The sequence below is a fragment of the Ranitomeya variabilis genome, chromosome 8, assembly GCF_051348905.1.
Source record: "Ranitomeya variabilis isolate aRanVar5 chromosome 8, aRanVar5.hap1, whole genome shotgun sequence".
Classification (NCBI taxonomy): domain Eukaryota; kingdom Metazoa; phylum Chordata; class Amphibia; order Anura; family Dendrobatidae; genus Ranitomeya; species Ranitomeya variabilis.
Window position 1 is genome coordinate 207,010,041 of NC_135239.1, and position 144,179 is coordinate 207,154,219.

General features: G+C 45.7%; 2 protein-coding genes across 2 annotated transcripts; one reads left to right on the plus strand and one right to left on the minus strand.

Annotated features, from left to right (window-relative positions):
• Positions 1 to 12,094: 12,094 nt before the first annotated feature.
• Positions 12,095 to 116,440, minus strand: EEFSEC (eukaryotic elongation factor, selenocysteine-tRNA specific). The gene is made up of 7 exons (XM_077276566.1): positions 116,014 to 116,440; positions 99,928 to 100,135; positions 87,620 to 87,716; positions 83,527 to 83,691; positions 56,905 to 57,537; positions 48,879 to 49,035; positions 12,095 to 13,173 (listed from the first exon to the last, which is right to left on the minus strand). Exons 1-7 carry the CDS (start codon positions 116,291 to 116,293, stop codon positions 12,989 to 12,991), a joined length of 1,725 nt encoding a protein of 574 aa, XP_077132681.1. The 5' UTR covers positions 116,294 to 116,440; the 3' UTR covers positions 12,095 to 12,988.
• Positions 116,441 to 121,535: 5,095 nt separating this feature from the next.
• On the plus strand, positions 121,536 to 138,761 carry RUVBL1 (RuvB like AAA ATPase 1). Its single transcript, XM_077276567.1, has 11 exons — positions 121,536 to 121,991; positions 128,669 to 128,755; positions 129,706 to 129,838; positions 134,302 to 134,453; positions 134,811 to 134,900; positions 135,090 to 135,239; positions 135,920 to 135,983; positions 136,100 to 136,298; positions 136,382 to 136,484; positions 137,651 to 137,742; positions 138,411 to 138,761. Exons 1-11 carry the CDS (start codon positions 121,851 to 121,853, stop codon positions 138,568 to 138,570), a joined length of 1,371 nt encoding a protein of 456 aa, XP_077132682.1. The 5' UTR covers positions 121,536 to 121,850; the 3' UTR covers positions 138,571 to 138,761.
• The last annotated feature ends 5,418 nt before the right edge of the window (positions 138,762 to 144,179 follow it).

Here is a 144,179-nt window from a genome sequence, read left to right on the forward strand (position 1 = left end):
TGTGGTCCCTCCCTAAAGCAATAATCTCTGCAATTCTCTCTGGTAGTGCTGTCATGGGCGACTGAGAAAGTCGTAGTTACTCACCGATAACGGTGTTTCTCAGAGCCCATGACAGCACCTGCTTATTCCCCCCCTTATCACGTGTGCGGTGAGCACTTTATTATACGAAGTGTGTGTTTGATTTAGACACGGTGTAATCTTCATAAGTATTTTGCTAAAAATATGTGTATTTCTTGTTGTCACTAACCTGGAGGACCTCTGATGCTCTGTAAACTAAACTGAGGCAGGAGAGAGGTACCGCCCTTTTATCCTGTAGGTTTCCTGTCCCTGAAGGGCGGATTCCCTCTCTGGTAGTGCTGTCATGGGCTCTGAGAAACACCGTTATCGGTGAGTAACTACGACTTTTTTTGCCGCCATGCATAACGCCTTTTTGTATGACCAAACAACTCAATCTTGGTTTCATCAGTCCACAGGACCTTCTTCCAAAAAGAAATTGGCTTCTCCAAATGTGCTTTTGCATACCTCAGCCGACTCTGTTTGTGGCGTGCTTGCAGAAACGGCTTCTTTCGCATCACTCTCCCATACAGCTTCTCCTTGTGCAAAGTGCGTTGTATAGTTGACCGATGCACAGTGACACCATCTGCAGCAAGTTGATGCTGCAGCTCTCTGGAGGTGGTCTGAGGATTGTCCTTGACTGATCTCACCATTCTTCTTCTCTGCCTTTCTGATGTTTTTCTTGGCCTGCCACTTCTGGCCTTAACAAGAACTGTACCTGTGTTCTTCCATTTCCTTACTATGTTCCTCACAGTGGAAATTGACAGGTTAAATCTCTGAGACAGCTTTTTGTATCCTTCCCCTGAACAACTATGTTGAATAATCTTTGTTTTCAGATCATTTGACAGTTGTTTTGAGGAGCCCATGATGCCACTCTTCAGAGGAGATTCAAACAGGAGAACAACTTGCAAGTGGCCACTTTAAGTAGCTTTTCTCATGATTGCATACACCTGGATATGAAGTTCAAAGCTCAATAAGGTTACAAAACCCAAAAAAGTGCTTTAGTAAGTCAGTAAAAAGTAGGTAGGAGTATTTAAAACAAGAAAATGATAAGGGTGCCCATACTTATGCACCTGTCAAATTTTGATTGAATGCAGATTGCACATTTTCTGTTAGTACAATAAACCTCATTTCAAGGCAGAAACATTACTGTGTCCAACAGTTATTAGATATATGAAACTGAAATAGCTGTTGCAAAAAAAACAATTTTTATAAAACATTAAGCTTAAGATTAATAGGGGTGCCCAAACTTTTTTATATAACTGTATATGGTAAGGTGGCAGCTGGACAGGTCCTAGACAGAAGGTATGTCACTGTGGTGGTTAGCCTCAGTGATCTGAAGTCCGGACTACCAGGCCCAAGTACTGTTAGTTCTGAGAGGGTTATTTTATTTTAATGGGCCCAGATTTTGAGTCTGGGTTTTAAGAACGGCCAGAAGAGCTGGGTGGGACTGGATGTTCCAATATCACCACTTTCAGGGTTTGAACGACTTACTCAAGGCAGCTGACATGTTTCTGTTGTGGCTGTGAATGAGAGAGAAAATACCTCTTGCTCCTGGTCTCCTTGAAAGGAGTTGAGACAGAACTGGACATTTAAGCCACGTTCAGTATTGGGTAAGTATTTTACATCAATATTTGTAAGCCAAAACGAAGAGTGGGTGATAAAATGCAGAAGTGGCGACGTGTTTCACACATTTCTAGAGCCCTGTTCTCACAGTCAGTGAGGACCTAGCGATTAGCAAGGAGTCCTGTGCATAGGTGCTAACAGGCAAAGTTAGGACGACCTTATTTATTCATAATAAAAACAAACAAAAAAACCTTTTCTACTAGTTTTCAGCCAACAGAAAAAAATACAACACAATATTGATGTGTGAACAAAAATTCCTTTCCAGCAAACCTTTTTTTTACATGATTGACCTTTTTAATATTTTGTTATTAGGAGTAAGCAACGCCTTCCATTTGGCAAAACATTTTTAAAGATCTCCTTAGGCAGCAGGAACAGTAGATAAAGTAATTATTGGACTGGGATGTTGGGGGGATGAGGGAGATGCAGCTTTGCAAAAATAGAAGAATATGAGGAGGAGCAAGCATAGCATGACATCTGATTGGTTGAAGCACACAGACCCACCCAGGAAGTGTACAGTACAGACCCCATTATTGGCAACACCTCGACTAATACAGAACTACTGCTGCTAAAGGAGGGAATTAAATTTTCCTAACAAAGGCAAAACCGCAAAAAAATAGGTGAGATTTATCAGTAACGTCAATGGCATTAGTTAATGAAATAGTGCAAATTATCCAAAAATTAGCAAATGGTGAACAATAATGAATTTGGCCCAACACGTACAGCTATGTTCACACTACCATTGTGGCCTCTTTTTATCAAAGGGGATCCCAATGATTTGTAATAGCGTCTGTTGGTTTTCGTCATTCTTTCTTCTGGTCCAATCTGCCCACAATACAGAGCCACCGATGCCAGTGCGGACAGTCGTAGATGCCGGCTATAAGGTGCCATGAGTATTACATCAATATTTGGGGCATGTCTTGTTCTCCAGTTCATGTTACCAAACTGAAATATTAAGGTTGGAATGAAAAAAAAAAAATTCTAGCATTCAATATCCGGTAATCGGCAACGGTTGCAACGTGCCGAGAGAAACCTCAATGCAGAGATGCGGCAAACAGGTCTGCGATAAATGTAAGTCATAAAATCATGACTAGAGCACGTGGTAGAATCCTCCACAGCCGCCAGATCGTCTTTTCACCGGACGGACAACGCTCGGCTAGAATATTAGAAGCCAAGAATAATATACTGTCTTTAAAGAGACTAAGTAAGAGAAAAAAAAAATCTTATAAACATGGCGCTGAGAGTCGGTGCCAGCGGTTATAAATCCTGGATCTTTAAAAGAAACCGAGAGTAGGAGTTGGAGGAGGTCAGTAGTGGGGAGATGTGAGGCAAAGCACAGAGCAGAAAAATCTCCGCTTCATCCAGCTGAAAATTCCTCACCAGATCCCAGGACTGATAGGTCGAGGAGGACAATACAGCTTAACCCCTTGTAGCCTGCTTAGCGGCCATAAGCCACCATAGATCAATAACCAATACGTCGTAGGCCATCAATGCCCCTGCGGCCGCTACCTAACTGGGGCACAACCTGCAACAAGTCCTGGGGCACGGATCCGATCTCTGAAAAAATGGATGACTAGAAGAAGCTTGCCTGCAGTGAAACAAACCAGATAAAGGGCGCTCCAGTTGAGACAAAGAAAGCAAATGGATTTGATAAGTGTGGATAAAACAAAAAATGTAATAAAGTTTTTTTTTTATGATAAAACACTACTTCCAGCCTTCCTCAGGTGCATGAGAAGAAGCTTGCGAAACCTATCATTTTTTTGCAAATGCGGAAAATGAATGACACGGATCATAAAAACGCAAGAAAAACACTGTCAAAAAAGTATTTTGCAGAAGTGGGGAAAAAAAAGTGAGATCTTGATTCCAGCACTGCAGCTGTGCACCTTCGTCAGATTCTTAGGTGCATTTTTTTCACCCGGTTGAAACCACAACAACCAGTTGAACAGTTTTGCATCTACGTGTATTAGATTGTAAGCTCCAATGAGATAAAGGCCAACTAGAAGAACGACCAGCGCCATGTTGCCAATTGGGGCTATAAAGGCAGCGTGGAATGAAATCATGAAATCGCGGGTTTGCTGCCCCTTCCTTTTCCTCGCCGTTCCGCCAGTCCTCCTTCGGACCACAGCGGGTGGATTGTTTATAGTGCCTGCACCTGCGCCGCCGGGTCCCTTTTCAGGATTTCATATGGAAAGAACATTATAAAGTGTGATGTACAGAAAAGCCTCAGCCGGGGACGAGGCGCTGTCACCGATACTACGGGGCGTTAGATTTCTGGATTTAGTTACCAATTATGTAAACTCGGGTTATATTTCATCTTCACCGCTGGCTGCACTGGGAGGAAACAGACCTCATCCAGGCGGGGGGGATTCACGAAAATGTACTTAAACAATTTAAGAAGCAAAATTGCAGAAAATGTAGCGTAATTTGGCTGCTGAGCTAATTCTCGCCGCCTCGGAAATGATCCACTTGTGTTAATGTGTAGAAGGATTATAGAACATCTGTCTGCCTTCACGACAGGTTCAGGCATTTCTCTATTATGATCATTAGATGCAGGAAACCTACAAATATCTGCGCCATCACTCAGGAGTCCGGCACAAGAGTCACGAAGACTAGAATGTAATGTGCACCAGAGGGTGAATTATCCGAATATTACATACCGGGGCCAAACTCTCCCAATAGGGGAAAATGTGTAGCACATATCCAATGTGCATTCCTTACTGCTAAGTACTAGACATCTGCTGTACATGGCCGTCACGAACTTCCACAAGCGGACTGACCCTACCGAATGGTGGTCTGCCCGTGTACCAACACCTGCAAGAAACGGGCACCAGGGCTTCATCCAGCAGATGAGTGTAGAGAAACAACGTACCGGTATTTAATCGATTAGGAGCAGAGTTGCCGTTCTCCACAAATTTCACTACTCAGTGTATGTATGGAGCTGAAAACGGCTAATCTCTGGGGGCTGTTGAATGTGGGACCCCGATTGATCTGCTATTGATTGGCTCAAGAGGAACCTACAGTTGGGAGAATAAGTATTTGATATACTGCAGATTTTGCAAGTTTTCCCACCTACAAAGAATGTATTTGATCACCAACCAACCAGCAAGAATTCTGGCTCTCAGACTTTTGTTTTTCTGTAAGAAGCCTCCTACTCTGCAATCATTAACTGGATTAATTGCACCTGTTTGACCTCGTTACCTGTATAAAAGACACCTGTCTACACATTCAATCACATTCCAACCTCTCCACCATGGCCAAGACCAAAGAGCTGTCTAAGGACACCAGGGACAAAATTGTAGGCCTGCACAAGGCTGGGATGGGCTACAGGACAATAGACAAGCAGCTTAGTGAGAAGACCACTGTTGGCACAATTATTAGAAAATGGAAGAAACACAAAATGATTGTCCACCTTCATCGGTCTGGGGCTACATGAAAGATCTCGCCTCGTGGGATAAGGATAATTCTAAGAAAGGTCAGGAATCAGCCAAGAACTACATGGGAGGAACTGGACAATGACCTGAAGAGAGCTGGGACCACAGTCTAAAACGCAAGGTCCCCCTGCTCACACCAGCACATGTCCGGGCCGGTTTGAAGTTTGCCAATGACCATCTGGATGATCCAGAGGAGGCATGGGAGAAGGTCATGTGGTCAGATGAGACCAAAATAGAACTTTTTGGGATCAACTCCACTTGCTGTTTGGAGGAAGAAGGATGTGTACAACCCCAAGAACACCGTCCCTACCGTGAAGCATGGTGGGGGAAACATGATACTTTTGGGTTCTTTTCTATGAAAGGAACAGGACTGCTGCTCCGTATTGAAGGGAGGATGGATGAGGTCATGTATCGCATTCCCTCATTAAGAGAATTGAAGATGGGTCGTGGCTGGGTCTTCCAGCATGACAATGACCCGAAACATACAGCCAGGGCAACTAAGCAGTGGCTCCGTAAGAAGCATTTCAAGGTCCTGGAGTGGCCTAGCCAGTCTCCAGAGCTGAACCCAATAGAAAATCTTTGGAAGAAGCTGAAACTCAATGTTGCCCAACGACAGCCCCGAAACCTGAAAGATCTGGAGAAGATATATATGGAGGAGGGGGCCAAAATCCTTGCTGCAGTGTGTGCAAACCTGGTCAAGAACTACAGGAAAAGTCTAACCTCTGCAATTGCAAACAAAGGTTTCTGGACCAAATATTATTTCATGCAGTAAAATGGAAATTAATTATGTATAAATAATACAATGTGATTTTCTGTTTTTTTTTTATTGTTAGATTCTGTCTCTTACAGGTGAAGTGCACCTACAAAAAAATTACCGACCTCTCCATTCTTTGCAGGTGGGAAAACTTGCAAAATTGTCGGTGTATCAAAGACTTATTTTCCACACTGTGGATTGCAGCTAGTTGGTAAACCAGTCACCAGAATAAAGCTGACCATATTTAAGAGATAACGGTCATCTAAATGCATGGCAGGTGACAGTTTTCCCGACTGCCCCATACACGTGTTCATGTGCTTTCAACAGGGCGTGAGGAACAGGCAGACCCCTCAGGTAGCATCTTATCTCCTCTGAAAACCTAAAGATGAGGCACTAAAATTAACTGCCAGATCTTTCTCTTCAGAAGCCATCTGTTGGCAGACAGTCCTACACACATCAGAAGAATCAGCTGGTCAGCCGCTGTGGCCAAAATCAGCAGAATCGGACAACTTTCATCTACAACCCCAACTCCAAAATAGTTTGCACTCTACTCCGTGTAGATGTATAAAAAGCCAGAATGCAATGATCTGGAAATCTCTTATTTTATTTACAGCAGAACATAAAACATATAACATATAAAAATATCCAATGTCCTTCTGATCTGTTCTATTTCATTTGAAAAAGTAACTTTTATAAATTGATGGCAGCGACAAAGTTGGGCCAGGGTTAACAAAAAATGAAAAGGTAAGTAGTACTCATAATACAGCTGAAGGGTCAATTTTCAACTAAGTAGCATGACTGTGAAGAAAAAGAGCATGTTAGAAAGGCAGAGTCTCTCAGAAGCAAAGATGGTTAGAGGTTCACCAATCTGTGGACAACTGCATCTAAAAATTGTGGAACAATTACAGAAAAATGTTCAATTTAAAATTGCGAAGACATTGACTATCTTCCATCTGCAGTTTTAATATCAAAAGATTCAGAACAAATCCAAGTGCACAAGGGACAAGGCCGAATGTCAATATTTGATGCTAATTATCTACGTGTCCTCAGGTGTCACTGTAGTAAAAAACAAACAAACATGATTCGGTCATGCCAGATCACTATATGGGCTCAGGAACACAGTTTGCAATACTATCCACAAATGTAAGTGACGGCTCCACTATGCAAAGAAGCCATTCATGAACACAATCCAGAAACGTTGCCATCTTCTGTGGGCCAAAGGTCATTGATAATGGATGGAGGCAAAATAGAAAACTGTTCTGTGGTCGGATGAATCAAAATGTGAAACTCTTTAAGGAAAACTGTGGACTCGAGAGGAGGGACCATCCAGCTTGTTATCAAGTAGAGGGACCATCCAGCTTGTTATCACGTAGAGGGACCATCCAGCTTGTTATCAAGTAGAGAAGTGTTTACCAACTCCGGTCCTCAAGAGCCTCCAACAGGTCATGTTTTCAGGATTTCCTAAGTATTGCACAGGTGATGGAATTATTGCCTGTGCAGCTGATGCAATTATCACCTGTGCAATACTAAGGAAATCCTGAAAACATGACCTGTTGGTGGCTCTTGAGGGCCAGAGTTGGGGAACACTGAAGTAGAGGGACCATCCAGCTAGTTATCAAGTAGAGGGATCATCTAGCTTGTTATCAAGTAGAGCAGTGTTTACCAACTCCGGTCCTCAAGAGCCACCAACAGGTCATGTTTTCAGGATTTCCTTAGTATTGCACAGGTGATGGAATTATCACCTGTGCAATACTAAGGAAATCCTGAAAACATGACCTGTTGGTGGCTCTTGAGGACCAGAGCTGGGGAACAGTGAAGTAGAGGGATCATCCAGCTTGTTATCAAGTAGAGGGACCATTCAGCTTGTTATCAAGTAGATGGATCATCCAGCTTGTTATCAAGTAGAGGGACCATTCAGCTTGTTATCAAGTAGATGGATCATCCAGCTTGTTATCAAGTAGAGGGACCATTCAGCTTGTTATCAAGTAGATGGATCATCCAGCTTGTTATCAAGTAGAGGGACCATTCAGCTTGTTATCAAGTAGATGGATCATCCAGCTTGTTATCAAGTAGAGGGACCATCCAGCTTGTTATCACGTAGAGGGACCATCCAGCTTGTTATCAAGTAGAGAAGTGTTTACCAACTCCGGTCCTCAAGAGCCTCCAACAGGTCATGTTTTCAGGATTTCCTAAGTATTGCACAGGTGATGGAATTATTGCCTGTGCAGCTGATGCAATTATCACCTGTGCAATACTAAGGAAATCCTGAAAACATGACCTGTTGGTGGCTCTTGAGGGCCAGAGTTGGGGAACACTGAAGTAGAGGGACCATCCAGCTAGTTATCAAGTAGAGGGACCATTCAGCTTGTTATCAAGTAGATGGATCATCCAGCTTGTTATCAAGTAGAGGGACCATTCAGCTTGTTATCAAGTAGATGGATCATCCAGCTTGTTATCAAGTAGAGGGATCATCCAGCTTGTTATCAAGTAGAGGGATCATCCAGCTTGTTATCAAGTAGATGGATCATCCAGCTTGTTATCAAGTAGAGGGACCATCCAGCTTATTAGCGCACATTTTTGCATCTATGATGGTCTGGGGCATCAACGCCAACTTTCTTCTTCCAAAACTCCAGCAATTATCTCACTTCTCTGACGTTTACAGACTACTGAAAGAAGATATGCTACACAATGGTGGACACAACTCAGGCACAATTGGGGTGGTAATATGTATGCAGGCCTTATGACTAAGCCCTCAGCTGGGTGGTAAGTCGCCATATGTCACTATGAGTTGACATTGACAACATTTTCCAAAATATTACACTGCAAAAGCAATTGCTGTTGCATGTGGTAAAGGGTTCTGTACACTTTAGCTACATGTGTTGTTTTTTTTTGTGTGATACTGAGTATTATTTCTAAAAGGCTATGATAATTCACACCAGATAATGCAGAGCACGCATGGCTCTCTTAACCCCGCTGCCTCATGCACGCTGCTCCATGGATTTAGTGGATTTAACTTTTTTTTAACCTGTTCGCATTTTACAAGATATAGTAAAACAGCCTTTAACCAATTTTCAGTCTGGAGGAAGTAAAGCTTCATTGTACGGATTCCAAACTTTGCTCAAATATGCAATTTTTTTTTTTTTTTTGTAAGGGAACTCCATCCAAAAATAAGTTTGAAAGAAAACTAAACATAAAATACAAGGGGCTTAATAAGAACCAGCTACGAATAACATTTACGGATAGGCATGTAAAGCGCTCAGGAACGATCTGCAACTAAAGATATTTCAGGATTTTTTTTTTCAGCAGATCAGATTTTTCTTGTGTAACTAGTAAAAAACAGGAAGAAGATGTAATAGCTGCTGACATGTGGCAATGCTGACAATACCTACCTGATAACTCCCATGTCACACCAACCGCATTCTGGTTCAATACTATCATAGAACAAAAAAAAGACTCAATAGTCAAATTCTATACAACTTATTTCTAGGAAAAATCTCTTGAATTTGACGTCCGATAATCCAGAAAGGCTGATGATCTTGCACTTGTGTCCATGACCTAAAGGTACCTTCACACGAAACGACATTATAACGATATCGCTAGCAATCCGTGACGTTGCAGCGTCCTCGCTAGCGATATCGTTTCGTTTGACACGCAGCAGCGATCAGGATCCTGCTGTGATGTCGCTGGTCGCTGAATAAAGTCCAGAACTTTATTTGGTCGTCCGATCGCTGTGTATCGTTGTGTTTGAAAGCAAAAGCAACGATACCAGCGATATTTTACACTGGTAACCAGGGTAAACATCGGGTTACTAAGCGCAGGGCCGCGCTTAGTTACCCGATGTTTACCCTGGTTACTAGCGTAAAATGTAAAAAAACCAAACAGCACATACTCACATTGCGTCCCCTGCAGTCTGCTTCCTCCTCTGACTCAGCGCCGCAAAGTGAAAGTGAAAGCAGCACAGCGGTGACGTCACCGCTCTGCTCTCACTGTACGGCGCTCAGTCAGTCAGGAAGTGGACGCAGGGGGACGTGAATGTAAGTATGTGCTGTTTGTTTTTTTTAGATTTTACGCTGGTAACCAGGGTAAACATCGGGTTACTAAGCGCGGCCCTGCGCTTAGTTACCCGATGTTTACCCTGGTTACCAGGGGACCTCGGCATAGTTGATCGCTGGAGAGCGGTCTGTGTGACAGCTCTCCAGCGACCAAACAGCGACGCTGCAGCGATCGACATCGTTGTCGCTATCGCTGCAGCGTCGCTTCGTGTGAAGGTACCTTAACTGTAATATTAGGGCTCACGGACTTGTGCAGCTTCACACATAAGCTTCTTGTGAGGACAAATAGTACTTGCAACATTTTTTCTCCATAAATTAATCCAAAATAATCCAACTGAACTTGTATCACAGCACAGGCACATAAGATTCCCTGGACACAACATTACAGATTTTTTTTCTATTGTACCTGTCCTATGCAGGTGACATTTCAGAATATGCGGTTGTATGTGTAAATTAAGAATGTCCACTATGTTACTTAAATTTTTTCCCCGCTGCAGGCTCTATCTTTATCTTTTCAGTTATCTCTGAGCTAGTGGGTGGAGAGAATAGCTGCTATGATGTCTAGCCTTCATAACTCAAACATCAGGGATTTTGGCTCACCTGTATCAAAGTAGTACATGTTTGGAAGAAGAAGCAGCATAGAGGACATTATACAAAAGTACTGAACAGTTTAGCTGTGAATCCAGCTCTGGGACAATTAAACATTTACAAGACAGCAGCAGCATGGAGGATTATTATACAGCAGTTCTGAGCAATGTACCTGTGAATCCAGCTCTGGGGTGAGAATTTTATTTTTTTTTTTTACCAAAAAACAGCAGCACGGAAGACTTTCTACAACAGTACTGAGCAAGGTAGCTGTGAATTCATTTCTTGCGAGAGACAAAACACTTACCAGAAAGCAGCATAGAACATTATAGAGAAGTACTGAGCAAGGTGGCTGTGAATCAAAACACTTACCAGAAAGCAGCAGCATGGAGACCATTATACAGCAGAACAGAGCTGTGCAGCTCTGAATCCAGCTCTGGGAAGGGATAACACTTACAAAAAAGCAGCATGGAGTACATACAGCAGGACTGAGCAGGATAGCTATGAATCCAGTTCTGAGGCAATATCTAACACTTACTAGAAAGCAACAGCATGGATGCCATTATATAAAAATACTGAGCTGTGTAGCTGTGAATCCAGTACTGAAGGTGAAGTAAACCCATTCTAAAGAACAGCAGTACTAATTGCTGGTTATTTAATAATACAATATATTATGGGTTCCAAATACATAAGATAAAAAGGATGTGAATGATGTGACCCAACGCGGAAAGTGAATGCACCCATGCATGGTTTGTAGTCACGTGATACATAGAGCTGTGCAGACGTTGTAGACACGAAACAGTGATATTAGTCAAGAAAATTAGGTTAAAAAGTGTGCAACATGGTACACATATGCATTAATTTTGTCAATATTTGCAAACTCAAAAAAAGAATTCAATACCCGGTTTTGTAGCTGACTGGAGCTGAGCTCACCCTTTGGGTTAATGGTGCACTGGTTTTCCAGCTGGGAACCTGAGGTTGGTGACACCTCTGTACACAGTGACAGATCCCTGGTCTCATCACTACGGAGGGCAACGAAATGTCACGTATCCCCGCCAGCACAACATATGCGGGCTCTTCAGAGAGGTCGCGTGCAGGCTAGACGGCTCCTCGTGTTGCGATGTGTCTTGTGTTTAGTCTGCAGGTGTTTGTTTTGTACACGGAAGAAGTTGTGACCCCGGTTGTTTAGGCTTCACCCCCCGCTACTGGGTGGATTCCATACATCGTAGTGACTTCAGTTCTAGGAAAGAGGTTTCCAGGCTTCAAAAGGTCCCAAATCAATGCCGAACACCACGAAACCTCTATGGATCAAGTTACCGCAGCAGAAAACAGAACCGGAATATTGCATCATTGATACAATAAATCATAACAGCATCCAATACACAGGGCCATTAGGAAGCTAGAAAATTAGGTAAGAGAGGGGATTAATCCGCCATCAATACCCAACCGTTGGCTGCACAATACGACTGTGCATTTCTCATGTCCCAGAAATGTTATACAGAAACTAACAAACTTTGTAAAACTTCATCCGATGACATAAAAGAAGTTAGATTTCATTATTTGCAAAGAAACCCTAAAAACCTAAAAACGTTAAGTGCAAAAAACAAATTTGTTTATTTAGGCAACAAGTGATAATTGTGTCGTGTTTCACGCATCATTCGGAATAAAATGGATTCATTTTGGCTGCGGCTGCAAATTAAAAAAAAAAAAAGTATAAAATAATAAATGATAGAGATATTTATAAAGGGGTTGTCAGTGATATATATAAAAAAAAGTGCAACGACGACATCGTGCTCCTTGTTCACACTCGGTGACCAAATAAAGGAGGGACGTGACGTCACCGCTGCCGGACCGGGTCACTTTCCCGATTTCCTCCAAACATCACGCACAACCCTTTTACAATTTCAACTCATTCATAATTGCTAGGAAGATGTAACCAGCCGGAGATTGTGGTAAATTGCGGGCACAATTTGGGTCATATTTGGGATTTCCTAATTCCTCGGCAGTGAGACCTGGAGATGTTACGGTTTTGTGCCGCTTGGTTTATTGTGGCAACGATTAGTCCAGGTGTTTCCCGTCCTTTTGGCTCGGACCGACGCTGCAGGCACAGGTCAGGCTTTACACAGATTGGGCGGGGAGTCTAAATAAAGCCTTGAATTCGGACATTCTTCCTTTATGGAAACATTTTTGGCCACTTTTTACCACGTTGCGGAGGTTAAATCTGCATAGACAGAGGAGTCACTTTTTCCTACACAATTCTTATTCTAACTAATTACTTTTTTTTTCTTTGCACTCTGACTGATGATCAGGAAATCATCGAAATTCTTTTTTGATTCTGCAAATATTTGGTCCTGACCTGTTAAATTAAAAGGGATTTTACGATACAGATGCCAATTTAATAAAAAATAATAATGGAAGTCCATGTCCAGTCTATTCAGAAGCAGCAACAGCGCTAAGGCGATTACTAGAAAATGCACCCGATCCAGGAATCAAGACTGAATCATCTTCTTCTGAGGGTCAAACACGTATCTTTTAAAAGCCAACACAATAAGTACAGGTTGACCGTCTGCTCGACTTTCTTCTTCCTTGGCCGATCCTGCGTCTCCTTTGCTTGCTTTGCTCTTCTTTTTTGAGGTGCCTCCAAGAACTTGCTTTGTTTCTGGTTGTAAACCATCTGGAAATAGGAAAAAAAAAAGAGAATAAATGATCTGTACAGAAGTGTCAAGTCCTTTCAAGTACCAGCAGATTATATTATACAAAAAGAAAATAAAAAAGATCAAGCAGAACATACTGATGGCAGCAGAATTGTGAGCGCAGCTCTGAAGGTAACGAGCTGTTTTTACGGATGGGCACAATATAAGCAATGTCATTTTGTAACAAAGTATCAAAAACAGTATAATAATCTGTATATATAAAAAAAGTATAAGTGGTTACAGTCACTATTTATTTCGGATACTTTGGTACAGACACATATCGGGGTTAAGGGTCCCTTTCTTTAGAGGAGGCCGCTCGGGCTGCGTTCTCATATTCCTTGCCATATCGTTCATCTCGCTTCTTCGTTGCTACTTTCTTGCCCTCGCTTGTGTTATCGACAGACAGATGAGAAGACGCGGCAACTGTCTAGAATTGCAGGGCCGTTGGGTCAAGGAGCAAAAAAAAAACAAAAAAAAAACCCCGTCTTGGACTCTAGGTCTTCTCTTTCCGTTAGAAGACAGAACCCAAGCAGAAGTGTAGCTGGTGCGGCAGTCAGCTGAAACCCTCCGGTGTCACATAACCTTATCTCGTCCACTTAATCAGCCTCGCTGCCCCCATGGTGAAACCCTGATCGGCATTCCTATTCCAGAACATGACAAAGGATTCCGATGCTCGCGATTTGCTGGAGACAGGAGGTCTGCGAACCCAGGTGATTTGCTCAATTACAGAAAACGTGAAGGGGGTATTGGTGACGGCATGTAAGGGTAGAGCCGTCCTCTGCCCTCACTGGTACCGAAACAAAACCGCAAGTAACCCTTCGCTGCCTAAAGCAGGCGGCATGTTTTCCACTCGTCTCTAAAAGGATGTTGTGGCTTCGAAAAGATAAAAAGTGAAGACTTCGATTTCAGAAGGTATGCGGAGAGAATAGACTCCGGGCTGATAAAAATCCAACCATTTCTCTGTTTCTTCTGTTTTGAAGAGGGTCATTATATGCCGCCTAAATAGTAACGACCGCCCCATACTTCGGATTTCTTTATTAAATTTCCAAACGATTAAAAAAAAAAATAATCAGATTGTATAAATTATATTATGTTTTATATCCATCTTATGACCTCCAAACCTAAACACCATGTTCAGGTTTATTTTTCTAATTTTTTGTTGCTACACTTGTTTTTATATGTTGTAGCCAATATGCATCATGGCCCTTATCATACACCGACGAGCGCAGAACCCAGTGGTCACATTGCTAAAGCTGAGCGGACACTTCGTACAGCCGATTCTCCGGATCCCTTTACTTCCCTGTACACATGCACACTCAGCTCGGCCACATGCTAATGGGGGCACCGACCGGCACATTAACTGGCACATAGAGCCAACCCACCGACGACACATTGACTGGCTCATAGAGGCGACGCACAAACCGGCACATTGACTGGCACAGAGCAAACACATCGACCGGCACATTAACCGGCACATAGAGCCAACGCACCGACTGACACAGACTGGCACATAGAGCCGACACATCGACCGACACATTGACTGGCACATAGAGCCGATGTACTGACCGGCACATTGACTGGCACAGAGCCAACACACCGACCGACACATTGACTGGCACATAGAGCCGACACATCGACCGACACATTGACTGGCACATAGAGCCGACACATCGACCGACACATTGACTGGCACATAGAGCCGACACATCGACCGACACATTGACTGGCACAGAGCCGACGCACCGACCGACACATTGACTGGCACATAGAGCTGACACATCGACCGACACATTGACTGGCACATAGAGCTGACGCACCGACTGACACATTGACTGGCACATAGAGCCGATGCAGTGACCGGCACATTGACTGGCACAGAGCTAACACACCGACCGGCACATAGAGCGTAACGCCCTGGCCGGCACATATAGAGCCAATGCACCAACCGGCACATAGACCCAAAGCACCGACCGGCACATTGACTGTCACATAGAGCCGATGCACCAACTGACACATTGACTGGTACATAGAGCCGATGCAGTGACCGGAACATAGAGTGTAAGGCACCAACCAGCACAATGACCGGCACATAGAGCCAACACATTGACTGGCACATAGAGCCGACGCACTGACTGGCACATAGAGCCCAACACACTGACTGGCACATTGAGCTGGTGCAAGTAATTGGGATCGTTCACAAAAGCTGATGATCCTCCCAAAGAATGCAACATGCGCTTGTGATATGGACACCATCTATATGGCATCCACTCCTGGCTGGGGTTGTAGTTACCTGACAAGCTGCAGAACGACAATCAATGATCGACATAAAGGTCTAGCATTTTATTGCAGCACTCGGATGGTATAAGCTTCTATTTGTGGACACACAGATACAAAGTGACCCGTGTTATTTCCAAAGTGGTTCCATTCAATCAATGCACATTATCGCCCAGCTCCGGCTCTTCCCCAGGTGAACGGCATCGCAGCCTGACAAAACGGCCCTGAATGCTCTTTTCTCCATGGTGCCAGGAGGTCTGTGGGCTCCTAAAAGCCAGTGCCCAAGAGCCAGACGCTCCCCAATCTGACTTCCATCTCTCTCCGTGGAATTCTTGCGTTACACGATACGCGCCTGACGTTCCTTGAGAGCAAGGAAATGAAGGGAAATAGATCTGTCACTGAAGACGACATTGGCTACTTAATAGCTGGAGCTGACGGGATTTTGAGATGGAAGTCTTGTTTAACTTACATTACGGTTTAATCTCCGCTGAACAATGAATGCACGGGCTCTGAATACACAGTGAAAAATCTCTGCCGTTAATTAAGTCCTGGCTGTGCCGCACAGGCAGAAAAAAAAAAATTAATAGATTTTTTTTGTTTGTTTCCGTTGAACAATTACTTTATTTTGTTAGCGGATTAAATGCAGAGAGGGGGTTTGTGTCACAAAGAAAGAAATGCAATATCCCACCTATCTCTATGTACAAACACCGAGGAGAAGAGCGGCCCCCCAGCCCCGCCGCAGGAAGGACTCACATGCTCATCACAAACTCTAATATTCATAGGAACATGGAGCAAACGTTCCTCCCAATGATCTGGCACCGGACTGCACAACACGGACGAGAAGCAAAGATCTGAGTGGCCCCCATTATGGGGTATAACCACGGCTAACTGAACCCAATGATACGGTGGACGGCAAAGGGGGCAAAGGCCAGGTCGCTGCCTCTGCAAGGGGGCAAACGCCAGATCGCTGCCTCTGCAAGGGGGCAAACATCAGGTCGGTGCCTCTGCAAGGGGACAAATGCCAGGTTGCTGCCTCTGCAAGGGGGCAAACATCAGATCGCTGCCTCTGCAAGGGGGCAAACATCAGATTGCTGCCTCTGCAAGGGGGCAAACGCCAGGTCGCTGCCTCTGCAAGGGGGCAAACGCCAGGTCGCTGCCTCTGCAAGGGGGCAAACGCCAGGTCGCTGCCTCTGCAAGGGGGCAAACGCCAGGTCGCTGCCTCTGCAAGGGGGCAAACGCCAGGTCGCTGCCTCTGCAAGGGGGCAAACGCCAGGTCGCTGCCTCTGCAAGGGGGCAAACGCCAGATCGCTGCCTCTGCAAGGGGGCAAACGCCAGGTCGCTGCCTCTGCAAGGGGGCAAACATCAGGTCGCTGCCTCTGCAAGGGGACAAATGCCAGGTCGCTGCCTCTGCAAGGGGGCAAACGCCAGATCGCTGCCTCTGCAAGGGGGCAAACATCAGATTGCTGCCTCTGCAAGGGGGCAAACGCCAGGTCGCTGCCTCTGCAAGGGGGCAAACGCCAGGTCGCTGCCTCTGCAAGGGGGCAAACGCCAGGTCGCTGCCTCTGCAAGGGGGCAAACGCCAGGTCGCTGCCTCTGCAAGGGGGCAAACGCCAGGTCGCTGCCTCTGCAAGGGGGCAAACGCCAGGTCGCTGCCTCTTCAAGGGGACAAACGCCAGGTCGCTGCCTCTTCAAGGGGGCAAACGCCAGGTCGCTGCCTCTGCAAGGGGGCAAACGCCAGGTCGCTGCCTCTGCAAGGGGGCAAACGCCAGGTCGCTGCCTCTTCAAGGGGGCAAACGCCAGGTCGCTGCCTCTGCAAGGGGGCAAACACCAGATCGCTGCCTCTGCAAGGGGGCAAACACCAGATCGCTGCATCTGCAAGGGGGCAAACACAAGATTGCTGCCTCTCCAAGGGGGCAAACACCAGAATGCTACCTCTGCAAGGGGGCAAACACCAGAGCGCTGCCTCTGCAAGGGGGCAAACACCAGATCGCTGCATCTGCAAGGGGGCAAACACCAGATCGCTGCCTCTCCAAGGGGGCAAACACCAGAACGCTGCCTCTGCAAGGGGGCAAACACCAGATCGCTGCCTCTGCAAGGGGGCAAACACCAGAGCGCTGCCTCTGCAAGGGGGCAAACACCAGAGCGCTGCCTCTGCAAGGGGGCAAATGCCAGATCGCTGCCTTTGTAAGGTGGCAAACACCAGATCGCTGCCTCTGCAAGGGGGCAAACACCAGATCGCTGCCTCTGCAAGGGGGCAAACACAAGATCGCTACCACCAAACAAATCCTTACTAGATTAATTGTAATAAGGGTATTAGATGGATACCATTACTTGGTACCAAGGTGACGGGCGGCAGACAGATCGGGAAGGCGGATGATCGGCAGGACGAGAGTTTTGGGGAAAGAACCCTTAAGGTCAAAGTCACACGATTGTATGTTTGGTCCAAGTGCGGTCTGTGAACAAACAGGATAGCACTCAGATCAATGCTATTCAATAGGGTCGTGTAGATGAGCCAGTTGTTTTTTCACGAATCTGCAAGTGAATAAAAAAATCCCACATGCGATAAATCGGATGCGACTCACCCATTCAAATTTATGGGTCTGCAAAATAAAAATTGGATTTCATACAGAGCTGCTGAGTAGCAATCTATTTTATATGGATAAAAACGGACAAGAAAGGAGAAAAAAATAACATCCGAGTTTTCTGGCTGATTTTTGTCCAGGATTTCTTCCAGCACCGGCACCACCGTTACCCGAGGTTGTATGATATATAATGACTTTCGGGGAACAGCGCGGTGGCAAACATCAGTCAGAGTTAACCCTTGCCTGGACGCCGGTGCCGCGGTGCACGCAGGTGCTTTGGTTGGTGCGGAGCGGAGACGTCTTCCGGTCTCTTGGCTGAAGCTGGAGAAGGATGAGGGCCATTCACACACAGCACAATGGTCTGCGCTGAGCGTCCCAGAGAGACGAGTCTTCAGATTTGGCTCTCGCTGCTAGCAATCACAGAAGAATGTGAGAAAACAAAACTGTTTCCCAAGCGCTGTTTGTTGGTGCCATAATTAATAGAATCATCAAACGGTTCTGCAAATTGCTTCCAATTGCCGGCGTCACTTTCATGTCAGATGCCAGACTAGAAAACACCGGCCTGTTCACCAGCGCGGGGGCAACCTCTGTCCTACACTGGGAACCCAGCGCTTTCTAAAGGGGTTTCGGATAATTTGCGCAGTAATGGGGTCCCGCTGGGCATACATTACACACCATTTAAAGTCATGTTGTTTTTCCTTGTTTCAGGACATATTTAGTAGTGAGAAGATCATAGCAAAATGCAATAGACTTTCCTTTCCTGTGTTCCCATAGTTTTCTCTCCCAGCCAAACGGCCAAGTAAACTCCATAGGCCAAATGGTCGCCAGTAAAGGCAAAATAGGAGAAAATAACTAACACATAAAACAAGTCCTTATATAACAAAGAACAAAACGCTGGAGACATCGGAATTACTGACTATATGACAGCCAGAGTCCTGAACAGAACATACACCTGTTCTCCAGCAGATAGGACAGGTGGGGAGCAGTCCGCTACATGGAGCACAGGTGGGGAGCAGTCCGGTACATGGAGCACAGGGAGGGAACAGTCCGGTACATGGAGCACAGGTGGGGAGCAGTCCGCTACATGGAGCACAGGGAGGGAACAGTCCGCTACATGGAGCACAGGTGGGGAGCAGTCCGCTACATGGAGCACAGGTGGGGAGCAGTCCGCTACATGGAGCACAGGTGGGGAGCAGTCCGCTACATGGAGCACAGGTGGGGAGCAGTCCGCTACATGGAGCACAGGTGGGGAGCAGTCCGCTACATGGAGCACAGGGAGGGAGCAGTCCGCTACATGGAGCACAGGGAGGGAGCAGTCCGCTACATGGAGCACAGGTGGGGATCAGTCCGGTGCATGGAGCACAGGGAGGGAGCAGTCCGGTACATATTGTACAGGTAGGGAGCAGTCCGCTACATGGAGCACAGGGAGGGAGCAGTCCGCTACATGGAGCACAGGTGGGGATCAGTCCGGTGCATGGAGCACAGGGAGGGAGCAGTCCGGTACATATTGTACAGGTAGGGAGCAGTCTGGTACATGTAGCACAGGGAGGGAGCAGTCCGGTACATGGAGCACAGGTGGGGAGCAGTCCGATACATGGAGCACAGGTGGGGAGCAGTCCGGTGCATGGAGCACAGGGAGGGAGCAGTCCGGTACATATTGTACAGGTAGGGAGCAGTCTGGTACATGTAGCACAGGTGGGGAGCAGTCCAGTACATGTGATACAAGTAGAGAGAACAGAACATGTAGACGATTGTACACACCATATTACTGCAGAGACTCTACTAGAAATCCATTAAATTCCTGCACTTGGTGATACAGAGCTCGCTGATGGTCTCCAGTTGACTCGCACATAGAGTTATGATTACTGCCCCCGATCACACAGACAGCGGCTGAATACCAGGCTCTTCCTCCCCTCATACCTTTCACCTTGCTATTATATGTGGGCACAAGCCCCCCAGAATCACCATTACTGTAACTAGGAAGACTCATCATTTTTTAAGTGTTTTTCCTGTCTGAAATCTGCTCGGCCCCCGACATAACGATCCTGCGGCCCCCACAATGTGAGCGGGACGGGGAACAGGTGGAAAGCATTTCACTTGACCCGCGCCATTAAGTCATTCCATACAAAGTGGCATCTGCGCAGGAAAAAGGCTCCTGAGTAATGTCCCAATCCGAGAACACAAGGAGAAAGAACAAGCAAGAAAAACAGACGAGAGAGAAAGAAAGAGAAATAGAGAAAAAGAAATAGAGAAAGAAAGAAAGAAAGAAAGAAAGAAAGAGAAAGAAAAATAGAAAGAAAGAAAAAGAAAGAGAAAGAAAAGAAAGAGAGCGAAAGAGAAAGAAAGAAAAAGAAAAAGCGAGAAAAAAAGAAAGAAAAAGCAAGAAAGAAAGCGAGAAAGAGAAAAAGAAAGAAAGAGAAAGAAAGCAAGCAAGAAAGAGAAAGAAAGCGAGAAAGAAATTAAGAAAGAGAGAAAAAGCAAGAAAGAAAGAGCGAGAGAAAAAGAAAGCGAGAGAGAAAGAAAGAGAAAGAAAGAAACAAAGAAAGAGAGAGAAAGAAAGAAAGCGAGAAAGAAAGAAAGCGGCAGAAAGAAAGCAAGAAAGAAAGAGAGAAAAAGAGAAAGAAAGCAAGAAAGAAAGAAAGAAAAAGCGAGAAAAAGAGAAAGCAAGAAAGAGAGAAAAAAAGAGAGAAAGAGAGAAAGCAAGAAAGAGAGAAAAAAAGAGAGAAAGAGAAAGAAACAGAGAAAGAAAGCGATAAAGAGAGAAAGCGAGAGAAAGAAAGGTTTCTGTCGGATTTCACAATAACTGTCGCTTTTGTACTTCTTTTTCCAATAACTCAAAATGAAATCAGACCCCGAAAACTGAAGAGAACGACCCGATCAGACGAGCAGGACTGACCCAGCCCTCATGGACAGAGTCTGCCGATGTCACACTGCGGTGTGTGACTCTGATGCAGAACGGCCGGCGCTTTTGTGAAACGCAGAATTGCATTTTTTTCTATAATTTCTAAGACTTCACTGTAATCAGACATTTTAGTAAAAAAATAAAATAAAATGCAATAAACGAGCCAAGTACTTGATGTCCCACTGGTGCGATCAGAGCATGCATACAATCAGACGGAGGGTCCTTTGCCCACCGTAACAACCTGGTCCTGGCCACCTGCAGCGGCGTCCTGTGCAGTGATGAAGCTGTGTTCTGGGATTAGTAGTGCTTGGACGTCAGCAATCAATAACTGATGGAATATCCTACTGAAAAATATCGCTGGAATGGGGATGGCCCTTTAATTAGGACACAGCAAAGAAGACCCTTGTGCAGGATATCCCACCCTTATGTAATGCAGAGATGGAACGAGCTAAACATCCCTGGCTGGTTCTCATTTGTGCAGCTTTATATAACCAGTTGCCCTGAGCCATGCACGCTCTTATTGATGGGACGTGCATAGGGCATGTTAGCCATGCAGTCAACCATTGTCTTGCCAGACGGGCAGGATGACATGCTGATGCGGAGAGGGGATCATGCCGATCTGAAGAGGGGATCATGCCAATGCGGAGAGGGGGATCATGCATGATGCGGAGAGGGGATCATGCATGATGCGGAGAGGGGATCATTCATGATACGGAGAGGGGATCATGCTTGATGCAGAGAGGGGATCATGCATGATGCGGAGAGGGGATCATGCATGATGCGGAGAGGGGATCATGCATGATGCGGAGAGGGGATCATGCATGATGCGGAGAGGGGATCATGCATGATGCGGAGAGGGGATCATGCATGATGCGGAGAGGGGATCATGCATGATGCGGAGAGGGGATCATGCCGATGTGGAGAAGAGACCATGCTGATGCGGAGAAGGGATCATGCTGATGCGGAGAGGGGATCATGCCGCAGGACGGTCCTGCAATGTCTGGCTGTTATCTGGTGCACGGCGGCGCTCTCCGTCTGAAGTGGGCGCATGGAGGGTGCCAGCGGCTCTTCATTTCCCCGGCTACTTGAGACTGACCCCCATTCCTGCATTGTTTGCTCCCGTGTCACGCTGGCCTGGAAGCGCATCCCAATCAACAGGAGAATGGAAGACAAGTGCTAATAATGCGGAGCGGGGAGATGGAGGGCCGCTTTATGGAAACTTTCATGCGGCATGCATTGTGCGTAAACAAATGTGCGGCTTGCTTTCCAATGATAAGGAGATTACATTTTTCATTTCTTGAAATCAGGTTTGTTCTCCGTTGTCATCACAACAAAGCGAATTAGGACGAAGAAAAACAGGCATCTCCTTACGAGGACCCAGGTTCTTCACAGCACAGCTGCACAGATACTTAATATTCTCAAACGAGCCTTTGATTGTCTTTGATGCAACATGCTCGCTTCTACTGCGGCACAAAGAGAGGAGAATGCGGCGCGTTCTGATGTCTTAATGTTGCTTAATACCTTGTTTAACCTTCGCTAAGCTCCTTAAACGGTGGGAGACGAATTGGTGGAAAACAAATGGGCTGCGAGAGGAGTAAGGATTTGCGCAAAAGAAAATGCACAGAATTGAGCGCTCAACTTTATGTCGTACTTATAGAAATGATGTTATCGCCACACGGGGCGCAGGACGGGAGTCAGAAAAAACGGGAATGGAGGAAGAATAGGGTGAAACATGGGTGCAGTGGTCACCTAGGCTGCATGGGGTTTACTGGACCCCTACGTGTTTGGATTGGCTCCTACAAGGGACACTGGTAATAGGTTACAACAGCTGGATTGTTGGGGGTCCCAGTGTCAGAAGGTGTCATGTGCCCCCTGACTGGTTGCAAGTGCTCAGTCATTCCATCCACAAGCTGTTCAGGTATCTGTCAGTCCAAAAGAGGCCGAATCAGCACCAATGTGAGACCACCCCCATTCTGGTAAGCGGCAGGAGTCTCCGTCATAGCTGGAAAATGAGTAGGGGTCTATTTGGGATAAGTGCTAGATTGATGGTAGTCTAAGTCGCCGAGACCCCCAGAAACTGGCAGAATGGAGGGTTGTGTCCCCTCCTTGAGTTACGCGCTTGTCACAAACATTGTTCCATTCAAAATCAATGGGACAGATGAAGATAGAGGAGTGCAGCGCTTGGCCATCTCCATCACTCACATAGAGCAGAAGCATACATGGGGAAACCAGACCCCCATAGTGATCAGTAGGGGTCTCAAAGGTTGGAACCGGGGGTTTCAGTTGCAAACCCTCCACCAAGCTAACAGTTACCCATTAATTCTCAAATTTCTTACCATTATAGTCCCTAAAACCCATCCTTCTCACATTGTACCAGTTGTACACGCAACTCCATTTCTAGCCATTTTCCTTCTTTCAGTTGTCTCTGAGCTAGTGGGTGAAAACTAACTGCTATCATATCTCCCATACACAGCACACAGACATAAGGATTCCTGCTCTTATGTCTCTATGTATCCCATGTTCAGAAGCATTGTACTGAGCAGTGTGACTGTGCATCCAGCTTTGTGGAAAGCTAAAACACTTAGCAGCATCTCTCTGTGTGCATCTCTATAGACTTCAAACATCAATTGTAATCTAATCTCTCTGAGGTATACGGACGCATACAAGTCCATATATTCTTCCTACAGGTCAGTAAAACAATGAAGGCTCCATAACAGAGCACCGAAGATGGATAAATTCCTATAGTTCAGGCTATAAATGCAATGTACAGTGTGCCGCTTTGTGAAATCCTAAAGGTCTACCTAAACCAAAAATGTAATGTCAAGGACTCCTCCTGCTTCCTGTAGAAATATTTATCTTCAGCCAAAATAATACAAGGGACAAGGGCTAAAGTCATCAGAGAATGCATCCAATCCCGATAGTGGGTCGGTGGCGGCCAACCTGCCTTCTAGATCCTACAACCGGCATTTCCTCCAATACTTCCCATCACATATCAGCAAACGTTGTCATGAAAACAGACTTGTCAGCATTCCACTGCCTTGGAACTGCTGCCGTTAACCTGTTCACTGCTGGAAGAAGCACTGCAGGGGTTAACCACTGCACGGTCGTCAGCCAACGCTGGTTGGGATCCAGACGACCTGCGGAGCCCGAGTCTCAGTCTGATGTTTTCATTCCCTGAACAGCCCCCGTGCGTGGAAACCAATGTAAACACAAGCCATGGACCTCTCTTTGTCTCCCGGCGCTCCATGTTACTTCCTACACTCCCGTGCCTAAAAAAACTACCAGTTTACATCCAAAAACACAAAGAAAAAAAAAAAGAGGGAGGGCGAGGAGGCGTCATTTATACCGTCCGTTTCTGGAAATGTTGGCAGCCGGAGGAAGCAGGACATGTAGTTAAATGCTGTTTTCCCAGCTTTCATTTTGCCCGTTGGCTCCCCGCCGTCCCCACTCATTCCGCATCTCTTGGCTTCCGATGGAGGCTTAAAGTAAAGCAATGAATGGCCTCCTCTCGAGGCCACTTATGATCACAGACACAGGACACCGCCACGGAGCACAGAGGGCCTTGCTATGCATCTGCTACTTTCCTTCTTGAATATTTTTGTAATCTTAAACGGAAGCCCCGCAGACGCACCGGATCGGGTCCTCTCGCGGCGTGAATTTGCAAAGAGAGTAACATGACACATTCTCAGCCCGGCTTGGGGACATTCAGAAAAATGTTACTTATGGCTCACAGAAATAAGACTTTACATTTAATTCTCGGGCCAAAAAATGATCGATGTACATGGAAATAAAAATAAATAAATACATTGGTCGGGCTCGTAAAGGCTGCACACGATGGATGCGCCCTCTGGAAATAAGGCTTCGGCCACGTAGAGAAGCTTGGTTTTGGCAAACTCATGAAATGTTGGTTTTACTCTTTGAGTTAAGACGCTCCAGTTGTTGTGAGAGTTGTGCCCCTCTATTATTTATTACAGGGGAGCCGGTATCTATCAGTAGTAGTGAAACCTATCAGGTCCGCTCTTCGCTAGTAGACCTCCCCATCTGGCTTTTATAAGGGTCCTCAGTGGCGAGTTCTTCTAGAAGATTCATATATAGTAGGTATAGAAAAGTGCGGCCATATGGAGAACCCACCTTCAAAAAGTGAACACTACAGCGTTCGTCAGTGCCCCCACAGAAGCAATCGCTTACATAGTCAACCCAATGGTACAAAACATTCTCTACATAATTTGTCGTCAGGATTCTCCGTGATAAAAAAAAAATAATAATAACTATCCCAACAGAAAAAATACCAAACATTTACCTTTTAAAGACCCCATGATGCTCAAGCACTGCCGCTTTCCTGGTGCACGCCAGTCATTTTTTTACTTTTCTGCAGCAATCTCTGGCCCTGATGGTGAAGCCTACTTATTACACGAGGCCACTGGTGACTGCCTGCAGCGTTCGTGTAAATACACACAATGCCTTTGCTGCAGGCGGTCACTGTACTTTCAGACAACTTGATCTTGTTTGATGATGTGATAAAACTGCATTATTATAAGCCACCGGGTCCATGTCCCTCTAAAGGAAGCAGGGGTGGGTTCATGTCCCTCTAAAGGAAGCAGGGGCGGGTCCATGTCCCTCTCCAGGAAGCAGGGGCGGGTCCATGTCCCTCTCCAGGAAGCAGGGGCGGGTCCATGTCCCTCTCCAGGAAGCAGGGGCGGGTCCATGTCCCTCTCCAGGAAGCAGGGGCGGGTCCATGTCCCTCTCCAGGAAGCAGGGGCGGGTCCATGTCCCTCTCCAGGAAGCAGGGGCGGGTCCATGTCCCTCTCCAGGAAGCAGGGGCGGGTCAATGTCCCTCTCCAGGAAGCAGGGGCGGGTCCATGTCCCTCTCCAGGAAGCAGGGGCGGGTCCATGTCCCTCTCCAGGAAGCAGGGGCGGATCCATGTCCCTCTACGGAGAGCAGGGGCAGATCTATGTCCATCTATGAGAAGTGAGGGCAGATCTACGTCTCTCTATGCGACGATAGGGTAGATCCATGTCCCTCTAAAGGAAGTGGGAGCGCACCCACGTCTCTCTAAAGGAAGTGGGGTGAATCTATGCCCCTCTAGGGGAAGTGGGCATTTGTCTCTCTATTTCTGCTCTCCTCTCTGTCACATTGCATATGAGCTTAGCAGAGAGGTGTGCTGTCAGTTCAGGGCCCACAAGTCATTGAACATTGAATGCTGGTAAGTGGGGGGGAGGGAAGAAAGTTCCAGCACCTATAATGATGGCAGACTATGTAGAATTGACACTTCCCAAACATATTAGTCAAGTATGTGCTCCAAAAGCAGTTTTAACTTGTGAGGGACATCATCAGCAGCCAATGTATTTTCTACGGGTTTTCTGTGAAAGTTCAGGTATGGTTTAATGAACAATTGCAAAAGAGAGCTCCATATTTCAGGAGTTAGTCGTCTTCTTCTCAACCCAGCATTGCCAGTATGTAAGAAAAATACCATAACGTCACTCTTCAGAGGTCAAAGGTCAGAAAGAAATTTAAAAAAAAAAGTTGCAAAAAAAAAAAATCGAACAAAGTAAACTTTTGTAAAATCTGCATCCTTTAACTGCGTTTTGGTTTCGCGCTCAGCTCTGTTTCTGCAAGTTCACAACAAGTATAAATGTTATGTACGGGAACAATATCCATCACCGAGCTGTCAAGCAAATCACAGTGGAGAAAAGGTGTTAACATTGTAGATTTTGGCACGGCGTGTTTTTCATTTGAAAGGTAAGAAGTTACTGAATATTTTACATGGCTGGAAAATATGTAGAAGAGGGGGTGATGATTAATGGTCAGCTCAGAAAACTCACTCCGGGTTACTCAAAGCACAGAATGATGGAAAAGACTTGTAGCCGTCAAGTGATATGCCAGGAGGTATTACCACGATGAGTGGAGTAGTTCTAGGTGATGAGTTTCTACCAACATGGGGCTTTATTTATTTTGAAGCGAGACTCAGTTTTTTGTATTAAAAAGGTATAAAACAAGAAAATGGATATAAACCCACAAAGATCTAACGCAGCTGTTGTCCTGAGGTTTACCTGATCCCTGCTGGTGTCTACATGGTGGGAGTAACAGGAAATGGACATTCAGCCAATCAGCAGCTGCAACTGCCAGTGATTGGCTGAGCAAGAAATCCTGCCACTTCCAAGCACAAACTAGTTGGGGGGCTGTTGTCCTGAGGTTTACCTGATCCCTGCTGGTGTCTACATAGTGGGAGTAACAGGAAATGGACATTCCGCCAATAAGCAGCAGCAACTGCCAGTGATTGGCTGAGCAAGAAATCCTGCTACTTCCAAGCACAGACCAGTGGGGACTGGGTAAACATCTGAATGAGGGCGAGTATTGATTTTTTTTTCTTTTTTATACCCATATAAACAACATTTTATATTCTAATGACAATCTCATTAAAACAAAAAAATAATATTTGAATCAGTAAAAGTCAAAAAGTTAAGGCAGTCACAACAAAAGGCTGAATCAATGGAAAAACCCCACAGTAATCTACAGAGGCAGGTTTGTTCAAAACTGGCCAAGGTAAAGGGGAAAAAAAGGCCAAAATAGTTCACAAAGGATCCAGCGTAAATGTCAGCGGTATTACAAAACTTGGTAATACATTTGCACAATTGATCAATAATTCTAAGAATGTTGCAGGCTGCAGATTCCCCCCCCCCCAAGTATAATGGGATTGTATGATGTCCCTCCGCCATGAGATCTGATGAATCCCCTACAGAGCCGCAGTGTGATTGAGTTGCACATAATCGGTTCGGCGTGTTTGCGGAAAAATATAAACCATATAGCTGCAGCGGGGTGGAAGGAACGGGGGCCGAGCTTCTTAGGAAGTCAGGAAATTAAATTAGGCCGGTATAATGTAACCAGCCAAAAAAACATATAAACAAGTTAAAAAATAAATTGGCCTCTTTAGCAAAACCACAAGGCGGACGTACGGCCGAAGACGAAATAAAGCAATTGTCTTTTTTTTTTCCCACAGAAAACTATGGGTCACATTCCTTATCCTAAAATCACCACTGATTAAAAAGGTAAATAAAACAAATACATATGAATATTGCATGTTGGCATAAAAAAAAAAAAAAAGAAAAAGTGAAATAAATGCATATGGATACTTCATAGTAGCAAAACATGAAATATACATTTTTTTTTAGATGTTAGCAAAAAAAAAGAGTTAATCACAGATTAAATTAAAAAAAGCTTATGGATATATATAACACATACTTTTATTTTCATTTTGCTTCTAAAACTAAAATAGGATAGCAAATAAAAAAAATTGTGACCTTTATTTTGCATAGATAGATAGATAGATAGATAGATAGATAGATAGATAGGATACAGTGGGGAAAATAAGTATTTGATACGCTGCCGATTTTGCTAATTTTCCCACCTAGATAGAATGGAGAGGTCGGTAATTTTTATCGTAGGTACACTTCACCTGTGAGAGACAGAATCTATAAATAAAATCCAGAAAATCACATTGTATGATTGTACCATAATTAATTTGAATTTTATTGCATGAAATAAGTATTTGATCACCGACCAACCAGCAAAAATTCTGCTCTCACAGACCTGTTTTTCTGTAAGAAGCCTCCTACTCCGCACTCATTACCTGTATTAATTGCACCTATTTGAACTCGTTACCTGTATAAAAGACACCTGTCCACACAGTCAATCCCACTACAACCTCTCCACCATGGCCGAGACCAAAGAGCTGTCTAAGGACACCAGGGACAAAATTGTAGACCTGCACAAGGCTGGGATGGGCTACAGGACAATAGGCAAGCAGCCTGGTGAGAAGGCAACAACTGTTGGCACAATTATTAGGAAATGGAAGAAACACAAGATGACTGTCAATCGTCCTCAGTCTGGGGCTCCATGCAAGATCTCGTCTCGTGGGGTGAGGATAATTCTGAGAAACATTAGCCCAGAACTACACGGGAGGACCTGGTCAATGACCTAAAGAGAGCTAGGACCACAGTCTCAAACATTACCGCTAGTAACACACTACTACACCGTCATGGATTAAAATCCTGCACAAGGAACAGAACTAAGGAGCGGCTCCGTAAGAAGCATTTTAAGGTCCTGGATGGGCATAGTCAGTCTCCAGACCTGAACCCTTTGGAGGGAGTTGAAACTCAATGTTGCCCAGCGACAGCCCCAAAACCTGAAAGATCTGGAGAAGATTTATATGGAGGAGGGGGCCAATATCCCTGCTGCAGTGTGTGCAAACCTGGTCAAGAACTACAGGAAACGTCTGACCTCTAATTGCAAACAAAGGTTTCTGTACCAATTATTAAGTTGTTTTTCTAATGTAGCAAATACTTATTTAAATGTAATATATATATATGTTATTAATTTTTTTATGCAATATATACACACACATGTACACACACAGTAATAAAAAAAAAGAAAAAAAGAAGTGTGTATATGTATGTATATATATATATATATATATATATATATATATGTATATATATATATATATATATATATATATGTATATATATATATATATATATATATATATATATATATATATATATATGTATATATATATATATATATATATATATATATATATATATATATATTTCTTATTTAACTCAATCGATATATTACATTTAACTCCGAGAATAAATCTTGTACATTTCCAGACTTTTTTCTTTCCTAATATGTATTTTGGTATTTATTTATGAAGTAGATGTGTTTAAAAAAATAAGTTAAAAATGACTAAATAAAAGACAAAAAGAGAAATCTATAGTCCTGTTGAACTCGTCCATCTTGGAATAAATATTATTACTTGGCGAAGATTAAGCAGCTGTTCTGCAGAACAACCTTGCCGCCATGATAAATCTCTCAATATTTGTAAAAAATGAGCTAAATTAATAGGACTAGAGGAAAACGAGGGGAGAACCTGCGAGTGTAATTTAGCTCGGCCTCGTAAGAAAGCATTTATTTTACATAATGCCGTCTGCAGAAATCTTCATTAATATAAACGCTCGCATCGGAAGATTCCAGCTCCGCTGAGCCTTAATGAAGAGGTTACTTCTCGTTAAATGCCTGGTTATACCAACAAAAGGACAAAATTAAAGTACAACTTCGACAATCCGGCCCTTTTATTAGCTTCCATTTTAATACATAAAACATACACCACCTAAATTTGTACAAACTCTTTAACAGTATTTAATCTTCAATTAAAATACCCCGAGCAGAAAACTCAGATAAGTGACTACAAGAAAAAGCTTATTGACCCAGAATATTCGTCTCCTTGTTACTATTTTATTTCTGCATATTAAAAATGTCATCTTTATGTCTCGCAAAGAAAAAAAAAAAAAAAAAAAATCTGAAGAAATAATGAAGGTTGAACAAAAGAATATGAGGCGACAATTTAACAGTCGGCGCCGTCTGCGTCCTGATTACTGAGTGAGGCCGGCTCGGAAAATACGAGTGACCCCGCACCTGAGCGGCCTCAGACTTAATGGGAAAAATGACACAAAAATGGAAGTTTAGATGATGCAAAACTGAATTCCACAGGATGATCCTCCTGTTTACTGGGTATTATGAGCGGTATTTGTGCTTAATCCCCCAAAAAACACTTTTTGAGGTCAGTTGGGGTCCTAGCAGTTGGACCGTCGGATCCCCCCCATTTAGCCGTTATCACTTCTCCGCAAGTCAAGTGATAACTTATTACCTCTATAAGGGTGCGTTCACACCTGGCGGACGCGATGTCGATTTTTTTGCATAGATTTGGAGGGGGATAATTAAAGCATCATCAAAAAAAAAAAACATCATCCACTGCGGGGAAAAAAAAAATCAAAAAAAAAAATCAGAGATTGATCAGAGATGCGTTTATTTACCATGGATTTCAGCCTATAAAATAAAATCCATGGCAAAGTAGTAATATGTATATAAAAAATATCAAATAGACAATTAATATTGGACTGTCAAAAAGGTATAGGACTCATTATTTGAAGGTTTTGTAAGTTTTCCTTTTTGGGGGGGTCTTGGCATTTGTTGATGCATTTTGCACCAAATTCTAAGAAAAAATTAATGAATTTTGTGTAAGGGTAAAAAAAATGCACTTTATTTTTGTCTTGAAACTTTTTTTTACCAACTTTTTAGAGCAAAAACGGTCCCGTTCCGTTAAAAGGAGGCAATATTTGTGCACAAAGGTGGGAGCGTAGGAGATTTGCACAAAATATGGAAGCCCAGATAATGGATCTAAATGGGCAGTTTGCAACACGCAGGAGCATTGCAAACCTGGAGAGGAGTTTAGAGCTCACTGAGCGGTGCTGGCTGGGGACAGCGATATGGAGGAGGGTGGATGTGGGGAAGATCAGGACAGAGAAGTACACAGCTAGGTGACAGTTACAAGAAGGGGTAGGGGAAAAAGTGCCAGGGAGCCCATTTCTGATCTGACACAGCCTAGTAAATATGCCTGTTTGGCTGATATTAGGGATAGAAGCCAAGGGCAGGGATCACTACGGCAGGCCCAGGGCTGGGATTCACTACGGCAGGCCCAGGGCTGGGATTCACTACGGCGGGCCCAGGGCCGGGATCGCTACGGCAAGCCCAGGACTATGGCTGCTGTAGGAAGGAGTGCAGCAAAAGCCAGCAAGATGTTGGTAGTAGGGGACTCTTATAATTAAGTGGACTGGCAGTCATCTGACGCCGAGACAGATTGCTGGGTGGGGTTGGGAAAAACCCAGCGGTCATGGTACACATCTGTACCAATGACAAAGTTAGAGGGAGGTGGAAGGTCCTTAAAAATTATTACATGGAACTAGGAGAGATGCTGAAGGCCAGGACCTACAAGGTGGTGTCCAGAAATGCTGTCGGTGCCACGAGGGTCATTATAAAGACAGCGGGAGCATAGGGAGATAAATAAATGGTGCAGGAAGGAAGGGTTTGGGTTCATGGATAACTGGGCCGACTTCTCTGTCAGCTACATGCTCTAGTGGGGACGGGCTACACCTCATACGATGTGGTGGGCATTACGGAAACCTGGCCACGACTGGATAACAAACGTAGAGGGTTACACTACATTCAGAAAGGACAGGAAAGACAAAAAAAAGGCAGTGGGGTTTGTATTCTCGTAAAATCCAACTAAATACCTATGCTCAATCACAACATTGGGGGAGTTACAGCAATATAGAGTCAGTTTGGGTAAATGTACATGGGGACGGCATAATGGAAAGCTGCTAATTGGAGTTTGCTACATTCTCCTAATATAGAGGAACAAGTAGAGGAGGAAATGCTGCAACAAATTAAAAAGGCAGCAAATAATAATAGGTTCCTTATAGGGGATTCTAACAATCCAGATATTCAATGGGGCATAGAATCTTCTGGTTGTGCTAAAAGCTGCAAGCTCTTATCCGCACTTCAGGACAGTTACTTCTCTCAGCCGGTAGATTAACCAACCAGGGGAGGTAATCTGATGGATCCGGTTCTGTCAAACAGACCAGATACAATTTCAGATCTACAGGTCAGGGAGCATTTGGGATGCAGTGACCATAATATGGGAAGTTTCAAAGTAATTTTCAGTCAAAAATTCAAAAGGGGAAATGCCAAAACCTGGAACTTTAGGAAAGCTGATTTCAACAAATTAAGGGAAGAGCTTAATCGTGTAGACTGGGACAACGTCATGGTAACTGGGGATATCGAACATAAATGGGGCATGTTTAAGGAAATACTACTAGAATCCTGTAGAAAACTTATTCCCTCTGGTAATAAAATGTCCAGGAATAAAAAGAAACCATTATGGATAAATAAGGCAGCACAAAGTTTTATAAGACAGAAACAAAGGACCAAGAATACAGAAGTTGCATTTCAGGAGTATAAAGAATGTAAAAAAGAAATCAAGCTGCAAAGTTATCTACAGTGAAACAAATCGCCAGCTACGTTACAATAAATCCCCCAAATTTTTATAACTATATCAATGCCAAAAAGAAAAAACAAATGGTACAGACCCCTTAAAAGAGGATAACAACAAGATAATTACAGAGGACAAAGAAAAGGCTGAGATATTAAACAGGCAATTTTCATCCGTGTTCACCAATGACCTGTGTGTTCCTGTGGTCTTTCATCAATTCAAAAATAAAAGTTCACACCCTGATATATCTTGTGTCTGAGCAAATTAAACATCGACAAATCCCCCAGCCCAGTGGCAGTGGGGACAGCAGGGATCTGTACTGGGAGCAGTAGGGACTGCAGGGATCTGTACTGGGAGCAGTGGGGGCAGCAGGGATCTGTGCTGGGAGCAGTTGGGGCCACAGGGATCTGTGCTAGGAACAGTGGGGGCCGCAGGGTACTCTGCTGGGAGCAGTGGGGGCCACAGAGATCTGTTATAGGACCAATTTTTTTTAGAGTAACGTGTCAGTTTTATTCTTATTCTTTGCTGCAGACACCAAACTATGAAATTACAATATTACAGAACGATCAGGAAAAGATGTCTGATGGGTAAACACTTGTCAGATGATGTGTAATGTAGATTAATGTAGAGTAATGCCCCGAGGACGGAGTAATCCTGTAGCTTCATATACATTAGATGGGACCATACTGGGGACCACAGAACAGGAGAAGCACGGGGGATTCTGGTTACAAGTAAGCTGAGCAGCAGCACTCAATGTCAGGCAGCAGCTGCAAAAGCAAATGAGGGTGTATAAAAAGAGATAAAATCTCGCGATCCCAACGTATTGTTCCTTCTTTATAAATCACTGGTGAGGCCACATCTACAATTCAGGATCCAGTTTTGGGATCCACATTTTAAAAAGGATATTTAGAAGTCAGAATCAGTTCAAAGGCAGCAACTAGATTATTACACGGGATGGAGACCTCTCCTCTATAACACAGGATGGAGTCCTCTCTTGTATTACACGGGATGGAGTCCTCTCCTCTATTACACGGGATGAAGTCCTCTCTATTACACAGGATGGAGTCCTCTCCTCTATTACACCGGATGGAGTCCTCTCTTGTATTACATGGGATGGAGACCTCATATTACACGGGATGGAGACCTCTCCTCTATTATACGGGATGGAGTCCTCTCCTCTATTACACGGGATTGAGTCCTTTCCTCTATTACACGGGATGGAGGCCTCTCCTCTATTACACGGGATGGAGTCCTTTCCTCTATTACACGGGATGGAGGCCTCTCCTCTATTACACGGGATGGAGTACTCTCCTCTATTACACGGGATGGAGACCTCTCCTCTATTACACGGGTTGGAGACCTCTCCTCTATTACACGGGATGGAGTCCTCTCTTCTATTACACGGGATGGAGGCCTCTCCTCTATTACACGGGATGGAGGACTCTCCTCTATTACACGGGATGGAGGCCTCATTACGGTGGAAGAAAGGCGATTCCAGCAGGTAAATAGGAAAGGGTTCTTTACAGTTTGAGCAGTTAGACTGTGGAATGCCGACCACAAGAGGTAGTAATGGCCGACACTATAACAGCTCTTATACAAGGGCCGGATGATTTCCTCAGTACACAGAACATTGAAGTTATAGATAATTTAGTTATAAAATGTATAATTGATGGAGAAAGGTTAAACTTGATGAATCGGGGTCTTTTCTCAACCTATGTAACCTCTGGACACTGCACTGATAAATTAGTACATCCCCCGCGTCCCTAAGGACCTGGTACAGGGACTAATATGCGTCGTTACGGTCCGTGCAGCGCAGCAGAACATGTTGCCGCTATGTGTGCGGAATAATATCAGATCTGCCGCTGACTGGAAGTCATTCAGAATAAGACCCATTGTGTCACCTATTTCTTAGCCGTATCTTGCAGATTTCCCAGGCCGCTGCGATCTAGCAGATAAAGCCCCCACTAAGCAGCCCGGACCCTCTGTATATGCGCAATTTAAACATCCATCATATGGAATACATTATCACGTAACCAAGAACGTTTGCAGAAGAAGGAAAAAAAATAAAAAACCTTGTCCCTTGATTACAAATTCCAACACTTGTGAGTTTACCAACTCCAGGATCGGCCACGGAGCGACGGTGGTCCGGACACATGGGCTTAATTTGGGACGAGGTCGAGTTCAAAAGTTTACCACCATGTCCTGACCTGCAGCGCCTGAAGGTCTCTGCTCTTATATGGAGGGAGATGGCATTTATTAGCAGCCCGAGAGGGAGATGCCACCGGTTCTGTATTTCAGCAGCGGTACTTCTATTCCAAAACTTGGGGGATGTGTCAGATTTTGGGTTCTTAGTAAGAAGCCGATGCTATGGGGTCAGCGGCGTTACTCCAAGATTATGATATTGTAGGACGTAAAGTTCCGGAAAACTCTAAAAGATTCATCAGGAATGATCGTCTTCGTGATATACAACGGACGCGGAGATCACCGGCCAGCGACGACAAAGCAACATCGAGGATATTACCCAGAAATACTGAGATATGTAGCTGTGAGTCCTGCAATGAGATGGGGTGGCTGGGGGATAAACACTTTCTAGAGAGCTGGATAGTTCATAATCCTGCATCATATGGGTTCCAATAATATAGATAAGATAAAGAGAGAGGCAAATGGTATAAATGAAAGATTCCTGTAGCAGTAAATCGTACATTACACAGTAGTAATAAGCACCACTGCTGTGAATCCAGCCATGGGATGAGATAAAGACCCACTAGAAAGCAACAAGGCATACATTACACAGCATTACTGAGCAGTTTAGATATGAATCCAGTTACGGGATGAGATAACCACCTACTAGAACCAAGCAGCAAGGAGAAAATTATACAGCATTACTTTGCAGTGCAGCTGTGACTCCAGTTATGGAATAAGAAACACCTAATAAAAAGCTGTACTAAGGAATACATTGTACATCAGTACTGAACAGTGTAGCTGTAAATCCAGCACTGTCACTCTGCATCTCTCAATCAGCTCCTCCTCACTTTTCCATAGACTTCAACAAGCAGCTGTAATTTGATGCCTCAGAGAGTTTTGACCAAGATGGGTCTTAGCAGTTTTTCACAGTGAATAATGCGTTTAGAGGAGAAGTGGCTCATACAAGGAGAAAAATGAATCATTTCTCTGATAAGATATATTGCTAAATTTCTTATATTCTCTTGCACTATTGATTGATGCAAAGTTTGTTGAGACGACAGTGACCATTTACAGAGTGGAGAAAGGTTGGGAGATGAAGACTATAAACTACAGTGGAGGAAGCGCAGTACATTTCATAGTCGTTACATAAACCTTGCAAGGAAAAAAAAAATCTCTGCAAAAGCCCAAAGCATCGAACACATTGAAGAACTCAACTTTTGCAACTAAAAATATCGTGGAGTGGAGCGACTGCGCGGAGAAAGTCAGACAACGCGGTGGAAAAGGGGAAACGTTACTTAACAGGGAGCTTATACATTTGTAAATGTGAAGAGATCCTTGTGCCTCGGGGGACAGACGACTACAAAGAGCGCACACAGCGTCCGTCTACTGACAGATGACTTGGCCGGGGTGAAAATCCAGCTTCTGTGCAGATGAAAAGCCCGGCTTATTGATCACAAAGAGCATATTCTGCACCCACATAGGCTGCATGAGATCTTGTGGGAACGAGATGTCGAGCTGGCACATTGCAGGAGCTCTCGTCCTACTCTCGTGATGGACGGCGATAAGCGCAAACGCTGCCGGTCACAGACGGAGCAAAGGGTTAATAAATGCAAACTGCAAAACTGGAATATGTAACAGCCATCTCCGGACACGGGAACCTACAAAAAATGGCACCTTACATTTAGAGGGGCATTCCTATCTCAGGATACGCCCGATTGTCAGCGGTGGAACCCACACCTGTTAGGGTATAGAGAAGAAGACGCACATGTGCAGCTTTCTCCATTCCCTTCTATGAGATTTCTATAAATCGGGGTGCACAATATTTTAAATATCAATTTAAATCCAATTTTGGTGGATCGTCCCAACTATCCGACCTGCTGACTCGCAGAAATGGCAAAAAAGTTCAATTTTGCAAAAGCAACTTGTTCACGTCTGCGTTTGTTATTGCCCTTGTTTTGCCTTATCGTATGAACATGACGATGACAGTACCAGATCCCTGACATGATGGACCCCAACGATACCCAGAGGACCCCACTGACTAATGGAGGCCAGACAAAATTTAATCCACTACTTGTGTCAAAATCTGCCCTGAAATAACCAGAACCTGAGGTCACACAGTCCTGGTCTGCGACATTCAGCGTCGCGGTCACACAGTCCTGGTCTGCGACATTCAGCGTCGCGGTCACATCCCACAAACCAGACTCATGGAGGGGACATTCGTCTTTATCTCGCCATCTAGTGCACATCTAGTGATGGAGGTGATGGTGGGACGCTGGGGACCTCAGAGACCACACGTTACTCCTGTCCCGCGCTACAGACTCCATCTGTCTATGAAGAAGTCCGTTCTTTCGCCTCCGGCCACAAGTCCCCTTCTGTACACTTCCGACTCAGAGACTAGGGCATGAACCTGGCAGCAAAGCTTCATTCCCAGCGACCAGTTCCACCAAAGCCTCTACAGTCAGACGTGGGCCCGACGCTCAAGACGAGCTGTCACTTAAGACCGACTCAGGATAAAGGGAGGTCAAATGTCAAATGCTCGATAATTAATGTCTAGGACTTCCAGGGTTTTTCCCACTACCTACAATATTAGGAGTGACGTTCCCACACCGCGTCCTACTGCTTATTATGGCGTCCAGAAAAAGCAAATATGTGCAAACACAAAACACTGTAAAACGGATGGAAACGTGGAAGTTCGAGATCTGATTGTTTGCTCCCAGCAAACGATAATAGTCAGGATTGTCCTTTCGCTGCCCCTGCAAAAGTAAACACGAAGGTCTGCCGAAAATCTGAGCCTCCCAATATTAGTGTGGTCACGGGGCTACGAGAGAAAACAGAGGAGATATAACAGATACAGCAGCAAATGTAATAGATATTGGATAGATAGATAAAAGATACATACATAGATAATAGATAGAAGATAGATAGATAATAGATACATAGATAATAGATAAATAGATAGATAATAGATAAATAGATAAATAGATAGATAATAGATAAATAGATAGATAATAGATAGATAATAGATAAATAGATAGATAATAGATAGACAGATAAATCCTCTGACATGTGCTCGACTTTAGGAAGTAGCTCATATTATGAATGAAACATTTAGTAACAGGAAGACAAGTTAGTTTACTGCACAAAAGAAAAATAAACTCCCGTACATCAGCGCTTCTGGCAGAGAATGTTTAATGTACTGCAGAGAGCGAGGGGGAATGATTCTTCTGCAAAAAATGAAAATCAATCTGAACCAGTGTGATTACCAAATTGCTGAATGATAGAAGGACAGAGAGAGAGAGAAAGTGTGGAAAACTCCAACAAATCAGAAGTCTGAAACAGAAATGATCCCTCGAAAATAATTCTTCAATGACATTCACAGAAAGATCAGAAATTACATTACTGATCTTGTACTGATCCTGAGTTACCTCCTGTATTATACCCCAGAGCTGCACTCACTATTCTGCTGGTGCAGTCACTGTGTACATACATTACATTACTGATCCTGAGTTACCTCCTGTATTATACCCCAGAGCTGCACTCACTATTCTGCTGGTGCAGTCACTGTGTACATACATTACATTACTGATCCTGAGTTATATCCTGTATTATACTCCAGAGCTGCACTCACTATTCTGCTGGTGCAGTCACTGTGTACATACATTACTGATCCTGAGTTACCTCCTGTATTATACCCCAGAGCTGCACTCACTATTCTGCTGGTGCAGTCACTGTGTACATACATTACATTACTGATCCTGAGTTACATCCTGTATTATACCCCAGAGCTGCATTCACTATTCTGCTGGTGCAGTCACTGTGTACATACATTACATTAGTGATCCTGAGTTATCTCCTGTATTATACCCCAGAGCTGCACTCACTATTCTGCTGCTGCAGTCACGGTGTACATACATTACATTACTGATCCTGAATTACCTCCTGTATTATACTCCAGAGCTGCGCTCGCTATTCTGCTGCTGCAGTCACTGTGTACATACATTACATTACTGATCCTGAGTTACATCCTGTATTATACTGCAGAGCTGCACTCACTATTCTGCTGGTGCAGTCACTGTGTACATACATTACTGATCCTGAGTTACCTCCTGTATTATACCCCAGAGCTGCACTCACTATTCTGCTGGTGCAGTCACGGTGTACATACATTACATTACTGATCCTGAATTACCTCCTGTATTATACTCCAGAGCTGCACTCACTATTCTGCTGGTGCAGTCACGGTGTACATACATTCCTGCTCCTGAGTCACATCCTGTACGTGGCAGTGGTGGGGTCACGGTGAGCAGCGAGGCTCCGGCATTCACGTGACCACCAGCTCCAGGCTCCTCCACCAGGATAAAGGCTACACAAGTTCACAAATCATCTGAGAAATGGGTTTTAGTTTTACTTCCAAGAAAAACCTCCAAGAATAGCAGAGTCCGCAGGGAATGTGTAAATCATGTTTTATTCTCTCCGCCTTCATTATGAGGGAATATTACATCGAGTTATCTTCAAAGCGGAGAGAGTGCGGCAATGTAGAGTGTCAGCGGAGCGCGGCGGAGGGGGGAATGGAGTGCGCATCTTGTCATGTCTAATATTGAGACGTCCTACAGAGAGAAAGGGGGACACAGCCTCAGGGAGAGGGACGGGGGGATAAGGGTGGTAAAATATTGGTTAGAGGAGGGGTCCCCGTGTAGTTGCCAGAAGAGGCGGCTGTGAGGGGCACCTCTTACTGTGGACCAATCAGAACGGTGCACTATACATCCCACTGTTTGTAATGGGACCTGTGTAATACTTCATTTCTCCTGCGGGGGAGCTGCAGGGAAATTAAACACTTGCTTTCTGGTTGCCGCACAGATTCCATCTGATTTTAGGGCTCGAAGATCAGCACATCCAGTGACCAGCTTATTCTTTAGGACAGAGAAACCCCATGTCTGCAAATTTCAGGGGAATCCGTGTAGCAGATTTCAAGAAATCCTCCTTTAAAGTGCAAGTTGGGCGTTCGGTGCACCCTGGATAGCTCTGTCCCCGGCTTTCTTGATTGACAGTATCGGCCTAAAGTTTTAGGGTAGGGACAGAACTGGGAGATGGCCTGAGTGATGTGCGCATGTGCAGAATTTCAGCACTGACCCAGGAGGAGGGCAAAGTTGGTCAGACTGACATGCTCCGCCCCACCTGGCCCCGCCCATGAGGAGCGATGCTTTTAGTTGCCAATGTAGTGCTGCTATATGAAGGCCCCATCTTTAGGTACCGCGATCGAAACAAAGACCAATTGAGGACCCACCGAACGCGCTCACATATTGAGACAGAACCACTCTGATTGTCTAATTGTAACAAACCCTCTGATGTGAGAAGGACGCTCGGCCTCTAGATGCAAAGCAGCCAATTTGTTGATGACAACAAGCAGAGATGTTGAAAATGGGTTAGAACCCCAAAACAAAAGTTTATCAGAACTTCTCATTAGACAATAATTAGTCTAATTCCACCGATCCCCTTTAAGTGAGAACTTTAAGTTACTCGGAACTGAATTCTCAACGCTTTTCTCTCTTCCTCTAACAAAAGGATTAATTTCCATTTTCTTCCTTTTTTTCCGCTCCACAATAAAATAAAAGTTTCTACATGTAAAATTGTTTTAATTTATTTAGAAAAAAAAAATAAAAGACAAAAAAAACCCACAACTTTTCAGCCACTTTATAGATTAATAAGTACAACCCGGCGGCGGCGGAAGAGAAGAAAAACTTTATTGCTATCAGCAATTACCCCGAGAACTTGGTTTTCTACCATTTTTTTTTCGCCGCTCTTTTCAGAAGTGCGGTTTAATATTCCGTTTTGTTTCACGAGATGATACGTTCAGATACCGCATTCATAGGAAACCGCAAACACCTCGAGAAAACCCACCCCCACTTCAAGATAGGAAATATTTAGGAAATATAATATGTTCGCTCTACTGAGAACAACCTGCTCCTTTTGTTTTGGTTTTATCAGTCTTCACGCGATAGTGGGAACAAGGAGAGAGAAGGGAACAGGCAGCGTTATCTTTACGGGTAAGTGATTGCATTAGCTTACAAATATAAGTTTCTATTAAGTGCAAAGCGGCTTTGAAAGGTCGGGGGGGGGGGGGGGGGACTTTTTAGTCAATTTTTTTTATTATTTTATCTTTTTTTTTTTTACTTTTACTTCTTTTATTTCTGTCGGATGTTTCTCCATTAAACACTTTAGAAGAATGTGTGAAGATTAAATATATACGCGCGGATATAGAAAACGTAGATCTGTAAACTAACGGGTCAGCAATTGTGGATTTTGGATAAAACAGGAAGTTCTGGATTTTTGCTACAATGTATCCAGGGTCGGTCAGCGAGCTCCTATTGGTTTTCAATCTTTTCCTCATCGTCTGCGAAGAGCATTAACTTTTTTTTAAAATTTATTGCTCATTCATAGCTTTGTATCGCAGATTGTTCTTTTTTTGCAGTACTAGCTGTAGTTTTTATCAGCATTTTGGGCTCTGTTAGACTTTGTGATTTTTTTAAGCCTTTTTTTGGGGGGGGAGGAAGTGGAGACAAAGACAAAAAAAAAAAAAAGCGATTCTGACATTTTTAGATTCCCTGTTTCGGCGTTCACCATATGGGATAATTATATATACTTTTTTATTCTGACAGTTACAGGTGCGGTGACACCAAATATATTATTTTATCGATTTTTATTTAGAGATGGTTTATGTTTTGAGAAGGATCATGAGAACAGAGATATATATATATATATATATATATATATATATGTATATATATATATATATATATATATATGTGTGTGTGTATCTATACCACACACACATATGCATATACACACACACTGAACAATACTGTAAATTAATACACTTGTTTTTGGTCGCATTATTCATGAGCTGAACTGAAACATCTATGACTTTCTCTATGGACACAAAAGGCCTTTTACGCTCAAATATTGGACACAAATCTGTGTTAGTGAGCTCTTCTCCTAATCTGAGCCAGGCCCATGGGGCTATGCCGGGAGCTGCAGCCAGTCCGTGGGGCCATGTTGGGAGATGCAGCGAGTCCGTGGGGCCACGCCGGGAGCTGCCGCCAGTCCCGTGGGGCTATGCTGGGATCTGCCGCCAGTCCCGTGGGGCTATGCTGGGATCTGCAGCCAGTCCCGTGGGGCCGCGCAGCCGTTCTCTGTACTGTGCAGGGGGAAAACAGTGCTGGATCCCTTTCACTGTCGGGAACGGTGGGAGTCCCAGAGATCAGACCCCAATAAAAGCAATGGTGATATACCATCAGTTTATAAATCGGGATTACAGCCCTCTTAAGGATTTGAGAAGTCCGAGCCCCTACAGTGTTAACTCAACATTATAGGGTTCCTACATCTAATATTCGGCAATAGCGGTAAAATAAGGGAAAATGCAGCGGAGCCCATTGTGCACCCATACAAGTCCTCGAGGAGTGCCGGCCGGCGTGCAGAATAGCGCCGCTATGATGTGACCCGCGGCACACATTGCATTACACGCCGGTAATTTGCGGATCATCGTCTCTACACTGTTGTTGGTCTTACGGATTGTGATCGGGGCCGCATAAAGCCTCGTGCTTACAATGGCCGGCTCAGCTGGAATAACATGGGATCACCCGCAGAAGGATGGATTTTGGGGGGGAATGTGACGTTGATGATGGCGGCGTGTCCCGGATGCTATAGGGGAGCATGGCACCATATGACTGGTCTTTGGGAAGGTTACCGCCTGGTCAGGGAGCCTCCCCAGAGATGTCAGAAAGGTTCTGCTAACTTTTTAGATCCATATAAATAAACAGTAGAACATGGAGAGCCTTGAACCAAAGCCCCCGTGTTTACCTAACCCCTGAACTGCGAAAGACATCAATCCCACACTTATTAAAGCAAGACCCCGCTATCCGGGATGGCTTTGACTGAGACCTCTCCCCTGCATATTTACAACCGGCCAGGGGTCAGAGAAAGTTCTGATGGGCCTCGTCTTGGAGGAGAAAGTCTCTGTGACTGCGGCATTGGGGGGGAAGTCAGACAGCTTTAATTAGAGGGACTCGCTAGACTAAAGTATCAATATACAGGTCATGTTATCCCGGCTGCCGCAGGAGACGCTTATCTCCGGGCCCCTCACCATCAGATCGCGGCAGTTTACGAGTTATTGTAACCGGTTGTGTCTTCACCATTTTTTTTTTTGGCCCTGCACATTGATACTACCCAAATACAATGGGACGGCCATGCGGAAAGCCCAGAGATCGCACAGAGGTGCCATTGTCCCGGCCCATCCGAGGGGACAAAGTCTGCGGGGACAAGCAAAGAAATCAACAAAGATTTATCATCTCAAAAAAAAACAAACAATGGAGTCATTTGCATTAAATTTCTTTTTTTTTGTGTGCAACATTTGGCCCATTTTTGCACCAATTTCTGGCTCCGTAGACCTAACAGTCATCGTCCGTCCTCCGCTCAGGAAATCACAAACCTTTTCCAACTTTTGGTGAGTTGAGTGCAAAAGCAGAGAACTTTGCACAATTTGTTTCCTTTTGCAACTTTTTGGTGAACGGTTTCATAAATAATAATAATAATAATACCCACGTTTGTGCTACGTTTATTGCACTACTTAGTGGACGGATATTAAAGAGTTGTCCGCTTTCGGTGACCTTTTCTTTACCCTAAATGTGTACTTGGACTAATGTTCGGCCTTTACTTTTGTTTCTTTGAACATTCAACTTTAATGTGATCACAAATCAACAGAGGAGCTGAGAAAAGACAGATAAGGGAGTTACAATCTGCGGTCAGAATCAGCTCACTCAGGGTATGTGCACACGTTGCGGATTCTGCTGCGGATTTTTCCACCATAACCACTGCGGTTTTCACTGCGGATTTTCTCGCGGTTTCTTCTGCGGATTCCTCTGCGGTTTTTCAACTGCACTTTCCTATTGGTGCAGGTTGAAAACCGCTGCGGAATCCGCACAAAGAATTGACATGCTGCGGAAAATAATCCGCTGCGTTTCCGTGCGGATTTTTCTGCAGCATGTGCACAGCGGTTTTTTTTTCCCATAGGTTTACATGGTACTGTAAACTTTGGGAATACTGCTGCGGATCCGCAGCGTCAAATCCTCTGCGGATCCGCAGCAGAATCCGCAGCGTGTGCACATACCCTAACCGTTTCTCAGTTAACTCATTTGGCAGCCGGCAATATGGTGACTATGGAAAGAAAACAGTGCAATTTTTTTTTGTAGAAAAAAAGAGTTTTAGCACCAAATACATAAGTTTAAGTAAAAAAAAAAAAAGTAAAAATAAATTGTAATCCACCCCGTTAAGGCTACTTTCACACTAGCGTCGTACTCGGCCCGTCGCAGTGCGTCGGGCCGACGTACCGACGCTAGCGTTGTATACGCCGCACAACGGGGGCAGCGGATGCATTTTTCCAGCGCATCCGCTGCCCCATTGTGAGGTGCGGGGAGGTGGGGGCGGAGTTCTGGCCGCGCATGCGCGGTCGGAAATGGCGGTCCGTCGGCAGCAAAAAACGCTACACGTAACGTTTTTTGCAGCCGACGGTCCGCCACAACACGGCGCAACCATCGCACGACGGTTGCGACGTGTGGCAATGCGTCGCTAATGTTAGTCAATGGTGAAAAAACGCATCCTGCAAGCACTTTTGCAGGATGCGTTTTTTCGCCAAAACGACGCATTGCGACGTATTGCAAAAAACGTTAGTGTGAAAGTAGCCTAACCTGCATTATAAGAAAAAAAAAAAAAAAACACCTTTTTTGCAGCAGTGAATTATTCTGTGAGCGTAATATCAAAGAAGGAGGAATAAAAAAAATATGTTGTACCATTTGTCCTTTTAGAAAATATGAATAATTTGACAAGTAGGTGTGACCTTCGATAACCCAACTGTCCAATCAGTGAGGGCTGTGTAGGGACACACCCATTTGACTAGTGGAATGGTAACGCCCTAGAGATCTCGGGTCGGACCCCCAGCGATCAGTGAGATTTCCCCCTGTACTTTGGATAAGGAATAACTTTCTATGGTGGAAAACGCCTTAAAACTTTTCTTTCCTACGTAAACTTTGCCGTCTGCGCGGTGGGAGCTGGGAAGCATTTGGTGCGCTCTCCGCCGAGAGATTCAGAGGAGCCATTTCCTAAAATTATCTCAATTGCTGCCATTAAGGCGAAGTCCAGAATGGATGTTTTCAGATGACCGTGGGGTGAGTCAACAGGAAATGAGGGCGAGAGCGCTGGGACGGGGGCGACAGTCTGAACGTCGCAGGTGCAGGAAGACTAAACTGTTCCAATGTGGCATGGCCAGGAGGGATTACACCTGGCAGGAGCTGCCGTGTAGCCGGGGGTCTTGACCCACCATCACACATGGCGATCCCCAGGGGGCGCCCTCCCGTGCTGCGTCTCTCCCACTTTACCTGGTAATACGACCATTTGTCAACCGTGACAGCGAGACGGATGAGAGAGAAAGTGTTTTCGTAAAGAAAAATACATGTGACGGCTCAGAAGCCCCCGGACAATTATCCTGTCTGATCCGCGAACGCACTGTAAGGGACGATCCTCCGCCGAGACGAATTGTAAACTTGTGCAAAACTTCCAGGAACTTTTATAACTTTTACTACTTGCTATAAACCGGTCATCTCCACATTGTGACTTTCCAACTGTAGAAAAACTACAACTCCCAGCATGCCCCGACAGCCTTTAGTCTGGCCATTGCCGTTTTGTATCATCTGTCTCCACAATGGGGTGGTGTCGCACACTGTCGAGGAATGGAGGGGGATGAGGTAGAGCCGTATCCCGCGGTGGTACCTGCATCACATCCACGGGACAGGTCCTAAATGTAGGAGGTGGAAATGCCACGAGAGCCGCAGACCTCGGGGCGATTCTGCACCAAATCTGCTGCTAATTCTTCCTGCAGATCAGCAGCAGAAATCTAAGCAAATCCTCGGCATGAGACCTTCGCCGGTGCCGGAGTATTGGATGGTGGATTACATGAATTTCCCTGGATATTTCCACTTCTTTTCATTTTGTACTTTTTTTTTGCAGTTACATAGACACGACAGATTATTAACCCTCTTATGGCGCGTGGTAACCGGCGGAGGTCGCAGGAGGGTTCACAAACGAGACAGAGGGAGTCGATTTCAGAGTTCTGCACTTAATGCAAACAGTTCTCCGATCCGGGGAATACGATGTGTCCGCATTAGGCCGCCTGACAGCTGCGCTGATATTCCCCTTTTACGGCGGGTGCGTGGGGAATATCTGTTCGGTCGGGCAATCAATATGGCTAAATGACTGCCGGCACAGAGTGGCTTCTCGAGCGCTGAAGGATGATGTTCATGAGCTGCTCCAACAAGCCTCTAATGAACTTATCTCCTTCCATGTCAGACTATCTTAACTCCGCTGCGCAGACAATTTGTACAAGTGGACGGTCCCCGAGAAGAGTCTGATCCTTCTCCTGCGACATATCCGTCTTACTTATCCGTCCGCTCCACGACGAGGACCCTCCCGGCGATCGCCCAAATCCACCATCCCGATACAATGCGGATCATTATTATGGCGGCAGCATTCTATTCCGGGCACATTTGCAATTTAATCATTCGCCTCCTTCCTTCCTGTATTTTTATACCTGGATTATAAGAGCCGTCCGTTCTCCGGGATCCGACCATTGTACGGAGAATTGCCTGATTAGTCTGACGAGCATCAGACGCTCCCAGATTAAAAAAAAAAGTCATCTCCACAAAAGAGCGGCCGACACTGACACGGTAATTTCATCAAGTCACTTGACGCCAATAGATTATTTCGAAAAGGCAGAATTAACGGCCGACATCATTACGGAGCAGCGCACCTTCAGCCCCGAACATTGTATCTCCTCCACGTCTTCATAGAATCCTCCCGAAAGTCAGCGACGCCTCTCCGGCACACGGCGGCATCTTTCCATCTTCACATTTATCTCGGTCGTACTGCTGGAGCCATGGGGGGAGATTTCGGTCACAAGGGGTCGTTAAGGGAAATTGTAAGGGCTTGTTCATACGTTGGGTTAAAGGGATTGTCCAGGAGTTCATCAATATCAGAACAATAACACCCGACAACCCATTCACTACAATGAGAGCTGAGCCGCAGCGCTGGGGAGTAGCCGCTGCACCGTGTACAGATCTGTGCACACTTCCATAGCGCATCATGGGGGCACCGAATGCCGAATATCGGACCCCCCGATCTAATATCTAAATTCTGGAAAACCCCTTTAATATCTGACACTTATTTCCAGGGCTGCACACTGATTTCTTCATTGGGTGGGCAGCAAGTCTGCGCAAGGATTAGCCCCCGCTGTCATCATCGCTGGCGTTTCTACAATGGATTGTTTTTTTTGTGCAAAAACTTTCAGATGCATGTGAATGGGGTTGTAGGGGCCAAACCCAAACCTGGCCCAGTCCTGCTCACGTATCAGAGGAGTTTGCTACAATTGTCTCCCATCAGTGCCTTGTAAATGGCCGACTGATACATTGTAGCACACGATCTGAACAGGACGGAGCACTTGGGCTCAATTCACATGCGGTGTCCAAAACCCCTGTAAGCTGAACATGTCGGCTGCAGACGGACAGATCTGAAGAAATCGGGGGACTGAACGTGCGATTTCTCCCCCGACGCAGCGCACTGTCGCAATCCTCATCTACAAGGTCACAGAGAAGAGCGGAAGCGAAGAGGAAATGTTTACAGTCCTGACGCTCGGGGCCATCAGAGGCCGTGTCAGGAACAGGCTCCTACCGCTCCTATATGGAAGTAATCTGCGGGGCCCGGGCAGACCGCGGGAGGACGAATCGGATCAATTGCGCAAAACTCAATAAAAAAAACCCCAAAACCACAAACAGGATGCACAGGGCCATTATCCCCAGCGCTGACCTGTGCAGGAATGTGAAATGCAGCTCATATGTGCGGCTCCATACCCCTCCTCCCCCACCCAGAGCGCACACCGACTGCTGAACACTCCGCAATGCCAGTCATAGTCCCAGAAAGCTTCCTAATAGGCTACACCTCCCCAGTGACCCCCAAAAGACCCTACATCCTATCCTCAGTCAGCTCAATTATACACTGGTAATTTAAAGGGATTGTCCAGTTTATACAACCCCTTTAAGGAGGTCATAGCACACATGCTTAAGGGGGAGCAAATTAACCTACAAAAAGGTTTTCGGATCTTTGGTGCTGTTCTACATTTCGTGACTTGCTTTATTATGTCTTTATTGTTTTCTGTTTTTTTTTTTTTAAAGGGATATTCTGAGTACAGCTTGTCCCTCTTTTCCAGGGGGGCCACGTTCTCTACACAACCCACATCAATGACATATCATTTGTTGGGAATACCCAACCTTAAAGGGGTTGTCCAGCCTCAAGGTACACTGCTCGCTGTTAATATTTTCCAGTGGGATTTGCATAAATGAGGTCACATACCGACTAGACGTGCCCGGCCATGCTCCATATAAGTGAATGGAGTGAGGCCGGACATGACTAGTCGGAATGTGGCCAGAAGATTACAAATCACAAACTAGCGGTTATACAACCGTCCGCTTCCCGGCACCGACACCAGAGAGTCCTCACAATGTGCAGTGCACATAAAGTGACTGTAGACTTGTACACTAAGGCCAGACTACCCCTTTAAGGAGATATGCGGCACCAATACTGCAAATATCAGGTGTGTGCAGCTTTTCTACAGAGGAGAAGTTTCCCGATGAAGATTTTTTTTTCTTTAGCATGGGAGACGTTAATGTTGCTCTTGTGTGTTCGGGGGGCATCACATTTGCTCGGAGGGGCCGTCACACAGTCATCACATCAATTAACTCATTACATGGACTCACTGGGGATTCGGACTTTGAACTTGCCGCTTTGGCCGAAGCTTCCTTCAATGGCGCCTTCCTCGCCCGTCGACAGCGTCACCTTCAGCCCCACGAACAGCTGAATATTTGTCTCCTTCTTAAACAGGGAGCGTCCGATCACGCTGTAGTCGTCGTTGACCTGCGGGGGGCAGAGAGGAGGCAGATCAGCGTTAAGCAGTAAGGGGGTCACATGTACGCAGCCGCTTTTCCCGGACCCCCCCCCCCCTGTATACAGAAACTGAGCTCAGAAATTCATCAGCTCAGCCCTTTACGTTCGATGGGGATGTACGAGATTGGAGCTGAGCTCCCCTGATCTGCAATACCACACACGACCTGTGAGCAGGGGTGGCGCCGTTTTAGAAAAAAAAGCAGACGTTCCTTTCTAATCCTGTACAATCCCTTTATGGCGGCACTGACCGGCTCTGGTGCTCGGCACACGAGAGTCATCAGTGCTTCCGTAATTCAGGCTCCAAGCCTACGGCACTAACGGGCGCGCCACATCGCTTTTTCTTACCTTAAAGGGGAAGTCCAGCTAAATGGCTTCCTGGTTGTGTTCTGCAGGAAAGGCTGCAACAGGTCAGCGGACGTGATTGGCTCAGAACATCCAGGCACCGGGAAGGAGAGACTGGAGCAGGTCTATCAGACAACCCCTTTAAAACACCATACTTATTTATCTCCTTAAATACTCTGTGCTGTTTAAAGACCCCTTTGCTTCCACAATCTACCTTTAAGTTTGTAAACTCCCAATCAATCTCCATTATATTCCACAGGTCACTTTCCCCTACAAGATGAACACACTCCTCTCCTGCTGCTGTGACTATTCCACTGATGAGTTTGGACACAGACAGATCTTCATAAATGGAAGCCGCAATATTATCCACCCCCGCTGCTCCTTAGGTCGCGGTTTACAGATCAGATGGTCGACTGCTCAGGTAGACCGCCGCTACCACATGGGCACTCAAAAAAGGATCGGGGGAGGTAAAAAAAACAAAAAAAAAACCTTAATTGGCAGAAAATACCTTTAAGACACTGAACTTCGTCCTCTTCGGAAATATTCAGTGCTGTTTAGAGGCTTTTCTCCTTCCCCAAACTCATTTATATTGCTCAGGTCACTTTCCCCTACAAGATCAACACACTCCTGTCCTGCTGCTATATCATTTTCCGGCTTCTAAACAGCGTGTTCTGTCTCTTTAAATATAAACATCCTCCGCGCTCGGCTCACCAGGCATCTAATAGACGTTCTGCAGCCGCTGCGCCGCCGCTGTGAACCGGTCAGACGCACACGCCGTGCCAAAACAAAGGTTGAAAGTTTAAAGGATATTAACAAGCGATTGTGCAATAGAAAAAAAACTGAAAAAAGCGACGTATACACAAATGTACTGCGAGCTCATAAATACTCGGTCAACATCGCGCCGGCTTTTATTTCCAGCCAGCGAGGCCTTTATTAGCGACGCGAGCACAACGCGGCGACTTCCCCGACTCGCGCTGTCAGGACAGCACTTAGTGCCTGCAGCGCTCAGCCAGGAGCAAACAGACCAGGGCAGACATCAAAGCCGGGAACTATTTATCCTGGCGTCTGTGGGGGCAGGCGCCGCTTGTGGCGGGCACAGGGCGCAGCATACTGAAGCTAAGACGTGGGACGTGAAATACGGCAGCCATTACCCCAAGGGAAACACTACCTGCACAGCTTCTATCAAACATCCAGGAGTAACAGAGTGGAGTTTGTAAATTTGCATGGGACTGCAGGTAAAATTACTGCATCTGCAAACAGTGAGCGTTCAGTGACAAACTCAATTCTGCTGTATAGGTAGATCTGCTGCAACCACAGCTCTGCTGCAACCACAGCTCTGCTGCAACCACAGCTCTGCTGCAACCACAGCTCTGCTGCAACCACAGCTCTGCTGCAACCACAGCTCTGCTGCAACCACAGCTCTGCTGCAACGACAGCTCTGCTGAAATTATTAGTTCTGCTGAATCTGGCACTCTGCTGAGTCTGGGGCTCAGCTATACCATAAGGCATTAGAGATTAGACCAATCAGTTTTCAGATTAATTTTTGGGGGTCAGGGAGAGCAGTTATCTGATTGGTTGAACAAGGTTTTGTATATATAATAAATCACCTATACATTTTTAAAAAGGGGTATTCACATTGGAACCCCCCCGCCCCTTTGTAAGCCAGAGTTGCTACTAAGAGGGTCCAGGCCTAACAAGGCATAGACAACAAAATCTCAGTCGGTGCCCTGCAATCCTTAAAGGGGTTGTCCCTTCAGTAATATTTTACACCTATGATTGCTGGTGGTCCCACAGCTCAGTGAATAAAGCAGTAGTGAGCATGTGCGACCACCACTCCTATATGGTCGCACATGCTCACTACAGCTCCATTCACATGAGAGACTTTGGGCCTCCCCCATTGTTGGGATCAGTAGGTGTCCCAGCAGTTAGACCACAATCTTTATCCTCTCTCTTTGGCTAGTCAATGTATATCGGTTATGGGGTCTTTTAAAGGCACACAAAGAGAAATAAAAAAGTCATCCTGGACCTCCTAACTTTGGGGACCTCCCGAGTATGCCTGACAGATGATCTCTGGGGAAGGTGGAATCGGGCATGGAAATTCAACAATCCTGATCCTTTCTCTTTGCTTATTCCTCTATCCCATTGAAAACACATGCACGCTCAAGCAAGCAGAGTGTGCTTGTGTATGGTAAGATTGGGGGAGATCGCTGTAGCGGAAAGTTATGTACGGGCACCTTTACTTTTTATCCGGCATCCAATAATCCGGCCCCATACACATTTAGTATAATTTTTGAGGACTTTTAACAGAAGAGATTAAAGATGGCGTTCCTCTTTAAATCTTGGTCTCTGAGCATTGCCCTTGGGGACTATGGCTACTGGAGAAACACTGAACAGGCCGATCCTTGTGTCCATACATTGCTCTGCTGCCATATGTTACTCCGACAGCCTGATCGGCCATGGGGTGAGGCCCCTGTGCACATACACGATGCAGTCTCTCCTGCAGAGGGCAACACTCGGCGATAAGCCTTTTGTCACTGAGCCTCTTTATGTGTATCGAGTTTATTTTTACTTTATAGATTAGAATCCATAGAATACCTTTAAGTGTCACAGTGCAGCAGCTGCGAGCAGCGGCCAATTGTAGCCGCTCGTCTCCCCACTTATTAGACACCGCCGGCCCCCTCCTCCTCCCAGGTCCCGGCTTGGTCCTCCCGGCTCTGTCCCTTCGCTCTGTTGTTTTAGTGTCTGCAGCCTCCTGGCGTCTCCTGGTATCAGTTACTGTTTGTTCTTGCAGAAAGTGGTGAAGGTGAGAAACCCAAATAATAAGATAATTGTGGCACATTCCGGCTCCGCCGATGACTGCCGCAGCCCAAACAATGTCAGGAGCGTCTCACACCGCCATAGAGCGCAGCACAGAGCGGAAGGCGACTGCTGCACCCGAAGGGACGATCCGCAACGGCTGCAAACGCCAGAGGAGCTGCGGACAGAACCTACAGGCGGCGGATTGTGCGGAAAGTGTTTGCTGCCGTCCTCTGATCTCCCTGCAGATGTTGTGCCGTCGGCGAGAGAAATAAAAAAACAACATGGAAACTACACAAGTGGCTAGCTGCTGTAAATCAGGCTAGCTGCTGTTGATGGATCCGGTTAAAGCTGTAATTAGGCTAGCTGCTGTTGATGGATTGGGGTAAAGCTGTAAATTAGGCTAGCTGCTGTTGATGGATCCGGTTAAAGCTGTAATTAGGCTAGCTGTTGATGGATCCGGTTAAAGCTGTAATTAGGCTAGCTGCTGTTGATGGATCCGGTTAAAGCTGTAAATTAGGTTAGCTGCTGTTGATGGATCCGGCTAAAGCTGTAAATTAGGCTAGCTGCTGTTGAGGAATCCGGTTAAGCTGTAAATTAGGCTAGCTGCTGTTGATGGATCTGGCTAAAGCTGTAAATTAGGCTAGCTGCTGTTGAGGAATCCGGTTGAGCTGTAAATTACGCTAGCTGCTGTTGGAGGATCCAGCTAAATTTGTAATTAGGCTAGCTGCTGTAAATAATTTGGCTTAAGCTGTATATTCAGCTAGCTGCTGTTGATGGATTCAACTACATCTCTTACTTAGGCTAGCTGCTGTAGCTAAAGCTGTAAATGAAGCTAGCTGCTGTTGATGGATCTGGATAAAGCTGTAAATTAGGTTAGCTGCCGTTAAGTGATCCAGGCAACTAAGGCTACCCGCTGTTAATGGATCCAGTTAAATCTGGCACGCACACTAGCTGTTGATGGATACAGTTAAAGCTACGGTAATCACCGAGTCTAGCTGCCGCTGATGGATCCAGCTAAATCTGTCAATCTGCCTAGCTCCTGTTGACATGTCCAAGTTAAATCTGTCAATTAAGCCAGGTGGATCCAAGTAAATGTCAATTATGTTACCTGCTGTTGACGGATCTGGTTAAATCAACCTTAGCATTTTGAGATCACAGAGGTGCAGAGTGCTGAACAGTCTGTGTTTCTGGCAAGAATGCAGTAAGAAGACTGACAATCACTGAATGTCTGCAGCGCCCAGATGGGCGCAGAGCCGTCAACATGGCAATGTAAATGCAGCCGTCCCTGTGTTATGGGGGCACTGCTGAACGCTGTCTGCTCTGGGGTCCAGAAGCCACGAGCCGTCATATCCTGATGCCCCGAATCCCACCTATAGGTGACACGCACGCCCCACCACCCAGTGTAAGGCCGGGGCCACCGGACACAGGAGGTTTTACACTTCTTGTTCTCAGGAACCGGAATTATTTGCAAATCTGCACATATTATAATTGTGTAAAGCCGAGAAACACGGAGAAACTGGGAGGAAAAGATTTACATAAGTGCAGACTCCGCACAAGACGTGAAAGCCGGGATCTGGGCTCCTAAAGGGTCCGCACATTCTACAATCTTCCCTTTTGTTGGGTGAAAGCCATTTTGATAAATGATCTGTAATTGTCGGAGTGATGGAAAGGACGGGACTGCGATATAAAGCCACGTAAGAAGCAAAGCGACCAGGACAGTCGTAAAGTAAGGGGCGTAACCCCCCGTAATGTGGTCTCTCATTATTATGCAACACGTCCCATTAAAAACTAACACAAAAATGCTTCCAAAATGAAAAAAAGAAGCAGGTGTGCTAATAATATGGAACACCGTTTTGTGTACGCAGCTCCTGTGCAGAGCGGTGTGTCTCCATGGTAACAGACTACAACCACAAGCTGTGTAGTCTGATCCTGCAGTGATGCGTTACTCCCGATGCTGGTTATCCTCCTTGATACAAACCCTATAAGAAGCCTTTTATTTAAGGGAAACAAATGGGGTTGAGCTGCAATACCATATATGACCTGTAGGCATTGGGGGCGCTGTTTAAGGAGGTAACAAGCCAGATATTTCTATTTCTGCGCAACCCCTTTAATATTCAGAGTGATATGAAGGAAAAGGGGCGACAACAATGTTGGTCGGTTTATGGCACAAAGTCCATTTTGCCCAAACCACTTGATGTGGACAATGTAGCACTGTCAGGCCCCGGGTCACAGACCGCTCCTCCCGTCCTGGCTGTACGACACACCGTCCCCTCCTTCCTCACATTTATTACATATTTTCTCCCCAATTATTTATTTATTTTTTACTGGATTCTATTTTCTTATTTTCCGGCCAAAATAAACTGAAAGACGAGAAACAAATAAAGAAAAAAAAAAAAGTCCGTCAGAAAGAGAAAGACAAGTTTTATGAGCGTAGAAGCTTGTAAACCTCTGTGTGTCCTCTCCTGTCTGCCGGCTGTGGACACCGTTAATGGGCACAGATTCTCGTAACTGAGCTGTACCGCCAAACCCCGCACACACGTAGTCATATATACACAGGCAGGGCCAAAAGTGCGGGCACCCTTGAAATTGGTCCAGAAAATGAAATATTTCTCGCAGAATATTATTACAGTCACACGTTTTGTTATACTCAGGTTTATTTCCTTTGTGTGTATTGGAACAACACAAAAAAAAACAGAAAAAAGAGAGAAAAATTGGACATCATTTCACACAAAACTTCAAAAAAAATTGTTGGCACCCTCAACTTAATATTTGGTCACCCCCTTTGGAATAAATAACTGCAATCAATCATTTCTTATAACCATCTACAAACTTCTTACACCTCTCAGCTGGGATCTTGGATGACTTCTCCAGATCTCTCATATTTCGTCTTCTCTCTCCCAACAGCGATTGTAAGATCTCTCCACAGGTGATCAATGGGATTTAGATGTTGACTAATTATTGCAGCCACTTCAGAACTCTCCAGCGCTTTGTTTCCATCCATTTCTGGGGGCTTCTTGCAGTATGTTTGGAGTCACTGTCCTGCTGGAAGACCCATGACCTAGGACCCAAACCCAGCTTTCTGACACTGGGCACTACATTGCCACCCAAATTGGTAATCTTCAGATTTCATGATTTCTTGCACACAGTCAGGGCACCCAGTGCCAATAGCAGCAAAATCTTCCCAAAACATATTTGAACTTCCACCATATTTGACTGTAGGTGATGTGTTCTTTTCTTTGTAGCCCTCAATCCGCTTTCGGTAAACAGTAGAATGATGTGTTTTACCTAAAAGCTCTATCTTGTTCTCCTCTGACCACAAAATGATTTCCCAGAAGGATTTTGGCTTTCTCGCGTACATTTTGGTAAACTGCAGTCTAGCTTTTTTAGGTCTCTGTGTCAGCAGTGGGGTCCTCCTGGGTCTCCTGCCATAGCTTTTAGTTTAATTCAAATGTGGACGGATAGTTTGTGCTGACACTGATGCCCCCTGAGCCTGCAGGACAGCTTGAATTTCTTTGGACCTTGATTGTGGCTTATTCACCATCCGGACTATCCTGCGTTGAAAACTTTAATCAATTTTTCTCTGCCGCCCACATCCAGGGAGATTAGCTACAGTGCTACGGGTTGTAAACTTCTTGATTATGTTGCGCACCCTGGTCAATGGAACATCAAGATCTCTGGAGATGGACTTGTCACCTTCAGATTGTGGATATTGTTCAACAATTTTGGCTCTCAAGTCCTCAGACAGTTCTCTTCTCCTCTTTCGGTTCTCCATGCTAAGTGTGGCACACACTATGCAAGTCAACTTCTCCCCTTTTTATCTGGTTTCAGATGTGATTTCCATATTGCCCGCACCTGTTACTTGCCACGGGTGAGCGTGAACAAGCATCACATGCTTGGAACAAAGTTGTTTACCCACAATTTTGTCTGGCCCGTTTTAGGGGGGGGGGGTCGTGTGAAATTTTGTCCAATTTGCTTTTTTCCTGTTTTTTTGTGTGTTTTTTTGTAGTAATCTAATACTTGTGCTCTATAATACGGTCATGTAGAGTTGAGAACAAAAGATTGTCAGGACACCGGGCCAGAATCCCACTAACTTCCTGGCTAATACTAATTGCTATTCTCTGTTGGGACTTTGCGGAGTCTTTTTGCTCTTATGGCGACCGCCAATAAAATATCACCTTTCACCCGGGCACTGAGAGATTTCATTGGGGCAGAATATCCTGCATCAAATAAAATATTCTGTGCACGGTACAGAAAGCAAACATCTCTCAAGGCAAATCAGAATGTATTAGTAAAAAAATCACACTACTGCCATCTGCAACTACTTAAAGGGATACTAAATTTGGATGAACGGACAAAAAGATGGCACTTATCTAGATGTCAAAATTAAAATGATACCCATCTTATGACAATCTGATGATCCAGCTCTGAGAAACCAAGCTTTAAAGCCACTTACAAATAAACCTGGAAGTGCACTGGGGGCGTGTCGGTGCACTGTGACTACTGACACGCCCCCACTGCACCGGCGGAGCGGATTTGTGTGTGGCTTTAAAGCTCGATTTCTCAGCACTGGTTCATCCGATTACTACAAGTCAGGTATCGTTTTTATTGTGGCACTAGGAGCTGTACAGCCGTACTGATAGTTTTATTAGTAAAATCATCCTCACGGATTCCGTTGAAGACATTTTGCCATCGTCTTACCCTCTCCACTTGTCCTTCCTTGCGTTTCATCTTGAAGATCTTCAGCTTCGGAAGGAATGTCTCAGAGTAGTTCTTCTCTTCGGCCACTTCAAGCAGGACTCCGTGAAATGCTAATCTGCAGGTGTTGGAGTGGATGTCAGTGTCCAACTTGGATCCAATGACCAGGCACAACCTGGGGCACGTGACCGGCTTCTCAAACTCCAGCAAGGCCCACTGCTGCTTGGGCAGGAGCTCGTCACCCCGGGGACCATCCGCTTTGTCCACTTCCGAGTCCTTAGTGACATAGCTGTCCTGATATAAATACTCCTTCCCAAAATCGAAATGGTCTGTAGGCCCTTCTTGGTCGAGGTGAGGAGGAGCAACGCTGAAGAACATGACCTTCCCCATTACGGTTTCATGACCCAACGTTATATGGAACTTGGCTTTGGTGTGAAGAGACCCTTTAAAGTAAGCGATCTTCTTGACGGATATTACGGCCGCATGGATTGTCTGCAGCGAGTCCGGGGTGCAGACCAGTCCTCGTTCTAATAGTTTGGGGTCAAACTGGGTTACACAGATTCCCAACCGATCGCCCTGCATGGCGGTGGGGACGGGCTGGTGAAACATCTGCATGCTCTTCACCTTCTTGGACACCTAGAAGAAAGTTGAAGAAAAAGAGTCAAAACTGATGACACTCCTAAAAGTCCGGCCATTTCCAATACTTAGTAGCCAAAATTAAAACATTTAAAGCCCACACTCCTAATAAAAGCCCACTTTTTTGATAGGTCATAGTTAAATCCCACCTGCTTTGGTTTACGGGACTGCTCCAACATTGAAGTGGGCAAACTGCCGCTCTTTATAATTAAGCTCCACTTGTGACACAGAGAGTGGACATCCACCCCCATAAAACATAGAAAGGTCACTACTTCATTCTTCGGCTTAGTCGGGGTCCCACCATCCATCGTTACCGGGCCATGAAATCAATTAATTATTTCATAATAAATATGTTTTAGCTCAAAATTTTCTGCCACCATTCCCAAAGCGTCAAATTGTAAAATTGTGGTTTTCGGCAGCCACCACTAGAGGGAGCACACTGACCATAACAGTCTTCACAGAGCTCCCTCTAGTGGTGAGCCAACATGTCAGCAAAGCAGCTCTATGATATATTATCAGATTAAGCTAAAAATAAAATGTCCCTAATTGCACCAATTATAACTGGTGCAATTTATTTTTAATTATTAATATTTATTTTATTTAATTAATAATTATCATAAAGGGAAAGAGTCTTGTTTGTAGGAGTTCTAGCCTATAAAACCCCAGTTTGGCTGCGATGCGGTGACATTACACAAGCTGCAGGTTCTCGGTGCAGTCCTCCAACAACTTGGCAATGTCACCCGACTATGAAATGTAGCAGCCAGTGTGTCTGGGAGCCTCCGTCACTACGAAGACGCTATGAATGATTTAGTAAGCCATTTATCAGATGCTGGGGGTGGGGGGGTATACAGAAAAGGCAGGACGACTATCCTATAATCACAGGACAGGAGATCAACCAGGACCAAAGGGCTGGAAAGTCTGGAAACCCACGGAAGGGCCGCAAAACGCTCCAACCACTGAGACGGAGCCCAGATCAATTTGTGGCTGGTAAATATACGCCGTGCCCCCCGGGGGAGCGGTCCGGAGAAGCCACAATCAATACCAGACCGTGTTAAGTGTTCTCCTCCGCAGGAGCCGCGCTCGTCTGAGACATTACAGAAGCGATCCACTTACAATACCCGAAATATCACGGCCCGGCATGTAGGGGCGCGAGACCAAACCGGGAGCAATTAAGACATTCACATCTATGGGTGTAATTTGCACTTTTTCTAACACGTTCCACATTTATTATTCATTTGTGACGTTTTTTGTTTTTTTTTTCATCTGCGCTTTCTGCACCAGTTTACATTTTGTGTAGTCTGAACGTGGCGGGTGCACCCAACGGATTTATGAAATGGGGATCATTTTATTTATTTTATTTTTTTTTAAGCACAATCGCTCTATATTTAATATCTTAAAAAAAATAGATTATAACACAGAAATTAAAAAAATATATATATTGACCATTAGCGGCTTATACGATCGTTCGTTTCATTTGATTACTGATCGTTATTGCTTTAAGAAAAAAAAAAAAAAACACCGACTTTGCATATTGGATTTTTTCCACCAGGATCAGCCAATAAAATGTAGCAGAACCGATGTGGTCCAACACGCTTTTTTTTACTACTTTCTTTTTCCTTTTTTTTTTAAACGGTCCGCACCCACCTTAGTCTTATACGTAAAATGACCCGACCATGAAAAGTAGCTGTATCTGATGTGAGTCGCCCTAGTAAAATGTAAACGTTTTGTTATTTTCCTTTTGGAGGAGGGAAAAATAGAAACCCGTACTACCATGAATTGATCCCATCAGCAAAGCCATATAATGCATGCATAATACTAACATATAGTGCAAACGTTGCACCCTCAAAAAATAAGATTACAAAGTAGCCAAACTGCCCCATGTGGAGCCTTTACATGATCAGGATAATAGGGATGCAGCAAAAAAAAACACTCAACTGTGCACAAAGCAAAAAATATATATGTAATACTAATACTGACCACTAGGTGGAGATAGTACAGGAGCGCAGATTTATTTCACTACATATCCCAGCCTGCCCAGGAGTAGATCTGTATCTGCAGGCATGCAGAGCCGGTGCCAGGTCATTACCATTAGGTCATTACTTTACATTTCCATAGAAGGTAACGGGAGCAGCGGAGCTTGCAATCGATTTACAGGAGCGCTGGGACGCGCCGTGCAGCCGCAGCACTGGGGGTCGCGTCAGGGGGTGAAGTTACATTCGGCATTTCAGAATTGTTTTCATAAATTGCAAGTTTCATACACAAATCCTCGGCCTTCCTTCCCGTCCGCGCCTCTCCGCGCTAAGCTGCCATTTATAAGGACGGATTGTATGACGGATCGCCGCCGCTTCTCCATCCAAACCACAATTAATAATGTTAATTGCAAATGCCTCTTCGGCGTTAATGTAGCAGACTAATAGGACGGCCGCCCGCAACCGAATCTCTTATTCTCTGGAATTATTTGACAAGGGGGAAACAACATTAATTCCACGGATCACCTTTCAAGGTCACGGAAAAATGAAAGAGTCAGCGAAAAGAAAGAAAGGAAGCCCGAACACAAGCTGGGACATTCCTGAGGAAATTCCACAAATGCAGAATAGTGGGACAGAAAAAAAGGGGGACGGAATATTAACCGGATACACACGTCTCGTCTGAGGCCACCATTAACTTCTTACATGCCAGAGGCCTCTGCAAGAGAATGACTGAAGTGATGGACAAAATCATCAGTGACTCCACAAATTACATTACTGATCCTCAGTTACATCCTGTATTATACTCCAGAGCTGCACTCACTATTCTGCTGGTGCAGTCACTGTGTACATACATTACATTACTGATCCTGAGTTACATCATGTATTATACCCCAGAGCTGCACTCACTATTCTGCTGGTGCAGTCACTGTGTACATACATTATATTACTGATCCTGAGTTACATCCTGTATTATACTCCAGAGCTGCACTCACTATTCTGCTGGTGCAGTCACTGTGTACATACATTACATCACTGATCCTGAGTTACATCCTGTATTATACCCCAGAGCTGCACTCACTATTCTGCTGGTGCAGTCACTGTGTACATGCATTACTGATCCTGAGTTACATCCTGTATTATACTCCAGAGCTGCACTCACTATTCTGCTGGTGCAGTCACTGTGTACATGCATTACATTACTGATCCTCAGTTACATCCTGTATTATACCCCAGAGCTGCACTCACTATTCTGCTGGTGCAGTCACTGTGTACATACATTACATTACTGATCCTGAGTTACATCCTGTATTATACTCCAGAGCTGCACTCACTATTCTGCTGGTGCAGTCACTGTGTACATACATTACTGATCCTGAGTTACATCCTGTATTATACTCCAGAGCTTCACTCACTATTCTGCTGGTGCAGTCACTGTGTACATACATTACTGATCCTGAGTTACATCCTGTATTATACTCCAGAGCTTCACTCACTATTCTGCTGGTGCAGTCACTGTGTACATACATTACTGATCCTGAGTTACATCCTGTATTATACTCCAGAGCTGCACTCACTATTCTGCTGGTGCAGTCACTGTGTACATACATTACTGATCCTGAGTTACATCCTGTATTATACCCCAGAGCTGCACTCACTATTCTGCTGGTGCAGTCACTGTGTACATACATTACATTACTGATCCTGAGTTACATCCTGTATTATACCCCAGAGCTGCACTCACTATTCTGCTGGTGCAGTCACTGTGTACATACATTACATTACTGATCCTGAGTTACAGCCTGTATTATACTCCAGAGCTGCACTCACTATTCTGCTGGTGCAGTCACTGTGTACATACATTACATTACTGATCCTGAGTTACATCATGTATTATACCCCAGAGCTGCACTCACTATTCTGCTGGTGCAGTCACTGTGTACATACATGACATTACTGATCCTGAGTTACATCCTGAATTATACTCCAGAGCTGCACTCACTATTCTGCTGGTGCAGTCACTGTGTACATACATTATATTACTGATCCTGAGTTACATCCTGTATTATACTCCAGAGCTGCACTCACTATTCTGCTGGTGCAGTCACTGTGTACATACATTACATCACTGATCCTGAGTTACATCCTGTATTATACCCCAGAGCTGCACTCACTATTCTGCTGGTGCAGTCACTGTGTACATGCATTACTGATCCTGAGTTACATCCTGTATTATACTCCAGAGCTGCACTCACTATTCTGCTGGTGCAGTCACTGTGTACATGCATTACATTACTGATCCTCAGTTACATCCTGTATTATACCCCAGAGCTGCACTCACTATTCTGCTGGTGCAGTCACTGTGTACATACATTACATTACTGATCCTGAGTTACATCCTGTATTATACTCCAGAGCTGCACTCACTATTCTGCTGGTGCAGTCACTGTGTACATACATTACATTACTGATCCTGAGTTACCTCCTGTATTATACTCCAGAGCTGCACTCACTATTCTGCTAGTGCAGTCACTGTGTACATACATTACATTACTGATCCTCAGTTACATCCTGTATTATACCCCAGAGCTGCACTCACTATTCTGCTGGTGCAGTCACTGTGTACATACATTATATTACTGATCCTGAGTTACATCCTGTATTATACTCCAGAGCTGCACTCACTATTCTGCTGGTGCAGTCACTGTGTACATACATTACATCACTGATCCTGAGTTACATCCTGTATTATACCCCAGAGCTGCACTCACTATTCTGCTGGTGCAGTCACTGTGTACATGCATTACTGATCCTGAGTTACATCCTGTATTATACTCCAGAGCTGCACTCACTATTCTGCTGGTGCAGTCACTGTGTACATGCATTACATTACTGATCCTCAGTTACATCCTGTATTATACCCCAGAGCTGCACTCACTATTCTGCTGGTGCAGTCACTGTGTACATACATTACATTACTGATCCTGAGTTACATCCTGTATTATACTCCAGAGCTGCACTCACTATTCTGCTGGTGCAGTCACTGTGTACATACATTACATTACTGATCCTGAGTTACCTCCTGTATTATACTCCAGAGCTGCACTCACTATTCTGCTAGTGCAGTCACTGTGTACATACATTACATTACTGATCCTCAGTTACATCCTGTATTATACCCCAGAGCTGCACTCACTATTCTGCTGGTGCAGTCACTGTGTACATACATTACTGATCCTGAGTTACATCCTGTATTATACTCCAGAGCTTCACTCACTATTCTGCTGGTGCAGTCACTGTGTACATACATTACCGATCCTGAGTTACATCCTGTATTATACTCCAGAGCTTCACTCACTATTCTGCTGGTGCAGTCACTGTGTACATACATTACTGATCCTGAGTTACATCCTGTATTATACTCCGGAGCTGCACTCACTATTCTGCTGGTGCAGTCACTGTGTACATACATTACTGATCCTGAGTTACATCCTGTATTATACCCCAGAGCTGCACTCACTATTCTGCTGGTGCAGTCACTGTGTACATACATTACATTACTGATCCTGAGTTACATCCTGTATTATACCCCAGAGCTGCACTCACTATTCTGCTGGTGCAGTCACTGTGTACATACATTACATTACTGATCCTGAGTTACATCCTGTATTATACCCCAGAGCTGCACTCACTATTCTGCTGGTGCAGTCACTGTGTACATACATTACATTACTGATCCTGAGTTACATCCTGTATTATACCCCAGAGCTGCACTCACTATTCTGCTGGTGCAGTCACTGTGTGCATACATTACATTACTGATCCTGAGTTACATCCTGTATTATACTCCAGAGCTGCACTCAATATTCTGCTGGTGCAGTCACTGTGTACATACATTACATTACTGATCCTGAGTTACATCCTGTATTATACTCCAGAGCTGCACTCACTATTCTGCTGGTGCAGTCACTGTGTACATACATTACATTACTGATCCGGAGTTACATCCTATATTATACCCCAGAGCTGCACTCACTATTCTGCTGGTGCAGTCACTGTGTACATACATTACATTACTGATCCTGAGTTACATCCTGTATTATACTCCAGAGCTGCACTCACTATTCTGCTGGTGCAGTCACTGTGTACATACATTACATTACTGATCCGGAGTTACATCCTATATTATACCCCAGAGCTGCACTCACTATTCTGCTGGTGCAGTCACTGTGTACATACATTACATTACTGATCCTGAGTTACATCCTGTATTATACCCCCGAGCTGCACTCACTATTCTGCTGGTGCAGTCACTGTGTACATACATTACATTACTGATCCTGAGTTACCTCCTGTATTATACTCCAGAGCTGCACTCACTATTCTGCTGGTGCAGTCACTGTGTACATACATTACTGATCCTGAGTTACATCCTGTATTATACTCCAGAGCTGCACTCACTATTCTGCTGGTGCAGTCACTGTGTACATACATTACATTACTGATCCTGAGTTACATCCTGTATTATACTCCAGAGCTGCACTCACTATTCTGCTGATGCAGTCACTGTGTACATACATTACTGATCCTGAGTTACATCCTGTATTATACCCCAGAGCTGCACTCACTATTCTGCTGGTGCAGTCACTGTATACATACATTACTGATCCTGAGTTACATCCTGTATTATACTCCAGAGCTGCACTCACTATTCTGCTGGTGCAGTCACTGTGTACATACATTACATTACTGATCCTGAGTTACCTCCTGTATTATACTCCAGAGCTGCACTCACTATTCTGCTAGTGCAGTCACTGTGTACATACATTACATTACTGATCCTCAGTTACATCCTGTATTATACCCCAGAGCTGCACTCACTATTCTGCTGGTGCAGTCACTGTGTACATACATTACATTACTGATCCTGAGTTACATCCTGTATTATACTCCAGAGCTGCACTCACTATTCTGCTGGTGCAGTCACTGTGTACATACATTACATTACTGATCCGGAGTTACATCCTATATTATACCCCAGAGCTGCACTCACTATTCTGCTGGTGCAGTCACTGTGTACATACATTACATTACTGATCCTGAGTTACATCCTGTATTATACCCCCGAGCTGCACTCACTATTCTGCTGGTGCAGTCACTGTGTACATACATTACATTACTGATCCTGAGTTACCTCCTGTATTATACTCCAGAGCTGCACTCACTATTCTGCTGGTGCAGTCACTGTGTACATACATTACTGATCCTGAGTTACATCCTGTATTATACTCCAGAGCTGCACTCACTATTCTGCTGGTGCAGTCACTGTGTACATACATTACATTACTGATCCTGAGTTACATCCTGTATTATACTCCAGAGCTGCACTCACTATTCTGCTGATGCAGTCACTGTGTACATACATTACTGATCCTGAGTTACATCCTGTATTATACCCCAGAGCTGCACTCACTATTCTGCTGGTGCAGTCACTGTATACATACATTACATTACTGATCCTGAGTTACATCCTGTATTATACTCCAGAGCTGCACTCACTATTCTGCTGGTGCAGTCACTGTGTACATACATTACATTACTGATCCTGAGTTACCTCCTGTATTATACTCCAGAGCTGCACTCACTATTCTGCTAGTGCAGTCACTGTGTACATACATTACATTACTGATCCTCAGTTACATCCTGTATTATACCCCAGAGCTGCACTCACTATTCTGCTGGTGCAGTCACTGTGTACATACATTACATTACTGATCCTGAGTTACATCCTGTATTATACTCCAGAGCTGCACTCACTATTCTGCTGGTGTAGTCACTGTGTACATATATTACTTTTATCGCCTTCATAATACTTCAGGACTCCATTCATATTTCTGCAGAACTCTGGCGATTTGCATTCAGGCTTAGTATAAGTAAACTTCTTGTAAAGCTTATTGTTAGGATTGCTTCTAATAACAGGCAGAACTGAGAATGCAGCTCTGGACCAATATATAAGTAATTTAACGCGCAAACAAATGGTATTCTACACATTATATATATATACACACAGATAGAAATACGGTATATACACACATACAGAGGACTCGCCCTTCGTTATACCCTGCGCTGTCATCTTCCTTGGAGCCGGTGACATCTCACAGTCCCATCTATTAGTAAGATGCTGCCTCATGAATAATGGTCCAGAGTCAGAAAAAAAATGGCTGGAAAGGTAATGGATACAATTCAATATCCTCTGCAAATGGAGCTGATGGCGCTCGCTGATAGCCGGGATCATTTCAATGAGTAAGAAGTCCTGTGTGACAGGTTTAATATAAAGCCCCGCAGCCTCCTGGAGCACCGCAGCACCCCCCCAGCAGGACAGAAGCCCCCCACATGACCACAGCCACCTGCAGGACCGCAGCCCCCCCACCCCACCCCACGAGACCACAGCAGCTCCCCGCAGGACCACTGCAGCCCCAGCAGGACCGCAGCCCCACTAATTCTCAAAGGACCACTTATCCCTGCAGACCTCTGCAGGACCGCTAACCCCCGCAGGACCGCAGCCCCACTGCCCCTCGCAGCCCCACAAATTCCCAAAGGACTGCTTATCCCCGCAGACCTGTGCAGGACCGCTAACCCCCGCAGGACCATCACACCCCCTAGCACCCACATGGGGGTATTTAATAACCAAAGTGTGGTCGCTTTGCCCATAGGAACTCGTTGGTATCCACGACCCACTGGTCGCAGCAGTTCGAAGTCTCCGATTTGCTACATTGTATCAGACTCGTATTTATTGTATCTGAGAACCGCTACCATTGTTTCTTATTTAGCATCACAGCCAGAATGGGAGTGCATGGTGCCGGTGACGTCGCTCCCCGCGGGTCTGTGCGCGGATCGCCCTCTGTGACGGCTCCCCGCGATGGATCTTCCCCCTTGGGCACGGCGGAGGGTTTCTAAAAATATATTGCGGTTTGCCTAGTGCCACGGAAGGAGTGCGAGCCTCCACCTATCTGAAATGGGAATCAGCCCGAGAGTCTGCGCCAGCCGGGAAGGTAATTCTGCCAATCGCAGAAATGAAATGGAGACATGTTAGATCAGTGGTGCATGAATATTTACTCCGGCCAGGCTTTACTGCACTCAACCTGGGCTCAATTCTGCAAATTAAAACGAGCGCAGTGTGGATGGAGAGATTAAAGCCCAGCGTCCCGGAGGCTGCCGCGCGCTCGCTCAGGTATTAAGTGATCTGCTCCCCGTATGCTGGGCTATTTCTGTCCTGTTATTGAGGGAGGTCAAAAAGGGCTTTATAATGGGGGCTGCGGGTCAAGGAAAGGTCACAGTGACGCAGTCCAGACCGGACGCAATGAATATATGCAAATCACATCCTGCTCATTTATAGTCACAGCAAAATATATTAATAATCAAAAGTATCTGTAGTTTTTCTTTTGTGCTGCTCTTATCCACCGGCTTCATCATTATCCAAAAAATGAACAACAAAAATAATAAATAAATTGTAATAATCATTATAATAATTGATTATAAATAAAAAAAATATATAAAAGTTTAGTTTTGCATTATTGTTATTTATTTATTTATTTATTTTTTTTTTATAACCTGTATGCATTGAGCTCCCCCTAGTGGTGGCTGCAGACACCTCAGTCAGTCCCATAGACAAGTAGTTGGGCCCTTATGGGTCTCGTAGTTATTTTTTAGTAGTCAATAACCATTTGTTTTAAAGGGGTTGTCCAGGACTAAGATATTGATGACCTTAAGGCTTGGTTATCAATGTCAGAACGGTGGGGGTCTGACATTCGCCACCTCTGCAGTGTACAGGGGCGGAGCAGCAGAGCTTCTTTCATTGCATAGTGGCTGTTTTCGGTACTGCAGCTCAGCTCCTATTAAAGTGAATGTGATCTGAGCCGCAGTACCAAAGAGCGGCCACTGCATGGTGCTCTGGTTCCGTACACTGTGTGCTGCCGGCGGCCGTGGCGTTAGGTATCAGCTGATCTGTGGATGTGCCGGGTGACGATGTACGGATAAGTCATCAATATCCGAACATTAGTTTGATCAGTAAATTCTGGAGTTTCTGCACCAGTAATTTTGGACATTTCCAGGAACAGCGACAAATGTGGAGGAATATGTCCCCCCCTGGGACATACAGAGGAAACCAGGTAAAGCTGCCAATTCTGCCCACACCTGGCGCCCGCCGCTGCTGATCCCCGAGCAGTTAATTAATACGGCAGCCGCAGTTTCTTTGCTGCAGAGCATTTATCAGCACGTAGCAGAGCGCCAAAGAGACAGACGGGCGAAATGGCGGAAGAAAGTACCGCGCACGCCGTTTAATGCTCCTTCCTGAAGTGCAAAATACCTTGTAAAATTACCAGACACTTGATGGAGGAAGGATTGAGACATCGAGCGTTATTTCCGATACGTAGGACACAATTATTTCACGGTGGCGATTTCTGTTCAGAATTTCCAGACGATCCAACTTCCATAAGGACCGACCCAAAGGGCAGAACCGAATCACCTATAGAGTCTAGAAAGTCCCAGGTGAGGGGCTGCAATGTGTAATGATTGGGTCCCCAGAAGTAACACTAAAAAAAAATAATTCCAAGAAATTCCTTGCGTCCTATTTGGTTACATACTACTATAGTATAAAGAAATCTGCAGCAGGAGCCTTTCCCCTTATCCTCATCTAGTAAAATGCATTTTCAGCCCGCCAAAAATGGATCAGATTGGCAGAAAATTATCCTGTGTTCTCTATAGGGTTTAGAACTAGAAACATGTAGAAAATTCTGCAGAGAAACAGTAAGGGCGCCTTCCCTCCCGGTTTACGTTCACCACATTTTCCTAAGTTTGGTGTAAATTGCACGGTAAATGGTGAAAATTATAAAAGGATTGAAATTATGAACAACTTTGCCATTTACCACTTATTAAAAATCCCCTGTGGTCTCGAAAACAGAGTGACGTTTCATCCCATTGTTTATTTCTCGTTGCCAAGATTACCGGCTACCTCTGCAGTCTATCAGCAGTGGCCGGTCTCCTAGGGAAGGAGACCAATAATTCTTTCCAATAAAGAAAATTTGGCCAGATTGTGGGATCTGATCAACCTCCGCGCCACCTTATTTTCCATCAATGCTGAAGAGGGAAAGTTGCCTTGGAGCATCGGAGAGCGCAGAATTCGGGGCCGTGGTGGAACTGTCAATCGATCGAAAGGAGGAAGCCAGGAGAAAAGGAGCGGCGGACTGGTGATTGAGAACTTTGGGGAACTCCTTCAAAGAGATCTCGCACTCTAAGTGACCCAACGCGAGAATCTAGGAGTTACCACCGGGTGCCCATGTGTGACGCTTGGAAAAGAGCCCCATGGCCATAAGGATGGGCAGTTATTTTCCCATTGTGGCGCGAGCCCATCACTTTTCCCCTCGTCTCATCATAAGGTCTCTGTAGTTCTCAACCATTGGGCGACGGTCTCTTCTGAAGATATCGCTGTACAACGGGAGATGATAAATCAGATTTCTGCTCCCCGCGCCGCTCGCTTCTTCTCCCCGTCCATTTTTCTTGATGCTTTTCCCAAAGATCCCAGATGTGGGGAGATTGATCAAAAAAGAGAAGAAAACGAGCGAGCGCGCCGGCTTTTGTTCTGGAGCACTGCAGCTGAACTAATTATTACTGTACGCCGCTTAATGAAATAACGCGGTCACAGATTAAAGCAAATAAATAAGGAGGGGCGGGCGAGGGGGGGGCAACTGTCCGAGAACTTAAAGGGGTCATCCAACTTTAAAACAGCTGCAAATGTTAAAAAATAAAAGCAGTATTTACCTCCTCCTTTTCCTGCCGATCCAGCGTCGGCGCTCCAAAGGATCTCTCGGACTTTGTTGACCGCTGCTGCCAATCAGTGTCAGCAATGATACCAGCGTGAGGATTCTGAACCAAAACTTGTGTCAAGTCCAACGACAATCAGCAAGTCATGACCGAACGGGGATTCTGAATTTGCAACATTGATGGAAATAATAAGCAGCGGAAATAAGAAAAAACTGGGGGTCGGGACCATAAACCATTTTTTTATGATATTTCTCCTAATCGTTGCCTACAGAATTATCCCAACGTCACAGACCTGGAACAATAAAGGTTAATGGAAAAAGAAAATCAGCAGCGAGAGCAGCAACATTGTAGCAGCATGCGGATAATCGCTTCCATACCGTTCCAATAAACACGTCATTCCACCTTGTTATTGTCTTCTCCTTGCTGCAATTTTATGGACTAACATGCGTTGACCTTGCACTTAACACCTTATTAAGGCTGGGGGGTCCCTTGCTGATCACAGCGTCAGGGATTAACCTGATTAAAGGGAGCTCTTGCGGAGCGGGGGTCTTGGCCGGGCTTCAGCTGTCTTGTAAAAGCCTCTGTAGCCTCCTTCACGCCGGGGTCTTTTATTGTGTTTGCAAACAAGGAAAGACGCAGTTGTCCGTGCAGGCGGAGAAGAATCTGCTAATGGTGTCACGAACTCAACCAGAGCCAAGACAGTGCCAGGGAAGAGACGGTGCCAGGGAAGAGACGGTAACTCTCTAGAGGAGGGGTATTAAACCACAGACAGAAACGGTAAAGGGGGAAAAGATGGGAGTCAGGAGCACTTTTAAGGAGTCATTACCGATCCAATGAACAGGCCCATTGGGACCGCCACGGATCCCGAGAGCAATGAAATGCGCTACACTTATACTGTACGGGACTGACTCTGTTGGCATAAAAAAAGCTCTTTTTTTCCCAGCATTCCCACTGAGAATCAATGGAGACGTGTCCAAAAAAAGCTCATTATTTCCAGCAGTACCACAGAGAATCAATGGAGCAGTGGCCAAAAAAAAGCTCTTGTTTTTCCAACAGTACCATAGGCAGTCAATGGAGCTGTGGCCAAAAAAAAGATTTAGTCTTTCCAGCAGTACCACAGAGAATCACTGGAGCTGTGGCCAATAAAAGCTATTTTTTTCCAGCAGTACCACAGAGAATCACTGGAGCTGTGGCCAATAAAAGCTATTTTTTCCAGCAGTACCACAGAGAATCACTGGAGCTGTGGCCAATAAAAGCTATTTTTTCCAGCAGTACCACAGAGAATCACTGGAGCTGTGGCCAATAAAAGCTATTTTTTCCAGCAGTACCACAGAGAATCACTGGAGCTGTGGCCAATAAAAGCTATTTTTTTCCAGCAGTACCACAGAGAATCACTGGAGCTGTGGCCAATAAAAGCTATTTTTTCCAGCAGTACCACAGAGAATCACTGGAGCTGTGGCCAATAAAAGCTATTTTTTCCAGCAGTACCACAGAGAATCACTGGAGCTGTGGCCAATAAAAGCTATTTTTTCCAGCAGTACCACAGAGAATCACTGGAGCTGTGGCCAATAAAAGCTATTTTTTCCAGCAGTACCACAGAGAATCACTGGAGCTGTGGCCAATAAAAGCTATTTTTTCCAGCAGTACCACAGAGAATCACTGGAGCTGTGGCCCATAAAAGCTATTTTTTCCAGCAGTACCACATAGAATCACTGGAGCTGTGGCCAAAAAAAGCTATTTTTTCCAGCAGTACCACAGATAATCACTGGAGCTGTGGCCAAAAAAGGAAAGGCTCATTTTTTCCCAGCAGTACCACAGAGAATCAATGAAGCGGTGGCCAAAAAAAGCTCTTGTTTTTTCAACAGTACCATAGGGAGGCAATGGAGATGTGGCCAAAAAAAAAATTTGTTTTTCCATCCGTACCACAGAGAATCACTGGAGCTGTGGCCAAAAAAGGCTCATTTTTTCCAGCAGTACAACAGAAAATCAATTGAGCTGTGGCCAAAAAAGGCTCATTTTTTCCAGCAGTACAACAGAAAATCAATTGAGCTGTGGCCAAAAAAGGTCTTGTTTTTTTTTCAGCAGTAACAGAGAATCAGTGGAGCTGTGGACACTGCTCCATTCCTACAGGTCATGTCAATGAAGCTCTGGCTAAAAAAAAGGTCTTCTTTTTGTCAAACAGTACCATAGAGAATCAATGGAGCGGAGGCCAAAAAAACCTTTTTTTTCCAGCAGTACCATAGAGAATCAGTGGAGTTGTGGACACGGCTCCATTCCTATAAGTCATTTCACATTCCCATTCCTGGGATCGTTGTGTGTCCCAATCTGCAAGTCATCACCTATCCATGTTTTTACTAACAGGAATAACCCTTAAAATGATCTGTGGGAGCTCATCGCATCTCTCAGAAAACCTACAGCTGTGAGAAGTAAGGTGCTGTTCACATTGAGCCATATGAGCCGGCAAAGCCTCCGATGCCTCCATGAAACGCATCCAAAAGTCCTCATTCACCGGACAACAGAGTCTTTACTCCGGAAGGAAGATTTGCCATAATAAAGGCAAAGTGGCTTGTTGGCGCCTCTCCCCCCACCACTATCTACTACAGCCATGCCATCTGTTAACCCCTCGATTTTTCCCAACAAGGCGGCTCTGCGGCACTGACCAAGCCACCAAGTGCTCATGTATGAGGCACAACTGGACATCACAGGGGTCAGAAGAATTTACCAGGCACTCGGCGGCATGATCAGCCGAAAAGGAAGGCCCGCAGGTGCCAACATCTCTGGCAGAAGAAGATGCCATGTTCTGTCGTCTCCATGGTCGTGGCCCTCCGAAGATCAGAGATCACAAATCTCCAAAAAGCAAACAATGCGCCGTGTATCCCCCAAATAAGGAGGACCCCCTCAGCACCCACGGACCACATCATAGCAGTAGGGGCATATCTTGGCCGAGAAGCCGAGCCCGGCCCATCTCTCAACTCTTCTTCATTAACCGTGGAGCCCCCGTCCTTCTCTCGCCCTGGAACGTACAAGACTGCAGTCACGAAAAGCCAAAAACTGGGCTTCTCAGGTTACGACTACAACCACCAGCGGATCACATGGGAAGACGCAAACAGAGCAGGGAAGGGTCGGCCAGGGCCAGTAATCAGTAAGAGGGTCCGACAACACCCCCCCATAGATAAGCAGAACCAGATTTTGACACCGGCTCTATCTTTTTGCAATACAGCAAGTGTGCCGAAGAGGAAGTTAGGGAAGGTGGTGCCCACCCAACACCCATCCAGAGGGGCATTATCCGGACCTGGGCTCCGCAGAGTATTGCCCCGTTCTCAGGACCCCCAGTCTTATGGGTTACTTTTACTCTTGCTAATAAGGAAACTTTCACGACGGTGCAAAAATCCGCTACGGCCTGAGCGCGGGGATCTTGTCATTGATTAACATACACCTAAGAAGAAAAAAAAAAATAAAAAATGAAGTGGTAAATTTAATTTCTCATTATTTTGCTCAGTATTTTTCTAACAGTATAAACAGTATTGTACCGGAGCAATAAAGCGTGAAGCACATGATTAATACCGCAAAGAGATTTTCCCCTCCTGGGCCGTGTGTCATGGAGCTTGACAGGTCCGATCCACTGTCAGGCGTCTGGCGCCATCTGCTGGATGACATCATAATGGTCCTGCAGCAAACTGATCTGGACAGGACGAGGCGGACGAAAAATGCACTAATAAACCCGCCGACACCAACATCGCTTTTATTACCGTGAATTACAATTTTTTTAAATTAACAAGAAAAATACAAAAAAAATTTGTAATTGCAAAATATTTAAAAAAAATGTCTGACCGGAGCTCTTCTTTATGTTGTTTTTTCTGGTAATATCTGGGCATTCAGATGCCATCTTGCTCTGATTGCACCAGGTTAGGTTTGCACAAGGAAATGCATTCATTTCTGGAGACTCCCCAGTAATACACATGGAGGAAACTTCTGCTGCAACCAGAGAGCAATAGCAGATGCAGCGGCAGACAGGGATCTAGGACATTATCTTTATTGCAGCCCCATAATCCGCACGTCTACATCGTATATAGCCTCACTACTGTCACTACATCAACTGGAAGAGGCAGCGCTGCATGTAATTGGCCGCCGTCGTTTCAACAAAACTCTGCGTAAATCAATAGTTCAAGCGAATCGAAGAAATTTATGGTAAAACTCAGCTTCTTTCTCCACTTATGAGCCACGTCCTCTCTTCCTTCTGAACTCACTTGGAACAATTGGCTGCTAAAAAGACGATGGACTTCCTGCTCACTGAGGGATCAGATTACAGCTGCTTTTTGATGTCTATGGAGAAGGGGGAGGGGATGAGTCCCAGTCTGCCATGCTGCTGTTTTCTAGCAAGTGTTTATCTCACACTAATTTACAGCTACACTGCTCAGTACTGCTGCTTTAATAGGGTTTTATCTCAACAAAACTCTGGATTCCCAACTACACTGCTCAGTACTGCTGTACAATGTTCTCCATAATGCAGTTTTACAGTAAATGTTTTATCATGCCGTCAGTGCTGGATTCCCAGCTATATTACTCAGTACTGCTGTACAATATTCTCCAATATGCTGCTTTATAATATTTTGTTTCCTCAGTACTTGATTCCCAGCTGCACCGCTCAGTACTTGAGTATGTCCTCCACACTGCTACTTAATATTAAGCGTTTTATGTCACCCTCATGCTGGATTCCCAGCTTCATTGTTCAGTACTGCTGTATAATGTCCTCCATGCTACTGCTTCATAGTATTTTATCTTGCCACAGTGCAGGATTCACAGCTACTCCGCTCAGTACCGCAGCATAATGTCCTCCATACTGCTGCTTTATAGTAAGTGTTATCTCACCCTCATGCTGGATTCCCAGCTACACTGCTGTGCAGAACCCCCTATTTTCTTCTCACTCTTCACGAGTACTCGACTTTTCGGTTTGTTTGTTTTTTGGTGGGGGGGGGGGGGGTTTAAATCCACCCAACGGTTTCAGAGATAAGAGCCATTTTATTCAGTGTAAATATTTATGGTTGGTACTTAGTGGGTGTGGCTCACAAGGTAATGCAGCGCATCATACAGACACGCCCCAGAGGATCCAGAGAGCTCCGCCCACTTGCAAAATAAAGAAATAGCACTGAATAAAAAGGCTCATATCTCTAGAACAGTGCGACGGACTTAAGAAAAATAAATCCAGAAACCTCAGATGAGCAGAAGGGAAGGAAATAAGAACAAAAACTGGACACTTGACCTGGTGAAAGGTCCTCTGAAGCTACAGAGAGGATTACTCACCAAAAAGCTGGTTCTGCTGGGGGCAAATCATGGTCATTCAGAGGAACGGGCAACCAATCCTATGTGATACACGGGTGACTCAGGATCACCCCCTGCTGGGAAGAAATCTCAATTATGGTGACTCCAAATAGGCCATTGTGGCATCAACTCCTACTCCAGACAGTGACAGGTAACCAGTGCGACCGTCGGCACCCACCAGCGAGCAGGGCCGAGGTCCATAATGGAACCATTTACGCGGCTCCATTATACCCCGCCGCGCATATTAACGGACAGAATTAAACAATGCACGCACTAACTTGTGGCTTTGAACGCTGAGGGCCGCGTTTTTTAGGCTTATTTAAAACAGCAGTGACCAAGTCCGAGTCCCTGGAAGTTCACATCCCATCAATACCACACGGGATGAAGAGAGCCAGCGTATGGTTTGCATTAGTGTCTGACTTATTCGCCTCTGGCTCTCTTCCCTTATTCCCCCCCTTCTCTATAACGAAGGTCTCCTGGTTACCTTTCATCCTGAGCTCCGACAACCACACAAATTCTTGGTCGTACCCTCTCTGGTCTCAGAGCTTGTAGAGCGCGTGACCTAACTACCAGCGCTAATACAAAAACATGCTTACACACAGTCACGACAGCGCTGGACCCCAGGAGAGACCGCCACCGCTGCGGAGGATAAGACCAACCGGGCCAAGATACGGCCGACACACTGAGAACCCCAGATACTAAACACGTGCAAAACTATTAGCGTATGTACACAGTGCTTCCACCAGTAGAATAGTGAGTGCAGCTCTGGGGAATAATACAGGATGTAACTCAGGATCAGTAATGTAATGTATGTACACAGTGACTGCACCAGCAGAATAGTGAGTGCAGCTCTGGGGTATAATACAGGATGTAACTCAGGATCAGTAATGTAATGTATGTACACAGTGACTGCACCAGCAGAATAGTGAGTGCAGCTCTGGAGTATAATACAGGATGTAACTCAGGATCAGTAATGTAATGTATGTACACAGTGACTGCACCAGCAGAATAGTGAGTGCAGCTCTGGGGTATAATACAGGATGTAACTCAGGATCAGTAATGTAATGTATGTACACGGTGACTGTACCAGCAGAATAGTGAGTGCAGCTCTGGAGTATAATAACGGATGTAACTCAGGATCAGTAATGTAATGTATGTACACAGTGACTGCACCAGCAGAATAGTGAGTGCAGCTCTGGGGTATAATACAGGAGGTAACTCAGGATCAGTAATGTAATGTATGTACACAGTGACTGCACCAGCAGAATAGTGAGTGCAGCTCTGGGGTATAATACAGGATGTAACTCAGGATCAGTAATGTAATGTATGTACCCAGTGACTGCACCAGCAGAATAGTGAGTGCAGCTCTGGGGTATAATACAGGATGTAACTCAGGATCAGTAATGTAATGTATGTACACAGTGACTGCACCAGCAGAATAGTGAGTGCAGCTCTGGGGTATAATACAGGATGTAACTCAGGATCAGTAATGTAATGTATGTACCCAGTGACTGCACCAGCAGAATAGTGAGTGCAGCTCTGGAGTATAATACAGGATGTAACTCAGGATCAGTAATGTAATGTATGTACACAGTGACTGCACCAGCAGAATAGTGAGTGCAGCTCTGGGGTATAATACAGGATGTAACTCAGGATCAGTAATGTAATGTATGTACACAGTGACTGCACCAGCAGAATAGTGAGTGCAGCTCTGAAGTATAATACAGGATGTAACTCAGAATCAGTAATGTAATGTATGTGCACAGTGACTGCACCAGCAGAATAGTGAGTGCAGCTCTGGAGTATAATAACGGATGTAACTCAGGATCAGTAATGTAATGTATGTGCACAGTGACTGCACCAGCAGAATAGTGAGTGCAGCTCTGGGGTATAATACAGGATGTAACTCAGGATCAGTAATGTAATGTATGTACACAGTGACTGCACCAGCAGAATAGTGAGTGCAGCTCTGGGGTATAATACAGGATGTAACTCAGGATCAGTAATGTAATGTATGTACACAGTGACTGCACCAGCAGAATAGTGAGTGCAGCTCTGGGGTATAATACAGGATGTAACTCAGGATCAGTAATGTAATGTATGTACACGGTGACTGCACCAGCAGAATAGTGAGTGCAGCTCTGGAGTATAATACAGGAGGTAACTCAGGATCAGTAATGTAATGTAATGTATGTACACAGTGACTGCACCAGCAGAATAGTGAGTGCAGCTCTGGGGTATAATACAGGAGGTAACTCAGGATCAGTAATGTAATGTATGTACACGGTGACTGCACCAGCAGAATAGTGAGTGCAGCTCTGGAGTATAATACAGGAGGTAACTCAGGATCAGTAATGTAATGTAATGTATGTACACAGTGACTGCACCAGCAGAATAGTGAGTGCAGCTCTGGGGTATAATACAGGAGGTAACTCAGGATCAGTAATGTATGTACAAAGTGTCATCACTGTGACTGTGGTCATGAGAGGAGCTCAGAAAAGATCTACAAACTCTCCTGACAGTCAGAACAATCTCACTGATGGCTCCTCGGTGCGCTGTGAGGCTACAGAATGTGAACGGTGCTTAGTTTTTAATCAAACCCAATTGGAAAATTATCATTTTTAGCCCCAGTATTTCAGTTTTACAAAAAAAATGTCCCAAAATGTGGACAACCCCTTTGATGCACGATGTTATTTCTCAGCTCCACAGGTACATTATGTTCTATACTCCGTTCTGGAGGGCGACATCAGGGAGGAGACACCATGTCCCACAGTCCCCGCGTCACTCCCTATAATAGCAGATTGTTGTTTTGGCTTCAGCAGCTGCAGAACCTCTAACCCCGATATACAGCGGATTGTCTGCGCTCAGGGTCATCGGCTGCTCAGGGGCAACATGGGGCTGTGAGGGCAGCCTCCATATAACCCTGCTCCCCTTTATATAACATCCCTCCACTCTTCACAAATTGTTTAGGTTTCACTCACATTCTTGGCATATTCAGCGAGCGTCGGTGGGTTCAACCCAAAAGGTTACAAGTGGCCCCTGAGGGAGTTCACAGCCGCCGAGATACTGAGCCAAAGTCAGCGGACACAATGGTGTACGGGAATAGATGCCAGAGACATGGCGGTGACGGCAAGTGGAAAAGGGTCAAGATACTGCACCTTGAGCGTCATGATCCTGTACCCCAAGTGTTGTTGCCCTGCACCCCAAGCGACAGCGTCCTTGTCCTGTACCCCGAGTGTCAGTGTCATTATCCTGTACCCCGAGTGTCAGTGTCATTATCCTGTACCCCGAGTGTCAGTGTCATTATCCTGTACCCCCAGTGTCAGTGTCATTATCCTGTACCCCCAGTGTCAGTGTCATTATCCTGTACCCCAGTGTCAGTGTCATTATCCTGTACCCCCAGTGTCAGTGTCATTATCCTGTACCCCCAGTGTCAGTGTCATTATCCTGTACCCCCAGTGTCAGTGTCATTATCCTGTACCCCAGTGTCAGTGTCATTATCCTGTACCCCGAGTGTCAGTGTCATTACCCTGTACCCCGAGTGTCAGTGTCATTATCCTGTACCCCGAGTGTCAGTGTCATTATCCTGTACCCCGAGTGTCAGTGTCATTATCCTGTACCCCCAGTGTCAGTATCATTATCCTGTACCCCCAGTGTCAGTGTCATTATCCTGTACCCCGAGTGTCATTATCCTGTACCCCGAGTGTCAGTGTCATTATCCTGTACCCCCAGTGTCATTATCCTGTACCCCCAGTGTCATTATCCTGTACCCCCAGTGTCATTATCCTGTACCCCCAGTGTCAGTGTCATTATCCTGTACCCCCAGTGTCATTATCCTGTACCCCGAGTGTCATTATCCTGTACCCCGAGTGTCAGTGTCATTATCCTGCACCCCAAGTGTCAGTGTCATTATCCTGTACCCCAAGTGTCAGTGTCATTATCCTGTACCCCCAGTGTCAGTGTCAATATCCTGCACCCCCAGTGTCAGTGTCATTATCCTGTACCCCCAGTGTCAGTGTCATTATCCTGTACCCCCAGTGTCAGTGTCATTATCCTGCACCCCCAGTGTCAGTGTCATTATCCTGTACCCCCAGTGTCAGTGTCATTATCCTGCACCCCCAGTGTCAGTGTCATTATCCTGTACCCCCAGTGTCAGTGTCATTATCCTGTACCCCCAGTGTCAGTGTCATTATCCTGTACCCCGAGTGTCAGCGTCATTATCCTGTACCCCGAGTGTCAGTGTCATTATCCTGTACCCCCAGTGTCAGTGTCATTATCCTGCACCCCCAGTGTCAGTGTCATTATCCTGTACCCCCAGTGTCAGTGTCATTATCCTGTACCCCCAGTGTCAGTGTCATTATCCTGTACCCCGAGTGTCAGCGTCATTATCCTGTACCCCGAGTGTCAGTGTCATTATCCTGTACCCCCAGTGTCAGTGTCATTATCCTGTACCCCCAGTGTCAGTGTCATTATCCTGTACCCCGAGTGTCATTATCCTGTACCCCCAGTGTCAGTGCCATCATCCTGTACCCCGAGTGTCAGTGTCATCATCCTGTACCCCAGTGTCAGTGTCATTATCCTGTACCCCGAGTATCAGCGACTTTGTCCTGTACCCCGAATATCAGTGTCGTTCTGTACAGCGGGGGTTGCACTTATTGAATCCCTGAACATGCCATAACGCTACTTTCACACTTACGTTTTCAGCTAACCGTCACAATGCGTCGTTTTGTGAAAAAAACGTATGCTGCAAAGTTGCCGCAGGATGCGTTTTTTTCACATAGACTTGTATTACCGACGCATCGCGATGTATGGCCACATGTTCCATACGTCGTGCACTGGATGCTTCGGTATTTGGCGGGCCGTCGTATCGAAAAAACATTAAAGGGAACGTTTTTTCGTACGTCCTATCCTGCATTTTTTAATGCGCATGCGCGGCCGCAAATCCCCCCTCCTCCCTGGGACTTTACAATGGGCAGCGGACAGGTTGAAACACTGCGTCCGCTGCTCACGTCACTCAAAATTTCACACACTTCCGTCGGACCGGGAGCAGAGGCTCCGAGAAAACACAACATGGGGCATCCTCAGCGGCCGGCTCTGAAGTCGGCTCCTTTTTGCTTTGTAAAAGTTAATGGATCTTAAAATGCAACTAAAACCTGAGGCAGACGAGTAAATAACACGGAGGTGGATGAAGAGCGGCCATTACCGGCCGGCAGCCGCTTCTCGTCACCGGTGGCGGCTCACTCTCAGGGCCGACCCTCGCTCCTCCGCTCTTGATGGTGTTTTATTATTTTTGTAGAAAAATAAAATTAATTTAAGGGATAAAATTTTCCAAAAATCTGCAGTGAAAATCAGACGCGTTAAACGGCCGCCTGTACCGTCAGACTCGCACTTTACGCTGCGGATTTTCTCTGGACTCCAGAGGATTCTCTGCCCGGCTAACGGGACATCGGCCCGTGGATTCTGGAGATTTAAGAACGTCCGTCATGGCCCCCATAAGCCGAGCCTCACCCTAATGCCACGACGTCCCCGGATAAAGCCCGCGGTCCGCTCTGCAGCACAGGACACAATGGCGGGCGTGAGAACGAGCCGCCTCCTCCGTATCCTCTCCCATAGATGCACAATCAATCCTTCAGAAGGCGGCCATCATTGGTGATGGTATCTCCTGGCATCCGCCTTTCATGTCCGGAGCGCTCGGACAATGCCCCATTCTGTGAGCGGCTTCATTTTAATTTCTGCACTTATTTGTGAATGTTACGAGGGGATAATCGTCCGGAGTGAGTTCACCCCCTAAGTCGGGGTGGAGGGGCGGCCATTATTCCGGCTAATGTCTGCAATTAGCAGGTCAGCCCGGCTTTTAACTCGTCTTTCAAAGTTTTTTATTTTCCCAAGATTCTGGAAACTTGTAACTTTACTGGTGAAATGGTTTCTTCAAAGGCGGAAGACTCCGAAGTCGGTCAGGGGGTGCCGAACCTTACACCATAAAGACCTCCGTCCAGGGGCAATAGTCTGCGCAAAACGTATCGAGAGGCCGCGGTAATACTGGGCGCAGAGCGCGATGTGCTGCGGCTACGATGGACTCACAACCCAGCATCGGCCGCCGATGGGCTCACAGCACCAGATCTCACCGAAAACCACCGTATTGTACCAGTATATGAACATATACAGCCAGCCTGGGGAGGGTGACAACAGCACTTGTCGGGCACTCGGTAACTGGGCACATACGTAGAAGTGCGACGCACGGCACTTTACTGGAGAAGAAGCAGGTGGATACTGCAAAAGGCAGCGAAATCTGAGACTGACACCGATTATAGGGGCACACGTCACCAGCACCGCTCCGGGCTTCTCCCAGGGATAAGTAGCCACCACCAGAAGGAGAGGCTGATCTTCCCTGATAGATAGATAGATAGATAGATAGATAGATAGATAAATAGATAGATAATAGATAGATAGATATATACCGTAATAGATAGATAATAGATAGATAGGTAATATATAATATATGGATAATAGATAGATAGATGATAGATAGATAGATAGATAGATAGATGATACATAGATAGATGATAGACAGATAATAGATAGATGATAGATAGATAGATAGATAGATAGATAGATGATAGATAGATAATAGATGATAGATAGATGATAGATAATAGATAGATAATAGATAGATAGATGATAGATAGATAATAGATAGATAACAGATAATAGATAATAGATAGATGATAGATACATAAATAGATGATTGATAGATAGATAGATAGATGATAGATAGATGATAGATAGATGATAGATAGATGATAGATAATAGATAGATGATAGATAATAGATAATAGATAGATGATAGATAATAGATAATAGATAGATGATAGATATATAGATAGATGATAGATAACAGATGATAGATAGATAATAGATAGATGATAGATAGATGATAGATAATAGATAGATGATAGATAGATAATAGATAGACGATAGATAATAGATAATATACGGTATATACAGAAGAGCTGTGATACTGGAGGAGTAATCGGATGGTATCGGGTTGCACGGACACGTCAGATATTATGGTCGCCCCCACACCTATACATGGCACGGTAGGTGGCAGTCGGCCGGGGGGCGATGGTGTGACCCCGCTGTACACCGGTTCACTCGGTCACTGGTGTCACAATCTATTAGTGGATCTTGAGAGCGGCGCAGACACTTTCGGCAGTGAAGTCGCTGGTTTGTTTTCCTTTCAGAAATGGTTTCTTTTTTTAAACACGGCGTCCCAGTCCCCTGTGGACACCGCCTGTCAGTCACGGCCCGGGGTATGCGGTGAACGCTGGGGTCAGATGGAGTCTCACACCGGTGCCGAGACGCCTCCCAAGACGTACAACCCTGAGTGTCATTGTGACGGGAGATGTTGGGAGTGATCCTACAGAGGCGGAAAGCTACACTTACCGGCAACAACGCAGCCGACAACGGGCGGCGCAACAAAAATGCCACTTACTGCTTTCAGAAAATTTACAAAGAAAAGTGTTTCCAATGCCGAACAGAGAAATCCCATTATTATTATTATATTAATATCTGGAAATCTGACACAATCACAAGATTTACGTAGTCTGCCCAACCCCAAACAAGCAGACTTTACACCCGTTTTCTTTACAATATTTTTCTTGGTGGTGTATATTACATGGTGCCACATTGTGCAAAAAATGTACATAAATCACATTATGCTGCACTTTAGACATTAATGGAACTTCAGGCCACAAAGAAAAACAAACAAAAAAAAAACACGTTTTGTGTAAAACCCACTATATAAAATTGCACATAAAATTAGTAACATCGCACAGAATATTACAGATTTTTTTTACAGTAAAAATTGAGCCTCCGCCCCAGAAATCGCTCACAACTCATTTTTGTGGTTCACAGAATTTTTTTTTACTACTGTGCAACTTTTTTTTTCCCTGTACATTAATATCAGATATTCAAAATTAATAATTTATATTTGTTCTTATTTTTCATTTTTTTCCAGTAGGTAAATCTGGGATGATATCATGGCCATCTTTTTTTTAAAGATTTCTTTTAATGTAGATGCAATAAATAATATTATTGTATTAATATTATTATTATTATTATTGTATTAATATTATTATTATTATTATTGTAGTGTTAATACAATGAAAATATAATTTAATTATACAATAAAAGTGAAATATAAAATAACAAAATATTATTTTATCGCACATAATTTTAGTAGCATTATTGTATAATTAAATAAGAATAATTGTAATAAAATACATAAGAGTATTTCATTAGACTATTAGTGCTGTTGTATTATTGACCAAAAGTAAATACTAATAAAAATATTTTTATTATTGTAATAATAATAACAATAGTAAAACAATAAAAACACGTCAACAATATTAACATAATACATGTTTATCCAATATTATTACTTTATTTTTATTGTATTGTAATAAAATAATAAATTATTATTATATACAAAACATAAGTCAAAATAAAATCGTAAAAAATAAATTCTGCCCTCTTCTGCCTAGTTCTACCCCTATATTACATGTTAAATCAAATGTTAATTTTGTAAAGTAAAAATGTTTAAAATATATGAAAAATCAAGTTTAAAAAAATTAGAGTGGAATTCATAAAAATCTAAATTATGATTTTTGCTTTGAATAAAATTGAAAAAAAAAATTTTCTTATGAAAAAAAAAAAAAAAAAAAAAAAAGAAAATAACAACAACAGTACAACTTGCAATTTGACCAAAGTCCTTAACATCCCAGCGGTCAGGTCCTGGCATTTCTGGCGGCCACATGACGGTGTAATCTGCATATAGATGTGCAGCCGCTGCAACGCTGCCCACTAGTGGCGGATGATTTCTTACCTTTAAGGCCGGGATCTCCACGTTGTCATTGAGACTGACGGATCCAGAGAGGATGGTGCCTGTCATCACCGTGCCCTGACCCTTCATGGAGAAACAGTGGTCAACAGCCATGAGGAAAGGCCCGGAGGGATCTCTACGAGGCAAGTAAGCCTGAGACTTCAGGAGCTGCGTGTAGATAGGAAGGGGAAAAAAAAAACAAAAAAACACAAAGCTTCATTGAAACTGCAAGAAATGGTAAAATGTAGTGGACGATCGTCTCTAGAACTAGAAGCAGAAATTAAAAATATTTTTTAATTTTTTTTTTAATTTTTTTACAATCTTCCATAGTTGACTCACTAAAAAAAAAAAACTATAAAAAAAGTAATAAAATGAAAAAAATAAGCAAATATGTGCGTGTCATGCTTAGACCATTTTTTACAATGAAAAAGTTAAAAAAATTATATACATACACACACACACACACATAGATTATATATATATATACATCTATCTAATATATAAAGCTGAATGTGTGCGTGCGTGCGTGCGAGCGTGCGGGATTGGCATCTGCACCGTCGCAGCTACAGCCACAAAATTTTGCACAGTCACACGTCTGGACCCCGAGAGCGTCATAGGCTATGTTGTGAGGCGAAATTTTAACCCTGCGCGTTCCAATTCATCAAACAATTTTGCCCCTATCTACATAATGGGGAAAAAGTGAAGGGAAAAGTGTTGGAGGCAAATTAACAGCTGCCAGATGTGAACAAGGGGGACTTAAAGAATGAGAGCGATGGCGCCAAAAAGTATATTCTGTACAGTTGCTAAGGTGGGGCCCCGACATGGGATAATCACCACACCACCACGGGGATATGAACACACACACAAAATGCGCCACACACTACCACGTGCTCGAACACATATACCACCCTCAGCGCACATTTCACCACACATACACCAACCTCGCCACATAAAAGTCGAAACACAAAAGTCGCCGCTCAAAACTCGCCACGCGCAAAACTCTCCACATGCAAAACTCGCCACACGTGCAAACTCGCCACACGCAAAACTTGCACACGCGGAAAAATTGCCACATGCACAAAAGTTGCACCACATGCAAAAGTTGCCTCACACAAAACTTGCACATACTCAAAACGCACCACACATAAAACTCGCCACGCGCAAAACTTGCTGCACACAACTTGCTGCACTAACCTGTCACATGCAACTCGACACACAAAAAGTTGCTACACGCATGTCGCCACACAAAACTCATCTCACAAAAGTCGCTACATGCATGTCGCCACATGCAACTCAACACACACAACGTGACACATCAAACTCGCCCTAAAACACACACAAGTCTGGTATTATCCTTCAAAAATAAAAATCTGATTAATAAGCAGACAAACTACAAGAGCAACAAATGTACCATATAGGAATCCGGCAGCTGTCAGTCACATGACCAGTCTATTATGTGTATGTGTGAGCTAATATATACTGCCAGGGGGTGGGCTTACTGTTGGCTGGGGATTTATCAGGCTGCCATTTTAGCTTACAAATACTGAGGTAAAAATACTGAGCAAATAACGTGTGAACGAGGTCTAATACAGGAGGAGATGACATACAGATATATACTATATACAGGAGGAGATGACACACAGGTATATACTATATACAGGAGGAGATGACACACAGGTATATACTATATACAGGAGGAGATGACACACAGATATATACTATATACAGGAGAGATGACACACAGGTATATACTATATACAGGAGGAGATGACACACAGATATATACTATATACAGGAGGAGATGACATACAGGTATATGCTATGTATAGGAGGAGATGACATACAGGTATATACTATATACAGGAGATGACACACACATATATACTATATACAGGGGAGATGACACACTGGTATATACTACATACAGGGGAGATGACATACAGATATATACTATATACAGGAGGAGATGACACACAGGTATATACTATATACAGGAGGAGATGACACACAGATATACACTATATACAGGAGAGATGACACAGGTATATACTATATACAGGAGGAGATGACACACACATATATACTATATACAGGGGAGATGACACACTGGTATATACTACATACAGGGGAGATGACATACAGGTATATACTATATACAGGAGGAGATGAGACACATGTATATACTATATACAGGAGCAGATTACCTACAGGTATATAGTATATACAGGAGGAGATGACATACAGGTATATGCTATGTATAGGAGGAGATGACAGACAGGTATATACTATTTACAGGAGGAGATGACACACAGGTATATACTATATAGAGGAGGAGATGACACACAGGTATATACTATATACAGGAGGAGATGACACACAGGTATATACTATATACAGGAGAGATGACACACAGGCATATACTATATACAGGAGAGATGACACAGGTATAAAGTATATACAGGAGGAGATGACATACAGGTATATACTATTTACAGGGGAGATGACATACAGGTATATACTATATACAGGAGGAGATGACACACAGATATATACTATATACAGGGGAGATGACATACACATATATACTATATACAGGAGGAGATGAGACAGATATATACTATATACAAGAGGAGATGACACAGGTATATACTATATACAGGGGAGATGACATACAGGTATATACTATATACAGGAGGAGATGACATACAAGTATATACTATATACAGGGGAGATGACACACAGGTATATACTATATACAGGAGATGACACAGATATATACTATATACAGGAGGAGATGACATACACATATATACTATATACAGGGGAGATGACATACAGGTATATACTATATACAGGAGATGACATACAGGTATATACTATATATAGGAGATGACGTACAGGTATATACTATATACAGAAGAGATGACATACAGGTATATACTATATACAGGAGGAGATGACACATAGGTATATACTATATACAGGAGGAGATGACATACAGCAGATATATACTATTTACAGGGGAGATAACATACAGGTATATACTATATACAGGAGATGACATACAGGTGTATACTATATATAAGGGAGATGACAAACATGTATATACTGAGGGGAAAATGAGAGGTGTGAGGTGAAAATGAAAAGGTGTGAGTGCAAAATGAGAGGAGTGAGGGAAAATAGTGGAGTGATTGGAAAATGACAGATGTGAGGTCGAAATGACAAGTGTTAGTGGGGAATGAGAGGAGTGAGGGGGAAAATAAGAGGAGTGAGGGGGAAAATGAGAGGAGTGAGGGGGAAAATGAGAGGCGTGATGGGAAAATAAGAGTAGTGAGGTGCTATAACTAACCACAGATATTTACTATGCCCAGGCAACGCCGGGCTCTTCATCTATCTATATATATATATATATATATATATATATATACACATACACACCATATATATATATATTTATTTTTATTTTTTTCAATATTTTAATTTATTTATCTTTTTTAACTATATATGTGCCGCCACCATATCCCAAGAAGTGACTTTTCCAGATCGAACCCTTTTTTATAGAAACTACGTTTTTTATGCCATTTTTCTAAACCACTTGGTGAGTTTGTCCATCAACTTCAGAGAAAGAAGCCGGAGGGGAAACGCAATCAGTTTGTGAGATCAGAAATCCTTAACGGAAAACCAAACAGGGAAGTAAATGTTTTAGACGATGGAAGAATCAGGCTTCCCACAACCTGAGCCGACTACATCACACCCCACAGACTGTGCTCAAAAAACTACCGTTCTTGCAAAGTCATCATTTCCTGGAGATTGGTTACATAGTGAGCGACTTTAAATAGTATAGCTCAAAAATTTGCCCAAAAAACAATATTCTTGCTTTTTATGGGGAACAAAACTCAGAAAAAAAAAAAATGCATTATGAAGTTTTTACTACCTGCCGTCACCACTAGGAGGAGCTCAAGAGCTGATTGCATACATGTGTAACATTGAGTTCAATGAATAGAGTCTGCAGAAAGCGCCTGAGCTCCCCCTAGTGGTGGCTGCAGGAAGTCAGAATATCTAACACTCGTGTGATCTAACAGGAGCCAACACAAACCTCGATCAGTTCCGAGATTCCCTGAGCAGATTCTGATTCCGGGGCTTCAGGTCCTCCAGGTTTTGCAGCCACAGAGATAATAGGACAGCCATGGAATCTTAAAAAAAAAAATTAATTAATTAATTAAATTGCCCTGCAAAGGAGCACAATGAGAAGGCCATTTTCCTAGAGCCCACTGCAGGGAAATCTTCTGAGAGCCCCGGGCCTGCAGCATAGCCCCACCCCTGCCACCGCAGGCATACTGAAGCAGCGACCCTGCCTCCTGTCACCCCGCTCCACTGCACCCACTCTCCCCCAGGTAAGATACCTTCAGATTATCGGATTATAAGACGCAACTCCTTTTTCCTCCCCCAAAAATATTATTTTATGTTTTCCACAGGAGACCATGGCTTCAGTGGAACGGGCGTTAGGCGACTGACTGTGTCTGTTATTTTTAAATAAAAAAGTAAAAGTGTCTTTTGTTTTATTTCAAATAAAGGAATTTATTCTGGCTGTGTCTTTATTCACCATATAACAATCTATATATATAATCGTCTAAAGTCCACTTCCGTCTGTCTGTCACGGAAATCCTGCGTCGCTGATTGGTCGCGACCAGCAGGCGGCGACCAATCAGCGACAAGCAGTCCGGCCGGGAATTGGCCCCTCCCTCCTCCCCCCCAGTCAGCGCCCACATAGCGTTAAAAGGACTGCCTTACACCGCGGCATAACGCGGCTATTAACCCGCTGTGTGACCAACTTTTTACTATTGATGCTGCCTATGCAGCATCAATATACCACTTTAAAGAAAACGATGAAATAACGGTCCAACAAATAATATACAAAGAAATATATAAACTTTATTGGTAATCAACATGACCAAAGTGCAAGGAGGGAAAATGACGCTAACGTGAAAAATGCTGGATGAAAAAGCAGGAGGCGTGTGCCCTGGACAAAGTCCCTAAGACTGACAATAACCTAGTATGTAAGGTTTTGCCATAGAAAAACTAAGTAAAAATGCAAACTGAAAAATAAAAACACAAAAAACATAACGCAAAAACCTGAATACAGAATAGTATAAATGTAGTGCAGTAATAAAGTAATAATGCAGTAATCTGCAGTAATCAACAAACCACCATTACTATAATACACAGAAGCGGCTAAAGATAATATATAAAGAGCAAATGGCCATGCTAACGGCACTTAAGCAATGGACCACTCCTGTGAAATACCGATAACTATAGTGGCTGTCAATCACTTACCGCACTAAGGAACAATTGTGCCAGGGACCGCGCCTCCTGCTTTTTCATCCAGCATTTTTCACGTTAGCGTCATTTTCCCTCCTTGCACTTTGGTCATGTTGATTACCAATAAAGTTTATATATTTCTTTGTATATTATTTGTTGGACCGTTATTTCATCGTTTTCTTTAAAGTGGTATATATATAATTGATGATAGGCCCGGTGGGTCTTTTTGTCACCAGTGGTACGGATGGTCGTTTTATTATGTGTTACCATGGTGACTAGTGCTATAAGTCTCTATCTATGCAGCATCAATAGTAAAAACGTATGCTAAAAATAATTAAAAAAACATTATACACTAACCCTCCGACGGCCCCAGGATCCAGCCCAGGCCCTTCCCGATCCTCGTGTTATCATCACGTGTTATTGCCGCTTGGGACCGGAGTGGCGCGCGAGGAGCGGGAAATGCCTGGGCTGGATCCGGGGCCAACGGAAGGTGAGTATATAACTATTTTTTATTTTAATTCTTTTTTTTAACAGGGATATGATGCCCACACCGCTATATACTATGTGGGCTGTTATATACTGCGTAGGCTGTGCTATATATTACGCGGGCTGTGTTATATACTGCGTGGGCTGTGCTATATACTACATCGGCTGTGCAATATAATACATGGCTGTGCAATATACTACGTGGGCTGTGCTATATACTGCGTCGGCTCTGCAATATACTACGTCGGCTGTGCAATATACTACGCGGCTGTGCAATATACTACGCGGCTGTGCAATATACTACGCGGCTGTGCAATATACTACGCGGCTGTGCAATATACTACGCGGCTGTGCAATATACTACGTGGGCTGTGCAATATACTACGTAACTGGGCAATATACTACGTGGGCTGTTATACTACATCGCTGTGCTATATACTACGTCGGCTGTGCAATATGGGCTGTGTAATATACTACGTGGCTGTGCTACATACTACGTGGGCTGTGTAATATACTACGTGGCTGTGTTATATACTACGTGGGCTGTGCAATATACTAAGCAGAATGTGCAATATACTACGTGGCTGTGCTATATACTATGTGGGACTACGTGGGCTGTGTTATATACTGCGTGGGCTGTGCTATATACTACGTGGGCTGTGCAATATACTACGTGGCTGTTAAATATACTACGTGGGCTGTGCAACATACTACGTGGGCTGTGCAATATACTACGTGGGCTGTGCAATATACTACGTGGGCTGTGCTACATACTACATGGCTGTGCAATATACTACGTGGGCTGTGCAATATACTACGTGGCTGTGTTATATACTACGTGGCTGTGTTATATACTACGTGGGCTGCTATATACTACGTGGCTGTACTATATACTACGTGGCCGGCGGCGAACAATCAGCGATGGGCGCACACCGGCCGCGAATTGGCGCGGGATTTGAACCACGCTTCGCTAATTGGTAGCGCCCGGACGGCCGAATCCTGTGTATTCATTGTATTATTCTAAAATCTTCATAAATAAACTACATATATATTCTAGAATACCCGATGCGTTAGAATCGGGCTACCATCTAGTAGTAGTTATATTCCTGTACATAGGAGCAGTATTATAGTAATTATATTCTTGTTCATAGGGGCAGTATTATAGTAGTTATATTCTTGTACATAGGAGCAGTATTATAGCAGTTATATTCTTGTACATAGGGGCAGTATTATAGTAGTTATATTCTTGTACATAGGGGGCAGTATTATAGTAGTTATATTCTTGTACATAGGGGCAGTATTATAGTAGTTATATTCTTGTACATAGGAGCAGTATTATAGTAGTTATATTCTTGTACATAGGGGCAGTATTATAGTAGTTATATTCTTGTACATAGGGGGCAGTGTTATGACCCCAATGGCGAGGGTCTCAGAGGAACGTGGAAGTCTGCAGAATACAAAAATCCAGCTCATAGGGCAGTGGTAACTGGGTTGACCATATATCTACTCCTAACGCCAACACTAGAAGTAGCCGGGGATCATTCCTACGTTGATTCTAGATGACACGCGCCAGCCGGAGAATCTAGCTACCCCTAGTAGAGGAAAACAAAGACCTTTCTTGCCTCCAGAGAAGGGGACCCCAAAGCTGGATAGAAGCCCCCCACAAATAATGACGGTGAGGTAAGAGGAAATGACAAACACAGAAATGAACCAGGTTTAGCACAGAGAGGCCCGCTTACTGATAGCAGAATAAAGAAAGGTAACTATATGGTCAACAAAAACCCTATCAAAATCCGCACTGGAAATTCAAGAACCCCCGAACCGTCTAACGGTCCGGGGGGAGAACACCAGCCCCCTAGAGCTTCCAGCAAAGGTCAGGATATAGATTTGGAACAAGCTGGACAAAAATACAAAACCAAAACAAATAGCAAAAAGCAAAAGGCAGACTTAGCTGATATAACTGGAACCAGGATCAGTAGACAAGAGCACAGCAGACTAGCTCTGATAACTACGTTGCCAGGCATTGAACTGAAGGTCCAGGGAGCTTATATAGCAACACCCCTAACTAACGACCCAGGTGCGGATAAAAGGAATGACAGAAAAACCAGAGTCAAAAAACTAGTAACCACTAGAGGGAGCAAAAAGCAAATTCACAACAGTACCCCCCCCTTAGTGAGGGGTCACCGAACCCTCACCACGACCACCAGGGCGATCAGGATGAGCGGCATGAAAGGCACGAACTAAATCGGCCGCATGAACATCAGAGGCGACCACCCAGGAATTATCCTCCTGACCATAGCCCTTCCACTTGACCAGGTACTGAAGCCTCCGCCTGGAGAGGCGAGAATCCAAGATCTTCTCCACCACGTACTCCAACTCGCCCTCAACCAACACCGGAGCAGGAGGCTCAGCAGAAGGAACTACAGGCACAATGTACCGCCGCAACAAGGACCTATGAAATACATTGTGAATAGCAAACGACACAGGAAGATCCAGACGAAAAGATACAGGATTAAGGATTTCCAATATCTTGTAAGGCCCAATAAAACGAGGTTTAAATTTGGGAGAGGAGACCTTCATAGGAACAAAGCGGGAAGAAAGCCACACCAAATCCCCAACGCGTAGTCGGGGACCCACACCGCGGCGGCGGTTGGCAAAGCGCTGAGCCTTCTCCTGTGACAACTTCAAGTTGTCCACCACATGATTCCAGATCTGCTGCAACCTATCCACCACAGAATCCACCCCAGGACAGTCAGAAGGCTCCACATGACCCGAAGAAAAGCGAGGATGGAAACCAGAGTTGCAGAAAAAAGGCGAAACCAAGGTGGCGGAACTAGCCCGATTATTAAGGGCAAACTCAGCCAACGGCAAGAATGTCACCCAATCGTCCTGATCAGCAGAGACAAAACACCTCAAATAAGCCTCCAAAGTCTGATTGGTTCGCTCCGTCTGTCCATTAGTCTGAGGATGGAAAGCAGACGAAAACGACAAATCAATGCCCATCCTACTACAAAAGGATCGCCAGAACCTGGAAACGAACTGGGATCCTCTGTCTGACACAATATTCTCAGGGATGCCGTGCAAACGAACCACGTTCTGGAAAAACACAGGAACCAGATCGGAAGAGGAAGGCAGCTTAGGCAAAGGAACCAAATGGACCATCTTGGAGAAGCGATCACATATCACCCAGATAACGGACATGCCCTGAGATAGCGGAAGATCAGAAATGAAATCCATGGAGATATGTGTCCAAGGTCTCTTCGGGACAGGCAAGGGCAAGAGCAAACCGCTGGCACGAGAACAGCAAGGCTTAGCTCGAGCACAAGTCCCACAGGACTGCACAAATGACCGCACATCCCTTGACAAGGAAGGCCACCAAAAGGACCTGGCCACCAGATCTCTGGTGCCAAAAATTCCCGGGTGACCTGCCAACACCGAGGAATGAACCTCGGAAATGACTCTGCTGGTCCACTTATCTGGGACAAACAGTCTGTCAGGTGGACAAGACTCAGGCCTATCAGCCTGAAATCTCTGCAACACACGTCGCAGATCCGGAGAAATAGCTGACAAGATAACTCCATCTTTAAGAATACCAACAGGATCCGCGACTCCAGGAGCATCAGGCACAAAGCTCCTAGAAAGAGCATCGGCCTTCACATTCTTTGAACCTGGTAAATACGAGACAACAAAATCAAAGCGGGAGAAAAACAATGACCAGCGGGCCTGTCTCGGATTAAGGCGTTTAGCAGACTCGAGATACATCAGATTTTTGTGATCAGTCAAGACCACCACACGATGCTTAGCACCCTCGAGCCAATGACGCCACTCCTCAAATGCCCATTTCATGGCCAACAACTCCCGATTGCCCACATCATAATTTCGCTCGGCAGGCGAAAATTTCCTAGAGAAAAAGGCACAAGGCTTCATAACAGAGCAACCAGGGCCTCTCTGCGACAAAACGGCCCCTGCCCCAATCTCTGAAGCATCCACCTCAACCTGAAAGGGAAGTGAGACGTCAGGCTGGCACAAAACAGGCGCCGAAGTAAACCGGCGTTTCAACTCCTGGAAAGCCTCCACGGCAGCAGGAGCCCAGTTAGCTACATCGGAGCCCTTCTTGGTCATATCCGTCAAAGGTTTCACAATGCTAGAAAAATTAGCGATAAAACGACGGTAGAAGTTAGCGAAGCCCAAGAACTTCTGAAGACTCTTAACTGACGAGGGCTGAGTCCAATCAAGAATAGCTCGGACCTTGACTGGGTCCATCTCCACAGCAGAAGGGGAAAAAATGAACCCCAAAAAGGGAACCTTCTGTACACCAAAGAGACACTTTGAGCCCTTGACAAACAAAGAATTTTCACGCAAAATTTTAAAGACCAACCTGACCTGCTCCACATGCGAATCCCAATTATCAGAAAAAACCAAAATATCATCCAGATAAACAATCAAAAATTTATCCAGATACTTCCGGAAAATGTCATGCATAAAGGACTGAAAAACTGAAGGCGCATTGGAGAGCCCAAAAGGCATCACCAAGTACTCAAAATGACCTTCGGGCGTATTGAATGCGGTTTTCCATTCATCACCTTGCTTAATGCGCACAAGGTTGTACGCACCACGAAGGTCTATCTTGGTAAACCACTTGGCACCCTTAATCCGGGCAAACAAGTCAGACAACAGCGGTAAAGGATACTGAAATTTGACAGTGATCTTATTTAAAAGCCGATAATCAATACAAGGTCTCAAAGATCCGTCCTTTTTTGCCACAAAAAAGAATCCCGCACCAAGAGGGGAAGAAGACGGACGAATATGTCCTTTTTCCAGAGACTCCTTGATATATGAATGCATAGCGGTATGTTCAGGTACCGACAGATTAAACAGTCTTCCCTTAGGAAATTTACTGCCTGGAATCAAATCTATAGCACAGTCACAGTCCCTATGAGGAGGCAGTGCACTGGACTCAGACTCACTGAAGACATCCTGATAATCAGACAAATACTCCGGAACTTCCGAAGGCGTAGAAGAAGCAATAGACACAGGCAGGGAATCCTCATGAATACCACGACAGCCCCAACTTGAGACTGACATAGCCTTCCAGTCCAGGACTGGATTATGGGTCTGTAACCATGGCAGCCCTAAAACGACCAAATCATGCATTTTATGTAAAACCAGGAAACGTATCACCTCGCGGTGTTCAGGAGTCATGCACATGGTAACCTGTGTCCAATACTGCGGTTTATTTGCTGCCAATGGCGTAGCATCAATACCCCTAAGAGGAATAGGATTTTCTAATGGTTCAAGAGTAAATCCACAGCGCTTAGCAAATGAGAGATCCATGAGACTCAGGGCAGCACCTGAATCTACAAACGCCATGACAGGATAAGATGACAGTGAGCAAATCAAAGTTACAGACAGAATAAATTTAGGTTGCAAATTACCAACGGTGACAGGACTAACAACCTTAGCTATACGTTTAGAGCATGCTGAGATAACATGTGTAGAATCACCACAGTAGTAGCACAAGCCATTCCGGCGTCTATGAATTTTCCGCTCATTTCTAGTCAGGATTCTATCACATTGCATTAAATCAGGTGTCTGTTCAGACAACACCATGAGGGAATTTGCGGTTTTTCTATCACATTGCACCGAGTTAGGTGTCTGTTCAGACAACACCATGAGGGAATTTGCGGTTTTGCGCTCCCGCAACCGCCGGTCAATTTGAATAGCCAGTGCCATAGTATCATTCAGACCTGTGGGAATGGGAAAACCCACCATAACATTCTTAATGGCTTCAGAGAGGCCATTTCTAAAATTAGCGGCCAGTGCACACTCGTTCCAATGTGTCAGCACGGACCATTTCCGAAATTTTTGGCAATACACTTCAGCCTCGTCCTGCCCCTGAGACATAGACAGCAAGGCCTTTTCTGCCTGAATCTCAAGATTGGGTTCCTCATAAAGTAAACCGAGCGCCAGAAAAAACGCATCAAGATCAGCCAATGCCGGATCTCCTGGCGCCAGCGAAAAAGCCCAATCCTGAGGGTCGCCCCGTAAGAACGAAATAACAATTTTTACTTGCTGAGCAGAATCTCCTGATGAACAGGGTCTCAGGGACAAAAACAATTTACAATTATTCACGAAATTCCTAAACTTAAACCTGTCTCCGGAAAACAGTTCAGGAATCGGTATTTTAGGTTCTGACCTAGGATTACTGATAACATAGTCTTGTATGCCCTGCACACGAGTAGCCAGCTGGTCCACACTTGTAATCAAGGTCTGGACATTCATGTCTGCAGCAAGCATAGCCACTCTGAGGTAAAGGGGAAGAAGAAAAAAAAAAACTCAGAATCTTCTTTCTTATAATCCCTCTTCTGCAATGCATTAAACATTTAATACTGGCCTGGCAAACTGTTATGACCCCAATGGCGAGGGTCTCAGAGGAACGTGGAAGTCTGCAGAATACAAAAATCCAGCTCATAGGGCAGTGGTAACTGGGTTGACCATATATCTACTCCTAACGCCAACACTAGAAGTAGCCGGGGATCATTCCTACGTTGATTCTAGATGACACGCGCCAGCCGGAGAATCTAGCTACCCCTAGTAGAGGAAAACAAAGACCTTTCTTGCCTCCAGAGAAGGGGACCCCAAAGCTGGATAGAAGCCCCCCACAAATAATGACGGTGAGGTAAGAGGAAATGACAAACACAGAAATGAACCAGGTTTAGCACAGAGAGGCCCGCTTACTGATAGCAGAATAAAGAAAGGTAACTATATGGTCAACAAAAACCCTATCAAAATCCGCACTGGAAATTCAAGAACCCCCGAACCGTCTAACGGTCCGGGGGGAGAACACCAGCCCCCTAGAGCTTCCAGCAAAGGTCAGGATATAGATTTGGAACAAGCTGGACAAAAATACAAAACCAAAACAAATAGCAAAAAGCAAAAGGCAGACTTAGCTGATATAACTGGAACCAGGATCAGTAGACAAGAGCACAGCAGACTAGCTCTGATAACTACGTTGCCAGGCATAGAACTGAAGGTCCAGGGAGCTTATATAGCAACACCCCTAACTAACGACCCAGGTGCGGATAAAAGGAATGACAGAAAAACCAGAGTCAAAAAACTAGTAACCACTAGAGGGAGCAAAAAGCAAATTCACAACAGCGCAGTATTATAGTACTTATATTCTTGTACATAGGAGCAGTATTATAGTAGTTATATTCTTGTACATAGGGGGCAGTATTATAGTAGTTATATTCTTGTACATAGGGGGCAGTATTATAGTAGTTATATTCTTGTACATAGGGGCAGTATTATAGTAGTTATATTCTTGTACATAGGGGACAGTATTATAGTAGTTATATTCTTGTACATAGGGGCAGTATTATAGTAGTTATATTCTTGTACATAGGGGGCAGTATTATAGTACTTATATTCTTGTACATAGGAGCAGTATTATAGTAGTTATATTCTTGTACATAGGGGGCAGTATTATAGTAGTTATATTCTTGTACATAGGGGACAGTATTATAGTAGTTATATTCTTGTACATAGGGGCAGTATTATAGTAGTTATATTCTTGTACATAGGGGACAGTATTATAGTAGTTATATTCTTGTACATAGGGGGCAGTATTATAGTAGTTATATTCTTGTACATAGGGGGCAGTATTATAGTAGTTATATTCTTGTACATAGGGGGCAGTATTATAGTAGTTATATTCCTGTATATAGGGGCAGTATTATAGTAGTTATATTCTTGTACATAGGGGGCAGTATTATAGTAGTTATATTCTTGTACATAGGGGGCAGTATTATAGTAGTTATATTCTTGTACATAGGGGGCAGTATTATAGTAGTTATATTCTTGTACATAGGGGGCAGTATTATAGTAGTTATATTCCTGTATATAGGGGCAGTATTATAGTAGTTATATTCTTGTACATAGGGGCAGTATTATAGTAGTTATATTCCTGTATATAGGGGCAGTATTATAGTAGTTATATTCTTGTACATAGGGGCAGTATTATAGTAGTTATATTCTTGTACATAGGGGGCAGTATTATAGTAGTTATATTCTTGTACATAGGGGGCAGTATTATAGTAGTTATATTCCTGTATATAGGGGCAGTATTATAGTAGTTATATTCTTGTACATAGGGGCAGTATTATAGTAGTTATATTCCTGTATATAGGAGCAGTATTATAGTAGTTATATTCTTGTATATAGGGGCAGTATTATAGTAGTTATATTGTTGTACATAGGGGGCAGTATTTTAGCAGTTATATTCTTGTACATAGGGGCAGTATACATCTTCGCTGTCTAAAGCGCAGTCTTTATTACCCAACCACAACAATTTAGAGTTTAGGGCAGTTGTATGGAGGTGATGGTAACCAGTGACTTCTTAAAGTTTCCAAAATATTCAGTAACAGAAGAGCGGTGTGTGGGGAGAGATGTTGTTCACATGTTATAAGTGTTCAAGTCCAGGTACAATTATCAAGTACTGAAGCTTTGCTTTTGGAGGAGAGGTTGTGGGCGCAGGCTGTTGCTCCCCGGCCCGGTGGGTGAGAGGTCGGGTCTCCACTGCTCCAGAAGACGTAGAACAAGGCTGGATTACTGGAGAATCTCGCCGGGCTTCAGCCTCTCTGATACATATTGAATTTTACAGAGAGCCAACAACAGTGACTTCCAATGACTGTAATCCGCTTGCCCGCGGCTCTGATTGGGAACATTCGTACTGAGAGTCAAAGAGATTAACAACAAAGCTTGGGGAAATTCAATTACACTTAATCCAAACACCAGAAAAATGAACATTGCGTGGAACAGGAACAAATGTTGAAACAGGTGTATCCATTTTAACAAAATAATAATAAACCGAGGACTGACTTAGGAAAGCACGACTACCGCAAAGCGCGACGGTCCGCGGGATCCCGAGATCCTTCATATTCTGCCTATTGTTCTTCAAGATGGGACACTCCACTTTACTGGGGGTCTACCCTGCAGTCTCACCTACACTGGTTGGTGCCCACCCCCCTTACCCCATAGACATCCCTCCACTGGCAGTCTGCCCCCCCAAAGCTGCCCTCTCTCCGAGCACCTCGCCCCGCAGACTGCCTTCTCCCTGATTACGCCCGGCAGGCTCCCTTCTTTCGGATTCTGCCCCACAGGCTCCCTTCTCCAGGATTCCGCCCCGCAGGCTCCCTTCTCTCCGAGCCCGCCCCGCAGGCTCCCTTCTCTCCGAGCCCGCCCCGCAGGCTCCCTTCTCTCCGAGCCCGCCCCGCAGGCTCCCTTCTCTCCGAGCCCGCCCCGCAGGCTCCCTTCTCTCAGAGGCCGTCCCGCAGGCTCCCTTCTCTCCAAACCCGCCCTGCAGACTCCCTTCTCTCCAAGCCCGCCCCGCAGGCTCCCTTCTCTCCGAGCCCGCCCCGCAGGCTCCCTTCTCTCCGAGCCCGCCCCGCAGGCTCCCTTCTCTCCGAGCCCGCCCCGCAGGCTCCCTTCTCTCCGAGCCCGCCCCGCAGGCTCCCTTCTCCAGGATTCCGCCCCGCAGGCTCCCTTCTCTCAGAGGCCGTCCCGCAGGCTCCCTTCTCTCAGAGCCCGCCCCGCAGGCTCCCTTCTCTCCAAACCCGCCCCGCAGACTCCCTTCTCTCCAAGCCCGCCCCGCAGGCTCCCTTCTCTCCGAGCCCGCCCCACAGGCTCCCTTCTCTCCGAGCCCGCCCCACAGGCTCCCTTCTCTGAGGCCACCACGCAGACTCCCTTCTCTCCGAGGTCGCCCCGTGGCTCCCTTCTCTCCGAGCCCGCCCCGTAGGCTCCCTTCTCTCGGAGGCCACCCCCGCCTCTCCGAGCTCGCCCCGCAGGCTCCCTTGTCTCGGAGGCCACCACGCAGGCTCCCTTCTCTCGGAGGCCGCCCTGCAGACTCCCTTCTCTCGGAGGCCCCCCGCAGACTCCCTTCTCTCCGAGCCCGCCCCGCAGGCTCCCTTCTCTGAGGCCACCACGCAGACTCCCTTCTCTCCGAGCCCGCCCCGCAGGCTCCCTTCTCTCGGAGGCCGCCCCGCAGACTCCCTTCTCTCCGAGCCTGCCCCGCAGGCTTCCTTCTCTCCGAGCCCGCCCCGCAGGCTCCCTTCTCTCCGAGCCCGCCCCGCAGGCTCCCTTCTCTCCGAGCCTGCCCCGCAGGCTCCCTTCTCTCCGAGGCCGCCCCGCAGGCTCCCTTCTCTCGGATTCAGCACTATTGAAGTAGATGGGACCAGGCTAAGCACCAGACACAACCTGTGGACAAGTGCAGCACTGATTTTGGAAGAAAGCAGCAGTTTAAGGGCATAAAAAAAAAAAAATATATCAGATCAAACCAGACATAAAACCAGAACCTGTTGGATCGTTGCTTGCCGGGGGTTTGTATTATGTCAGAAGCTTTTGCCCTGACCTCCTCTTCATCTCGACGCTTAGTCCTGGAAGTAGCTAGTGAGCCATCACTTATTCCCCCTGTGGTCCCCGCGGTGTCCTCCCCACTATGAGGCTCCTCCATCACATCTACAGCAAATAACTAAGTCTCTCCAGTATGTAATGGCCGCCCTAGGACATGACGAGGCAGGTTTCTAGACCGGCGGAACTTACTTCGTGTTCTCGAGCGTCTTCTGCATCTTCTTGGTCATCCTCTCAATGGCAGCCGGCCTCTTGTTTTCTGGCAGCAGGTCAGTTTTGTTTAAGACGACCACCATCTTGTTGCAAGCGATCTGTCCAATAACCAGACACTCGGCAGACTGCGTCTGCATGCCTTTCGTTACGTCGATGACCAACATCATGAGATCTATGATCTGTGCACCTGTCCAGAAATACGGCAAAGTGGTAATCTTACCGGAAAATACGGTGCAATATATATATCACAGTTAGAACTATAGGAAATGGGTTAGGGGGATCGGACGAGGGTCGTGATATGCCACCACGCTTGTGCACTTTTTATTTGGCACTTGGGTCACAAAAAAGCTCATATTATTATTATTATTATTATTATTATTATTATTTCAGGATTAAATCCCAATGTAGAAATTAACCATGAAATAGAATTGTCGGGTCTCGTTTAGTGATCGGTTCTCGTGTCCACGGTGAACTGCAGATTTAATGTTTGTGTTGCATCCTAGAAACGGGTTAATGTAACGAAAGAAAAAAGTAAAAGATTAAAAAAATAAAAAAATAAATCAGCATTTAGTGAATGGCCTCTGGTCTCTCCCATTCAATGATCTTCTGCCAAAATTCTAGAGATAGATCATAGAGAATAAAAGATGGAAGACCTGAGTCATGAGGAGATAAGGCGCCGGCAGCTTCGGCTTAAGGTTAGCCATTTACTGCTGACCACAGAGATAACCGCCAATACCCGGCCATTCTCCTGACCCGCTTACAACTTCCCCGAGCTGACAGCAGCACGTCAAGGATTACAGGGAAATGAAACCTTCTCAAGTAAAAAAAAGGAGAAAGAAAAAATGAGTAATGGACACAAGGTGCGGAGAGCAAGGCTTTGTGTGATATGAACCGGAGCACAAAAGAAAAAGGGAAAAGAAACTCATATACAATACATTGTAGCAATGGTCGATGTTTTCCCAACTGAAACTTTTGAACCTAAGATCTCCACCGCGTCTGATTCCAGTCCACCCATCTTCTGTGCACAGCCCCCCATGATCCTTCCTTACAGGGGTTCTCTCAACTTCCTAAAAGGGTAAAATGGTAAAAACTAACAGCTTTGAAATTCACTTCTTAGGAAAAATGTTCTTCGGTCTGAAGAACGCAAAGATGTTTAATGCTATAGAGTTTATTGATGATTACCGAGGTTCCGGCCAACGCTGCGAGCAGGAAGAGGCGGACAGTTTCCTAAGCAAAGCGTCCGTCATTGCAAGCGCTGGCTCTAAAGTTCTCCAGATTCAATGCCCCAAGGTTCCTCCGTATTATGACGATGCGCAAAGTTTAGAGCTGCGGAGTGACGATGCTGCTAGAGCGAACTGTCAATCATTCAGGAGCGCACCGCCTCCAGCAAGCAAAAATGAGAGACAATCCCCGGGGGAACTGGTAAGGCTGGTGGAGCATGTTATAAGGAGGAAATATGGACGTCATCAAGGAGTCATCCTTTAAAGGCCTGCAGCAAAAATCAGCTCGATACAATCAGTGACTGCAGGAGAAGTCTGGCCCATATAAAACATAGGGGTTTCCAAGAAAGGACAGAATTTAGGGGCCAAGTCAGAAAATACTGTAAGGCTATGTGCACACGTTGCAGATTTGACTGTGGAATTTTCTGTGCAGATTCTGAATTTCTTGGCAGAAAACGCAGGTCAGAATCTGCGCCTTTTTTTTCGTATGTGCACACGTTGCAGATTTTTGTGCGGATTTCTTCCTGTTTTTACCCCTGCAGATTTCTATTATGGAATGGGTGCAGAAACGCAGCAGATCTGAAAAGAAGTGACATGGTCCTTTTTTGAATCTGCTGCGTTTTCCGTGCAGATTTTTCCGCACCATTAGCCCAGCATTTTTTTTTGCCATTGATTTACATTGTACTGTAAGTCACTTGCGGATCTGCAGCGTTTCTGCGCGGAAAAAAATGCAGATCTGCAGGAAATATGCAACGTGTGCACATACCCTAAGTGTTACTCACCTGTTGGATCCCCTGCGGCTCCAGAGATGCTTTTCCGTGTAGGTCTCCATTTTATTGTTTACAGGACTGCTTCTATCTATAGCAAATAATTGCTGCAGCCAATCCTTGGCGATCTTGTGCCATCTACCTTGGAATCACATCCAAGGACAGTGATTGGCTGCAGTGGTCACATGTTGTAGTTGGGATGTCATGATTGTAGCAGAAATGCGTCGCTGAAGCAGAAGAAGATTCTACAGGTAACATTTGCCAGATGTGGCATTTCAGCCACCAATCGCCGGGGGGAGGCATTTCAGCCACCAATCGCCAGGGGAGGCATTTCAGCCGCCAATCGCCGGGGGAGGCATTTCAGCCACCAATCGCCGGGGGGAGGCATTTCAGCCGCCAATCGCCGGGGGAGGCATTTCAGCCGCCAATCGCAGGGGGAGGCATTTCAGCCACCAATCGCAGGGGGAGGCATTTCAGCCACCAATCGCCGGGGGAGGCATTTCAGCCACCAATCGCCGGGGGAGGCATTTCAGCCGCCAATCGCCGGGGGAGGCATTTCAGCCGCCAATCGCCGGGGGAGGCATTTCAGCCGCCAATCGCCGGGGGAGGCATTTCAGCCGCCAATCGCCGGGGGAGGCATTTCAGCCGCCAATCGCCGGGGGAGGCATTTCAGCCACCAATCGCCGGGGGAGGCATTTGAGCCACCAATCGCCGGGGGAGGCATTTCAGCCGCCAATCGCCGGGGGAGGCATTTCAGCCACCAATCGCCGGGGGAGGCATTTGAGCCACCAATCGATGGGGGAGGCATTTCAGCCACCAATCGCCGGGGGAGGCATTTCAGCCACCAATCGATGGGGGAGGGGAGGATTTCAGCTGTCGATAAAAGGGGGGGGGGGTTGTTTCAGCTGCCGATCGCTGGGAAGGATTTTCAGTCATTGATCGTGGGAGAAGGGGGGAGGATTTCAGCCAAGATGTCTCTGTCCATAACGGGGCAGTTTTGGCGAATCTCACTGACAGAGGTTGTTGGGTTGTTGTAGGACAGGCAGAATTAAAGACTTGGTGGAAGCAGGTGGCGGGACTGACCACTTCTTTTAATGCTTCACTTTCATGGAGAACCGATCAGGTTCCCATCGACTCCATGGAACGCTGTCAAACACCGAGCGGCTTCTTAGTGCGCAGAGATACAAGTCAGCGCAATACCCGGAGAGCAGATGACCCGGCTTGCTCCCTGCGGCTGCCGCGCGGTGTTGTGTGACCGGCGTTGGCGCGGTTTATTAGCCGTACACGGCCGTTAATTTGAGGAGCAAAACAAATTCCACAACAGAGAAACCACCAGTGATTGGAAGCAGAGCGCGAGCGAGGCGCTGTTATTGCTTCCCAACTATCCATGACCACCGGCCCTGACATGAGATAATCCTCCTGATCGGAGAGGGAATTGGGAGCAGACCGGGCTCCGCTGGCCACGTCCTGGCGCACAGGCCGCGGCATTATCTCACGATTTCACTTTATGGACTTTTTTTTTTCTCTTCTTCCATTTTTCTAATGATCTTCGCGTTATTGTGGCGACTCCTCTATGGAGAGAAATCAATGTGGTTTATGGGACTTAGTGATGGTTCGTTGGACGCCGGCATTGTGTCATAATGAGCAGACGCAGCCGCGCTGAGAGAGAAACATGAGAAAAGACAACCCGGGTCCAGGGAGAAAAAAAAAAAACACAAACACTGTGCTTTAGTCACTCTTCCCAGGTCCGGCACAAAATCTCTGTTATTGTTTGCAGTGCTGACGTCACATTGACAGCGCTGCAGCTAATCACGGAGCTCAGCAGCTCGTGTCGTCAACATGGGGAGAGCTACTGAGCTCAGTGATCGGCTGCAGTGCTGTCAACATGACAATAACAGGCGACAAGAGCAGCATCAGCAACTCAGCACTGGACCCAGAGAGGGTGAGAAAGGCGCAGGTTTTTTTTTTTTGCCAAGTCTGCGCCTTGGGACTTTTTATTAAACTGAAAAATTCCTTTACATTGGCCGTACACAAGAGGTCAGATGGGCAGAGGGGAGAAAGTAGTTTCCCGACAGACCCCGATTTGGGGGACAACAAAAGGATCGAGCGTTAAGATGTCACCTGCCCAACTCATCTCCCCAATATCACCGATGGAGTCAGATACCCCCAGAGCACATCAGGCGCTGGCAATGTGTATGGGGGCTTCAGTGATGTGGTCCAGTCCATTCTGCATGGAGTTTATAGGGAAAGGTGATCAAGTGATCTAGTCAAGGACAGAAAACATTTTGCAAATCCACGATGAAAATAAGCAAAACACGCAGATGTAAAAAAAAAAAAAGTCCGGTGCATATTTTTTTCGATCTTTCGGAGTGAACACTCACTGACCATGCAGGTTTATATATGCAGAACTGTATCTAAGCTGCAAGTACCGGGTTTTTTTTGTTTTGTTTTTTCTTTTTTTTAAGGTCGGGGGTTAATGCTCTGGATAAGGTCGATTGATTATCCGAAAGAGTTCTCTAATCAAAAATGTCCGGCTGATTTTATACATTACTACATTGATGCAATTAGGCCTCCGCAGAAAGGACGCCAAACCGCAGCGCGCAGATCTCTGCGCAGGGGAACGAGGGGCGATGACCTTTCTACCCCAGCGATGTAATTAGATTTTATGCTTTTGGGAAAGAATTAAAGACACATCCTTGGGTTATTCTGTGCGTGAGTCCTGTTTATTTACAGCAGCGCTCCATGTACCTGGGGTTATTATGGAAGATTTAACCCTCAGCAGGCTGGAGAGTAATTATATATATATATATATATATATATATATATATATATATATATATATATATATATATATATATATATATATATATATATATACACATACATACACACACACACACACACACACATTTCTGCAAGGAATGACTGGACCGTATCGGTGATACATCGTCGCCACCTTCCAGGAGCCTGTAGACGCTTTCCCTGTCTGAAAATCTAAATTTGCAGAAACTATCAACTAACCCAATGAACGTAAATTAGAAAAAAAAAAAAATAGAGGGTGAGGTGTGGGATGCAGCTGCAGTATCTCTCCCGCATGGAAAAGGACTATAGCTAATAGTCTTAGAATGTCAGGAAGATCCCACCGTGCGGAGAGCAAAAATACAAGATAGAGAAGGAAAAAGAAAGCCAAATTCTGCAGGTTATACATCACATTTATGGCCATGGAGCTGAACTGCAGTAACAGACAGGTGTGGCGCGGTTTCAGGAAGAAAACAGCCAAGTTTTTCTAGTTCATGACATTATTATAGCGCCATTTATTCCATGGTGCTTTACATGTGAAATTCCCTCTAACTTAATTTACATGCACTTTTTAAAAAAATAAGTTCTGGGAGAAAGTAAAAGAGAAAAAAATAAATACAAATAAATAAAATAAAATAGATAAAAATAAAATAAAAACAAAAAAACCACCCTCTGACGTGTGGACATCTAGATGACCCCAGTGTATTGTTCTCCACCTAGGAGGCACAGAAATCTTTTCTCTCCAGTATAATGTGATGTAGCCCCCGGTTTGGTGTAAATGGGGCGGCAGCCATGTCGCCAGCCTGTCCTGTCTCGCTGCAGACCCCTCCCCACCTAACAATGAGCACATTCAGACCCCCGGCTTGTGTTTTCAGTTATTAAGAAAACAGTCGCCTGTCTCCGCTCGTGACTTTAATCTTTGGGAGTCTGTATCGCGGATCGGATGCCCGCTCCCCTCGCCCCCCGTTTTCTCTCCTGTCCCAGGGTCTAAATTCTGATGTTCGGAGAAAGTTCTGGAAAATGATCCAAAAAGTGTCACGGAGGGGTGAAAACAGCGGGGTTAACTCTTCCGCTGCCACAGTAAAGATTTTACGATATTACATCTTAGTTTACAGAAGTTGGGAAAAGTTTTGTGTTCCGGTTACCGTCACTTATAATGGATTTTTTTTTTTCCAATTTAATAACACTGACCGATTCAGACTCGTCACGCTCCACATCCATCACTGTGGTCCAGATCGTCTGATTAATCTTTAGATTGTCTAGTCTCATGTGCCAAAAATTGCACTAATATTTTGTTGCTTTTTTTTTTTTCCTGCCACATCAATTACACTCATTTTTCCTTTCCTATGACAAGGCAGGAAAAGGATCGAAAACAAAACTGTAAATATGGTGCAAAAATTACACAAAAATTCTGGTTTGTAAATATTTGCCACATTGATCAGAAAAAACATTGCTGCTTCCTCATTATATAAAGAAAAAAACTTCAAACTTCTATTGCCCCACATAAGTGACTTTCTTATTGTTAAATACTTCAACAAAAAAAGTTTCTAAAACTTTTTTTTTTTACTTTAAACTTTTATTCAGTCCCATTAATGACTCCCTGCTTCATTTACCTCTTTTTTTATCTACATTATTTGCCAAAATGGTGGTTTACATTTATGTGGGGCGATGCATAGCAGCAAAATAAAAAAAAAAGTGGGATCTAAACAAGAATAGATGTGGCACCCTCCATTCTAGAGGAAAGTCGTGGTGCGCAAATTACAAAAAATGCAAAAAAAAAAAAGGTAATAGATGCCGGTGTGAATTGGAAACAGAGCAGGGTGCACTGTTATTATGTAGGATATGGAAATTCCAGTAATCCGGAAATCAATGCTCCGAAAAGTCTGGTAATTCAGCACCAGAAACAGAGGATTGAACAGAACACAAGAAGAAAAAACTATTCTGGACTTCATTCCTGATACTTTTTTGACCCCTTCATATGAGTTTGTTATATCTCACTCTGTCTGCCCAATAGTCCGGAATATTTGATAATCCAGAATATCTGATAATGGTGCAAAACAAAAAACAAAAAAAAACACTTTTGTAACCAGTAGATCACCAGCAGCGAGGCAGATGAGGTCCATGGTGAAATCCGGTATGCTGGTTCCGGGCTGTCAATCACCCTGACCCCTGCATCGCCGCCTGGGAATTCCTCGCTGCCACAGGGGCCTTTGATGCTCGGCCTGATGTACATGAAGGGAGGAAACAATTACTGTCGCTGACATTTCAGCAGCTTCTGATATTTCATCTGCGGCCCGTGCGAGGCCGGGGGGAGTCAGGTTTAGGGTAAAATTCTGCCTATGATGACACAGACCTGGCTACGAGGCAGCAGGGCAGCGCTCCAGTCCCTGCTGACAGCTCATCGGCCCCGGGGCCGTGCGCCATCTCGTTATTTCCCACCTTATTAGTGGAATTATTTGCTATCTATAGAGAGGATATTGCACTGAAATGCAGCGGGCCCCAGGGGAAAAGTCTATACCAGGGGCCCCTAGGGTTGGAGCCATAAAGGTGGCCATATTGGATATCTCCAGGGCCCCCTCCATCCCATAAGGTCACGGCGGATCATCTACAGCCTGGTCAAGGGGTGACGGATTGGACAGGGCCGTCATCACCGCGCAGCTGTTGGGACGGATCCCAAGAAGTCGAGTCCAAGCTTCTGATCTGGAGGCCAACCGATGTCAGACGGGCGAGGTGTCCGCGCCCAGTGCACCAAGGACAAGGGGGTGAAATAATTGTCCCTGACCTCCTGGTCCCCCGACATTCCAGGCAGGCATTAAATTGCTGTGGGCACAGCGCCCCCTGGTGTTACCGGCCAACAATGGCCCCTCCATGATTGGTCCTGAAAGGATATAGACACATTTGGGTTTTTGTTTTTTTTCTTCCTTTTGTAAAAATATTTTTGCCAATAGGGTTTTGTTCTAAATTTTGCACCGTTTGGCTTCTACAGTGGATAAAAAAAAAGTTTTAAAATGGTAAAAATCACATGTTTTCGCCACATACAAAGATCCTACCAAAAAGAATCATTTCAGATCTTTTCCCACATTTCATGTCGCCCATAATCTGTACAAATCCATTGAGAAATGAACTGAAATAATTTTGAAGGGGGAAATAAAAATAGAAGAACTAAAATAATATGGCTGCATAAGTGTGAGCACCCTCTTATAATTGGGGGTGTGGTTGTGTTCCGAATCTACCAATCACATTTAACCTCATGTTACACAGTAGTCAGCGCTCGGCCGCCATAATTTACAGTGATTCTGATGATCCCCAGAGAAAGAGTCGCTGCTCAATGAGGATTTTCCTGACATTTTCTTGGTTGCATTTTACTGTAAACAGCTGACAACACAGCAAAGGGATCTCATTGTGGAAATATATGGAGAAGGGAACAAAACAATTTCCAAGGCATTAGATCCACCATGCATATTTGGAAGACAGCATCAAGCAGTGGCTTAAGTTTGGCAAAACAGTGATATTACCTAGAACTGGACATCCCTTAAAAATGTATATGAACAAGCAAGAAGAAAATTGGTTTGGCAGGCTGGCAAAAGGTCAAAAGCAATAATAAAGGGACTGCAGGAATTTCTGGCAGGTCCGGGTTGTGACAACAATCTCTCAAATTCTGTACAGGTCTGGCTTGTGTGATCAGGTAGCAAGATGGAAGCCTTTTCTTACAAGGAAAAACATCCAAGCCCGGCTATGTTTTGCCAAAATCCCCATCAAGTCTATCATGAGCATGTGGGAAAATGTTTTATGGTCTGAAGAGATCGAGGATGAACTGTTTGTCCACAATTCCGAAAGGTGCAAAGTGAACCTGCGTATCACCAAAAGAACAACATACCCACAGAGAGGCATGGTGGAGGCAGCATTGTGCTTTAGGGCTGTTTTTCAGCAGCTGGGACTTCTGGAATAGTCCAGACCTGAACCTAAGGGAAAACTTGTGGTGACCTGGAGTGGGTGCTGTACACAGGAGATGCCCCTGCATTCTGACAGTCATGCAAGGAAGAATGGGCAAAGATCACCGATTCTAGATGCCCCATTAATGGGACTGCAGCAGAGACTTGGTCAAGTGAACGGGTCGCGGGCTTTTTTGTGCCATGGGGCCAGGATTGGTGGAGGTGGATCCTAGATGTCGGCCACTCCAATATTAAAACGTGATGGTAAATCCTAGCCGTGGGCCATCACTTTACTTAATCAGATCACCGCTTCTGACTCCGATCAGGACGGAGATTGGCCGCCCGTCCTCGTCTCCATACATGTGGCCGCTTATGTATTTTTCAATATCTCGGCCGCCCTCATCCAGGATCTCCGCGGCTTTGTCTTTTTCCTGACCCCACAACATTACGGAATTAGGAAACGTCTGGAATAATCCCCTTCCGATATTGGCCCGGTCCTGAACTCCACTAATGAGGTTACCCATCCCTTGATCTCGGGGGGCTCCGTCTGTCTTCCTCCATCATTGCGTCACCGGGCTCAGTACCGCGGCACAGATGCATTGGATACACCCGCTGCCCTTAATCTTGTCTCCCTCGGGCATTTACAAGAGTTCAAGGAAGAAAATAAGAAGGAACATTGCCGCCCGCTATCAGCAGTGAATGGAGCGCAGCTCTGGAGATCTTAGCTGGAAAAGTGGAAACATACGAAGGCTGAACTCTGCACAGGCCACATTTGGGGGGCAGGAATAAAACGAGACCCTCCAGTTACTTCTGGAACTCTACAGATGTCTTTACCTTTTAGGTGCGGGAAAAAGAAATGAACAAGAGGACGAGGATCTGACATTAATGGGGCACACGACTAAGCTGTAGGATAACGTCACCTTATGATCAATGGGGTCCGAGACTCGGGGATCCACAACTAGTCTTGTAAATGAAAGGGGTGCAAAGGCTGTGTAGCGCAGTGCCCCCTTTCCATTTTTATCTGCGTAGTGGCCCCCCGATCATACAGGGAACTGCAGCCGAAGGAGGTGGGCTACAGGCCTCTGGACAGTGGGTGGTCATCCAGCACAGAGTTTACCCACCGCTAAATCCTTAGCACTTTTTGATCTGACAGCAGAGACCCCTGGTGATCCCAACAGTCCCCTTCACAGGGATATGCCCGCCATATTACTATCTCATAGAGGTCCCAAAATAAAATCACATTATCACCCACTAGACCACTGCCCATCCTACATGCCCCCTTCCAGTATCCTGGTTTCCTCTTCTGGTAGGTTGGGAGGCATGAAGTGACCACTGCAGTCAATCAATGGAAACCCTCAGCAGCAGTGGTAGCCAGGAGACTGGTGGGGATCAGTATGGAGTAAAGGTGGGGGTCCGGTAGGGACATGTTTTTTTTTAATTTTTTTAGATTTGGAGTTGATTTTTAAACTAATCTAATCTAATGGACAATCCCTTTAAATGGGACTAGCTGCAGGTCTCTGCCCCTCCGGATGATGAACAATAGTGTGCAGGGTATCTAGTGTATGTAAGAGATGTGATGGAGCGGAGGCGCAGACATCCGACCTACAGGCAAACATGAATTAGGCACAACAAAAACCCTTATAAATTAAGTTACCCTAAGACATTCGCCCCAATCAGGGGACTTCTCTGATCCGCGGCCAAAAAGTAGCCACGCCGGTGAATAGACAGACGGCAGGAGATATGATAGATTAGATCACCGAGAGCATTGATCCCGACCTCCTCCTCCTTTATTACCTTTAAATCTTAATTTGTTGCAGGCAGCAGAGACACGTCCAAGAGCAGAAATCAGCGGAGACCTGAGGCGAGGGGCCCGGGGTGGGAGCTCACAGCCCTAAAGAGCGCAATGCCGCCGAAAAATGCCAGCCTTTAAGTAGAACTCCAATTTCTATACATCAGACTAATAAAGTTTGGGGGAAAAACAGTTTGGAAAAACAGTTTGGAAAAACTGAGTTTGGAAACAAAAAGTTTGGAAAAAAAAAGTTTGCAAAAGTTACAAACTTTTTAGCAGCCCGTTTTTTGTACTTCTCTCAGTCTTCAAAAGTGACAAAAAATGTATCAAGCGGGGCATGACCAATCCAACAGATTTACTATAATTACCGGCAGAAATTGTCGTAAACTATAGCGCGAATCTGCGCTTGCTGGACCCTCCTCTAAATTGAAGGCAGTAATAAAAGGGCCAAACTTTTCTCTTTCTGTATAAATTCCTCCACTTTTCTGCTTGCTGTCAGTGAATAGCAACATTTATATTTTTGAGATGCACAAGAGTTACAAAGTGACTCTTCATGATGTGCAATAAAAAAAAGCCTCCCAGCCAAACAATGTAGGTTTGCATTCACTGACATAAAGCAGAGATCGGTAGGCACTTTTTTTATATTGTCTGGATGAATCTAAAATGAAGAATGAGGCCGGACTTTATTACGACTTATCCTGTAGTTTTGGGACATCGCTCGTATGAGAAACTGGAACACCCCTTTAAGGGCACCCAATATACTCCATGTTTTGATCTTCTTGTTCACATTGTTGCAGAAAACCCCACAAAACTCCCTTTAAAACCAGAGGGTTCCAGCTACAATTAGTATAAATTAAGAGATAACGTCCCCAACAATGGGCGGCGGACGGGGACACGCATTCTCTCCGCCGACTCTTCACATCTCCTTCTGCGGCCATTTAATACTGATGTTGGCAGAAAGAACAAACCCAGAAAAAAAAATAATAATAGTGAAACACGATGGCCGAAGCTGATTAAATTCATGAAAAACAAAGGAGAGAACGAGCCTTCAAGAAGGATTCATTGATTTGTCACTGTGACCCGCTCCCACTCAGGAGAGACTCGCGGCTTCACAGAATGGCCCATTGTCTCCTTGCTTTCTTTCTGTGGGAAAAAAAAAATATATATATATATTAAAAAAAATGCCAAAGAGGGTAATGACCGACGGCGGCCATGATATTGATATGATATAAAGGTGGTTAAAGAAAAGATACAATTTGTGTATGTTAATAGTAAATACGGCAGCAAGGTTCATGGCAAGAAAATAAAATAAAAAATGTCCATGGCAGCTGCATCGTAGTTACATTAGGTCAAGACCTCTGCTTGCAGTCAGTGCATCGATATATTGCTTTTAAATTAGATAATTTTTTTTTGTAAATTGTAATGGAGTGTGAACTAAAATTCAGGTCTAATAGAGATGAGAAAATCGAAATTCAATCAAAAGGTATCTGAGGGATCGTTTCATATGCACACAAGATATTGTCATTATATCTATGCCAACAGATAAGAGCGTTGTATGAACAAATCATTCGTATATATGCAATGATTTTCAAAATGATCCATATAGCAATTGACATAGAAAGGCGCGACGTTTGACCCCATGGTGGTACCACATGTCTGGAGATAGAAGTTGTCTCCAAAAAAGGAAAAAAAATAAAATGCAGTATTAGGCTCCAAAACCAGGAGTGGGTGATAAATGCAGAAGTGGTGACGTGTTTCTATTATACTTTTCTTCTATTTATTCCACTCCTGGTTTTGGCTTACAAATACTGATGTAAAATACTGACCAAATACTGATAGTGTGACGGCAGCTTTATGGTTAGGAGACCCACGTAGAGCTGGGCAGAGTCACCGGATAAATGAGAGTTATGAAGTAGGTAGTTAATGGCAAGTAAGCCCCTTGGTATGTCCAATTGAAGTATATAGACTTTAGACATCAAGAGTTGCCATTATAATGTGCAGGGTAAATGTAGATAGCTGTCCAATTATCTGGAGGATGCGTGTGAAAATTTTCTAAATAATCCATGTAACAGCATAGGCAGGAGCGACGTTTGACCCCATGGCGGTACCACATGTCAGGAGATAGAAGAAGTTTCCAAATAAGAAAAAAATATATGATTCAGTATGATAGTACGGAGATCCGAACAGAATTGGGCAGAGCCATGGGATAAATGAGAGTTATGTAGTAGGTCCCGATTGGCATTCAAGCCCTTGGTATATTCAATAGAGATATACAGGCTGTTGGCATGAAGGGTTACCATTATCCTGTCCGGGAGGGGACTGTAGATAGCTGTCTAATTATCTTAAGGTAGTGATCCGTATCAAGTATAGAGGATCATGTTTTCTTCACCAAGGGAGTGAATATTTTCTCTAAAAAGGTGGATAATGAAGAAAAAATAGAATCCGTGGAAGCAACTATGGGTAGGTTTTGTAGAGATTTATGTATTTTTGGTAGACTGTAAAACACTGGAGTAACCAGGTATAAAATCGATAAGAAATGTGGCTTTTTTTTTCTATCAATAATGTTGTGGTTCAGATAGCTGGTCACAGTCTGTGTAATTTTGATTATAATGGTGGAAGTAGGATCATGTGGGATTTTCCTATACGTCTTGGTGTCTGGCAACTGTTGAGATATCTTTCCAAACTTGATTGGTCCATGACTAAGATTGCGCTGCCTTTGTTGGAAAGTTTAATAATCATTTTATTATTTTTAAGTGTTAGGCTCACCCGGTGAGGTGAATCCTCAATGCCCAAGGTCCAGGTGGGCACATGGGTCACTTGCGTCGGTGCGACAAGGCCATTGAAGCATTCTGGAAACGGGTGCAGAGGTCCCGGAAGACGGGGAAATGGGTGGCAAAGGCGCCGGAAGATGGGGAAATGGGTGGCAGAGGTCCCGGAAGACAGGGGAAAAAGGTGGCAGAGGTCCCGGAAGACTGGGGAAACGGGTGGCAGAGGTCCCGGAAGATGGGGGAACAGGTGGCAGAGGTCCTGGAAGACAGGGGAACAGGTGGCAGAAGTCCCAGAAGATGGAGGAACGGGTGACAGAAGTCCCTGAAGACGGGGGAACGAGTGGTAGAGGTCCCAGAAGACCAGGATAGTGGTTCACTGACAAAACTACGAGTCTTAATACCAAGAAAGAGGTGTGTGTCTTGGTGGGCCTTATATAGGCCTAGGCAGATGATCACATGGGAGCATGCTGGGCTAAGTAAAGGTCGACGTGGAGCACAAGAGAGTTTAGTGGACCAGGGTGAGGGAGCCTGGACCTGGGACAGATGAGTAACATTAAGTGAAATAATGGCCTGTTGTTCGATACTAAATAGCTTTTGGTAAGTAAAGACCAGGCTATGTTGTCGTATAAAGCCTTTAATGTCCCTTTTAATCAGATTTATGAATGTTTTGGTAACATGAAGTGGACTAAACCTACATGGGTTACGAAGAACAAGGAAGAATAATATCAGCCTATGGCTAGTAGAACCATCGGACGGGGACGTTCCACAGGGTGAAGTCCTTTCTAATAGCCCCAAATTAGTTTTTAATCTTAGGTTGTGGTAAAACCAACGCTGCAAGTCCTGATCCAGATGACATGCATTACATTTGGGAGTTGGACAGAACCAGAGACCTTTTTGAAGAGTTAATTCCATAGGGGACAACGTTCATTACGAGGTGCTGACCACCAGGTGTGAGGTCCTGTGCTCCTACTATCTCACTGCCGGTTAGTATTTGGGGTCCGTACATTGTATTATGCCCTCTACCACGTCATTACTGATTCCACAACACGTCATCCATCAGACCGGCTGGCGTTACTGACAGGTGAGTTACCCGGACTGTGCGCTTTATATTTTATGCCCCTCTGTACCGTGACGTTTCTGTACCACTCACTGTGTAAATTGTGTCAGTGCAGCGACCATAAGACACAGACCCCGGACGGGCGGAATCGGCCTTATTTGTGCCGTCGCTTTATGTCCTGATATATCACACCGGACTCCGCCGCTCCGTACTGAACCTGGAGATTGCAGTAAATACCTCCTTCATGATATTCGGGGATAATCCCCACTTTCCCTGCACCTCCTATCACACAGAATAGGGGATAACTTGCTGATGGCTGGGGGTCCGCCAGGACTGAAGCGGAGGTGCGCACCCCATTTCCAGCATCTCATGGAGGAGCAGAGGCCGAGCAGGCTCACTTTTGCTGCTTTCCTGATGGGCCCATTTTTGGGGATCCAGAGCCCTGATCTTTGGATATTTTTGGGGGGAGAGGTGTTTCCCAACGGTCGGACCCTCAGCAATTAGTAAGGTTACTCAATAGGGGATAATTTGATTTTTTGGGGGACACTGGTCCCTTTAATCAGTGCATAACACTCGTCCCCATGGGGGTTGTAGATGTTTGACATCAGATCTCCCAGCAGTGAAGGAACTGAGTGGAAACCCACTACACGCAGCTGAGGCTTTGCTACAATTGCATCCAGTCTAGACAGCCTGCACTGGTACACTGTAACAAACCCTCAGGACAGACAGCTGCTGAGAAGGATGAAGTGTCTCTCTGCTGCACTGGATGCAACTGTAACAGACCTGCAGCTGTGACACAGGTGACAGTACAGAGGTTCATTGTCAGCAAGCAGAGATCTTAGAAAGCTGCAGAATAGCCCCCAGACAAGGAGGACTACTCCCCAGACAAGGAGGACCGCTCCCCAGACAAGGAGGACCGCTCCCCAGACAAGGAGGACCGCTCCCCAGACAAGGACCACCGCTCCCCAGACAAGGAGGACCGCTCCCCAGACAAGGAGGACCGCTCCCCAGACAAGGAGGACTGCTCCCCAGACAAGGAGGACTACTCCCCAGACAAGGAGGACTACTCCCCAGACAAGGAGGACTACTCCCCAGACAAGGAGGACCGCTCCCCAGACAAGGAGGACCACTCCCCAGAGAGGACCGCTCCCCAGACAAGGAGGACTACTCCCCAGACAAGGAGGACCGCTCCCCAGACAAGGAGGACCGCTCCCCAGACAAGGAGGACCGCTCCCCAGACAAGGAGGACCGCTCCCCAGACAAGGAGGACCGCTCCCCAGACAAGGAGGACTACTCCCCAGACAAGGAGGACCGCTCCCCAGACAAGGAGGACTACTCCCCAGAGAGGACCGCTCCCCAGACAAGGAGGACCGCTCCCCAGACAAGGAGGACCGCTCCCCAGACAAGGAGGACCGCTCCCCAGACAAGGAGGACCGCTCCCCAGACAAGGAGGACCGCTCCCCAGACAAGGACGACCGCTCCCCAGACAAGGACGACCGCTCCCCAGACAAGGACGACCGCTCCCCAGACAAGGACGACCGCTCCCCAGACAAGGAGGACCGCTCCCCAGACAAGGAGGACCGCTCCCCAGACAAGGAGGACCGCTCCCCAGACAAGGAGGACCGCTCCCCAGACAAGGAGGACCCCTCCCCAGACAAGGACGACCGCTCCCCAGACAAGGAGGACTACTCCCCAGAGAGGACTACTCCCCTCATCCTCCTGCAGACACTCACCCCCAATGATGGTCCTGATGAGGGAGGCATGGCCCGGGCAGTCTACCAGTGTGAACTGCAGCCGGGTGTATCCGCTGCGGCTCAGCTGCTCCGGGGTCTGCACGGTGAAGGACGAGAAGCCCAGGTCCAGGGTGATGCCCCGCTCCCGGCTCTGGGGGTTCTTGTCAAAGGCGGCGGTGGAGGCCGTGGTGCTGAGCGCCTTGGCCAGGGACGTCTTCCCGCTGTCTATGTGCCCCAGCACCCCGACATTAAAGTTCAGCGTCTCCCCGAGTGCAGCCATGCATGCGTTCCAGCGTGAAACGCTCTACTTCCGCGTTGTACGCCGCTAAACATGTCCGGTTGGAAATAAGAGTCAGAGGATCTTAGTTCCCACATACAAAAAGGGACCTTGTATGATGTGTGTTCCCTTCATCACACAGAAGACATCATGTCCATCCAGAACATGTCACTGGTTATAATGCAGAAATGCAGCCAGATCCCCCACCGCCTGCCGGCCCGGACTCACGGTTATGCCCAATGGGCCGCGCTTCGTTTTGGGATTTTTTTCGCGATACGAGCTGTGGATTTTAGCGTCAACATTTTGGAGTCCATACAACTTTCCTATCTCTTTTTGTCACATTTTTTGGGACCAAAAAAAAAAAAAACTATTCTGACTTTTTTTTTTTTCGTTTTTCTGTTTGCGGTGATAATAAATGTTTTCATTTCTTTATTTTATTTTTTAGATTTTAGTTTAAATTTCAGAAAAAGAGAGGATGATGATGTGAACTGTCATTTTTTACTTAGTTTGTTACATTTTTATCAGTCCCCCCGGGATCTATAACCTGGGTGCAGTCAGTCGGACGGGATGGGAGCACAGTGCACGGACTGGCCGGCGGCTCTCCCGGCCCAAGCATAGAAATACATGAGGCCGTCCTGCTCAGGTGGGGAGAGCCGCCAGCCAGACCGTGCACTGCGTTCCCATCTTGCACCGATTTATATGGCCGTCTGACTGCACCCTAATAATGCCGCATATTGTACACCTACAGCCGGACACTGGACTCCATACACACATTGCACTGCAGACTATGGGACCGGCAGTCACTCCTCTGCTGCCATAACAATGCAATCAGCCAGGGGCAGCTGGTGTCTGAGGGCCATTGTCCATAATGTCCAACCTTTTAGATGCCATGTTCTGATTGGCAGCGACATCTAAGCGGTTAAACTGCTGCAATTGGAGCCATGAAAAGTGGATATTACATAGTGGGCTCCACTACTTGCCCAGGTTCGCCGGGTGCTGGCACCAACCCATATTACATGATTGAATCAGTGTATATAAAATATATTAAAGGGGCCCCATCACCAGGTCACAATTGGATATTTTTAGCTTTTACTTTATTCTTGCTGCTCATGTGAGTATTTTGCTTTTTAATTTTTTAGCTCCTACAGAGATTTTGGGCCTTTTTACTTTGTACTAATTGTTATGGTCTTTACTAAAGGGACGGTGTTCATAGGGTGATAATAAAGAACAGCCTAAAGACACGCCCCCGAGGATCCTGTGAGCAACGCCCTCTTAGTAAAGGCCATAAAAATTAACACTCAATAAAAAGACCCCTATTCCTGGAAGAGTAAAAAATAACAGTAACAACAAAAATACTCAGGGGAGCAGAGGGAATAAAATAAGAGCAGAATATTGGCACTTTTGATCTGTTGACAGGTGCTCTTTAAAGGGGTTTTGTGTCCTCCCTACCAGTCTACTACATTTCCTGCCCCGTGGCCATTGGTACAGAAAGAGTTTTTTGGGACATGCAGGAATAAAGTCTTAGAGGGTCGGCAAATCCCTTTAAGGCTGCGGCTACATGGCGACTCAAACAAGTTGCTCATACAAAAAAAACTGGAAATCTGTCGTTATCATGACTATTTTAGAATTGCGATTTGTAAAATAAAAGAAACAACACAACCAGGTTGCTGGCGACTAATACTGAGGTCTATGGCGATAAAGTTGTATCCGCAAACAGCCCCGGACTCTGATAGATTTGTGTTTTTCCAGACAATTGCATCTCGTTATGACGTTGTGTTCTTCCATGTCACCCGACCAAAGACGCCATGTTTCCCATGTCTAAAGATATTGGACAGAATTTACCATGGTGAAGAATGCCAAACATGGGATACGGTATTTTTTCGTTACACTAGAAGATGAATGGCATCATATTTGGGATATATGATAGCAGAAACAACGCACGTGGTCTACACATCACCTTGTTATGGCAGTGCATGGCCGCGTTACAGCAGGACCCTAATTTGTAACGATACCCCTGTCTACAAGCCCCTTCCAATAATTAACCATCTCCATTATCGTATAGACCTCGGGCTGCTAATCAATATCACACTGGTCTCCCATATTCGGGAATATGACCCTGTGGGAACGGATTAATAATTTCCTCCGATTCCACTGTCTGCGTCTACCTAATCTAAAGCGGAATAACGAAGCAAAAAAAAAAGTATTCGTCAAAACTAAATAAATTCCCCTAAAATAAATAAGCCGCTCACTACTCCGGAGTGCCGCGTAAGATTCGTGTCTGTAGGTTATTGGACTTTTTTCCTTTGTCGGAATTTGATACACGACCACAAAATAATTGTAATAATTGTGAATGTTCGACCCATGAAGCACTTACCCGAGAGAAACGCAACGCCGACCTGAATGATAGATTTCCTTTATGGTGGAGACGTTGTTTTCATTCCTAGAATAAGCGCGGGAAGTGATATTGGCAGGAAAGATCGGGGTTAAATGTTCAGGTCTCACACATATTCTTCTGTATTTATACTGAAGGGGACGAGCTCCAAAAATAACAATGTTCACGAAGGTCTAAATCCATCAAACTTCGAGGATATTTCAGTCGTGGAGTGCGTTCTGCAAATCTGGCTATTAACATTCTAGAAACATCTCGGCCCCCCGAGTTATCCTCGGATACAGGCTTGGACTGGCCAACGGGAGAACAGGAGAATCCTCCGGTGGGCCCCACCCTCGATTTGGACTCATGAAGTTGGCCATGACTGACAGAAAGATTTATGACGCAGGTTTGCTTCAGGTGTTTGAGGATTAGCCCTAATGTGATTTATGGGGCCAATCTGTGGTGTGACCACTCAAGGGCCACAGTGCAAAATCTCCAACAGGGCCCCAACTCAGGTCTTTAATAATATTGGACTTATGATTTGGGCAAAGGGACCTATTGACCACCTTGCACCTACTATAGTTTCACTCCTAGAGCTAGCCTTTAGGCTACGTTCACACGTTGCGTTTTTTGCTGCGTTTTTTTCTTCTACGCCAAGTTTAAGCTGCATTTAAGCTATTTACAAAAAGTCAGTTTTGCTTATTTTTTTCTGCATTTTTTGATGCGTTTTTTTTTTTTTTTTTTTTTTTTTAACTGCGGCTTTGTCAGGGTACACTTGTCCCTTGTGCATGCTGATAAAGTTTAGTGCATAAAAAAAATCTGATTCAACTTCATCAGGTTTTGACACCAAAAATGCAGCAAACCTGAAACCTGCGTTTTTTGCAGTGTTTTTGCACTACCCATTGTGAAAAATGCTGAAACAAGTGTCATGCTGCATTTTGCAAAAAAACAAGCTCTTATGACAAAATAAAAAATAAAACAAACAAACTGAAAACTGTGTGCATGAAATTTCTGAAATCTCATTGATTTTGCTGGTACTTTGAAACACCGCTGAAAATTTGCATAAGAATTGCTAAAAAAAAAAAAAAAACTTAAAAAGCTGCAAAAATGCAACGTGTGAACATATTCTTAGGGTTTCTGTGTAGAATCCTGCTAGTTTCTGCAGCAGTTTTTTTTTCTCTGTGTGAATTTTCTGTAGCGTGTGAAAGGGATCGGGGGGAAAACCCACTCGAATGCACGAGAAGAGAACATGGACGATGTGGTGAGGATTTCAGCATTTAATCTGTGTAAAATTAGGAATTTGTGAATGAGTCCTTAGAAGAAAAAGGGACACAAATCACGCTGCGGCAATTTTCATTTTACGCTAAACCTCTTCCCTTCCCTAACCTCGTCCAGTCCTTTGAATGTGCCCACACAGAAATATTCTCCTAGTGAGGCCATCTGTGTTCCCACAGTATGTTCCTGCACAGTGCCCCCCACACACACAATATGGATCCTGCACAGTGCCCCAACACACAGTACGATACCCCCATACAATCATGGCTGGTCCGTTCCTCCATTACCAAAAAATCTGTGTTTAAAGGGAACCCGTCACCCCCAAAATGGAAGATGAGCTAAGCCCACCAGCATCAGGGGCTTCTCTACAACATTCTGTAATGCATTCTGTAATGCTGTGGATAAGCCCCCAATGTATCCTGAAAGATGAGAAAAAGATGTTAGATTATACTCACCCAGGGGCGGTCCCGGCACGATGGGGTCGCGGTCCGGTCCGGGGCCTCCCATCGTCTTATGATGACGTCCTCTTCTTGTCTTCACGCTGCTGCTCCGGCGCAGGTGTACTTTATCTCCCTGTTGAGGGCAGAGGAAAGTACTGCAGTGCGCAGGCGGCGGGAAAGGTCAGAGAGGCCCAGCACCTGCGCACTGCAGTACTTTGCTCTGCCCTCAATAGGGAGATAAAGTTCGCCTGCGCCGGAGCCGGAGCGTGAAGACAAGAAGAGGACGTCATCGTAAGAAGATGGGAGGCCCCGGACCGGACCGCGACCCCATCGTGCCGGGACCGCCCCTGGGTGAGTATAATCTAACATCTTTTTCTCATCTTTCAGGATACATCAGGGGCTTATCTACAGCATTGTAGAATGTTGTAGATAAGCCCCTGATGCCGGTGGGCTTAGCTCGTCTTCCATTTTGGGGGTGACAGGTTCCCTTTAATGTGATATGCAAATGAAGCTGAAGAGCTATGGTAGATCTGAAGCCTCTGTCACTCCAGATCTATTCCCCGCCCAGCGCCACCTCCTCCTGCTTGGCTGACGGCTCCTTTGCTTGAAGTCACACCAGGGGCGGACATACCATTGGTGCAACCAGGGGCCCAAGATGTAAGGGGGCCACTACCAACACCAAAGCAGGTGGAATTTTGCTTTCTTATAAATGATTGGGCTGCAAAGTGCCGGTATATTGTTCCTGCACGTGGATCCTGGGCGGCGCTGGGTGGGGAACAGAGCTGGAGTGACGGACGCGTCAGATCTACCATAGCTCTTCAGCCTCATTTGCTTCAGTTCAAACGCTGGTTTCTCAGTGAAAGAGGATCGGACCGGCCATGTAAAGGGATCGCTGGACTCGAATCTGAAAAAGCTACACGTGCATGTAAAGCGTTTGGGTGGAGAAATTCTGCTGACACATCCCCTTTAAATAAGGTTTATTTTTATATTTATTGTTCTTGAAACTTTTACTTTTTTAAAATGTTATTTCGTATTTCTTTCAGGACGGTCGGACTGGTTATACTATGTACACTGTATACACTGCACTGTCGCTGTGTGGCAGCATGTGGTGAATATGGAGGTCCCTGTATAAATGTCACAGGCCCAGACACAGCCAAGAACTGACAGTCGGTGCTTTGGTTCAGGCCGTTGTATACTGCAGGCCTCGTTGCTAAGGTCCGTTGAAGCCTGTAGCAACGGAAGCGGAAGTTGCTGACTGAAATTGCAGATTGGCAGTTTAATTGTCCAATCAGTGTGCGGAATCCAAGCCATAGCAACCAATCAGGACGCAGCATGTCGGTTCGGTGGGCGTTTCTTGCTGCGGCCTTGGTAACCGCATGGTAACCCGCTGTACGGGCGCACATTCCCGCGCACGCTGTGAGGAGCCGCACGCACTGACTCCAGCTCCGCCGTCCGCCCCTCCGGTACCGGCACCATGAAGATCGAGGAGGTGAAGAGCACCACGAAGACTCAGCGCATCGCCACCCACAGCCATGTCAAGGGCCTCGGCTTGGATGAGAGCGGGATGGCCAAGCAGGCGGCGGCCGGGCTGGTGGGGCAGGAGAACGGCCGGGAGGTGAGGCGCAGGGCTGGGCATGCGTGGCTCTGGTGGGACTACTGGTGCCAGCAGGCCCGGAGATCTGGGATGCTGCCGCATCATGTCTGCACGTGTTGTTCACCACTCTGCTTGCTGTCAGTGACTGGAGACCTGATTCTCCTCCAGCTGTAGCAGTCTGACTGCTGACTGTTTGCTACAATGTGTCAGTGCAGGGGAAATGATCGCACTGGATGCAGTTGTAACGGAACCGCTGCTGTTTTCAGCTTCTGGATGATTAAAAGGGAAATCAGTCTTCACTGACAGCAAGCGGAGGTCTGGACGGTAGAAAAGACCTGCAGCCGACCGTGTATGAGCTGTCGCTCCACTATGATAAAAGGGGCCCTCGCCCGTCCCCCGGCCTCACTGTTTTTGTTACTCACTCTCCCCAGGTCCACCTCTGAGTTGCCGCGGCTGCTCTTAGTGTCTGCAGCCAATCACTTAACTCAGTTTCTCACCCAGAGTTGACGGCACGAGCCGCTGAGGTCGCTGATTGGCTGCAGCGCTGTCGAAGTAACATGAGTGCTGCATACAATAACAGTAGCGGAGACTCAGCCCCGGACCTGGGAAGGTTGAGAAAAGCCCAGTCTGTTTGTAATCAATTTTTTTTTTTTTTTCTTTAAGTGGAATACCCCTTTAAGCAGAAAACTTTTAAGTTTGGGAATTCTAAGCATGTCCAATCTGCCGGCAAGGGCACTCTGGGACTAGTAGTTCTGTGGCATTCCTAATGATTAGTTCTCACTCACCACCGTATTATAACAATACATTGGATCGCACCTGGGTCAGTGTTGGTGTCGGTCTTTTACATGTCTGATTTTGTTTTGAGTCCAAGGAAAACAAATGCTGCATGTCTGAAACCATCAGACTGCGCTCAGATGACATCTGAGTGCAGTCTGATTTCCGCTCACTGAAAAGATGGAGAAATCCTGGTCATGAGTGGATTTTGTATAGTGAGTGGCTTGGGCTGGTCACAGAGTGGCCGGTTAGAAATGTAAAGGGGGTGACATACTTTCCAGCCTGGTCCCGCTGTGCTGTACGTGGGGGAGATGGTCCCAAGAGGGACCACCATAAATCCGATGGTGTAACAAGCGAAGGTGGTTGTACCAGTGACCTGAAATGCTGTAAGGGGGCAGTAAGACAAGGTAAAAGGGTACTCCTATCATAAGGTTGTGACCTATTACTAGTATGTACCGTCACCTTTGTTTGCTGGGGGTTGTGGTACCCCTGGGACGCCCACCTATCCTGAGGGTGAAGGAGCCACAATGCGCATTGGTGCTGGGGAATGCCGCTCACCTTATTCACTTCCATAGATCTCTGCTGCGGCTCCCCTGCACAGTGTGTGGCCAGAGGAAGACAGTAAAGGGGCTGCAGTGCTGAATCCCACCAGCTTTGTTAACCCTTCATTCTCAGGATCCCAATGTTTGCCGTCCGATCTCTGTGGAGCTGGAGTAGCTTCTCCATCTATAGATGACTGCAGATACTTGGTGCCCACACTAAGGGTACCGTCTCACAGTGGCACTTTGATCGCTACGACGGTACGATCCGTGACGTTCCAGCGACATCCATACGAATATCCCTGTGTCTGACACGCAGCAGCGATCAGGGACCCTGCTGAGAATCGTACGTCGTAGCAGATCGTTTGGAACTTTCTTTCGTCGTTGGATCTCCCGCTGTCATCGCTGGATCGTTGTGTGTGACAGCGATCCAGCGATGCGTTCGCTTGTAACCAGGGTAAACATCGGGTTACTAAGCGCAGGGCCGCGCTTAGTAACCCGATGTTTACCCTGGTTACCAGCGTAAAAGTAAAAAAAAAAAAAAAAAAACGTACATACTCACATTCCGGTGTCCTTGAGGTCCCTTGCCGTCTGCTTCCCGCACTGACTGATTGCCGGCCGTAAGGCAGTGGCACAGCACAGCGGTGACGTCACCGCTGTGCTCTGCTTTCACTTTACGGCGGCACTCAGTCAGTGCGGGAAGCAGACGGCAAGGAACCTGAAGGACACCGGAATGTGAGTATGTACTGTTTGTTTTTTCTTACTTTTACGCTGGTAACCATCGGGTTACTAAGCGCGGCCCTGCGCTTAGTAACCCGATGTTTACCCGGGGCCTTCGGCATCGTTGGTCGCTGGAGAGCTGTCTGTGTGACAGCTCCCCAGCGACCACACAACGACTTTCCAACGATCACGGCCAGGTCGTATCGCTGGTCTTGATCGTTGGAAAGTTGCAGAGTGTGACAGTACCCTAGGAGTCAGCAGGGACACAATGGCTACTGCCAGTAATTCATTTATGTGGGTTCCCTGCGCTGACATTTAGGATAGGGGTCCCGGGAGTCGGATCTGTGCCCCTCGTGATGGACATGAGTGAATTGATTGGTCCCAGCCCAGCGGCCACATCAGTGTACCTGCGAGCCGCCTCCTGTCCTCTGTTCATTATCCAGCTGGCCACGATGTTATAGTTGTCACGTGACTCGCTCGGCTAATCAGGAGAATGTGCTGAGGACGGAAGGTAGGTAGCGGCGGCCGCCCAGTACTGACCCGGAGCCTGCCATTTTATTCGCTAAGCTCTACTTATGGCATAACACATCCCAACTATATTTATTAATTTCTAGTTTATATAGTGCCAACATATTCTGTAGCGCTGTGCAGAGTCATCCCACACATTACACAAGCAATGGAAACCATCATTCCGCCCATTGCCTTTAATGGGTCAGTTTTGAGTCTAAGTGCTGACAGTCCATGGAAATCATTGGTGAGAATAGGCCCTAAAGCGGCTTTTACACTGAAGATAATTGAGTGAGTGCTGTTAACGCTCATTTCACGATTATCTTCCTGTGTAAACAGGTGGCTGATCACACAGTGAACGAGCAAAACCTCTTTCATCGGGTGAACTGATCTTTTCTGCAGCATAAAATATCCTCATTGTCGGCGGAGCATCGTCCGGTGTAATCAGAACTCGCGCTGCTGGGATCAGTGGCGGCCGGTGTGCACGGAGCGGTGATCCAGTATATATCTAGTAGAGATCGCTTAGTGAGCATCGTTTAGTGTGGTCTGCATTCAAACTGTCAGTGGTCAGTCCCTCTGATTTCCTGATCTCGGAGACACATACACTGGGGCCAATTAACCTACTAATTTGTTTCTTGGAGTGTGGGGGGAAGGGAGGAATCGCACCGCACACAGGGGAGCATATGGGCTCCAAGCCCCTGCCGGGTTCTACCCCAGGACCCCACCGTGTGTCCTCTGGATGTCCAGGAAGCTTCTCTGTGCCGCCATTGCCGCCTCATCCAGTGCAGAAGTGCGCGTCTCCGGAGTAACCCTTTAATTTTCTGTGCCCTGCTGTCTGCTGAGGTTTTCATACATCTCCTCCTCTGTAGACCCCCGGACTGACTTCTGGCTGTTTTGAATTCTCTGCTGCTTTGCATTACGACTCATAGATGGGTAAAAGGTCCTAAATCTTCCGCCAAGTAAATCCTTGGCTGTAGCTCCCCGCGCACCTGCAGCGGAGATTGCATGGCCCAGCGGCTCCCACCTGTCACTGCCGGCCTCCTGGATCGTACTTTGTAAACTCTGCAATCATTGACCGACTCGACTTGTTTGTGACGTTTTGCTCCGCATGGATCGGGTAGATTGTCCTCTTCTCGCTGCCGGCCTGGTTTTCATTTCGTGTGCCGTTTTTCAGATGTGCGCGACCACTGGCAGTGAAGCAGCGCGCAACTTGGAAAGTCCTCTGACGAGTCTGGTCCGTGGCGGCTGAGCGGGGAGGTTATCTGATGGCGGCAGAAAACGTGCCGTGATCCTGTGATTGCTGCTTTTATTTATAGACGCAGGATGAAAGCGGCACAGGCTCGTTCCAGGCGCACACAATTATACCGTAAATCTGCGGCCGGGGGGCACGGCGCACCATCGCTCCAAGGTTATCACTTCCAGTAAAGATTGACATTTTAGGCCGATTACAATATTGGATTCTGGAAATAGAATTTAATGGAAATATTCCTGAATTATTCTCCCTATATGGATTCTTGTGGAATTGCTGCAGAATTTTCCTTTTTCCAACTCGCGCTTTGATCCTTTTTGTTGAGTTTTCTTCGGTTGAACCGCTTTTTTAAAGTTTGCCCTAGCACCGCTCTTGCTGTGAGCGACACATTCATCTCTCTGCGGTCTTCAGCCCTTGGCATCGGTGCTGGCGCATGCGCAGATTCATCTCTCTGCGGTCTTCAGCCCTTGGCATCGGTGCTGGCGCATGCGCAGATTAATCTCTTCGGTCTTCAGCCCTTGGCATCGGTGCTGGCGCATGCACAGATTCATCTCTCTTCGATCTTCAGCCCTTGGCATCGGTGCTGGTGCATGCGCAGATTCATCTCTCTTCGATCTTCAGCCCTTGGCATCGGTGCTGGCGCATGCGTAGATTCATCTCTCTGCGGTCTTCAGCCCTTGGCATCGGTGCTGGCGCATGCGCAGATTCATCTCTCTTCGATCTTCAGCCCTTGGCATCGGTGCTGGTGCATGCGCAGATTCATCTCTCTTCGATCTTCAGCCCTTGGCATCGGTGCTGGCGCATGCGCAGATTCATCTCTCTGCGGTCTTCAGCCCTTGGCATCGGTGCTGGCGCATGCACAGATTCATCTCTCTTCGATCTTCAGCCCTTGGCATCGGTGCTGGTGCATGCGCAGATTCATCTCTCTTCGATCTTCAGCCCTTGGCATCGGTGCTGGCGCATGCGTAGATTCATCTCTCTGCGGTCTTCAGCCCTTGGCATCGGTGCTGGCGCATGCGCAGATTCATCTCTCTTCGATCTTCAGCCCTTGGCATCGGTGCTGGTGCATGCGCAGATTCATCTCTCTTCGATCTTCAGCCCTTGGCATCGGTGCTGGCGCATGCGCAGATTCATCTCTCTGCGGTCTTCAGCCCTTGGCATCGGTGCTGGCGCATGCACAGATTCATCTCTCTTCGATCTTCAGCCCTTGGCATCGGTGCTGGTGCATGCGCAGATTCATCTCTTCGATCTTCAGCCCTTGGCATCGGTGCTGGCGCATGCGTAGATTCATCTCTCTGCGGTCTTCAGCCCTTGGCATCGGTGCTGGCGCATGCGCAGATTCATCTCTCTTCGATCTTCAGCCCTTGGCATCGGTGCTGGTGCATGCGCAGATTCATCTCTCTTCGATCTTCAGCCCTTGGCATCGGTGCTGGCGCATGCGCAGATTCATCTCTCTGCGGTCTTCAGCCCTTGGCATCGGTGCTGGCGCATGCGCAGATTAATCTCTCTTCGGTCTTCAGCCCTTGGCATCGGTGCTGGCGCATGCACAGATTCATCTCTCTTCGATCTTCAGCCCTTGGCATCGGTGCTGGCGCATGCGCAGATTCATCTCTCTGCGGTCTTCAGCCCTTGGCATCGGTGCTGGCGCATGCGCAGATTAATCTCTCTTCGGTCTTCAGCCCTTGGCATCGGTGCTGGCGCATGCACAGATTCATCTCTCTTCGATCTTCAGCCCTTGGCATCGGTGCTGGCGCATGCGCAGATTCATCTCTCTGCGGTCTTCAGCCCTTGGCATCGGTGCTGGCGCATGCGCAGATTAATCTCTCTTCGGTCTTCAGCCCTTGGCATCGGTGCTGGCGCATGCACAGATTCATCTCTCTTCGATCTTCAGCCCTTGGCATCGGTGCTGGCGCATAAGCAGATTCAGACCTCGGCTCATTGAGTAAGTTCACATTGGGCGTTTTTGCTGCTTTTTTTTATTCTAATTTTCAGCTGCTTTTTACAGTACCAGCAAGGCCTATGAGATTTCAGAAATCTCATGCACACACATTTTTTATTTTTTTTTTGTCATCGGGATTTTGTGCTTTGCTGCTTTTTTTGGACATAGAGCAGGTCACTTCTATCAGCGTTTTTGCAAAAGCGCTTTTGGTGCATTTTTTTTTTTTTGGGGGGGGGGGGGGGCTAACGTGTCTCTTTGCCCATGCTAATGTCCATGACTTTTCTGCAGAAAAAAAGCTGCAAATAATATCTGCGTTTTTTCAGCGTTTTTTCAACACCCATTCTGCAAAAACGCAGATGTAATAATTTGCAGCTTTTTTTTCTGCAGAAAAGTCATGGACATTAGCATGGGCAAAGAGACACAAGTTACCCCCCCAAAAAAAACGGCAAAAAAATGCACCAAAAGCGCCTAAACCTGCGTTTTTGCCGCAGCTTCTTTGCTGCCAAGAAATCAGGTTTTGCTGCAAAAAAAAAAAAGAAAGCAAAAACTCCCTGTGTGAACTCACCCTGACGAGCCAAGATCTGTCTGCCCATGCTCCGCTCCCAGTCCCATTTTGCTTAAATGAATGTGCACAAGGACATCGCTATTGTGAACTTTAAGAAAGGCTCATACTAACACGGAGGGGCCATGGCAGAGCGGACAACCTCCCCCAGTGTGTATTGGCCATTCTCGGGTGATGCATCTCTGCTCCTATTTTCCCAAATCCTAGGGTAATAATGGACCCGGTTTGTATTGGAAACAGTCAGGGGCTGCATGATCGGGTTTAGTAGGCGTGATGATTCTGTGCCATTGATTTGCCAGACTTCTCCAAATGTTCCCATTTTTAGTCAACGTATTCCAGTCTCACTGTGTGTGTGTATAATAATATATATAATTTCATATGTTTTTTTTTTTTCTCTGCTAATTGCAGGCATGTGGCGTTATAGTAGAGTTGATTAAAAGCAAGAAAATGGCTGGCAGAGCCGTGCTGCTGGCCGGACCTCCTGGGACTGGCAAGGTAACGTGGATTTCACCTGCTTCCTATTTAGCCGTGGAGAATGTGAAGCGTGAAAATCAGAATGTTCCCGACCCGTGCGGCAGCTGGCAGTGCCCCGCCGTGTGCCCCCGCCTGCCAGAACCTTCCTCCTATCACCCGTAGTGAAATAATTCAGTATTTAGGGATCTAACGATACATCCTCTATAAAAATGGAAACCCAATAATGTCCTTTTATCAGGCTTAGAGGGTACAGAACCGGCTCCTATGGCCACACTCCCATAGCACGACCAGTGGGTACGAGTTACTAACTTTTGTTAATGGTAATCTGCCGTTTAAAGGGCCACTGTCACCCCCTCCAGCCGTTATAAACTAAAAGAGCCACCTTGTGCAGCAGTAATGCTGCATTCTAACAAGGTGGCTCTTTTAGTTTTTGGTGCAAGTATTCCCAAAATAAAGCGTTTTGAAACTTAGCCAAATTACCTGTCTCTAGCCAGGGAGGCGGGTCCTCCCTGGCTAGAGTGAGTGAGGACCCGCCTCCCTGGCTAGAGACAGGTAATTTGGCTAAGTTTCAAAACGCTTTATTTTGGGAGTACTCGCACCAAAAACTAAAAGAGCCACCTTGGTAGAATGCAGCATTACTGCTGCACAAGGTGGCTCTTTTAGTTTATAGCGGCTGGAGGGGGTGACAGTGGCCCTTTAAAGGGGCAGATTGTTTATTTGCTGTAGGTCTGATCACTAGGACCCCCAGCCACATCATGAACTGGGGGTCTGCAAGCCTCGCGTGAATTTGGCAGCATTGCACATGCTCAGACTCTGCCTCATTCATTGACCATCGAGCATGTGCACCACTTCTCCATTCAGACGAGGCGTTGCAGACCCCCTGTTCTCGGGATGGCTGGGGGTCAGACCCTCAGTAGTAAGCTATCCCCTGCCCACTTTGTCAAGTGACGGCCACCTTACTGTCTTTACAGACGGCTTTAGCTCTCGCCATCGCTCAGGAGTTGGGCAGCAAAGTTCCCTTCTGCCCCATGGTCGGGAGTGAGGTCTATTCCACCGAGATCAAGAAAACCGAAGTGTTGATGGAGAATTTCCGACGAGCGATTGGTAAGTGTCCGATGCTTATTCCTACCCAGAAGCATCCGACGTGCCCACTGTCCCTGCGGGGGGCCGGTAACTGCACCTGAACACCCCCGCCCCCTGCTGTCAGCAAGTGATATTAACCCCTTCACGATCGCTGATTGTAAATAGACATTTGCACTTGCTGGGCTTTGTACATTTCTCTATGGTCGGCGATCTTGCGGGGCTTGGGACCCCCAGAGTCCTGCAAGCTTTGGGATTTCGATGCAGTGCGATTAATCAGGTCCGGGTGTTGTTAACCCTTTATCTTCTAGATGCTGCTATCAATAGTGATCGTGGCATTTTAGACGTTTGCGAGATTAGTGGGCTCCTTTGCTCACCCCTCCGGCAGCCCCCTGACGTGCTTCATCCCTTCCCGATTACTGTACAGCCACATAATCGTTAGATAAATTTTGGTGCCATTTTTATCCATCTAAAATCTGGGGCTAAAACAAAATGTGGCAAAAATGTAATTTTTCTTCACTGCTCAATGGTTTAGAAGTCTGTGACACATATGTCAATATGATCACTGCAACCATAGATGAATTCGTCAAGAGGTGTAGTTTGTAAAATAGGGTCACATATGGGGGGTTCTGCTGTTCTTGCACCTAAGCGGCTTTTTCAGTGAGTCATGGCACCCTCAAACCATAACAGCAATATCTGCACTTTAATATGGTGCTCTTTCCCTTCTGAACTGTGCCTGAAAAGCATTTCCCGATTATATGTAGAGTATTTCCGCACACAGGAGAAATTGAGTAACAAACTGGACCATTATTTTCTCCTATTATCCCTTTTGAAAATTAAAGACTTTGGGCCAAAGCAACATTTGAATGGACAAATGGTAGTATTTCATTTATTCAGCCCAAAGTTCTTCAACTCTGTGAATCGCTTGAGTGTTAAAAAATACTCATTGCTTCAATATACTTCAATATGGGGGTCTGCTGATTCCCCCCCCCCCCCCCTTTTCAGGGGCTCTAATAATGTGACATGGTGTCTGAAACCCATTCCAACCAAAATGGTGTCCCTTCCGAGCCCTGCCGTGCACCCAAACAGTAGTTTTCCCCCCACGTATTGGGTATCTGTGTACTCAGGAGAAATTGCACAACAAATTGTATGGTCCATTTTCTCCTGTTACCCTTGTGAAAATTAAAAAATATGGGGCCAAGGAAACCTTTTCATAGGAAAATGTTTTTCATTTTTCACGGCTTCATTTTATAAAATTCTCGGAAGCACCTGTGAGTTCACTGTGTTCACTACACATCTAGATGAGTTCCTTGAGGTATCTAGTTTTCATTCATTTCATTGGACACATTCTGAGATGGATCGTCTGTTCTTTATCTCCTGTACAAAGAAGGGTAATGAGGTGCGAAACAGGACCTTTCACTTGGAGCAGATCCCTGACCGCCCCTACTAATGAGATCACGGGTGATCGAGCACTGAGCAGCGGAGGAAACAAATCTCCTGCCTTTAATCCCAGAGCCAAATAAAGCTTGACCTCTTATTGATTTTTATATAATATATATATTATTTTTTTTTTTTTGCAAAGAAAAGGGCCAGTCAACATTATCTAGTCTTTAAATTCCTGTCAAGTCAGGGGCAATGAGGGAGGGAACGCGGGAGCCGGCTCAGGAGCCGAAATGAAAAGAGAAGCGTCTGCAATATTTCCTTGATGTGATGAAGTTGCCTGTCAGGGATTTGGAAATTTGAACCAACAGATGAAACCTGTGTCATCCCTGTTGTCATTCCCCCAGATAACCGTCTGAGAGGTAAATCACGGCTAACAGCCGCGGCTTTTGTTACCGGGGAACATTCTTTAAATGTCAGCACACGGGAAGCTTCTAAACAAATATTGGATTTAGTGAAAGAGCGAGGAGGGGGCCGCATTGTGCCATTTTCAATTTCATACATGGATTGGGATTAGGGGCGAGATCCTAATAGGATTCTTTCTCCCTGCGTAAATTAATGTCTAATTCGGCAGCACCTTCACAACCTGGAACGTATTTAATTGCAGATGTTTCTACTGCTCGACTCCTCGCAAATCCAGCAAAGGCCCAGGGTAGACGTGGTGAGAAGAGCGTTGTCGTGGCCCCGGCATTGTACAGACGTTTCCACCACTAATATTGGGATTACGGCGGATTACATGATACAAACAATGACACCAGGATGTAGCGAAACACTACAGCGCTCTCCGTTACACCGCCGCACACTCATTGTGTCCTGTCCGTTACATGAATGGCTCTTAGAGACTGTGTGCCCGGTGTATACAGTCTGTAGAGGGGTACAGACACAAGTGTGACCAGTGGTGCCGTGATCACGAGGCCGTCAGTCTTATATCCATCGCTCATAACTATCTCCTTTTCATTCTTTCTATAATACTCGTCCGCCCCCTCTGGCTCGCACACTCTGTGGCTTGCCGCCTCTGGTCCGCATTCTCTTTGGCTTGCCCCCCCCCTTCCCCTCTGGCACGTGCCCTTATTGGCTAAATCCCCACCCCCCTGGCCCTCGCACTCTTTGGATCCCTCTGGCACGTGCGCTGTTTGGATTTCCCCCCCTTTACCTCTGGCTTGTGTGCTCTTTGGATCCCCCTGGCCCGTACGCTCTTTGGCTCCCCCCTTTCCTTCCGGCTAGTGAGCGCTTTGGATCCCTCTGGCCCCCGCGCTCTTTGGCTTGCACCCCCCCCCCCCTTCCCTCTGGCTAGTGCGCTCTTTGGCCTGCATTCTCTTTGGCTTGCCCCCTTCCCCCTGTCTAGTATTCTCTTTGGATCCCTCTGGCCCGCACACTCTTTGGCTTGCCCCCCTTCCCTCTGGCACACACTCTTTGGCTCGGCCCTCCTCTCTGGCTAGTGCGGTCTTTGGATCCCTCTGGCCCGCGCACTCTTTGGCTTGCACCCCCCCTTCCCTCTGGCTAGTGCGCTCTTTGGATCCCTCTGGCCTGCACACTCTTTGGCTTGCCCCCTTCCCTCTGGCTAGTATTCTCTTTGGATCCCTCTGGCCCGCACACTCTTTGGCTTGCCCCCCTTCCCTCTGGCGCACACTCTTTGGCTCGGCCCTCCTCTCTGGCTAGTGCGCTCTTTGGATCCCTCTGGCCCGCACACTCTTTGGCTTGCCCCCCTTCCCTCTGGCGCACACTCTTTGGCTCGGCCCTCCTCTCTGGCTAGTGCGCTCTTTGGATCCCTCTGGCCCGCACACTCTTTGGCTTGCCCCCTTCCCTCTGGCTAGTATTCTCTTTGGATCCCTCTGGCCCGCACACTCTTTGGCTTGCCCCCCTTCCCTCTGGCGCACACTCTTTGGCTCGGCCCTCCTCTCTGGCTAGTGCGCTCTTTGGATCCCTCTGGCCTGCACACTCTTTGGCTTGCCCCCCTTCCCTCTGGCTAGTGCGCTCTTTGGATCCCTCTGGCCCGTGTGCTCTTTGGCTTGCTCCCCCCCCCCTTTCCATCCGGCTTGTGTGCTCTTTGGCTCACTCTGGCACACTCTTTGGCTTGGCCCTCCTTTCTGGCTTGCTCCCTCTTTGGCACAGCCCCCTCTTTGGCACAGCCCCCTTCCCCGGCTCGTGCCCTCTTTGGCTCGCGCCCTTTCACTTTTCACTCTCGCTCTTTCATTCACCATCATTGATCTTTAGTGAGAGCGAGCCAGAGTGAGCGAGAGATCATTCATGATCTGTATGGAGAGCGATTGATTGCGAGCTGGAGCGGCCGAGCCACAGATTGCTGTTTTCCTTGTATCTGTTGCTTTTTTCTCGTCTCCTTTTTCTCGCGGTTTCTCCATCGGTTTTCCTTTATGACCGGCCATTATTGCTGATTATTGGGGATTTTTCCTAATCTGATCTCTCTGGCGGTTTCCTCGTTGCACCGTCCCCTGCAGGATGTATAATAGCGGTGAATAACGCCGCGGTCCCTCCGATGTTTGGCCGGCGCGGTGGGGCGTTTGTCTTTCCTAATGTTGAACAAATCTGAATTTCTCTGCTTCATGCATGGATTATTACTTTCCCTGAAATAGGAGTGATATTTTCTTTTCTACAAGGGCAACAGAAAACCGTTTTTGCCGGTGATTTAGCCGGCGTTCACTGCTGTCTGCTGGAGGAGGGCGGCCGCGATCTTATTCAGCCTCAGACGTTTTACAGCCGTCGTAACTCAGTGGTGTTCTGGGGAAGACTCGTTATCGGGTTTGTCTAAACTCGTCCAATAAACCAGCGCTCAGATTGAGGCGTGAAAATGGGGAAATTTAACTCCATGAATGCCTGGGGGTGTAAGCTTTGGGTCATCGACACAGGGTCTGATATGTGGCGGTGTAGTGGCCATTGTCTGGAGTCTAAGGTTGTCAGAAGCTGACCACCGGGCACAGGCTATTGCATCATTTCCCCAATACTTTACACTGCTGCTTCACTTTTTTTTTTCCTTTTCGGTAATTTAAAAGCCAATCATTAAATATTTCAATTTATTTATTTTTACCCAGGTCTTCGAATCCGGGAAACGAAGGAAGTGTATGAAGGAGAAGTGACAGAGTTAACCCCGTGTGAGACCGAGAATCCAATGGGAGGCTATGGCAAAACGATCAGCCACGTTATTATAGGCCTAAAAACCGCCAAAGGCACCAAACAGTTAAAGGTGCGTTATCTTTTTCCTGACAGAGTTAAAGGTGCATAGACACCTGTCTATAAGGGACAAACTTACTGCGTCATGACTAGAAGATTCGTAAGTGGCGCGCTCTTATATCCCTCTTTTAACTGTCTCTTTTTTTTTTTTTTTTGATTCTGATTTTCTTTCTATAATGCGCGCCCGCACTCTTCCCGGTCGCGCACCCCCCGGCCCTTTCCCCGTCGCGCGCTCCCGCACTCTTCCTTCCGGTCCCATGGCCGCTGCATATAGACTGGTATTTCTGTCTCAGCCGGAAATGGTCATGTTGGGAGTGATACCCTATCTTATATGCCTATATTATTTGTCTGCGCCTCGTCTCCTCTTCAGCTGGATCCCAGCATCTACGAGAGTTTACAGAAGGAGCGGGTGGAAGTCGGGGACGTCATCTACATCGAAGCAAACAGCGGCGCAGTAAAGGTGAGTCCTGCGGGTTGGAACGTCTCATGTATGAATCTCAATACATTCCTTTTAATGCTTTCAGCAGAAGTAGAATTGGGCAGCGAGCCCCCTTTGCTGTCAGCGGCCTGTCAGGCAGGGATTTGGCAGCCGCCCTCGCCGCACACCTGCTTCCCTTTCACTACCTCTGATTCTGTCCCCACCGTACAGAGACAGGGCAGGTGCGACACCTACGCCACGGAGTTTGACCTTGAAGCGGAGGAGTACGTGCCTTTGCCAAAAGGTGACGTCCACAAGAAGAAAGAAGTGATTCAGGACGTCACGTTACACGATCTGGATGTCGCCAATGCAAGACCTCAGGTTGGTTAGGGATGCGAGAGACGTCGATTCATTGAATTATTTTATTTCTTGGGGGATTATTTTGTAAATGTGATTGGTCGGGGCTGCAGTAAAGTTTAGGTTCATGGATGAATAAATTGCATAATTTCTAATATATTAAAAAGACCCGGCGGTGCAGGCAGATAAAATACTCTTAGTTAAAGGATTTTGTTTTTATCTAGGCTTGCTGCGCAGGTAAGTGTGATCTGTTGTTCTCTGTTATCAGCCACCTTGGACTTACAACTGTAAAAATGAGTCAATTAACCTCCAGAAACCTTTTTCAGTAGTGTCAGCGGCTCATGTGATGACTTTTTAACTTCCAGTCACATTCGATGGCTCTTTTAAGGAACGTCCACACAGAAATTTTCCACTACAGAACAAACATCGAGGATGAGTTTCAGAAATCTAGTCTAGATATTGCATAAATTGATGCGAGCTGTAACTTTTACATGCAATGCAAAAGGTATCCGTAGCTTTTATGCAGTGTCGTCCGCACCATTTTCTGTGGATTTCAGTCCCGTGTTGGTTGCAACGTTGCACTTCTACAGGAAACGCATCAATTCCATTGCACATAGTAAATTGTCATTAAATGCAAAGTATCAGCTGCCGATCAATCAGGTCACTGGATCTTTCTGCTCAAATTTTCTATTATTCCTTTAAAGGGAGGACAGGACATTCTGTCCATGATGGGTCAACTGATGAAGCCGAAGAAAACTGAAATCACAGGTCCGTCTCCTGAGAATTTGGGATGAACTTGTTGAGTTGCTTGTTCTGGGATCGATCTGTTTGGCAGCGGAAGCATATACCTTTCTTATTTATTTTTTTTATTTTTGTTTTCCCAGATAAGCTGAGAGGTGAAATCAATAAAGTGGTGAATAAATACATTGACCAGGGCATCGCTGAGTTGGTGCCAGGAGTCCTGTTCATTGATGAAGTTCACATGCTGGACATCGAGTGTTTCACGTATCTCCACCGGGCGCTGGAATCGTCCCTCGCCCCCATCGTCATCTTCGCTACTAACCGAGGCAACTGCGTCATTAGGTACTGAAGGGCTCCTGGCGCTTGAAATCATCGTGTTTGCAGCGTAGAGACTTTAATATGTCTAATACTATGATTGATCTCAGGGGTACGGAAGACGTGGTCTCCCCTCATGGCATCCCCCTGGATCTGCTGGACAGAGTGATGATTATCCGCACCATGCTCTACACTCCTCAGGAAATGAAGCAGGTGAGACGGATGGGCACACATTGCTTGTAGGATGGGTTATATCCCCTGTAGGGTTTCTAGAATAGGGCAGCTGCAGAAATTTGCATCGAGTCCGTACACCTTTGTTCATCTGTATTATCTCTCCGGGAGCACCTGTAGGATATCGTCGAGGGCAGTGAAGTCCTCTCCATCCTCGCAGGTTCCCGGATCACTTGTTTCCCTGGAGGATTTATGCAATTCTCCAATGTAAAGTGGCTCAGCACAAGAACTTCACTTGGAGCCTTTTCAGTAAATGAATGCAGAAATGGCGAATAAATGTCAGGTCTCGTCCAGGTTTCCAGAGCGCTCGCGCACCATCTACTTGTTGTGCCTTCCCAATTGTAATTTCGGCAGGCGCCTCCTGCTATCTTGTGTACAGAGCTGCCAAAGTGAAAAATACCTGTATTATATGAGACTTGCTATCTCAGCAGTACGAGACACAATACCATTATCCCGAGTCTCCCCCTTATCACTCAGCCGGGAGGAGCGGCGCCAGCGCCACGCTTATGTGCAGGGCCTCCGCACTGTCTGCAACACCCCACATCCTTTATTTTTTTTCTAAAAATGTGTCATATTCACCTTAAACGTAAAGTTTTTAATTCATATTTGTCACATTAGTGACATCATGAAGCACGGCAGCGGAGGTAGGTAAAAAACACACACTGGCTGAAAGTTTCTGCTTGGCATAAATCATGGATGCGGCCGATTCTCTGTCCTGCTGCGTATGAGATTGAGGGATCTCGTGCCCAGATTGTTCTATTCACAGCCAGTGCGGGTTGTGATCCAAGCAGTGAAATGTGCAGTTTTTTTTGCAGCAATTTTACTGGTGGTCCACAGCAAAAGATGCCATTTCGCCCCTCTGCTACATCCTCCATTGGGGTCTGTTTGTTGCAGCAGCCGTACATGATGCAGTTCATACTCCTTAGAGACAATCCAGCCAAAAAGCGACTAAGTCCCTGTTCATACTTCTGCAGGGGGTCTCTGTTTAGCTTCATTGCCATAAAAAATACCAAGAAGGTGACTGAAATGAGTGGGGGTCCATCAATATCAGCGTGGACCCTTCAGAAGGTCTTTTCTCCATTGTAAATGATTGTGAAATACTGACACGTGTGAAAAGCCCCCGACATGGTGTCTAATTTGACCTTCAGATTATAAAGATCCGCGCTCAGACCGAAGGGATTAACATCAGCGAGGAAGCCTTAAATCACCTGGGAGAGATCGGCACCAAGACGACGTTAAGGTAAATGATGCGGAGGCTCCGACGCTCGTTCTTCTCACCTCCGAGAGGGCACGAAAGGACGGAGCAGCTGAGTAACGTCCACGCCGGACCTCACCGCTCAGGTAGATCGATGTCCGCTGTCGGGTATCTCTACAGCCCAGGTGCGTCACCCTCCACATCTGATGGCATCCAGGCCGCCAAGTCATTCCTTACTTCCAGGAACAGAAAGGCAACATCTTGGGTTCTCTCTGAAATGCTGTTCTTTTCTTTCTCCGTTACCTTTTGTAAATCTAACATGTTTTCGCCAATTCAGGCCAGTTTAAGAGCTCGTGGATTAGGATAACAGAGCTGCTTGCTTCTAGCGCCACCCCTATCTACAGGTTCTGTCTGGTATTGCGCCTCTTCTCAATTGAAGTGAGTTAAGCCGAGCTGCAGTACCGCACACAACCTGTACACAGGCGTGGCGCTGTTTTTTGTAAGAAAGCAGCCAATAAGAATTTATTTAAAGCCTAAGTTCACCATTCAGTGACATTACTGTGTTACCATTGGGGGGGGGGGGGGGTGTCTGACACCGTCAGCCATGACTGAGGGACACTCAGTAATATGGTAACGCCCAGTTGTCAGTTTAGAGGACCTGCCTTCATGACTATCCCCTGCTCAGATCCCCCTCCATGTCTGTGCCCGGACAGGTACTCCGTGCAGCTGCTGACCCCCGCAAACCTCCTCGCCAAAATCAACGGCAAAGACGGCATCGAAAAAGAGCACGTGGAGGAAATCAACGAGCTGTTCTACGACGCGAAGTCCTCCGCTAAGATCTTGGCCGAGCAGCAGGAGAAGTATATGAAGTGAGCGCGCGCCGGAGACGCAACCCATGTGATTCTTCATTTTTATTTTCTCCCTCAATCTGTGACTTACTGAACTGAAAAGCTCCCAGCGATGACGATGAACCTCGGGGGCGGCGCTGCCCCCTGTTCCGGGGCTGGAGAATGCACATATTTAATTTGTGATTTATGAATGTTTTATATTGAAGCATAAAATGGAAAAAAAAACAACTTAACCCCTCCCTCCTTGCTTTGTTGCTATTTGCGGAGACAAATAGATGGCACGGAACGGGTGAGAGACGGAGCCGCACTGCTCAGAGTTTATTCCCCGACACCTGTGCAATTATCAAATCCATCTCCGCAGTGACGTTTTTACAACCAAACGGCCGAGGATGGTAAGAAGCTCCCGATTCATTATGTGCGGGAAGCCGGAAAAGGACGTATTCGTTACATCTTATCAGGGTGACACCTAATCTAGCAACAATTACAGCAGACACATAGATTCTGAAATTTCAATTTCAGAGAAGTAAAAAAAAATGTTTAAGATGGTGGCGGAGGGAGGGAGCGACGGCCGGTGAGGTTTTTGCATACGGTAAGTGACACCGCAGCTTATATAGGGGTATAAATATATACATTACCCTCCACTGGGGGGCGCAGCCACATGAAGAAGCTGCGTCATTTGTGAATGGAGGAGAATATCTGCAGCTTCTTCTTCATCCTAAACCCACCTGCTAGGAAAAAGCCCGTAGACAAGAGGTCCATTCACACTACGTGATGCTTAGCGTTAAATGCCGTCTGGTAACCTACATGCCGCTCTATGGCCGGTGTGAACAGGCTAGAGTGCTGCAGACTCGTGATGAGCTCTCAGGCCATGTGCACACGTTGCGGATTTTGCTGCAGATCAGCGGATTTGCAGCTGTTTTCCATGCTTTGTACGGTATCATGTAAACCTATGGAAAACCAAATCCGCAGTGCCCATGATGCAGAAAATACATGGCAGAAACGCTGTTGTATTTTCTGCAGCATGTCGATTATTTGTGCGGATTCTGCAGCGGTTTACACCTGCTCCATAATAGGAATCCACACAAAACCCGCAGTAATTCCGCGGTAAATGTGCGTTTTACCTGCGGATTTTGGAAAATCCGCACACGATTCCACAACGTGGGCACATAGCCTCATAGATCTGTAATGGGGCGCACCGGCGACCACGGTTCTCGGCAGCACAGGTTCTGGTTACAATTTATGCGCTGCCAAGAACATTATTTTTGCACACAAAATTATGTCTTGCTCTTTCGTCAGTGAGCGTCAGCCTCTTTCTACTTTACGATTAACATGAAATGCGCGTTAACGATAATTGTGCAGTGTAAATAATGGACCTTTAGTGGCAGCCTAAAAAAAATAAAAAAAATCTCATGGTAAGAATTGAGGTTCCTGGAGTATCGCCCATAATGGGTGCGTCTCATCATGTAAGGCTGAATTCTGGTCTGGCTTATACGCATTGGTGTAGGTTCTCTGAGCCGTGCCGAAGGGGTCTGACTGCTGGAGACCTGGAAATGGGTGGTGGTCCGAGACGCTGTGCTGGGACCATTGTCAGTGCGCTCTAATGGCGGCATGAGTTACTATCGGGGGCCCATGTAAATGAAGGGTCGCGCCGCCTCTCCTGGTCTGACCGCTGGAGACCTGGAAATGGGTGGTGGTCCGAGATGCGGTGTTCGGACCATCATCCGTGCGCTCTAATGGCGGCATGAGTTACTATCGGGGGCCCATGTAAATGAAGGGTCGCGCCACCTCTCCTGGTTTATAGCCTGATCGCTGACGTCAGTCGCGCTCTGATCCGGCAGGTAAATGCACATCGAGGCGTGTGACTGACAGCCGGGTTTATGATCGGGTCGGCTCATGGAAAACTCATGACAAATGAAAAAATTCTTAGACTTAAGTGTGAGTTGAACCCTAGTGCCCGGCATCCGTAATATCCAGAGTAATAGGAGAAAATGAGGCAATACAATTCTGCTAATCTGGCATCCAATAATCCACAATGTCTGATGTTTCCAGCATAGCCCTGCAATATAATGTGGAAATCCACAACTCATTAGGGAATGACCGCACTGCCCGTTCTTGTGAGGCCGCCTGCTCATCCACAAAACCTGGTACCGCGGCATTTACACTCTAATGCAAATTTCTCCCAAAGAAATAGACCCAAATTCTCCATCATTTACCTTCCCGCCGTTCATCACTAGCACTGAACCTGACGCCGACGCGAATACTAAACGCCAAAATTAAACTGTTACTTGTGACACCCCCCCACTGCGATCACAGTCGGGGGGCCGCGATAAAATGAACACATAAATAAGTATAATAAAGCGCCTTTCTGGAGCCGCCGCTGCGCCAGAGAAGACTGGGGGGGGGGATCGCTGGTATTGATGGTACTGTCACTTGGCTGGTTTCAACTTTTTGATTAATGGTCTTCAAAAACTTTTCTCCGGTTCCCATCGGCTTCCTTATTACCTATGTATCTTTTCATCAGCACAAAGAATGGAGGAAAAAAAAATGTCTGCGGAGGGGCCTGGATTCTAACAGGTAATAATTCCAGGTGGCGGCTGGAGACGCTCTTTCTTCTTATATTAACGCCTTGATCACCGACGCGCGTTCGCGTCCTCTGTGGATGGATGGGCCGGCACTTTGTGCTCGGCTCCCGATGGGGTTAATCATATCTGCCTTGACTTGAACTTGAAGCCCCGAGTGGGTACAATTTCTCACGGCTAGACAGCACGATTAATTCCTGTTGCCCTCAGAGGGTCCTGGCGGAGCAGGAGACGTCCAGCTGGCCCGCGGCTGATAAGATGTACCTTTTGATTCAGTCCTCCTTTGATTGGTCTTATGTCACCCACAATAGCTTTCAGCGTTTGGGACCTCTCGCCTGACTGACTGATCTATCTATCCGCAGCCTTCTGTTCTCCATTACCGCCGGCTACCCCACCTCCATCCCTGTCTGCCGGCCCTTGGCATTCTACCTTCACCGCCGGCGCGCACCTTGTCCATTTAAAATCCCGCAACCCTCGTCGATCCATCCAAATCCCCACCCCCCACCCTTTCCTTATTTTCCCCTCCGCCACCACATCTAATGGAAATCCACTTTAATAAAATCCATCTGCCAGCGCTTCTTCTCCCGGCAGATAAAGGCCTGTCACTGTTACTTTGCAATCCTTGGGCAGTTTGATTAATGGTGAAAAGCTAAAGCAAGATCGACTACTGTTTTCTTTTTTTTTTTTTCTTTTCCCTTTCCTTTTTTTTTTTTTTTTTTACAAGGGCTGTCAGCGTGGACGAGGCTTCACAAAACAGCCAACAATACAAGCGTGCGGAAAGGTTGGTGGGGGGCAGAGAGGAGGGAGGACAAGGCCCCCGAATCATATTAGCCTCATGACTAAATATAAATGACTCCTGGGGGCTATCGAGCCACTGTCAGGGGCCGCCGGGGGGAGCGGGGAAGGCGAGCGCCCGCATTGTAATAACTAAATGCTAATAATAAATCATTGTTGAAGGGGACAAGGCTGATAATATTTTTGTTGCACTGGTCGGCTGCCACGCTTCTCCGAGAAGGGTGCATGGTTAGGTGGAAGAAATGCATTGGAAGCAAGTTATTAATCTGTCAGTCACCTCCCCGGCTCTGTCTCTCCCGTATTATACCCCTGGCTGCGTCCTGTCCATTACGTGACTGCCGACTCCTAGGTATTAATCCTGGGCCCCTCTGATCTGTACCAGGGGCCCTAGGTACCCCCTATACCCCAAGGTAGCCCCTAAAGTGCTAATCTTCCCATTTGTCCTGATACATCATCAATATCCCTTGAATGATCCTTTATTTGCAGCTTCCACCTGCTGGGAAGATTTTGGAGTGGCGTCTTTACACCACTCCATCCGACGCTCGGCATTGTGCTTGGTGATGTACGGCTGAATTCAGCCTCTCGGCCATGAAACTGGCGTCAAATACATTAAACCGTTCTGTATCCGTCTACTCCAGACTCATTCATTACGATTCTATAAAAAAATCAATATTTCAATTCACTGACAGCAAGCAGGGATTTTTAAACCGATCAGGAATTGATACAGAATTTATTGATGTTATTTACATTATACAGTGATAGCGCTGTATTTACATAACACTAGAAACCCCTTTTATGTTAAATTCAGGGTTCCCTTTAAACCGCCATTAGTCGCTTTATCGGCGCAGTTTTCTGAGCAAAAAAAGTGAGTAATTCTAGAAAAGTCGTCTTCTGTGTCCTCCATTCATCACCCGCGGGTGGCCCATAACGTCCAACACAACAACCTCAAGCTGGACGATAACATTAAAGATGATTTAGCTGCCGGCGGGATGAGATCGCCTGTCACCGGCCGAGTATTCATCCCCGGCTGTAAATATAGTCTGTAATAGAAAACTTCACCGCAAACTGTGGAGGTCACCAGCAGCCGGAGCGACGGGCGCGGTATATCACCACAGACGGTTTATGAGAGATCCCAATACACCAGCAACGCCCGACCATCAGCCGGTGCCGCTCCAAAAGGGACAACATACGACCGCTATACTCCGTCAGTTACTGTAAGACCGGACCGTCCTCCGAGAGGAACGGCACTGATGTAAGAAAGAAGCCAAGATGCTCCAATACTGAACTGTGAACTACTTATATTCCTGTACATAAGGACAGTATTATAGTAGTTTTATTCTTGTACGTAGGAGGCAGTATTATAGTAGTTATATTCTTGTACATTGGAGCAGTATTATAGTAGTTATATTCTTGTACATAGGGGGCAGTATTATAGTAGTTATATTCTTGTATATAGGGGGCAGTATTATAGTAGTTATATTCTTGTACATTGGAGCAGTATTATAGTAGTTATATTCTTGTACATAGGGGCAGTATTATAGTAGTTATATTCTTGTACATAGGAGCAGTATTATAGTAGTTATATTCTTGTACATTGGAGCAGTATTATAGTAGTTATATTCTTGTACATAGGAGCAGTATTATAGTAGTTATATTCTTGTACATAGGAGCAGTATTATAGTAGTTATATTCTTGTATATAGGGGGCAGTATTATAGTAGTTATATTCTTGTACATAGGAGCAGTATTATAGCAGTTATATTCTTGTACATAGGGGCAATATTATAGCAGTTATATTGTACTTAGGACCAGTATTATAGTAGTTATATTCTTGTACATAAGGGCAGTATTATAGTAGTTATATTCTTGTACATAGGGGCAGTATTATAGTAGTTATATTCTTGTACATAGGGGCAGTATTATAGCAGTTATATTCTTGTACATAGGAGCAGTATTATAGCAGTTATATTCTTGTACATAGGGGCAGTATTATAGTAGTAATATTTTTGTACATAGGAGCAGTATTATAGCAGTTATATTCCTGTACATAGGGGCAGTATTATAGCAGTTATATTCTTATACATAGGGGCAGTATTATAGCAGTTATATTCTTGTACATAGGGGCAGTATTATAGTCGTTATATTTTTGTACATAGGGGCAGTATTATAGTAGTTATATTCTTGTACATAGGGGCAGTATTATAGTAGTTATATTCTTGTACATAGGAGAAGTATTATAGTAGTTATATTGTACATTTGTA

Bases quoted from the DNA above. Each gene is read 5' to 3' on its own strand.
- EEFSEC (XM_077276566.1), bottom strand. From the start codon at position 116,293: ATGGCTGCACTCGGGGAGACGCTGAACTTTAATGTCGGGGTGCTGGGG. The intron at 87,717-99,927 runs GTAAGTTCCGCC...TTTTTTTTTAAG, and splicing joins AAGACGCTCGAGAACACGAA to ATTCCATGGCTGTCCTATTA. The intron at 57,538-83,526 runs GTAAGAAATCAT...ACTTTCTTCTAG, and splicing joins TGGAGATCCCGGCCTTAAAG to GTGTCCAAGAAGGTGAAGAG.
- RUVBL1 (XM_077276567.1), top strand. From the start codon at position 121,851: ATGAAGATCGAGGAGGTGAAGAGCACCACGAAGACTCAGCGCATCGCC. The intron at 134,454-134,810 runs GTGCGTTATCTT...TCTCCTCTTCAG, and splicing joins AAGGCACCAAACAGTTAAAG to CTGGATCCCAGCATCTACGA. The intron at 134,901-135,089 runs GTGAGTCCTGCG...CCCACCGTACAG, and splicing joins CAAACAGCGGCGCAGTAAAG to AGACAGGGCAGGTGCGACAC.